Here is a 117,918-nt window from a genome sequence, read left to right as displayed (position 1 = left end):
CGTAGAGATTAGGGACTTCACTTCAGTAGAGCTTTGATCATGTACTCTAGCTACCACTTGCTGTATTCTTCAGTGAAGCCTCAAGAGAGAATGAATGAATGCTGTTTTAAACATTGCAACACTGACTATGTGTTATCCTTTTGGAAAATGTTTTTTGGCTGTAAGAGGAGTATCCTGCAACTCAGCACCTAAGCTTTTTAATTGCAGTAATAATTCAGAATACAATTTCAGGTACTAATTCAAAGTATCATGTGACTAATTTTTATCTGATCACATAAGGGCAGACAGCTGATGGTCTGCCACGTCACTTTCACTTGAATCCCTATGCATAGGCTGGGTAGCACTCTTATGGGATGTTCTTTGCAAAACAGTCATCAAAAACTGAAAAAATAGTAGATGACTTTTGTAGGATTCTTGGGATTCTCAAGCAGGTATCAAATCTTGTGAGGTGGAATTCCCTTAGAAATTTAGATGCAGACAGTTTTCATAACTGCCCACTCGTTTGTGTGTGTCTAACTTGAGACATCTAGGTGAGCATCTGCAGCTCCCACTGATTTAAATTGGAGCTGTGGATGGACAGCAATGCTGGTGATTTGTTAGACTCACATGCCTCAGGTTGGCCACCTAACAGCTGAAGGAGCAAGCAGGCAACATGAAAACATCTAAAAAAGGGAGATTCATTTGCATTATTGGGGAGCACAGTGGCTGCAGAAAGGGCTCATGCAGAGTACAGCAATTAAGATGAGGGTTTCTAACGATGATAAGGAATTCTATTAGGCTTGGCCAAAGAACCAGGGAAAGCAATGTAATGCGACAGTCAAGGTAAAGAGGAGAAACCAAGTACTTATGCTGGAATTAATTGCCTTGTAGCTCTGCTTGGAAAAAGGAGAAAGAGGTCCCAGTTTTCATTGGCCTGAGAACACGTTAAAGGAAGTGTTTAAAGAGGCTCACATTAACTTGATTTTAACCATTAATTAAACTTGAGGTAAGTCACCAGAGAATCAAACCACTTGTTCTACAGCTGTTTGGACATAAGCACACAAACATCAAAAGATCTGAACAGATGAGAGGCAGGTTCAAGACAAGACCTATCTCTTGACTAACACAGAAAAAATGAAAAGATGTCCCCCCACATCTGCTACTAGGAATGAAGCACAAATAATTAGAGTACTTTGGGATCTTGCACCCTTTCCTTAGCTGCTCTTGGCTAGGGCACAAGCAACGCACTGAAGTGAGAAGCTAGTGAGAAGACCAGGAGTTCTTGCAATCGCTCCCCATAGCACTAATACAGATGTCTGAAATACATGAACTAAGCCTCACAATAGAAAGCATTACTCGATCCATTTTACAGCTAAGTAGAAGGAGGCCAAGGGAAATTAAGCATTTGCTCAGTCTCATAGATTTTAAGGCCAGAAAGGAGCATTAGATCATCTTGTCTAGCCTCCTACATAACAGGCTATAGCATTTATTCCCGCTATTCCTGTATTGACCTAATACCATGTGACTGAAGCACATGGTAACTTGCTCAATGTAAGCGAGCCAGCTACAGAAGTGGGAACTCAAGCCAGGAGTCCTGATTCCCAGCATTTGAATGCCTCAGCCCCCTTATTTAAAAATAAATGTCCAAATGAAACCGTAGTGGGCTGCTAGCCCAGCTGATGAGGTGCCAGCTTTGGGAGATCCGATCAGAAGCAAAATCTGATCTTTAAAAATGGTTTAGTAGTTCAGTAGGAGTAACTGCAATGAAAATACTACTGGGGCATTTTCAAATTAGCGTAATCAAACAATGAAATTAAATGCAAAAACTAGGTGGGTATTTGTGTGTGAGATTAATAATAACAACATCCAACAAGTTTTAGGCACCTCACAAACTCATAATTTTACAGCATTTTGTTTAAATAGTTATTGGATTTTCTTTTTTCTCCCCCTCTCTCCCTCCTGTTCTTGCACATTTTTTCCAAACTTTGACCAAACAGAAAAGGAGAGAGGATTATAAGGTTTCTCTATTGTGAACCATTTATTAGACACTGGATTTCAAGAATTACTAACTAAATAATTTTAGAGGTTCCTGAAACAGAAAAAAAGACCCTGCTAGAGCAGGATTATGTTCACATGTATTGGGAATGGCAGGAACCTAGACGTCTCGTGAAACTATTTATTCTACCAAATTCCCATAAAAAAGAACCCCAGGTCTACTATTCAGTTTCTGTTATTAGGAGTCTAATTTTAAATGAGATCCTGTCCCAAAACACAAACAAAACATATAAAGAAATGTCAACTGGTAATACTCCTTGACACCAAGAGAAAGTCAAGAATGTACTCAATGAACAAATACGTTTACAACAAACTGCTCCTTAAGGCTGTGCACAGAAATCCTTTCTTCTTAATTTATTTCTAGATAAGTATCCTAACAGCTGTCACAAATGTAGGTACCTCAGCGTGAAGCACTCTCCAGAGGGTAAAATATGCCCAACAGGGAAAAGAATCCCTGACCTAAAGAGGAAGTGGCGATGTTGGGGGAGGGACGCTGGGTTTTTCTTTATGTCCTGCATTTTGATTTCCTCTTTAAGATGGTAGCCAGTCTTCTGGTCACCATCTCCCATCAGAAAAGAGCAGGAAAAAGAGGAAAGGTGGAAAAGAAGAAAGGTGGGGGAAATGGGTCACATTAATCTGCCTGGTAACCAGAGGCTATGTCTAGACTACGATCCTCTTCCGCAAGAGGAAATGCAAATGGAGCGTTCATTTGCACATGTCACTCTCTCATTTGCATTTCCTCCTCCTTTCCCTTTTGTGCAAGAGGTTTTTGCAAAAGGGAAAGGAGGAGGAAATACAAATTAGAGCACGACATATGCAAATGAGACCTCTATTTGCATTTCCTTTTGCAGAAGAGGATCATAGTCTAGACGTAGCCAAACGGTTAATAAGGGGTGTTCACCTGCCCCTCAGCATTCTCTGTGTGCGTGTCATTGGTACAATCCAGCAGTGCTAGAGCAACAGCTAGCAAGCTGTTTGTTTTAGTAGGCTGTCTGGGGCAGAAGCCAGCCTGGTTGCTGACAGCCCTTTCTGGTGCAGCAATCCAATTTTACAGCTGTAACAAGTGCTAGCTCAGGGTTTATTTATTTTTAGTTAGGACTCTGCAACAGGCCCAGTCAGACACACACCTACATACCATCTCGTCTTCTGGTCTGCTCACCGCACACAGGACAGTGTGTTAAGTATAAAAGAATGGACAAAGACCAGAAGCAAGAAGACTATCCACTTACCTGGGTCTCTGCAACTCCATCCCATCGCTGCTTGTTCCTTTTCCTCAGCCTGAAGAGGTTGACCTACTTCTCTTCTCCAGACATCGAGACAGTGGTAAGATTGTTTACACCATTCCTATCTTGGGTTCTGGCCTCATGCCAGGTTTCATTTGTGACGACTGGATTTTATGCTTGCTTTCTAAGTTTAGTATTTTGTTAAATAAAACAGTCATTGTTCCACCTATTTTTATTTTGACTTGGCTAATAGACGGTGATACAGATATGGTGCAGGTGTAGAACCTGTGTACCAATAAGCAGGATTCAGTCCTGGTCTAACAGTGAACAACATTCAACATCTCCAGGCAAAGGAAGTGGCAGAAGACTGTGACCCAATAGTGGAGATTCTTGCCCTAAAGGATCCTTCTAGGGTCGCTTTGTGACTCAAAGACCACTCACATCACCACAAAGGTGTTCTAGTAGACTCTGGCATCCATAAAACCCACGACTAAAAGGATAGAAAGGAGATTTTTTTGTGCCCCAGAAAGATTTCAAACACCTTTTCACACACCCTCAGCCTGGGACATTAACACAAGGAGCAGCAGGGCCAACCCAGACCTGCTCATAAGTCAAAGAATGCAAAAAAGCTGGACTTATTCCACTGGGGGAGCTCCAGCTCCGCATGGCTAACCAGCAGGCAGCTACGCCTAGCTGCTACACCTTCAATTCCTGGAGAGTGATAGTAAAATTCCAGGAATTGCTCCTCCCAGACTCATATCCCACGTTTTCACCATTCTTGAGGAGGGCAAGGTGGTATGCAGAACATCCCTCCAAACCACTATGGACTCAGCTGACTCCACCGCCCATACCATGGCCTCAAAGGCCATCATGAGGCACAGTGACTGGTTGCATGTTTCAGATATACCCCCAGTGATCCAGAATATCATCCAGGATATGCCCTTTGACTATGCAGGGCTCTGTGTCGAGAATACTGACTCCCACTTGCACAGCCTAAAAGATTTAAGAGCAACATTAAAATTCCTGGGGATCCACATTCCCTTGCTCCAGAGGGAGCCCTTCAAAGTACACCTCACCTTCCACTTCCATTCTGGGCCCCAGAGGCAGGCCATTCTTGCTCAAGTCTGGGTTCCTCCAAACAGCCTCCAGACCCAAAACCTAACTTTTGAAGGTGCATCCGAGGATACAGCACCAGAACCCAGTCTGGATCCTATTGTGCCTGGGTCCAGATTACCTCAGATTACAGAGTCCTGAGCACAGTAAGGGTATATCTGGACTACATGGCTCTGTCGACGGAGCTATGTAGATTAGTTTACTAGACATAGGAAAATGAAGCGGTGATTTAAATAATCGCCGCTTCATTTACATCAAAATGACTGCCGCACTGTGCCGATCAGTTGTTTGGCGGCACAGTGCGGTAGTCTGGACGCTCCGTGGTCAACAAGGGAAGCATAACAGGGTGGTCGACAAGGGCTTCCCTTGTCGACCACGGAGCGTCCAGACTACCACGCTGTGCTGCCAAACAACTGATCGGCACAGTGCGGCAGCCATTTTGATGTAAATGAAGCGGCGATTAATTAAATCGCCGCTTCGTTTTCCTATGTCGAGAAATCTAATCTACATAGCTCCGTCGATGGAGCCATATAGTCTACACATACCCTAAGAGTGGAACATTCTATCCAGTTCTGTTCCCTCCCTCCCACTCTCCCATCTCCATCCCTCTTCAGGGACCCTTTTTATGAGCATCTCCTTCTTCAGTTGTTGCAATCGCTTCTCACTCTAGGGATGAAAGAGAGGGTTCCTCAGGATTTCAGGGGCAGGAGTGATTTAGGATTATTCTATATCTATGAGACCTCAATGCATTCATCAAGAAAATGCAGTATTGCATGATCTCCCTAGCCTCCATCATTCCTTACATGGATCTGGGGAACTGGTAGTACCCTGGATATGAAAGACACATACTTCCGCATTTTCTATCATCATCTTGGCCCTACAGATGGTTCCTACACTTCAAGGTCGGCAGCCAGCACTGTCAGTTAAGAATGCTCCTGTTTGGGCTCTCAATAGCTCCCTGTCACGAGTTGGGCTACCCCTCAGGCTTACAGCCTATTCATCATCAGGGTTAGCCACCCGTGTACCTTCCCTCTACCCGTGTTTCCCGTCACACAGTCCCGTTTTATGGCTAAGTTCGTGGCTCCGTGGGTCGCACACTCAGTCTTAATCTCGTCGATGAGATGCCTCTTGCCGAGAGGCGGGAGGGGGACTCGGGCCCCCCCCACTCCGGGTCCCGACCCAGGACCCTTAAAGGCAGCAACACCCTAGTGCCGCCTGGTTGGTGGGGCATTCCCCGAAACTCACCAACCCTCAGGGAGTTTGTTCCCCGTCCTGGGTCACTTCCTCCTGGTCTGCCGTGCCTTGCCCTGCTCCCGAACTGCCTCGTCATGGTCCCTCCGGCATTCTCCAGGGCACTCTCCTCTCTTCCCTTCCTGCCTGTTCTGGGCGTCTTTTGAAGGGCCCGCTTCCCCTAGCCCCGCCCCCTCCCCGGGGCTCAGGGTGATGATGTCAGCTGTGGGGAAGCCCCTGTCAGAGACGTCCTGGGCCCCGGCTGCCCTGGTACATCCTGGGCATGCGCGCCAAGATGCAGCCCGTACCCGGCAACGTCCCCAGAGCCTGGCTCCTCCTCCTGCCGTGGAGGGACCTGTGTCCTCCTCGCCGGAGCCCTCCCTGCCCTTGGCTTGTCGGGGAGTGCAGGGTGTCGTGCGCTTCTCCGCGCTGGAGCCCGGCGCCCCATCACACTCCCCATGTGTTCACAAAGTGCATACGGTCATAGCAGCCTTTCTCCACAAGTGCCAGGTTCAGGGGTTCCTATACCTGGATGACAGGCTCATCAGGACCAGCATGCAAGCACAAGTGGTGGACCCTGTGTCACTGACCCATGCCTCATATTAAATGTTCCCAAATCACATTACTCCTGACCCAGAGAACAGTTCATAGGTGCTCTATTGAATTTGACACTAGCCAGGGCATCCCTGACAAAGCCGTGCTTCCAAGCCCTCCAGCTCATTATTGACAATTTCCCACAACAGCCAGAAACTGCATGAAGTGACTGGGCCATGTGACAGCATGCACATGTGGTCCAACACACCGGCCTTCATCTCAGCCCTCTCCAAGCAGGGTGGCACAAGTATACAAGCCCCATAGAGACCCTGCCCCCACCATTCTCAAGTCTCTACTTGGTGGCTGCAACAAGTAGTCCATATGGGAGTTCCATTTGCCAGACCACAGCCTGCCAGGTCATTGGTCACAGATGCATTGGCATCGGGTGGAGAATGCACATGGACAGCATCAGAAGCCAGGGCCTATGGTTGCAGACAGAGTTATCTCTGCACATCAGCATGAAGGAGGTGAAAGTAGTCTGTCTGGCTTGCCAAGAGTTCAGAAACCACTTCCATATCATTTATGGCAATGTGCTATATAAACAAACAGGGTGGTACTCGTTCCTCTCTCCTGTGCCAGGAAGCCCTAGAGCTCTGAGAATTTTGCATCACCAGCTCAATAGACACACAAGCGTCAAACCTTCCGGAAGCACAGAACAAGCCCACCAACTGATTCAGATGCTTGTTCTTCAGCCATGAATGGTCTCTCAGGCTGAACATCGCCCTCTCAGTTTTCCAAAAATGGGGCTTTCCCCACATAGACCTCGCCATGACATGGAGCAACAGGGAGTGCCAGAGGTTTTGCTCCTTCCTGAACTACAGACCTGGTTCAATTGCAGATGTGTTTCACCTGACATGGATGAGCCATATGCTCTATGCTTTCCCATCCTTCCCTCTCATACCCAGAGTCCTCTACAAGGACTGCCAGGACAGGGCTTCAATGATCCCAATAGCACTAGTACAGGTTCACCTTGCCCTTTCACTTATTGGCTAAAACTCCAATAGCCTTTCCTTTGTGCTCAGATCTCATCACTCAGGACTCCAGCATCTCAACATGAAGTCCCCCCCACCTCATTGTGTGGAAGCTCTGTGTCTGAATTTGCTGAAGCTCCAGTGCTTGGATTCAGTACAGGAAGTTCTCCTGGGAAGCAGAAAGCCTTCCACCAGAGAAATATATCTGGCCAATAGGAAGTGATTTATTATTTGATCCCAGCAGAGGGACTCTCTCGCATGCCACACTCCCTCTGCAAATGGTGCAAAACAGACAATTGCCTTATGTTAATTGTAAGAACTTTTAGCAACTCCAAAGCTCACATTCTCTCCTAAGAAACTGGTTTCAGAACTGTACTCATTGCTGTGTGTATGATGACTTTAATAAATAATCTCTCTTTATAAATTTGTTTAGCTAATAAGAATTAGCTGCAAACCCAGGTAATACATGGGAAAGAATGGGGATCATGTGTGCCCCCAACACTGTGGGCTAGAGGCCACCTGGCAGCTGGTGGGGACACTAACGGGGGGCTGGCACTCCTCCACACTCATTGTCAGTGACAGGGGAAGGGGAGCAAGGTGGTCCCACTGCTTTACTCTCCCAGCCATGCTGCGATGCTTTGGGAGAGGGGACAGGACCGCCCCTTGCTCCCTGGAGAGAAGTAGAACAACACAGCCAGCAGAACAAACTACTGGGGCTGCCTTGCTCTGCTTTTCACGAGTGAGTGTGGAGGGAAGGGTGGCAGACCCCTGCTAATTCACATGGCCACCTCTATTGGGGGAAAAGGAGGGGCAAGGACAGAGCAAGGACAGGCAGGGGCAGAGTCTAGGCAGAGGTGACTAGTCTAGCCCTTCCTTGGGCTGGGGAGGAGGGTCATGTGGCCAGTAGCCCTGCTGGATTCCCCAACCAGTTCCCGTAAGCTGTAAGCATGTATTTAGGTAAGCTGTGAAATATTAATGAACCCAGGAGGTAATGTGCCTCATCCGTTGGCATTAGGAGACCTTTCAAATTTGACTTGGCTGTCTGTGAAGGAGCCCAAAGGTGGAGTTACTTTTAAGGGAAATGTTTTATCTGCTTTGTAACCAGTTAGTTACTGTAGGAGCTGTTTTATGCTGACTTTGTAAATCTACATATTAGAATGTCCACCGGATTTAGGGATTGTCTGCCCCTTTATTCCAGTTTGCCCTTATTTAAGCGTGTCCCCCTTAACGCCCTGGTCACATCAGGGTTAGTAATTTGTTCCAAACTCATGAGGCAAGTTCGCTAAAGATAACGCACATGTTCATCAGGTGACCAATCCAGATCTACATCCATAGTCAACTGGTCCCATTCCTCCCCTCATGCTCCTCGTCAGACAGCATATCACACATTACCATATGAACTGCCAGGAGATCCAGTAGAACCAGTTCAGAGGAGTGCTGAGTCACCATACCCTTATCAAATAAAACATCACCTCCCCATTCATAAGGATGATCCAAAAAACCTCGTGATGGAACCCCTTAGGGCCACGTAAACCAAACCTGCCAGTCTTTCCAATAGCTAGGGTCATGAAATATACCCAGAGGAGGAGGAGCAAAGGAGTGACAGAACCCAGGCTGACAAGACGTGAATTATGATGAATAAGGTCTCTTAACTATTCCTTTGTCCTCCTCTAAAGGAGGATCCAACCTCAATTCTTCTATGGACCACACCAGAGACAACAGTGGTATTGGAAGGTGAAGAGAGATGAAAGATCTGACAGGGGACCTTACAGGAATCTTAAGGAACGTAGATGGATCTCAAGCAAGACTAATAATATTTCGGCACTTCTCCCCTGTTCAGGTGAAGATGCAGACCACAGAATCTCCCAACGCTCATCTCTTCCTCATCACCATCTACCTCATACTCAGATCCAAGGAACATTTAGACTTCTATTAGCCACTACCATAAAAGTCCTCTTCAAATCCAGGGATGGTGCCAGTACAGGAGCAGAGGGCAGAACCAGTCCCACAGACCTTGGAAATTTTGGATACAGAGAAATATTCAGCTCCCCAATTCCAGTCTCCAAAGTGGAACCCATAACTGACTTGGGTTTCAGAGGCCATGACAGAACTCAGACAGATCCTGGCACTGCAAATGGTAGCTGTCTTCTCCCTTATCTTCCTCCCCAGAACTGATTATGTAGTTCTAAGACCCTTAGCAGGTAAAAAACCTTTTCCCATCAACAGTGCTTTCAAAGCCTTGAAGACTTTAACAGAAGGATTTGGAGACAGAACAAAAGAGCCTAAACCTGGAATCTTTAGGAAGCTTAATCCAGTAGCTTAGGCTTTGGGTCTGATGGTTGTTCAGATCGGGCAGATTTAGCAGCTAGAACTTCCTTAAGGAGAATCACCTTCAGTCTAGTCCACCTCTCGCTGCATGCTCTTAGTGTCCAACCAACGCAACACCCAGAAGGAGAATGCCCTTCCCCCAGGCATTCAGGCACCTAATAGTCATTCTGATGAGAACTGGGCACAAAGCACATCTCTTAAATCCCAGCTTGATCTTCAGTTCTGCCATCCTACTATTTATCTATCTATGCTTATCGATATACTTAAACTACACTACCCACTAAGAACTACACTAACTAAAACTATGAAAGGCAGTACCAATGGAGGACAAAACTTGGATCCAAATGGACTGAATAATTCACTGCCATGTGGCAGCATTTGGAAAGAACTGAGATGGTAGAAGTCACAGCAGCCCATTACATAGCCTTGCTCTCTCATCATCTTCAAAATTGCTGAGGGGAGAGGCAACAACGGGTGCAAAAGAGCTCTAATGGAAAGGGCTGTACCATTAGACGGCACAAATGGGAATATGCAGAGCCATTCAAAAAAAAATTCAGTTATACGCTACAGTACATGCTTTTATTAGAGTGAGAGAGATTAATTACAGGCACTGTGAATTTGGTATTGGATGTCAAGACACATTAAAGCTGATTTATATCTCAAAATAGAACACATTCTTCTGCCTAATGTGCAGCTTTTCTGCCAAAAATTAATTTACGGCATCACATTTTACAAATGGTCCACATGGAAACTGAATTTGCTTTCATATTTGTTGAATTAACGGAGACTTATTGATAGTTGCAGATGTGATTGATCTGGTCTTGGAAAAACAGACAAATATAGGGTCAAATCTCATATAGGTTAGTGTTTACAAAGCTTCATTATCATCAATTGAAATGAAACCCTGATTGCTTAGCTCTGAGGAAAACTTTGCCCTACCACCTTTTAAGTTTACACAGTATTCAAGCAGATTACTATCCATTTTTTTGGTGCTACATGTGGATAAAGTTCAATTTTGAAAGAAGTTCAGCATCTCCCATTTCTACTGACTTTAATGGGAGTGGAGAGGCTTGGGATGCTGCACAAACAGATACTTAGGCACAGATATTCAAGAGAGCCCAGCATTTTACTTATTTGAACTGTTGAAAATCTGGCCTTGTGTGTCCCAACAGAAGTGGCTGCATGCAGCTCTAAGCTGTGCATTACAGGTTGAGCCTCTCTAGTCTGGCACCCTCGGACCCGCTGTGTGCCAAACCAGAGAAATTCCCAAACCACAGGAGATCACTATTGTAATGAATAGGTCTCTCTCTATTTTGCTGAAGAGAATAAATGGAACACTTCCAATGCTGCTTAGTAATATAGGACTATACTGAGACATCCTATACAAGCCTATGCCTAACCAAGGCTTATCAGTTCTTTTCATAACAAAGTGTTAGTGTTGTTACATAATTTTACTGTATAAGCACAAGGAAATAAGTAGCAAAAAAAACATGCTTATGCTTAGCACCATTACTAGCACTTCAGCTGCTCACTGGACTCTTAGAAGACATTTGGGAGCAAATTAGAGCTAAGTAACAGCACAAAACACTCAGAGCCAGAACTGGTGATTGTAAGCAAACTTTATGGGACTGTGGGAAACTCGGCCACACCCATGATAAACGGACATCTGGCTAACTAAAATCATGCCAGGCCATGGATATTGCAGGACCAGAGTGTACCAATTAGAAAGGTTCAACCTGTGGTTGTGAAACTGCAGCAGCATAGGCTGCACTACTCTGCTCAGAACTCTGGACAGATACTCACCCTGCAGCTTTGCTGCTATTAAGCTAATTAAACCAAAGCTCAGAGACTTCAAGGTCAGAAAGGACCATTTGTGATCATCTAGCTTGACCCTTCCCCATCCTTCTCTGCACACCACAGGCCACAGAACATCACTCACCCACCCCTGAATAATCCCACTAACCTCTGACTGACACTCACATCACGATGTAAAGATTTCAAGTTACAGAGAAGCCACAATTTACACTAGTTTAAACTTGCAAGTGACTCATGCCCTGTGCTGCAGAGGAAGGCAAAAAAACAGGGTCCCTGCCAATATAACAAAGGGGAAAATTCCTTGTGACCCCAAATGTGGCCAAGATCCAGCATCCAGACACCTGGGAGAGACTTCTCTGTAATAACTCAGGGTAGGTCTACACTACAGAGTTTTGCACAAAAACAGCCATTTTTGCACAAGAACTCAGAGCATCCACACCTTAAGCACATTTTTGCACAAATAAAATGAAAGAACAGAGGGGTTTTTCCAGCGTAGGAACTCCTCTTTCTACAAGGAATAACTCCTTTTTGCGCAAGAGTTCTTGCGCAAAAAAGTGTGTGGGGACAGGCAATAGGGTTGTTTGGTGCAAAAACAGGAAAGAGGAAAAAGCACAGGTGCCCTGGTGGCCATTCTGTGGATAGCTATCCGTGCTTTCTTTCAAGAGAGCATCCATGCAGTGTGGATACTCTCTTGTGCAAGAAGTTTTTGCGGAAGATCTCTTCCACAAAAAGCTTCTTGCACAAGAAGCCTGCAGTCTAGACATAGCCCCAGATCCCTCCCCTTTTAGTGTCCATCACCAGCCATTGGAGGTATTTGCTGCTTACAATTGCAGACATGCTACCTGCCCTTGTAGGCAGTCTCATTATACCATCCCCTCCATAAAACTGATCAAAGATAGCTCAGGTATGCCTACACATCCTGCAGTTACACCTCTGATTGCAGTGCAGCTACCCTTGAAGGAGAGAATTAAATGAACACCAAGGCTGTGTCTACACTGGCATGAATTTCCGGAACTGCTTAAAACGGAATACTATTCCCTTTTCAGTTTTTCCGGAAAAGGAGCGTCTACATTGGCAGGCTGCTTTTCCGGAAAAGCCCTTTTTCCGGAAAAGCGTCTGTGGCCAATGTAGACGCGCTTTTCCGGAAAAGAGCCCCAATCGCCATTTTCGCGATCAGGGCTTTTTTCCGGAAAAGACTACTGGGCTGTCTACACTGGCCCTTTTCCGGAACAGTGTTCTGGAATAAGGACTTATGCCCGAGCGGGAGCAGAATAGTTTTTCCGGAATAGCGGCTGATTTTGTACAGTAGAGCATCGTTGCTTTTCCGGAAATTCAAGGACCAGTGTAGACAGCTCGCAGCTTATTCCGGAAAAGCAGCTGATTTTCCGGAATAAGTGGCCCAGTGTAGACACAGCCCAAGAGTGAGGCCTGTCACTATTAAATATAAATGTTTCTAGGATGATCATCAACTTTTGCCAGCTCTCTTTGTTATTGCATCAAATCTCGTCTAGTTTTTGGGAAGAAACACTTTTTCAGCATGGTGGGAATAAAACTAAAGCTTTGTTAGGACCCAGCCCTTCAAATGCTTCCAGGTCACTTTACCTCACATAGCTTCACTGATTTAAACAGATCTACTCCCATGACTACACATATAAGTATCTGTAGGTTACATGGCTAAAATGAGTTGAGTAGTATTTGCTGAAGGAGTGGACTGAAATCTCTGTTACAACACATTGATGCTCACCACTTGCTGAGACAGCACCAGGCAGACCTACAGAAGAAAAAGTTACTAATGTCTTGTTCTACAAGGTGTGTTGCACATGTACATTCCACTCTGCGGTGTTTGCATGCCCCATGCAGTTGCCAAAAATTCTATCCTCAGACACACCTGTTGGGGTGGCTTGAGCAACCCCTGATGTTTCAGCATAAAGGGCCCACCTGACTCCGAGCCCCCACCCTTCTTTCTTTCCAAAAACTGTTGTAAATGGGAAGAAGGGCAGGTCCATGAAATGGACATGTGCCACACATCTTGAAGAACAGCAGCAATGAAATCTTAATCTATTTTTTCTCCAAGTGATTGCACATGCCAACATAAGAATGGCCAAAGTGGGTCAGACTGTCTTCTCACATTGAGGTAACTGGCAATGGTTGGAGGGAAAGAACAGAGTATGCAATCACTATGTCTACACTGCACACTTATTTCAAAATAAGCTATTTTGAGAAAAAATTCCGAAATAGCTTATTTTGAAATAGCACAGAACTATTTTGCAACAGAGCGTCCAGAGTGACTGGAACCTGACGCTCATTTAAAGTCCCCTGGAAGCACTTCAGGCAGGGCCTCAGTCTCTTGCTGTAGCTGCTGCCTAAGGCTATTGAGCCTTGTGCTTAAAGGGACACCCCTATATAGCCGTGTCTCAGGCTCTTCTCTTTTGCCTACCTCCTCAAGAAGCTTGCAAGCTAGACATAGCCTGTTATCCTGGCGTAGCCTTCGTTTTGGTTACCCAGCAAACAGGAACCTGCTCATCCTGTGGCCAGTATATCGGTCTTCTGCTTCTCTTCTGTACCCAACTGACCCGCATCTGTCACACCACACAAGGGCGGAAAGCTGATAGTGCTGCTAGCTGAGCCTTGACAGAGGAAATTGCTAAGCCTTGTTTCAGATGAAGCAGTTAGTCCAGTATATGTTGGATGAATGACTGCATTGGCAAGACTAGTTTGACAAGCCCAGATGGGAAACCACTGGTGGAGGGCTTTCTATTATTTGGTAAGACCTAGCAAGTCCGAGCAATGGAACTTCCAGTTGTTAGGTGAAGGGATTGTAGGTTCAGATGAGGCAGCTGACCAGGTCTTAGGCAATCAGATCCAGGCAATGGTGGTGATATTGGGTGATGCCACTGAGAGGTCCAGTAGAATGGAGAACCAGTGTTAGCAAAAATCACTCTGGGGCTAACAACATAACCTGGGCATTGTTGCACTTGAACTTTAGTAGCAACTCTGTGTGGAAGTGGGATTGGGGGAAACTCACAGTAAATGCTTCTCCGTCCAGAGTAGCAGGAAGGTATCTGGGATTGAACCTGGACTGTGGCCTTGCAGAGAGAACTGGTGGCATTTTTGTTCCTTATCTATTCAGTCATGCATCCTGAACTCCTCCAGCTGCATCAATGTGGGTGAAGAATGTACCCAGTAACTAAGTCCTATTTACTATGAACTGCCTACTTGATTTTGGCAAGTCTCAGAGAGGTAGCTATGTTAGTCTGCATCTATAAAAACAATGAGAAATCTTGTGGCACCTTAAAGATTAACAGATTTATTTGGGCATAAGCGTTCATGGGTAAAAAACACTTCATCAGAAGGAGCAACAGAACTCATTGTTTTTACTTGATCTTGTTTGCTTCTTTACTGCAACAGTACAGAAACAATTTGACTAGCGAGCTAGTAAAGGCACATAGTGTATACAGGCAGTCCCCGACTTACGTGGATCCGACTTATGTCGGATCCGCAGTTACGAATGGGGCTCGCCCCGGAGGACACGGACTGCGGGATCTCGCGGTCCTGCCGCCCGTGTACTCTGGGGCTTTCTCCGCGTCTCATTGGTCTGCAGACCAGGAAGACGCGGAGCAAAGCCGTGGAGGGGCTCGGGCAGCGGGGCAGCCCAAGCCCCCCCGCGCGGCTTTGCAAAGCCTCGGGGAAGCCGGCAGCGGAGCAGCCCAGGCGCGCCTGGGCTGCCCTGCTGCCCGAGCCCCTCCGCAGCTTTGCAAAGCCTCGGGGGAAGCCGGCAGCGGGACAGCCCAGACTCCCCGCAGCTGTCCCGCTGCTGGCGTCCTCAGAGGCTTTGCTCCCCGTCTCCCTGGTCTGCTGGTCTCAAAGCCGCGGAGGACCCAGGTGGCAGGACCGCGGTGCGTCTCAGTCCGCCACCCGAGTCTTCCTGGTCTGTTGGGGTGGGGGGGGGGGCACAGCTAGTATGCCCCCCCACCCAGCAGACTAGGCTTTTCTCCGGACGCCTGTGGCAGAGCAGCTGGGGCGCTGCCAGTTGGTCCCGCAGCGCCGCTCTGGGCGCTACTGGACCAACCCGGCAGCACCCCAGCTGCTCTGTCCCAGGCGTCCTGGTTCAGCCGCTGCTGGTCAGTTTCAGCAGCGGCTGAATCAGGACGTCTGGGGCAGAGCAGCTGGGGTGCTGCTGGGTTGGTCCAGTAGCGCCGAGGAGCGGCGCTACTGGACCAACCCAGCAGCACCCCAACTGCTCTGCCCCAGGCATCCCCAAGTCAGCTGCTGCTGAAACTGACCAGCGCTGACTACAGGAAGCCCGAGGGAGAGTTGCTCTGCCCCGGGCTTCCTGGAATGAGCTGCTGATCAGTTTCAGCAGCAGCTGACTTGGGGACACTTGGGGTTAAGTTGATTCTGTATGTAAGTCGGAACTGGCAGTCAGTTTCAGCAGCGGCTGAATCTGGACGCCAGTTCCGACTTACATACAGATTCAACTTAAGAACAAACCTACAGTCCCTATCTTGTACGTAACCCGGGGACTGCCTGTATTATAGCTATCAGTTCTGGCAAAATGAGGACCTGAAATTTAGCACAGTTACAGCTCTACCAGTTATGAGCATACAGTAGGTAATAAATGTCAGTCCTATCATGTTGCAACTGGTGGAGATGAGTTGCCAGTAAAAATACAACCTAATTTTCCAAGTGAAGGCTAGGCTTACAAAATATTGCCACTGGTGACAAGCGTAGACACTTGTTGTCTAGTATGTTTATTTGCAGTGTAGATAAAACATGGCTATAGTAAATACCATATGCAGACCCTAGGGTATTGCATGTATGCCCCATGCTCTCTCATCATAGTAGCATAGTCAGTCCTATTCCAATTTTAGGAGTCTTTATTGACATATAAACATGAACAAGTGTTTTGAGAAGTATATTTTCACTACTCAAGATTTATTTCAACAAAATGCATCAATGAGGTAAAACTATGCTATGAAAAATGCAACTTGTTTATAAAATGTATACAACTTGAAAAACAAAAAAACTCCAGTGCGTTTATTCCAATGGCCAAAAATATTAAACACAGAATGCAAATTCATGGTTTATACTTAAGGAATATTAACTCTAGAGAACAATTAAAACATTTTACTACATAAAAAGTAAAACACTGCTTTTATGCATTACCAAAATACATGAAAGAAAAATAATCACAAACTATGCAAAACATGAAAAATATGAGAAAGTGTGGCACCCTCATTTAGACTGCAGCTTTCAAGTTAAGACAGAGAACACCTGTGAAGTGATGCAGCCATTCCATAGATTTGTGTTACTAAAAATATACATCTAGTCCATTGTTGCAATTTTTTAGAAATGGAGTTACAGATACAAAATCCAGTATGTTACACATCTATATACAGCATTTTAAACTTCAAAAATTAAACTTTGACTAAATACATAATTACTAAACTATAAACTTGTAAATTTATGTTAGTCGAAGCCTGGTTACCTCTAGAAATGCTTTTTTTAAGTTACATTTTCTAGTGGTATGAAATCCAATAACCTTTCATTAATGCCAATAATTTCTCAAGAAATCACTACAGATCCTATCTATACAAAGTGATTAGAATGTTTGCACAAAAAAGTGCCCTAGTTCTAGACAACAGAAAATAATAGTTCACTGTTAACTCTAGATAATCAAATACTTTGATGTTAGATTTTGCTGTTACTGCAGCACTAGAAACATTTCCCTTTGATATAATGAAATGAAATTCCAACCTAAGTAAGCATTAGCTACTTTTTTCTTTAGTACAACTTGTTTGAGTTTGTTGTTTTTAAATAAGATCTTTTTTCCCTTCTGTGCAAAGTTATATTAAATGGCAGTAACAATCTATTATTCATTCAAAATTAACTACCATTGTACAATACAAAATGCAATTTTACAACTACAGTAACATTTACTTAAAAAACCTTTAATATTCTCAATGCAAACTTGATTAGTATAAAATTTAAAAGTTTAAAAACTCTCAAAGTTCACTAATTAACACTGTCTAATTACAGTAAAAGTCTTGGAGGGTATTTGGACAGTCTCATACACGAAGCTAAACATACTTAAATCTTAAACTTTTCTGCAAATGTTTAAATACTTGTGGTTATAAAACAGTTGTTAAAGTAAAATTTCAGTATTGCCAGGACCTACGTTGTGGCAGTTACATAAAATGTACTCAATGAATAAACCGTATAGGTAGGCTTATAAAGACTTATGTACATAAAGCTGAATGTGTAAGTAGAAGCAGTAGCCCTTTAGTATTAAGAAATCTTTCCTTTAAATCACATTTACTTGAAAAAGGAATCATAAAAATGGAAACTAGGACAAATAACAAAGGATGAATATAGGCAAGCAACACGGGAATGCAGGGGCAAGATTAGAAAGGCAAAGGCACAAAATGAGATCAAACTAGCTACAGGCATAAAGGGAAACAAGAAGACCTTTTATAAATACATTAAAAGCAAGAGGAAGACCAAGGACAGTGCAGGCCCACTGCTTAGTGAGGAGGGAGAAGCAGTAACAGGAAACTTGGAAATGGCAGAGATGCTCAATGACTTCTTTGTTTCGGTCTTCACCGAGAAGTCTGGAGGTGTGCCTAACGTAGTGAATACAAGCTGAGAGAGGGTAAGTTTAGAAGATAGGATACACAAAGAACAAGTTAAAAATCACTTAGGAAAGTTAGATGTCAGCAAGTCACCAAGTCCTGATGAAATGCATCCCAGGATACTCAAGGAGCTGATAGAGGAGGTATCTGAGCCTTTAGCTATGATCTTTGAAAAATCATGGCAGACAGGGGAGATTCCAGAAGACTGGAAAAGGAAAAAATATTGTGCCCATCTATAAAAAGGGGAATAAGAACAACCCAGGAAACTACAGACCGGTCAGTTTAACATCTGTCCCAGGGAAGATAATGGAGCAGGTAATTAAGGAAATCACTTGGAAGGTAATAAAGTGATAGAGAATAGCCAGCATGGGTTTGTGAAGAACAAGTCATGCCAAACTAATCTGATGGCTTTCTTTGATAGGATAATGAGCCTTGTGGATAAGGGAGAAGCGGTAGATGTCATATACCTAGACTTTAGTAAGGCATTTGATACGGTCTCGCATGCTATTCTTATTGATAAACTAGGCAAATATAACTTAGATAGGGCCACGATAAGGTGGGTGCATAATTGGCTGGATAACCATAGTCAGAGAGTTGTTGTTAACAAGTGGAGTTCCTCAAGGGTCTGTTTTGGGACCCGTACTGTTCAATATCTTCATCAATGATGTAGATATTGGGATGGAGAGTACGCTTATTAAGTTTGCAGATGATACCAAACTGGGTGGGGTTGCAACTTCTTTGGAGGATAGGGACATAATTCAAAATGACCTTAGCAAGTTAGAGAAATGGTCAGAGGTAAACAGGATGAGGTTTAATAAAGAGAAATGCAAAGTGCTCCACTTAGGAAGGAACAATCAGTTCCATGCATACAAGATGGGAAGCGACTGTCTAGGAAGGAGCATGGCGGAAAGGGATCTAGGGGTCATAGTGGACCACAAGTTGAATATGAGTCAACAGTGTGATGCTGTTGCAAAAAAAAGCAAATATGATTCTAGGTTGTATCAACAGGTGTGTTGTAAGCAAAACTCGTGAAGTCATTCTGCCGCTCTACTCTGCACTAGTTAGGCCTCAGCTGGAGTAGTGTGTCCAGTTCTGGGCGCCACATTTCAAGAAAGATGTGGAGAAATTGGAAAGGGTACAGAGAAGAGCGACAAGAATGATTAAAGGTTTAGAGAACATGACCTATGAAGCCAGGCTTCATGAACTGGGCTTGTTTAGTTTGGAAAAAAGAAGATTATGGGGGGACATGATAGCGGTTTTCAAATATCTAAAAGGGTGTCACAAGGAGGAAGGAGAAAATTTGTTCCTCTTGGTTTCTGAGGACAGGACAAGGAGTAATGGGCTTAAAGTGCAGCAGGGGAGGTTTAGATTGGACATTAGGAAAAAATTCCTAACTGTCAGGGTGGTCAAATATTGGAATAAATTGCCAAGGGAGGTGGTGGAATCTCCCTCTCTGGAGATATTTAAGAACAGGTTAGATAGACATCTGTCAGGGATGGTGTAGACGGAGCTTGGTCCTGCCTTGAGGGTGGGGGGCTGGACTCGATGACCTCTCGAGGTCCCTTCCAGTCCTATTATTCTATGATTCTATGAAAACCATGAAACTTCACAAATTCTATTGTATAATATGATTTTATCATTTTTGTATTAACATTTATTTAAGCCCAGGAAGAAAAACAAACAGCCAAAGTTAGATTGATTAAATGTGTAAGATAGTATTTTTAAAAGGGTAAAATGGTTTTATCTGAACTGTAATTCTGAGAACTGTCAAGTGATAGCTCTGTAAACATTAAGTAAATTTAATACGTTTAAATACACTTTTAAAAAAAAGTTAATTCTGTTACTGTTTCAAAGTTAAATGTCCAGATCTTCCAGTACAGTAAAACTTTTTCTATCAATATTGAATCAAACAATTTTTTTTAAAAAATAAATTCCCTAAAAAAGAAACTACTTAAAATACTAGTTTGTTCTTACAGCTAATACATGCTTAATACTGTTGTGATAAAAAGTTTACTGAAATTATATATCTTAATTACTTAAATAAGCTATAGCTCAACTTAAAAGGTATAGTTCAAGTAAAAAATTTTAAAATTGTATTATCCTACAGCCTAGGAGATGAGAGGAAGGCTGTGTGTTCTGCTTAGTGAGAGCTAGGAAAGTATCTTGTGCAATACTAGTGGACATCCCTTCTTGACCTCTCAGGAGGAATTTCAAGTTATGTTAATGCAGAATGTCTATTATGTAGACATTACCTAATAATGGATTTTTTGGGGCCCTGGTATGCTCTAGGTTGGGGGGGGGGGGAAAAGGAGGGGTTCAGTGAGCAGGAGGAAGCTGCTGGGTAGTGGGCTGGGGGCAACGGCACAGGGGCTGGATGGGAGAGGGGGCACAGGAGTGGGCTGAGGGTGCAGGGTCTGGGCAGGAGGGGTTAGGGACATCTACCTGGCACAGCTCCTGGGGGACAGGGACACAGTTGTTTCTGTGTGGCTCTCTGTTCTACAGGGAAGTGCTCCCTGCAGACACTGCCCTTTCCTGCTCCCATTGGCTGCGATTCCCAGGAGCAATGGGGTGGGGGCAGTGTCTGCAGGGACCATGTCCATGCAGCATGAGGGATCACTTCTTCCTCCCTCCCACACAGGGCCTGCGGGCTTAATCCAATCCACAGCCTGCCTTCATCGAGCCCCCAAGGCTCAGTGCTTTCCCCCAGCTCCAGCTATGTGGAGAACCAGCACTGGCTTCTGCTGCTGAGGGGAAGAGGAGGAGGAAAGAAGGAGGCAAGCCCTGAGTCTCATGGACAGGATCAAGGCAAGCCATGGCAAGATTCAGCCCACAGGCTTCCCATCCCTGCTGTAGAGGCTATACACAGTGTACAATGAGAGCTTGTTTAAAATTTGTGTTTTAGTTTTCAATCAAATCTAGAATGGATTGCAGGGCAAAACTCAACGACAAGAATCTAAAAAAGCTTTAGTTCTGGCCCTTTGACATTTTTGGCTTATAAAGCAACCCCTCCACAAAGATTTGAATACTCATGAGTGGATATGCATTAGCCCTCCATTTTGCTTTCTCTACTTCCCCTGAGAAAAGATCAGAGTTGCACTATATAAAATGCTCCCTTGCTTTGTGAGGAGAGGTTATTGACAGCTTTTCTTCTCCAACTCTGCGTTCAGCTTACAATCAATATGCATTGTTAAAAGCTATAATCTCAGCTCATAAAACTCTTTTAAAATTACCACAGCACGCTTCTCAAACTGAGGTTTGTGAAACTCCAGGGGATCCATGGGCCCTGCTGATCAACTCCTCTCCATCCTTCCTTCTCCTCTTTGGACTAAGGCAGGCTCCCTACCTATCCAGGTTTCACATGGCTCCTGAAAGTGGACACCAGGTTCCTGTGGCTGCTAGATGCATGGGCAGCTAGGGAGGTTCCACATATTGTCCCCATCTAAGTGCCAGTTCCACAGCTCCCACTGACCAGGAACTGCAATCAATGGAAGCTGCAAGGGTAGTGACTGCAGCCATGAGGTCAGCCTGCATAGCTTCCTTGGCTGCCCAGGCACCTAGGGGCTGCAGGGACTTGATGGTCACCACCTGGGAGCTGTGTGGGGTAAGTGCTGCCAGAACTCCACTCACCCTCTCATACCCCATGCTAGCCCACAGCCCCCTCTGACACCCCAAACCCTCATCCCTGGTCCCACCCAGAGCCTGCATCCCCAGATGGAGCTCTCACCTCCCCTCCCACACCATAACACCCTGCCCCAGCTGGGTGAAAGTGAGTTAAGGTGTGGGAGAGAGAGCAACAGAAGGAGGGAGGATGGCCTGAGCGAGGGTGGGGCCTCAGAACAGATGTGCAGCATCAGTGAAGGGTTGGGGCAAAGAGTTCCCGAAAAACTGTAAATCAAAATGGGGGTTCTCAGGTTGTTAAAGTTTGAGAACCACTGCATTACCATAGTAACCTCAAAGTATTTGATATTTTGTATTTTCAAGCTAGCAAAATAATGGTAACTTAGTTACATGTTACAACAAACAAAAATTACAACATTAAGTTACAACATAAATGAAATTAGTCATTAATCACAGAATAATTTCCCTTTGTGCTTCCAAGATTAATTTTTACAGGTCCCTTTGTAATAGTCTCCTAACCTCATTTGAAAGCAAGCTTTATCTTTAAACACATTATTCCATTAAAATGATGTGCTTGATTCAATGCAACAGGTGTCAAGACCAGCATAATCATACTGATATTGTAATTATGAGCACATTTTCCATACAGTGATGAAAAATGCTGAGAATGACTTTCTAATTAGGAGCTTTGCACTTACTCCTGATGACTTGATAAAAAACTAGTGTCACTACATGTTCTGACAGAACACAGTAGCTTGGAGTGAGCAGGAGGGCAGTTTGTAATTCTGAATCCCACCACACCACAGAGGAAATGGAAAGAAAAAATTATTTACAGTCTCTTTCCTCAACAGCCTGACTATCCTGGCTCTTCAAGTGTGGTTATGGGCAAAAAGTGTGAGTAAACAGGTATTGCAATCAATGTAGGTAGGGGAACTTGCTGGAAGCTCTTCTAGCTCACTCATCAGAACGGATCATAGAATTCCAACTGAAAAATATTTACTACCAGTAGAAGTGTGAGCCATGAATAATAATAAAATCTTACCTTCCCGCCTTCACTTTAGTTAACAGGACTGATGAGAAATCCCCCCACCCCTTCTGAACTGAGCATATTTGGTAACTCACAGAATCAAACATGAAACCCAACATGTGCCATTTTTAGGAATCACTTTTCTGACTATTATGGTATTTTCATCACAGAAAACTCCAGTTCTAACAGAAGTTTGCTCTGCTATTGTATAACTTTTGGAGCCAAGTTTTCAACCAAGTGTTTACAGAAATACATCATACAAAAAATCAGTTTTCATATACTTACATAAATACGCAACTCAAGTGATACACAAACACATTGGCGTTCATGAGCTACGTAAAGCACACACAGACCTGGCCTACTGCTATGAAAGTTTCCATTTAATATAAAACACTGTAGCCCTATAACAAAGTACACCTCTCACATTAACACATCTTCTCTGGCATGGTCTGATGTTGTGATTTTATTGTATGGACCTATTGCAATATCATCCAAAATTTCATTCCTGAGTCACAAACCTCTGCTAATAGAAAACTTCAGTCACTGCTGCAAAGTAGTTACTGAACAGACACATCCTGAGAAAGAGGATCCCTTTGCTCTGGAGTCTATATTTTAGAACACACGCACACACGCACAGCATGGCCAAACACAGCCTGCCAATGATTGTTGTTAATTGTTTTCATAGGGGCATGTAAACAATAAGAAGTTGAAGTGTAAAGTCAAATGACCTAAGGGGGAAAAAACCCTGTAGGCTATTAATAACAGTTAAAACTTAATGCAAAATAATTAAAAATTATAATCTAGACACACTGTCAAATACAAGTCAAACTAACAATATCAAAATTTTGTGGGGTTAGATTTTAAAAAGGGAATATGGATAGCACAATGTATAACGCTATCAACAGAATCGTCAGATTCCTTTTTCATACTAGCAATTTGCCAGATATCAATCTGTTGACAGTGTTATGCTGATGCTAGGAGGTCGCTGCTGATTTGACTGTTTGTTTGAAATGGGAAGATCTATTCTTTCTACTCCATATATCAATTTTTCTTCCTGAAGACTACATGCTGAAAACCTATTTACTTCAGTACCATTTCCACCATTACGGTTATTTGAAACCGTGATACCGCTGACCTGCTCAAAGGATTTACTAAAAACAGTAGTGGTAGTTCTAGCTAAACTATGACTGCCAGGCTTAGGCAGCGACTGGCTCGTAGTTAATGTTAGTCTCTTTAAAGACAAAAGATCTAAATTCTCACTCATGGCTCTCTGAGTTTGTTTTCGAGAAAAATCTTCTTTGCAGGATTCCCCAAAAGTTTCTTTTTCTTTCCCCCCAGGTTTGCCTCCTCCAGACCTTCGTTGGCTCTTCCCTAAAAGGATCTTGTTGCTGGTGTTGTTGCTGTTTGATAAGGCAGATTGGCTTGTGCTAGAAGTAGCTCTAGAGTAAAACCCTTCATCAACCTCAGATACTTCTATCAGTTCTTCTGGAATTGCTAGATCATTATCTATGCAAAGGAACAAGAAAAGAGTTAATTAGGTGTTGTTCATATTGTAATTACCTCAAATGTACATAGACAGACTGCATTTTCAAACAAAAGCAACAAAGCAACAGAGTATGGATTAAAATAGAAAAAAATGTAGAACACTTACCTTATAGAACTATTACATTATATTGTAGAAAACATATAATTATGAATTAAAATGCATCAAGAAAAGCTGCATTTACTAAATCAAGAGGCATGCCTGCATAATTTCATTTTATAGCGATTTTGAAAAAAAGCACTATTATTCATGCAAAAGATTAGGAACAGGAAAGATACCATACAGAAAACTAAGAAGGTATAAATTCTATTATGTGCAAGTGATTCTACATACTAATTTCCAAAGCAAATTAATCATTAAGGTAGATTATCAATGCTAAAAAACACCCTTTATGGCTCCTGCAAGCTTAGAAAAACTAACAGTGTTTCAATTTTAGGACTGAAAGGTCACCTTCTGCATTAACTGTTTGCCATTATAACTAGGTTGGAAACTTAACACTGGAGTATGAATGTCTCAGCATCATGATGGTGTCTCAAATGGTATAATGAGGAAAAAACTGTATAGCATACTGAAAAACTTTTTGCGTAAGTTTGAAATAGTCAACTTTGTTTCCTTGACAACTTAATTTGTCAAATATGCAAAACAAGTTCAAAATGAAGAATAGGAACGCATCTTCGGTCAGTGTTGAGTCTCACAGTGTGGTTTCCCCAAGTTATTTAATGATCTGATGTAGCACAGACTCAAGAAATTGTGTGTGCAGTGCATGCATTTGTGTTTTTATTAAATGACAACATGCAAATATAGTAACTGCATACTGCAACTCTTCGAACATGCAGCAGTGACCTTTTCAATCAATGATACCTTAGAGTGCAGCTACAAAGTGCTCTGCTAAAACTGCACTCTGCCAGATGAGTTTATTCCATCTTCCATCATTTTTCTTACAGATTTTTGCCTCCTGATTTCTGGCATGACTTTGCTGTCAGTTCTAGTATCTGTAGCTGTTTCCTGCACACCCTGTACATGCTGAGAATCATTTTCTGTTAGTGCTCTGCATTTTTCCCCATTCCCGGTTCTCTCTCCAGCCACATTTGTGACACTAATCTCAGGTATGACAAAGTTTCCCATTTCAGGAGAATCATTACCAGTCTCTGGTTGTTCTAGAAATGAAGATGGATAAGAAAGAAAAAAATATGTCTAAAACAAAAACATAAAACAGAAACAGAATTGGACGGCTGAAGTGTTATGAATAAGCCAGATGTTTGCATATTAACTTTTGGTTAATTAGCAATATTAGTGAGGATGGTACTCCATTTTTTTAAATGGACAATCTCCCATGCTGTGCTATGCTCCCCTCCAATTGCCTTTGTCTTTCAGTGTTACATTCTTGAAAGATGCTCATGAAACATGTGCTTTTGAAAACTCAAAAATTAGATGTTATTTAGGCATCAACATTGGTTTCGGCTTGCTTTCCTTTCCTCCTCCCTCCCCCCTCACACACATTCACTTTATGGTCAGGTCAACATTACAGTCCTGTATCAGCTTAACTACATGGCTCAAATGTGTGAAAAATCTACACCCTTCAGTGACACAGTTATTGTGACTTAACCTTCTGCTCCCTGCCCAGACAGCAATAGGTCAACAGGAAAGCTCTCCAGGAAGACAAGCCTTAAGACAACCCGTATCAGCTGTACTAAGATGTAAAGAAAACTCTTTAAAACAAAAAACCAAAAAACAAAAAATGAAGAGTCTTAAGACATCTTAAGCACAAATTATTTGGGCATAAGCTTTCCTGGGTAAAAACCACTTAGATGCAGATACAGATACAGATTAAGACCATTACCCCTCCAGGGCTTTGTTTTTAAAGTTACCTTTACAACGATCTCTATGTTCTGAAGTTCTACCACACAGAAGCTGAGATTATGCATTCAATATGCATTGATACAGTACAAACTCTTGAATGTGGTTGAACTAGAACACCTGTATCATCAGAGCCAGATCAGCTCAGGTACGGTTAAACTACCACTTTATCTCTGCATTCTTTTTAGGGATTTTCAACTGGCACAAATCTGCACACTTAGAAAAACTTTCAAACACATCAACTTAAAATTCACTTAAGCTTTATGTAAAATCTGCAAACATATCAACAGGTAATATCTGCAAACATAAGTTCCTCTTGAGGCATAAGGAATTTATGCAAAATGAAAACATCCACACTGCTTGTTTTTGCGCAAAAACGCCTTGCTAAAAACAGATTGGAAGAGATTATGCAAATGAAGCATGAAAAAATGCTAATCAGCACTTCATTTGCATTGCCTCTGCTGGCAAAAACCTGTAGTGTAGACATAGCCTTAGTGCAGTGGTGCCATGGTGCCCGCAGGGGCATTTGTGTGCGCCTGCCAAGTGCTCAAGGCTGGCCCCGTCCTGGGCGCATGAGCGGTGCCGGACCCAGCCACGCTGCACATATGTGGTGCCAGCCCCAGGCGCATGGGGAGCGCTGGTCCCGGGCGCGCGGTGCATGGGGAGCGCCAGTCCTGGGGGCGCGGCAAATTGGCCGCCCTGGCCCCAGGCACGTGGCAAATTGGCCGCCTCACCCCCAGGCACACAGCTATGGGGGGCGCCGGCCCTGGGCACACGGCTGTGGGGGGGTGCCAGCCCCAGGCTTGCAGCAAATGGGCGGCCCTGCCCATGGCCATGCAGCGCATGGGGTTACTGGCCCCAGGCACGTAGCTCATGGGGGTATGGCATACGTGCGGCCCTGCCCCCGGGTGCGCGAATGTCTCCACTCTCTGGCGCCCGGCAGGCAAACAGCTCCAGCCCCTGGCGCCCAGCGGCTCCAAATGGTTGCGGACCACTGCCTTAGATTATCCACATTACACTCACGTGAGACCTATCTATCTTAAGTACTAGCCCATTATCTCAATACAGAATCAAAAGGAGAAAATAGGCTATAAGGGAGAAATAGTTTGTTGCAATGCTGGAAAATGATAGAAACAAGCTGAGGCAAAAGTGATTATCTTAGTTTCAAGATACTGTAACTTGACTGATGGAAGTGGAGGGAAGGAAAGGAAAGAAAACAATATGAAACCCGCAGCAAAATGAGTGGGCCATTATTTAAAAAGCATTTTGAGCACACTTTGATATTCCAAGTAATGGTGCCCCCCGCACCCAAAAAAAGTGATTGCTGCAGTTCTTAAAACCATATACATGATAGTACCATTGAACTGAAAAAAAAAAGTGTTATTTTTCTGCAGCAAAAAGGGACAGGAAGCTCTCCAAAGCCTAAAGTGTAACTAGGACATAAGAGCGAGTAATGAATTTTGACAAAAGAATTTTTCAGTAGAAGATACCAATTTGTTAAATAAAATTTTTTCATAGGAACTCATGACTTTCTGTGACCATCATTGGCTAAAGGTTTCTCAGGTCCTGCATGGATATTTTGGGAGGGAGAAAAAGAAACCCTACCTAGAACAGCCAATACTCCAGTGGTTAGGGAAATCACCTAGGATGAGGACAATTCCTGATGCAGAGCATGGACTAGAACTTTCACTTATCACATCCAAAGTGAGTGCCCTAAAGAGTCCTGGGGCTCCAGTTTTATTATACAGGCAGTCCCCGAGTTACGCGGATCCGACTTATGTCAGATCCGCAGTTACGAACGGGGATTTTTCTCGCCCCGGAGGACTGAAGCGGCGGGACGCCTGGTCCCACCGCCCGCCTCCTCCGGGGCGAGAAAAGCTGCTCCCCGTCTCCTTGAACTCAGCCCCTTCTGTCTGCTGATTACTGCCAGTAGAAGGGTTACACTTGGATGCTCCAAGAAGTTTGTAAAGACTGCAGGAACTGTTGCTTTAAGATTCGTGTCCAAGACCTGAACCATATGATCTGCACAACGAGTTTGTTTACATCAAATCTGAGAATGTATTAAGCAAGTCTTTCCTCCACCCCTACCCAGAAAAGTACTCCTCGACCCCGCAGAAAAAGCATCAGCTGTAAGCTTGAGGATTTTTTCCTCACTCTATTTCACATTTAATGGTTTGTTAAAATAGCCTGCCAACCTGGATTTAAGATTCAGTAATAAATTCCTGCTGTTAAATTGTGAGGGTTTGACAGAATTTTTATAAATACAATTTTGGAAGTGAGGTTGATTAAAAAAAATGGTATAATGTGCATAACCTCTTCCATATATAACCTCAAAAATCTAGTCAGTCATTGAGCAGACATTGCACATTCACATTTGATACACTGAAATGAGAGATGTCTAGTGACAGGATGTTTAGGGACACAATCATTTTTAGGTGAAAAATTTTGGCTACCCAATTTTTTTCCAGCAGAGTAATTTTTCCCATTAAGCACCATCCAAGGTCTTATCAAATGGAATCTTAATAAGAACTTATTTTTCTCCCTAATAATAAAAGCCCCTTATTTTTCTTCCATCATTCCTTGCTTGGGTCACACTAGTTGCTTAGAATGAGATTATTATAATACTTCTCTCTCTATTAACTGTCACACCATCTCTTCATAAGTGAATAGCTTTTTCTATGTTTTATGGGAGTCTTGTTTCTCTACTAACACTATCAAACCTCTTGTCTTACTGTTATCTGCAGCAAATAGTCCCACCCAATGTATCTCGAACTTCGCCATCTGCCTGAAGCATGATCCCTGCAAGAAGGCAATATCAAAGTATGATTTTGGTAAAGACTGCAATACCTTTATCTTTGCTGGATAGTCAGCAGTTTTAAAATGCATGAAATAAGACTAGTTGATATGAGCCTCATTATAATCCATGTTTTTATTCTGAATTATCAAAATAATAAAGAGTAGAATACAACAGTAGATATTTAAATTTGCCTTCAATTTCTCTCAGAAAGAAGCAACAACAGATCCACTGTCTTTGCTCTATACTTCCTTGCAGTCCTTTTTTATTTATTTATTTTTTAAACAAATAAAAGTGCCAGTACTCCAGGGTAAAAGTTGTTGAGCTCTGACTGGAGGGAGGTGCCAGTACTGCGTCTGGAGGTGCCGGTATCGCATACCAGGCAGTACCGTCACCAAAAAAAAAAAAAAAAGGCACTGCTTTCCTGTATCAGTGAGTTTGAGTTACCAACACCAAAGTCACACAAAAGAGGAAGATTAAAGACAGAGTGACAATTTGCAAGACCATACTCAGAGATGGTTTCTTGATTAAAAAGGTTGAGCCACCATTTGCTTAAGGAGACTGACAAGTCCAGGGAGCATCATATCCTACCTTACTTTCTTCTGATCGTTAGAGTGGGCTAGTACCATTTCTCATGCTGTAAACTGAAATACTCCCTTGCACTCCCATTATTTCAGTTAGTAATAACCATTGGAACTTATCCAGGTTCTTATCACCTCTAGCACTACCTCTGACCCATAAACAACCATTTCTCAGGACCTCTGTACTCAACCTGTTTTCTTTGATACTTTTACATTTTTCATGAAGAGACTGAAGTAAATAGTAACATGGTGACAAGTAGACATTGTGTGTCAAGGTAAACAAGAGTTCTCTATATTGAATTTTGCTTTTAAAACAAACATCTACAGAAGTGGATATTATAATTAAAAAAAATCAGAACTTATCCTAGACCACTAGGACATTTGCCATTTTTAAAATAGTCTTGTAGTCCTTTTGTTGCTAATTATACTGCCTATGTAATAGTGATGCCCATCAAACTAATACCTATACCCAGCCCATCCCAAAACTGTCAAAATATCAATTAAAGATAAAGAATGGACATATTATATTTGAGTCAGTATTAATGATCTCCAGCTACTCTGAACCCAAGGTGGGTGTTACCAGGCCTTAGGCACAGCAAGTGATTGAGAGAACTGATTTGTGCTGGATTTGCTCTTCCTTCTGAGATGGGAGAAGTGGAGTGCTGATAATAGACTACAGGCAGTCCCCGAGTTACGCGGATCCTACTTACGTCGGATCCGCAGTTACGAACGGGGCCGTTCCTCTCCCTGGTCTCCAGCAGACCAGGGAGAGGAAGCAAAGCGGCGGAACACGTGGGCAGCGGACAGGGTTGTCCGCTGCCCACGCGCTCCGAGGCTTGGCTCTGCTTTGCCCCCCCCCCCCGGTCTGCAGACCAGGGGGACGGGGGGGAGGACGGGGGGGCGCAAAGCAGAGCCAAGCCACGGAGCGCCCGGCCAGCTGACAGCCCAGACGCGTCTGGGCTGTCTGCTGCCCGCGTGTTCCGCCGCTTTGCTCCCCGTCCCCCTGGTCTGCAGACCAGGGGTACGGGGAGCAAAGCAGAGCAAAGGCACGGAGCCCGAGGGCAGCAGGACAGCCACGGCACGTCTGGGCTGTCCCGCTGCCCCCGTGCTCCGTGGCTTTGCTCCGGACACCTGTGGTACAGCAGCTGGGGCGCTGCCAGTTGGTCCCGTAGCGCCGCTCTGGGCGCTACGGGACCAACCGGGCAGCACCCCAGCTGTTCTGCCCCAGGCGTCCTGATTCAGCCACTGCTGGTCAGATTCAGCAGCGGCTGAATCAGGACGCCTGGGGCAGAGCAGCTTGGGTGCTGCTGGGTTGGTCCAGTAGCGCCGAGGAGCGGCGGCGCTACTGGACCAACCCAGCAGCACCCCAGCTGCTCTGCTCCTGGCGTCCCCAAGTCAGCCGCTGCTGAAACTGACCAGTGGCTGACTACAGGAAGCCCCTGCCCCGGGCTTCCTGGAATCAGCCACTGATCAGTTTCAGCAGCTGCTGACTTGGGGATGCCTGGGGTTCTTAAGTTGAATCTGTATGTAAGTCAGAACTGGCATCCAGATTCAGCCGCTGTTGAAACTGATCAGTTTCAGCAGCGGCTGAATCTGGACGCCAGTTCAGACTTACATACAGATTCAACTTAAGAACAAACCTACAGTCCCTATCTTGTACGTAACCCGGGGACTGCCTGTACTGAAAAAAAGAGATACCTTAACGTGCAGTTTTCTATCAGCCCAGTCTAGGACTCAGAATACCTCTAATTAAGTATTTTTTAGCCTCTATTCTTCCACGATGAAAATTAATATAATTGTAACATGACCATCTTCTTCCACTTTACACTGTTCCTAGTTTCATTTCAACATTTTACATAAAAGGTTCTATGGAAAACACATTACCTGCCTTAAATTACTTTAGTTATTGCAATTAATAATTGCTGCATTTTGGACACAAATATGGGACAATTGTAGACACTTGCTATACTAATGCTTCCTGTTAAACAAATGCTATGTGTAACTTCTTTAGTTAACAGATTCATGAATGCTGTACAATCCTATATTTTAAATAAAAAACAAAAAATTTAAAGAACTGAACAGCTGAGGAGAGAAAAATAAAATATTCACCCAGAGCTCCGGCAAAGAGATTTTTATTCCCAGTTAGGAAAAAGGAATCAGTACTTAATCTGTTACTGGCAATTACATCTCAGTATATAATTGCTAAGCATCAACTGCTCAATAGCACAATGGCTCAAGTGTCCATTGGGGCAATAGTCTGTACTTAGGCAAATTTAGAATACAGACCCCAAGTGTGCTAAGGCTGCTCTGTTTACACTCAATCTTTCTCTGAACATCCATGATGTTGGATTTTTAAAGAGACTAGCATATAACAGTTTTTATTCACTAACCAGAGACATTATGGTGAAGATTAAAATTATATGGAAGATGTGTGGTGTCTAAATCCCTTGCATTACTCTAAGAATTTCATTTTTAATAAAATATAGTTCTAATAAAAAAGCATAGCATTTAATGTATACAGTGTATTTCTTACCACGTCTCTTCCATCTATGCCCCCGGATGGACATGCTAGTGACAGCATTCCTTGATATTCTTGATGAAGTAGGTGTAATTTCAACCTGAATGCATCTTGTACCTTCTTTACTAGATTTCATGGCACCTTGAGGCAGTGAGGCCTTTATTGCATTAGCAACCTAGAGAGGAAAAGTGTGAGTGAAGTTCTTACCAAGATTTGGATTCTAACAGAAGTACTGTAGGCAGTAATTCAAATATTTCACTGCTCTGGAAAAATATAATAATCACATGCAATCTGAGAGCAGATATGATCATATGGTTCACAGTATGTTTCAAAGACCAGACAAAAATGAGTTTGCAATTATGCCTTTGTCAGGTAAAGCATCTCAAAAGGTAGCCATGTTAGTCTGTAACTGTAAAAACAACTAGCAGTTCTGTGGCACCTTAGAGACTACAAATTTATTAGATCATAAGCTTTTGTGGGAAAAACCCACTTCATCAGATGAGTTGGAGTGGATATTATACAGTCTGGGGTATATAAGAACATAAGAATGGCAATACTGGGTCACACCAACCGTTCATTCAGTCCAGTATCCTCTCTGAGGATAGTGGCCAATACCAGATGCCCCAGAGGGAGGGAACACAACAGGTAATCATCACATGATCCCTCCCCTGTCACCGCCCTCCAGAGAAACAGAGGTTAGGAACACCATTGCTACCCATCCTGGCTAATAGCCATTGATGAACCTAACCTCCATGAATCTATCTAGCTCTTTTCTGGACCCTGTTAAAAGTTCTAGCCTTCACCACATCCTCTGGCCAGGAGTTCTAGAGGTTGACTGTGCACTGAGTGAAGTAAAACTTCCTTTTGTTTTAAATCTGCTACCTATTACTTTCATTTGGTGACCCCTAGTTCTTATATTGTGGGAATAAGTAAATAACTTTTCCTTATTCAATTTTCCACATCCGTCATGATTTTATAGACCTCTATCATATCCTCACTTAGTCTCCTCTTTTCTAAGCTGAAAAGTCCAAGTCTTTTTTAGTCTCTCTTCAGATGGGACCCATTCCAAATCCCTAATAACTTTTGTTGCCCTTTTCTGAACCTTTTCCAGTACCAGAGGAATTTGCCAGTCAATTGTAGAACCAGCATTAAGTAAGTCAGAGTGTCCTGTTCATAGCAGCCTCCCTGACTTAATTATCTTCATTAACACTGGTCCTACAATTGATGGGTAACTTCCTTTGCTGCTATATACTCTGTAATTTCTACTCCAACTCATCTGATGAAGAAGGTTTTATCCACAAAAGCTCACGACCTAAAAATATGCTTGTCACTAAGCCCTGGTCTACACTAGGGCCTTATTCCGAAATAACCCCTCAGAGGTCAAATTTATAAGTGGTGTGTCCACTCTACCAAACCCATTATTTTGAAATAATGGGCCATGGAATTCAAACTCTGTACTACTGCTTTTCACGAGGAGTAACACTAATTCTGAAGCAAAATGCAGGACTATGTAGCACTTTAAAGACTAACAAGATGGTTTATTAGATGATGAGCTTTCGTGGGCCAGACCCAATAGTGATCTGAGGAAGTGGGTCTGGCCCACGAAAGCTCATCATCTAATAAACCATCTTGTTAGTCTTTAAAATGCTACATAGTCCTGCATTTTGCTTCAGCTACACCAGACTAACACGGCTACATTTCTATTACTAATTCTGAAATAATCATTTTGAAGTAAAAGTAGTAAAGATGCTCCAGTGCTGCTAATTCAGACTTATTGGTCTCCAGGAGGCCTCCTGCAGCTCCCCAAAGTGCTTCCTGGGGCTCTAAGTCCAAGACAGCGTGTCCACATTAACGGAGCCTGCCTCGGACTAATTTTGATGCTTCCCCATAGTGAGGGCACACTAGTTCAAATTTGTTAAATTGGGAGTTCTTAAATCAAATTTAGTAATTTCAAAATAATTTCCTAGTGTAGACATGGCCTAAGATGCCAGAGGACTGCTCACAGTTTTTATGTCAGATAGTTTGAAGTCTAACTAAAATCAAGCAACCTGTAAAATGCTTTAAACAGCTGTTTTGATGGCAGTCTCCATTTAAAACCATGACTACTTGCACATTGCTCATGATGCACAAATTAAAAATATTTTTGGGGGAGGGAAAAGCGTAAAAAAGTACATGCTTCCAAACATAATTAGCACATGTAAGATACAGATGACTCCTTGTGAACTTATGTTTCATTATAATGCTGCAGCACCAGCACCATTTACAGCATGGCTACTCAAGACTCAGCCTGTGGGCCACATGTGGCCTGCAGCTCGTTTGTTTGCAGCCCGCGGTGCAAGTTGGGTTTCGTGGGGCTCGAGACATGGCCCACGGGTGTGAGCCAAAACAATAAAGCAGTCAGTCAGTGGTCTTCTGTTGATATGCGTTTTAGTAGTTAAATTCCTGGACTGTCTTTGCTCATTAATACTGCTGCCGTAAGGGTAAAAATCGGGTAAATATTGCATTTATTAATATCAGCAAAACTGACTTGAATGGGGCATGCATATTGTGTAGTCTTGCCTTAATCTTTGTATTCATGCCTGTCAGTGTGAAAGAAGCTATGTGCATATATATTTGCATGTATATGCAACCACACATAAGTTGCGGCCCTCGGCATGAGCTGAGAGTATCATTGTGGCTCCCAGGGCTTCCAAAGTTGAGCAGCCCTGATTTAGAGTTTAGTAACTCTGTATCTAGATTTATAAAAGAAAAATCCCAGATGTAATACTGACCAGCAGTGGTTCTGGATACAACTCCAGCTGAGCTCTATATAAAATGTCATCCATTGCTTTACGAGCTAGATCCCATTCTCCGTTATAACTAGAAAAATCATATTTAAGTAGGATTACCAAGTTTTATAAACTGCATCCACATTTTTATCTAAAGTAATAGCTAAGTGTCTCTCCTAGATCACATTACTTTCAAACAACATCAACAATATCCTTATTCAGAAATCAGTACAAGTGAACCACTAAACTTACTATTAATAAGAACAAATAGTACAAACAGTTTTGACTTTAATTAAAGAAAAAATGCAAGTTTAAAATCAGTTGGTTTATAATCAAACAACTTAACGTTCTTGAGTGGTTTAATTTTAGATATCAGAGGTAGCCATGTTAGTCTGTTTCAGCAAGAACAAGGAGCCATAAGACTCCCTGTTAATTTTAGGTAAATACTGAACAAGTTATGAAATTTCAATAGAGTTGTATAGCTAGCATGCTGCCTGCTATTTCATATTTTGAATATTTACTCACGCTGTGAGCAAGTCTATGGGAGCAATTATTTCAGTTAATACAATATCAAAATTCAGTTAATTTACCTACAGCCATTAGATAAGAGTGTTGAAGATAAGCAATAATGTGAGTATGGCAAGAAAAAATTAAGATAGCAATGAGTTTTCCAAAACTGGAGTCACATTTGTCATTTCTCAGCACAAACATGTATGTGAGCAACAATGGATATGGGATGAATAGATATAGTAGTTGCAAAAAAATGGCTATTAAAAAGACTTCGATATTAGTTAAATCTACCCAATAGATTTTTCCCTCAAGCTTCATTGCAACTTAGAGAATTATCCCATTAAGAGAATATAATTCTACTAATCGTGAATTAGAAGTATGTTCAACAGGTATGAAATGACATCTGTGCTAAAGGGAGTATGCAAAATTAAGATTTCATAGGTGTATGGTAAACTTACAAGGCATAATAAATCCCAGTCAGCATTTGCACCATGAATTCAGAAGAAACTGGAATTCTACTATTTACGCCTTTGTATTTCCTTACTTGTTGCCGAGGATATCCACAGACACAGATCCTAGAGAAATCATGCATTTGGCATTAGTACAACTGTTAATTTAGATGAATACATATCTAAAATTCTGTAAAACGAAGTTTACCATAAGTCATAGCCAGAAATGGAAGCCACAAAGTGAATCCATCGAGCAACCAATTTTTCAGAACCACATAACTTATGTATTCATTTAAAAAAGTGTACAAAATAAAAGTTTTCAAAATGCCCTCTCCTAGTAGATGAGTCCTTCTTACTTCATTACACAAAAATGACTTAAGTCAATTATACTAAAAGCATATGGCAAACAAAATAATAAGTATCAGATTACTCATGTTTCTATACTTTTCAAACACACACATACTAGTGAACCTACCATATGTTGCTCCCCATACAATGAAATTATCTTTGCCAGTATTACAGCATGTAATGTGCTCTAAATTCATAGAGATTCTAAAATGATAAAAATATTTTCTGCTTTGATGAAACTTTTACATTAAATTCCATCATCCTGTAATGTTTATTGTTTTTAGATCAAAAATGGCAAACTTGACAGTAAACTTCTAAATATACATAAATAGATTTGAAAAGGCTTTTTTCCAAAGTCTAAACTGGAAGATAATGACATTTAATTGCAGTATTTTAATTAAGTTATGTTATTACATCTTCCTCAAGATGGAAACTGGAAGATAAAGATCAGAAACTAATTCTGAATTGTTATCTTCTGTACATTTTAGAAATGTGTGACTAAGTCTGTGAGCCTGTTTGTTCAAGAACTACTTCTAAATAGTAAGAGCTAGGAACACCAAATTGGCGTGCAGGTTCCTCTTATCATAACTTAAAGCAAGGTCTGGGTTTGGTTGTGCCAGGGAAGTGGGATGTGCCTGGAATCAGATTGTTTTCCATCACATGGAAAGGAAGGGGGCTGATCAGAGGGACAGCTATATTGCAGAGTGACCACAGGGGGGCCTCTGCACCAGCAAAACAGTGGCCAGCTTGGCCAGGGGCTGGCCAACGTGACAGCAGACAGGGTAAGTAAGTGACCCCCTGCCTCAAACCTCTGCTCCTCCCTTCCTTGGCCGTAGCGCTGCCAGCCACCAGCCCTGCTACCATCTCCCAATAGAGAGAAGCCGCCATTGAGGCAGTACCACCCTCACCACCATGGGTGGTCCTCATAAGCTCCCCTTCACTCAGCTGCCTGCCCTGAACCCCTTCACCCTGATTCCTGCATACCCCCCTGCCCTGAGCCTTCCATAACTTGCCCTGACTCCTGCACCCCCATCAATTACCCTCAGCCCTCCACACCTCTCATCCCCTACCCTGAATCCTCTGCCAAATTCTGCATCTCCCCACCCTGAGTCCTTCTGCCATCCCAGCCCTCTGCAATGAGCCCCACCCACCTCCACTGCCTACCCTGAGCCTTCCCCACATCTTCCAGCCCTCTACCCTGACTACTGCACTCTCCCACCCTCTACCCTGAGCCCCCACAAGGACCCAGGCAATGCTGGGTAAATCCTCTAGTAATGAAACACTTAGGAGACACTTTATCCTTGTAGCACTCCTCTGGTTTCTGTTTGCAATTTATAGTAACTAGTACATCCATCTGGCCTTTTCTGCCACAAGCATGAGAAATGAATTAGACTGAGTGCAAAGATCTTCTACTGAATAGTGTCTACATGTGTCAATGTTCTTCATCTATGTTTTAATGTTTGACTTGCTGTACATGTCTGGACATATCATTTCATCTCTCTGGGACTCATTCTGCCCCCAGCCTTTGTCATGTCTATCTGAATGTGACTGGGTTTGAGGAGCTATGCCATACAACTATTGATTATTTCTCCTCAATCCCTTGAATCTTTTTGCTACATCTCCACATTTTTTCTTATTTCTTAGAACGCCATCCCATCTTTACTAATCCTTATCCTTTGGGCATCGATGTCTTCCTCTTGTGTTATAATTTTTTCCAGGTTTACATAAAAATAATTCTGGCATCAGGCTCCCAAACACGGTCCGTGAATATCCAAACACATAAAGCAGATATCCACAGATTTGCAGGATTCTAGATATAAAATTTGCATTTACATTCATCCACAAGCCACAAGGATGATTTGCAGACATCTGGGCTTTAATTGTGTGGTAGGAATGGCAGCACACCAAATGAATTTTTATAGGCCTCCTACAAATCTGAAGACGTTTCTTGATGGTTTTGTTGAAAGCATGACTTAGTTGGGCAATGAAGCTTATTTTACATTCAGTAATCCTCAAGTATGTGTTCTCATGCCCTAAGTCTGTGTCTAGAGTGGCAATTATGAGTGTTCATTTTGATCTATAAGGAATATGAGAAACATCTGGATTCAGAGTTATATTTGGATTTTATGGGATTTAACAGATAATCAATGAAGGGAAATGCACAGAATGTGAACTCATAAATTAAACTGCATTTCTGAGTAAAGCAAACATTCTTGAGTTTTATTTCATGCTTTACAACAGTGGTTGCCAACCTTTTTGATTCTGGGGACTGGCAAACCCATTCGCAAACTTTTGGTGGACCAGTAACGTTTGCATATTTGTGTATTCATTATGCAAACTATGAATATGCAAATATGTAAATAAAGGTTACCAGTCCACCAAAGCCGAGCCCCCGGTGCCAACACTAACCTCTAGAGACCCCCACTACCCCCGAGTCCCCTGCACCCTACCCCCCCTCCCTAGCACCAGCCCTCCCTCCCATCCAAAACACATCAGTGGCAGTCCCTGAGCCCTACAGCCTCCCCCCCCCCAGACTGCCTAGTATTAGCCTCCTATTTCCAGAGCCCACTGCAAATATCCCCCCCAAAACTCCCCCAATGCCAGCCCCCAATTTTAACCCCATCCCCAGAGCCCCCCAGTGCTAGCCCCACTCTCACAGGCCCCCCTACTACTAGCTCAGCCTCCAGAGTCCCCCAGCATTAGCTCCACACCCTTCACCTAGCCCTGTACTGCTGCCTGTGTGGCAGCAGCTCTGAGAGCCGGGTCTGGGGTACACCACCTAGCGCCTCCACTGCAGCCGTGGCTGTTGGGAGAGGCGTGCCCTGCCCTGCCTCTCAGTCAGCCATTGTCAAGAAGGGCAGGGTCTCCTCCCACAATAGCCTTAGATCAGTCTGGGGCTTGAAGGATTAGATTTTATGGAAAATATGACAATGTTCTGCCACACTGGCTAGAAAAAACCTTATATCAAGTCACTCCTAGAACATCTGTTTACCTCGGACCTCCTTGCTTGTGTGTTTGTCCATACACAATCTTGAAGTTACTCTCAAAATTCCACATTTCCCCAAGCTCAGCAGCAGACTATTTTAATCAAACCACTGAACTTTGGATGCTTCCTGCTCTCCAGGTTGCAAGTAATTCACAGAAGTTTTTTATTGGGCCCTTTTATTTAAAGCTACAAAGCCTTCACTTGTTGAAAAGGATGGAACAGTGCAACAAATAAAGTTAGTTTAAAATGAAATCCTCCATCAGATCCTTGACTGCCAGAATATATCACCCCAGTGGTCTACTGCTGTTGGGGCTCATGCGTGAAATAGGTTTTAAGTGTTTTAATTCTGGACAGCCTTCTGTGAATGGTCTGGATCTTCTATTCCAATCTAGTCTACTTCTCTTGAGCTCCAATTTTGGTATCTCTGCCCTGTCAACAAGCTCCAGTATTTTTGAATGGAGATACATTCAATGTCTCACCAATGAGAAGGGTCTTTTTAATCTTTTTAAAAGCCTCACCAAATATATTTTTTTGAAATAAGAAAGCTGGATGATTGGTTTTAGAGGACAGTTCTGTGCAATTTTGATTTATTCGATAGGAGTGTCCATTGTTCCTCCTGATTTGCTTCCTTCCCTTCACTGATACCAGAGGATGTTGTGAAAGCCAAGACTTTAATAGGGTTCAAAAAAGAACTTTAAAAATTCAGGAAGGATAATTCCATCAATGGCTATTACTCATGATGGGCAAGGATAGTGTGCCTATCTTCTGTTTGTTAGAAGATGGGAATGGGCAACATGGGATGAATCACTTGATTATCTGTTCTGTTCTTTCCTTCTGGGGCATTTGGCATTGGTCACTGTCAGAAGACCAGACACTGGGCTAGACAAACTTTTGGTCTGAGCAAGCCTGGCAATTCTTATATTCCTCCTTTTATAGTTCAGGTAGCCAGCATCTTTAATATTTGGTTGCATGAAATTCTGGTTACGGGGCAAATACCAGCCTGTGCTCTTACAGGTGTCAGGCTAGACAGTTGCACAGGAGATAATGAATTCACAGACTGAGAATTTATGAGATGTCACCAACCCTCTGAGGCCTAAGACATGTTTGCTCAGGTCCCTCTCTGCCATCGAGAGTACTGACATGACATTTAAAGAGATCAAGTTGAAAGCCATCGAGTCTCATATATATAGAAGATGATGATACAAGACTTCTAGCTGATCTGGAAACTTATGCTTGCTTGCTTTTCTTCATTACTTTTCCTAGAGTCTAATGCTTTTATTACGGTGGGAAAATAACCAGAAATTTGATCTGATTTTAAGTTACGCCCATTTTTTTAAAAGGTGCATTAGATTGAAAACAGGAATTGGTGATGTATTGTAATTGCTAAAAGGGTTCCTGATCTAGCTATCTAAATAATGCCAATGACTCAGAACTCTAAATAGGTATTCTAGACCAAAAGATATTTTTTTTTTGTTTTTTTTAAAGAAAATAACAGCTGAAATGGAAAAAGGGAAGCAGCATTCCTCTGCTACACAGCACCAAAAGTAGGGAAAAGATAACGAAAACAGAGGCATTAATTTCCACTGCCGCTATTAAAGATATCTAAATAGATAATTCTGTATTTATATAAAATACAAAAAAATCAAAGATTAGATAAATTCACATAATCAACATGTTGCCGACGTTATCACTAATCTTAAATTTGACCTTTGTGACATGACATCTTTAAAGCAGGAGTGAGGAACCTCAGGCCCAGGGGCCAGATGCAGCCCCTGGCTTGCTTGGATCCAGTCCCTGAGGCTCCGGGGCCTCCGAAGCATTGGGAAGCCCGCACTAGCACTCCAGCCGCCCTGCTGCCCCACCGCAAGGCTACAGAACACAATGCAAAAAAGGTTCTCCACCCAAGCTTTAAAGGTTTGTCATTATGAATAGCTACAGTGTCACATTTCCAAAGCTCGGATTGAAAAATAATTAGTCTTTCTAGAAAGGCTGTTCAGTGTAACTCAGATTGGACAGATCCTTCAGCAGACCCACACAAAAATGGGAATGACTAAGATAGTAGGCTGATTCACTTAAAAATGAGGGGAAAAGGAAAACTCATGAGGGAAAATTCCACTACTTGTTCCACCGATCCTCCTCTGACTTAACTCAGCACATTTTATTCTGTAGATCTGGTGAAAAGACAAATCCTGGACTTCTTGTGCAAACCTGTTCCATTCCTTTGATTCCCTAAATTGCTTTCCTCCAGGAAATCTTTGGAAAGCAGACTGTATGTGGGACTGAAGGACTTTAAGTCCTGCTATTACACAGTTCATGTTTGTAGATTTATAAGAATCAAAATGGATCATCATTCATGATCCAAATTCAAGTATTTAGAAATGAACTTGTGTTTGTACCTTGCATCCTCAGCCACTCTTATTTGGTTAACCCTCAAGAGAATCATTACAACTTAATGAAGCAAGATAATGAATGCCTCGCTCTCCTCCTATTCAACCCTTAACTACTACACATTTCTGGAACCTCCTCCTCAGGTCTCCAAAATACCACTATCATCTAGCAAAATGTCAGGCACACTTCTCTTGGTATAAAAGAATTCTTCATTATACTTACAAATTAAAAAAAGTCTCCTACTAATTAACACACACAACTAAACTTGACAGCAGTAACTACCTTTTCCAAGTTTCTGTGATGGAGCTTGAGATCTGAGTTAATGACAAATGGAAAACTGCAATGTGTTATTGTTTATGGAATTTCAAGGCTTTGGTTCTTATTTATAGCTACACAAGAAAGTTACCCTATCGTTAACACAACATCACTTCAAAGACAGCCACTAGACAAAATTTGCAGGATTTATGAAGAATCTTCAGATTATACAAGAATCGTTTTCTTCATTGCATCTACTCTACTGACTTGCAATTTTTCTGCAAGAAATATACAAGTCACTTCTTCTGTTTGAGCAAATACATCCCAAGAGTTTTCAGATGAATGACTGATTAATATTTACCTTTAAAGTAACATTTATAAGGCAGTTGATCATTAAACTTAAAATAAAATATATTTTCATAAAATGATAAATAAAAAAGTTTCCAAAAAAAAATGAATTTACATTTGTCATATACGTTGCCACTTCCAATGTCCTGATAATTATAACTTTTTTACCCTTCCCAAATCTTAGTAAATTATTAAATTAGTCAAGTTTCCAATTACATAGCAACAAACTGTAACGCAACAAAACTTGATTTAACAAAACTTAGCAATGGGATACTAAAAGACCTTCAAAAAATAAATTACTTCTGACAATTTTTACGTAGTATTTCTATCAAAAAATTACTATAAAATTAGAAAAAAAATCTAGATTATTTCATTATCTCTTCTATTGATGAGTCGCATAAAGTAAGAATGGGAAAAAGGTCATTGTAAGTATAGAAAGTGTGTGACTGTAAACCAAAACAATTTACAGGGTTCTTGGGGAATACAAGTGTAATACATGACTGTTTTAACTCCTTGTTTAAAACAGTCTGGACTTCATGTTGCCTGTGTCTGTTTAATATATTCAGCCTAAAGAATGTGTACCTTGAGCAAATCTGACACAATGATTGAAGAGAAATTGCAGGCATGTAGCTTAAGGCAGCATTATAACACAGCAGCAGGAATGTCAGTACTTCAAACCTAAAAACAAAATATTCAAAATAATAAAAGTTACAGTTTAAAGTATCAAAAAAATTAGTAGTTTTTTAAAATGTTAACATAGAGAATAAAATGATAAAAATGCCATTCACATAAACCATACTAGAGATTATACTACAAGCAACACAGATTTGCAGCATTATAGAATCACAGAAATGTAGGTTTAAAAGGAACCTTAAGAAGCCATCTTGTCTAGCATCCTGTGTTGGGCAGGCCCACTGCTGGGGTGTGGGGGGAAGGAGGCGTCCGGGGGGGGGGGGGGGAAGAGGGAGGGAAGAGTTCAGAGGAGAAGATGGTAACTGCTACCCAAGGATAGCAGTGTGATTCAAAAAAAAAAAAAAAAAAAAAAAAAACAGGGCTCCCAGCTGTCGCTACTGCATCAGCAGCCGGAAGCCCCAAGCCTTTTAAATCCCTCCTGGAGCAACACCTCTTCCATGCCAGGCCCCACTCCTTCCAGAGCGTAGAGCTGCCCAGTGAGTCAGGGGCTCAGTGAGTCTGTCAGCTCCACTGCTACAGAGGCTAAAACAAATATACATAGAGCAAACCCCATAGGTCTTTCTCCAACCTGCTCATAAAACCTCCAGTGATGAGAATTCCATAACCTCCCTTAGTAGCCTATTCCAGAGCCACACTATCCTTATAGTTTGAAAGTTTTTCCTAATACACTTGTTTTCCTAATACACTTGGGCCTCTTTAATCTGGCATTCCCTGGGAAACAGGATATACCAGATTAAAGAATTTTCCAGGCCAGGTAGGGCACTGCAAGGTCAGAGCATGAAGGGGACGGGGTGGGGCGCTTACCTGGCATCCCACTCCTGGGAGCACACATGGCTCTATGCCCCATGCCGGCCCCTGCTGCTACGGGAGCAGCAGGGAAAAGCCTCAGGAGAATTGCATCACTGCACTGCTGTTCCCCCAGCTGAGGGAAGGGAGAGCAGCAGGACACAGAGCCACTTCTTCCTCTCTCTGCCAGGGTCTGTACCATGCGTGTTCCCCAATAAGGGACACACTGGAGTACAGAAGTTCATGTGTATCTAACTTAAGTCTTCCTTGCCGCAGTTTTCATTACTATTTATCTTTTCTTCAGTAAACTTGATCATTGGCCTCTTTGTAAGAGCCCTAAATATATTTGAAGACTTATCAAGTCCCTGTCTCTCCCTGAGTCTTGTATTCTCAAAATTAAATCTGACCAGGGTGTGTGTGTGTGGTTTTTTTTTTAAACCTTCTCATAGGTCTAAACATTTTATTATTTTTTTAGCTCTACTTTGTATGTTCTCCAATTTGTCCATGTGTTTCCTAAAGTGAGGCACCTAGATCTGAATCCTATATTCCAGCTCTACGAATGCCAAGTAGAGTGAGATAACTACTAACAGGAATGTTTCTCACACACAACACTCCTGCTAATACCCCCCAGGATGATAATAGCCTCTCTCACAACTACAACATAGGATTGATTCATTAAATTTGGGATCTACTATAACCCCCAAGTCCTTTTCAGCAGTACTATCAACTAGCCAATTATTTCCCATTTTGTATATGCATATTTGATTTTTCTTTAAAAGAAGTACTTTGCACTTCTATTAACTGAATTTTGTCTTGTTGAAATTAAACAAATTCTCCAATTTGTCACGGTCATTTAGAATTCTAATTCTGTAAACTAATTCTGTGCTTGCAAACCCTTCTAGTTTGGTGTCGTCATCCACCAGTTTTGGAAACCTACTCACTTCCCAATATCCAAGTAACAAACAAAAATAGTGGGTAGTACCAGACCCAGCACTAGGGATCTAAAGAGTAACCATTTAAACCATTAACTGATAAAAATCAGCTTATTGGTTTCCATTACAATTATACCTTGGCTCCCTGGGAGCAGACTACTTACAATTGTAAAGTTAGAAAATATTAGATAATAAAGATAGCAAGAGAACACAAAGCCAAAAATAATTAAGCCACTTTAACCATTTTTATGGATTTTCTTACAAGATTTACAACCAACCATTTTACCTATTTTGCGCTGTTAACATCTCTCTTTGAGGATGAGGTCCACTGTACACCACTCTGGACAAACCATGCTGGGATAAAGCTCCCTCTGTAAGAGCCATGGAACCAATGCTGGAAGGCTAAAGTAAACAGGTATTTGAATAAAGCATTCCAAACATATGTACTCTTCAAGTCTCATTACACAGTAGGGTAAAAATAGACAAAATTATGGAAAAATTGTGTATGTGCATACATTTTGAACCTACATAAATCTAGTTGCTGTATTATGTAACATAAGAAAGCCGCCACCTTAAGATTAGGAGAAAAAGTTAAAAAACAAAGCTATGAAAAAGCTGGCCCTTAAATAGCTCAAAAATTGTTTTTAAAACATGTCAAGCTTAAATTACCTCATTAGAAGAATAGCCATGAAAGGTATTGTTAGAAAAATCAAATGTGACATTAATTCTCCCCCCCCCTCCCCACACTGCCTTCTTTAACTGGCCTCAGCATAAAAAAAAAGCTACACAATCCACATGGTAACAGCCATGCATTTAAGTAACGTCACTCACTTCATGATACACTGAAGGTTTGGACAAGGATGGAATTGTGAAACTCAGCACTTTACTATGACCCTGTTTGTTAACTATTTCCTGTAAAACACAAAAGACATCAAGGGTTACGTCATACAATTTCTTGCATGTTAACTATGATTTTCACAATAAAAAATGAATAGTCTAGGGGAAATTCAGATATTAATTATCCTTTTCTGCTCTAGAATGCAGATATCTAGATGAAAGTTTAATGTACCCTTGACACTTTCTCCAAAACTGAAGTGTTCTTGGGTATTTATGAATACATTTAAAATAAAGGCATTTGTTAACTGGTATATACACTGATCCTTTTAAATGATATACAAGAGACATACATTTCTACAGTGTTGCAAAATACTTGTCTTGAATAGATATGCAATCCCTTAATCTAGCAGTATTATCCATTATTTTTAAAAGCTACACAGTATCCATTATTTACTACTACTAAAGTAGCAAAGGTTCATGGTCAATAAATGTGGTAAGTCCGTCATTACTGAACTACAGAGTCAGGGTTAACAGGATTTAAAAAAACAAACAAACAAACAAAAAAACCAACTTTGAAGAAAGAATAAATCCATCTTCAGCCTAACATGATCTAATAATACCGGATAAACTCTCTCTCAAAACATGTACTAATACTTTCAATTTCTTGTGCAAATATCTACTTAAGGGGTGAGGTTAAAGGACCATAGAAAGACTACATTCATGGATGCAAGGTCTCAAAGAAAGGGAATTACTGTCCTGCAAGATGAGCCCTTTAGAATACCTGGCATTTTATCCTTGTATTGTAGTGCATGATTAACAGAACAAGCAAAAAACATATGCTAACAAGTCCACTGTGTTTCAAAGCAGGCTTCAGAAATGGGAAATGGTCAGAAATCAGACCAGATTGGAAGAATTGAGGCAGAATCAACAAATGATACACAAGAGTACTGTTAGGATCCACAAGAAAGAGGGAACAATAAAGAATGTAGCACAGACGCTGTAAGGAGTCCCTTCAGATACTAGCATCATGAAGGACCCAGGACATTCACAATAAAGCATACATACTTAGCAAAAAGATACCTGGGACTGCCAGTCAGAGGCAGGCCTGGCTTACATTTTATCCCACTACCACTCTCCACAAGGGTCAAACATCTAAGAGCTAGAGGATTTCAGCCTGTCTCTTGATAAGGTGCTAACATCCAGGATTTAAATTCTACCTAGATGTTATACTTAGAACAATCTTTTCAGTTATAAGCAATTTACCCCACTTTATATCTACAGATTCAGTCAATTACATGGAATTTAGGACACAGAGGGCTATGTATTTTAAATATCTATTGTCTAAAGCATGGAACATTTTAGATATTTAACCCTTCAACACCAAAATCTCTCTCTAAAGGTAAGAAGAGAGAAAGTTTAAGGAGAATGGAATTTTAAGAGGGACTCTATGACACTGAGATCACTATGCTGGAAAATCAAAGGTACGAAGGTGGAGTGAAGGAGTGGCAAAGCAGAAAGGATGGTTAGATTTGAGCAGATGAAACCTCACTGGTATACCATTCTTTAGCCAGAATACAGCTACATCACTCTCCATGTCACCATCAATCCCGAAATTATTGGCATTTCCTCATTCCTTAGCCAGGAGGCAAGAGTAATTGACTAGGAGTCTGGTCTCCACAGATTCCCAATGAACCCATAATCATTTCCAGAGAGGCAGAGGATTACTGCTCCTGTAGTCGTACTGACTCAAATAACTGGGGGGGAAGGGAAGATGCCAATGTCTGTGAACAGAACACGCACTCTACTTAGGCCTGTCCAGGAGAGAGAAGAAAAGAGAACATACAAGAGAAGAACAGACTGTCTGAGAGAATGCCTAATATTCTTCCTATAGAACATTACAAATCCAAACTACTTCTGCTAAAAGCAGAACACCAATTTTCGGTAATGCCTGCTAAGATATATAGGATGCCAAAACTCTTCTAGGGAGCTGTATCCATGAGTGCTGATAGACATGGTTATCCAATTGTCCATTTCTAAACTGACTTTACCTGTCTGAGAAAAAAGTTACCAGAGTATCATGGAGATACTCCACTGAAGAACTGTAATATGTTGCCCAAAGTCTTGCCTAACAGTGGCTTGTAACAGACACTTCAGTGGAAGGTATATGAAACTCGAAACAATTACAGAGTAATACTTTCATAGGGAAAAATTCTGCCTACGCCTTGCCCCATCAGCTAGTGGTGGGTCTATGCTCTAAACAAAAGTATGAGTGATTATTCCTAGCTTATCTTGCCTAGATGTAAACATATTTTCTCCTCCACATAAATATCAAATCTTTCTACACCTCCTGAGCATTTGCTTCACTGATACATTGTGGTAACAAGTTCCACAGGTCCATTTACCTAGCAGTTAGGTTAGAGGTAACTTTTGGTTAGAGGTAACCAATTGACCTAATCATATGACTTTTAATTAAAATGATTCTTCCTCTTACAGATAATTGCATAAGTTAAATATAAAACTAAAGATGGAAACTAGTAAGAATTGCTCATCTGAGGGGACTGGCATCCCTAATCCTTTGAAGTGGAAATTTTCAGGTGCTTCAAAGAGGTTCATTCCCTCCACCCCAAGAAATGAAAGCACTTAATATACAGAGATCATCACTTTTAGCATTAACCTACATGTCTTCTCTGCTGGCATTTTTAAGAGACTGAAAGAATCAGACACTTGTTTCATCCTTTCAGTTAACTGCTCATTTCAATTATTTGTTGAACCACAGGATGCAGAGAAATATCCTGTTTCTTTTTAAAACCCCACACAATACAGTAAAACTCCGATGGTCCGGCATCTGACAGTCCGGCACTCCTGATGGTCCAGCACCATAAGGAACCCGGAAGTGCTCCGGGCAGCCGGACCATTGAGGCTGCTCTGCCCCCAGCTTCCCCGATTCAGCCACTGCTAAAACTGACCAGCGGCTGAATCGGGGAAGCCGGAGGCAGAGCAGCTGGAGTGCTGCTGGGTAGGTCTCCTAGCGCTGCCCCTCGGGGCTGCAGGGCCAACCTGGCAGCACCCCAGGTGTCCCCGATTCAGCCGCTGCTGAAACTGACTAGCGGCTGACTCCAGGAAGGCCGGGGCAGAGCAGCTCTGCCTCGGGCTTCCTGGAGTCAGCCGCTGGATCAGTATCAGCAGCAGCTGATTTGGGGACACCTGGGTTAGAGCTGCTGGGGTGCTGCCGGGTTGGTCCAGTAGCGCCGAGGGGCAGCGCTAGGGGACCTACCCAGCAGCACCCCAGCTGTTGTGCCCCAGGCGTCCCAAGAGCAGGTGGGGTGCTGCCGGGTTGGTCTCGCCACGCCAAGGGTCGGCGCTACAGGACCAACCCAGCTGCTCTGCCCCAGGCGTCTCCGATTCAGCCGCTGCTGGTCAGTTTCAGCAGCAGCTGAATCAGGGACTCCTGGGGCAGAGCCGGACTATCAGAAGTGGGGGCTATGAGGGGTCTGGGGTGGCATCCCCCCCCACCCCAGACCCCTCATAGCCCTCCCTTTCGATAGTCCGGCATATCTGATAATCTGGCACCCCCTGGGTCCTAAAGGTGCCGGATTATCGGAAGTTTACTGTACTTATAGATCCATGAGTAACTGTGTGGGAGGGGGAGGAATAAAATCAGTATGTTAGTGTTATTTCAGAATGTCTTGGGAAAAAATATAAAAACTAGGCAGAGGCTCTCTTGAAGACTTAAGTTTATCCTTAACCAAATCATTATTGCACCAAGCCGCTAGAAGATAGATGGAAACAGATGGGGTTATAAGAATAATAATAGAGAAACCTTTGATAACTGACTATTCTAAAGATAGAAAGTTGTGGGTACAGCTTCAGGTTATTTTTTCTGAAATGAAAGTGAATGACTTTTTTTCCTAGCAGGAGAAAACAAGAGATTATTCAGATATACTTTGACCACCCTGGATGCCTGTGCTATCAGAGATGCTAGTTCAAAATGAATCACAATTCCAGACAGAAACCTAGAGCAGGAAACAAGAGGTCCTGTTTGCGCAGAAGACTGTCTAGGAATGCTCTCCTCTTTTCAATCATAGTTAAATTTATGGAGGAGCATGTGTGCATGCTTGCTTGGAGGTGTGCATAAAGCCACTTAGGCTACATCTACACTGCAGCCTTCTTGCAGAAAAACTTATGCAAATTAAGCTTATACAAAGGAAGAATAAGGGGGGGAGGGGGGCACAGAATGTAGGGAGGTTGGGGGACTCCTTCAGTGGCACAGTGGCTAAGGTACCTGCCTGCAGAGTCACAGGTCAAGGGTTCAAGACCAGCCCCCCCAATCCTCAGAGAACAGTCAAGGCTGGGGGGCTCCTCCAGTGGCACAGTGGCTAAGGCATCCACCTCCAGAGCTACAGGTGGGTACTCTGATAGGAATTTTTTGTGCAAAAAAAACCATCTTGCACAAGAGCCATTCTTCATCAGGAAGAGTCTACCCGGCTCTTTTTTGTGCAAAATCCTCTTGTGCAAAAGCGGCTGCTCATTAATTATGCAAATGAAACAGCAATATTCCACACCACACTTAATTTGCATAAGCTTTTCCGCCAGAAGGCTACAGTATAGCTGTAGCCCTCGAGAGACAGTTACACAAAATTGTCTAGAAGTTTGCATGAAAAAAAAAAAAAAAAAATCTTGGGCTGAACTTGGTTCACCGCTTTGCCACAGAAGGTCTTCCTTTTTACCACCCCTAATTTCTTAGAGTTTTAAATAAACCCCTTTCCCAAACCTGTCCTCTCTCTCATTGTCCTGATCTCTCCCATAGAAATAGAAAGCACAAGGAATAAGACTAAAGGAGCATTTCTTCAGCTGGAGTCCACGAGGGAACTTCAGGGAGTCAGCTACACACACTCCCTCCCTGGACTTCCTGCATGCTGGGTAGGGATGAAAGCCTAGGCTTATCGGGTAGTCAAGTCACTACTCTAGGCACTTTTCTCCCGTCCCTTGCTGCCTCTCTATCAGAAGCAGAAGGGGAGGGGAGAGAGTTAAAGCAGGAGCCAGTGCTGGGAGAGCCAGTTTAAAAGCCAGTTCACCCCAGCACCATCTCCGTTGGGGTGGGGGTAGGCAAAACAGGACAGGCAGAGGCGCAGCGGGGGACCAGGAATGGGCTGGGACTCAGCTGTCCCGGTTCATGCCTGGTCCCAGATGCTGCACCTCTGCTTTTTAAATGTAGTAAGAGCCTGGCAGGAGCTAAGCCTGCTGCAGCTCTGCAGTTTCTCCCCTTATCAAGTAGTCAACTGAAATTCCATCGACCTCTTGATTAGCTAATTACATGCAATTTAACATCCTTAAATGCCAAGGAACGCTTGTTTAATGACATTCAGAAGACACCAATAGCATTGCTAGGTGTCCAGTTTTCAATAGTGCAACAGGAGGCTGGAACTAATTCAGGCTCCCTTCCTGACCTGGCTCCCAGACGCAGCCACTACGTGCATGGGCAGCCAGGGAGGCTCCGTCCACTGTCCCCAAGCATTGGCTCCGTAGTTCCCAAAGGCCAGGAACTGCAGCCAAGGGAGCTATGGAGGTAGCACCTGTGAGGTAAGCACTGCCAGGACCCCACTTCCCAAACCCCCTCTGGCAACCCAGAGTCCCCTCCCACTCCTAAACGCCCTCCCAAAGCCCACACTCCACCAACACCCCAACCCTCCCAGAGTCTCCTCCCCATCCCAAACATCTCATGCCCAGCCCCACCCCAGATACTGTTCCTCCAGTGTAATCCTAACCCCCCTCCCACACGCCAACCCCGTCCCAGCCCAGAATCTCTTCCCACATCCAAGCTCCCCCTCCCCCAAGAGCCTGCATCCCTCAACTCCTGACCTCAGCCCAGAGCCCCCTCCAAAGCTCCAAATCCCTCTTGCCTGACCCACACAGATCCCATACCCCAGCCAGAGCTCTCAAGCCTCCACAAATCTACCCTCTGCACCAGCCCAGAGTCCCTTCCCACACTCCAAGCCCTTCCCCAGCTTAGTGAAGTGAATGAGGGTGAGGAAGAGCAAGTGGGGATGGGACCTTGGAGAAAGGGCACGGCCTGTGGTCCCCCAAAAAATGTGTATCAAATTGTGGGTCCTCAGGTTGCTAAATGGCTGAACTGGAGAAAATCCTGAAAGAGAAGACACAAAGCTTTACAGCAGAGTAACACTGGAAACAACAGGATGGGAAAGCAATCAGCATTTGTGCTCCAAGTTTTGGATGTGATACAAGCTAAAAACACAATCCATTTAGCTACAGATGAAAAATAAGTTACTATTCTAATATTAGATATGAATAAAATTTCCCCATAAAGTTTTATAGCATGAAAGGAAATCGATTTAAGTGCCTTAGTCTCAACAAACTGTTTTCTAAGTTTTTGTTTCTAAGATGGTCTATCTTAAATACAGTATCTCTGTAATACTACCTGCTAAAAAGATTTGGTCAAATATATTCTTCATTGAACGGGAGGAAATTGGTACTTTTAGCTTATCCCAACGATTAGTTTAAAAGCATGACGGAGAGACTGTTGGCAATTCCAAGGCAGATCTTTCCAAAAGAGGAAAAAAAACTGAAGACAGTGACATGACGACAAAAGCAGAGTTGATCTTGAGCAGATTAAAGGCATGGATTTCAGACTGGTGGCCTTGGCCCTAGGATGCCAAGTGAAATGGGTGCTGTTTATATAATTATAGGACTGGCCTTACAGACAACATATAAAGCTGCATTTATAGCTTATAAGCAACAGGTATGGGATTCTTAGACTAGAAACACACAGGATCTTCATTTTTGTCTTGAAGAAAACCTTAAATGATTTACTCTCCACTCCAGTAAGAGTTTATCTACTACTAACAAAACCCACTAACGTTTGAGATATTTAAGAAATTTCATGCAAATACAAACCAAGTTATAAATTCCTAGAAGAAGAGCCTCTATACAACCACTGCTCTGCAGATCTCTGCTGGCTGAGACTGCAAGGTAACACCACATCAATTCTGGCAGAAACTGCAGGGTGAATCGTAGTAGTCGTTCCTCTCCACTGCGATAGAACTCAAAAAGCTGGTGGCAAACTGGCTCTAACAGCTGGAATATAAAATGTGAATGTCAATGGAATAAAATCTGATCACAAGATAATGTTCCCTGCTGCTAAGTATGGAGACAAAAAATATTTTTTCAAAGCAGAAGTAACTGAACTTGTAACAAATTATACATTAACTTCATGTGTACAGGCAGTCCCCGGGTTACGTACAAGATAGGGACTGTAGGTTTGTTCTTAAGTTGAATCTGTATGTAAGTCGGAACTGGCGTCAGCCGCTGCTGAAACTGATCAGTTTCAACTGCGGCTGCATCTGGACACCAGTTCTGACTTACATACAGATTCAACTTAAGAAACCCAGGCATCCCCAAGTCAGTTGCTGCTGAAACTGATCAGCGGCTGATTCCAGGAAGCCTGGGGCAGAGCAACTCTGCCTCGGGCTTCCTGTAGTCAGCCGCTGTTCAGTTTCAGCAGCGGCTGACTTGGGGACGCCTGGGGCAGAGCAGCTGGGGTGCTGCTGGGTTGCTCCAGTAGCGCGGCTCCTCGGTGCTACTGGAGCAACCCAGCAGCACCCCAGCTGCTCTGCCCCAGGCGTCCTGATTCAGCCGCTGCTGAAACTGACCAGCAGCGGCTGAATCAGGATGCCTGGAGCAGAGCAGCTGGGGTGCTGCCGGGTTGGTCCGGAGCGGCGCTGCAGGACCAACCCGGCAGCCCCCAGCTGCTCTACCCCAGGGGTAGGCAAGAAAAGCCTGGTCTGCTGGGGGGGAGGGGGCACTAGCTGCACTCCCCCCCAACAGACCAGGGAGACGGGGGTGGCGGGACCGCCCAAGTCCTCCATGGCTTTGCTCAGTCTCCCTGGTCTGCTGACCTGGGAGACGCGGAGCAAAGCCGCAAAGCATGCGGGCAGCGGGACAGTCCAGGCGCACCGCGGCTGGCCCACTGCTGGCGTGCTCCATGGCTTTGCTCCCTATCTCCCTGGTCTGCTGGTCGGGAGACGGGGAGCAAAGCCGCGGAGCACGCCCGCAGGGGGACAGCTCAAGTGCGCCCGGGCTGTCCCGCTGCAGGCTTGCTCCAAGGCTTTGCTCCCCGTCTCCCTGCAGACCAGGGAGACAGGGAGCAGCTTTTCTCGCCCCGGAGGATGGGGGCGGGGGACCGCAGTGCATCTGGGCGTCCCGCCGCTCCCGTCCTCTGGGGCGAGAAAAGCCCTGTTCGTAACTCGGGGACTGCCTTTAATTAAGTAACCGATAGAGGCTGGCTGAATCTCCCATCCACCCAAATTCACCCTCCTTTGTCCCTCTTCAATCCCATAAAGGGGTTGGATAAAGAAAAATCTTGGTAAATAATCATAAGTGGGCAGTAGTAGTAGCAGCAGCAGCAGCAGAACTGGTAAAAACTTTCAAAACAATAGAAACGTAAGTGTGAACACAGTACAGTATTCTCACTGAGTCAGCAATACAGCTTTGCTGTGCAATCTAAACGAAAGACTACTAAGAACTACAAAACATTAACTCCCCAACCCTGAAAATGAATGAAGTTAGCACCATCTGAAACAGGCAAGGACTAGATTTTAAGAGGGCCAAGTCCTATACATAGAAGTAAAAGATTTTGAATCTCTTATCTACAAGTAGTGAGAGTAAAGGCTCTTGCCCTGGCTATAAAATAAAGAGGTCTGAGTAAACTGATTAGAAAATAGATCCTTGATGCACCAACATTAGCAGGCTTTACACAACTGAGATTCTCCATCCAATTTATAACCAATTTAAACCAATTTTAGCTAGCACTTTAACTACTAAACCATGACAATTGCTATAGCCACATTGTAGCAACTGCTACAAGAGTTAAGGAATGTGTGACAGGGCAACCCCTGAGCAAATACTGCTCAGAGTTACTCACATACTTGGAGGATTAGTGTTTTCCTTGGGCATCATGGGAGCTTGACTTTGGTGTGCCTTACTGCAACAGAATGCACAATACACAATTTTATATTGAATATGAACTGAACTACACAAGTGCAACCCAACAGTATGGGATTTAGACATCCATGCGTCAGGAAAGAGTACAGTTCAAGTCATTACACAATCTAGTCCTCCTTACTCAGTGGTTTAAATTCAGTCTGAAAGTTACTTGTCAACTTTTTACTCCATCTGATGCTATTTCACTTTCTATCTTCAGAACGTAGTCTCACGTGGAAAAGTTATTGCTATAGAAAGGAGATTTTTTACAGTTACTTCCATGGACCAAGATAAAAACCAGGACCAAAGTAGCAAGTATTAATTAGATGCATGTTTCCTACTCCATTATTCCATTCAGTGTTGAAACTGAAATATATCGAGCATCACTTCTTCCGTATCCAGAAACTCGCAACTATTGCAGGCTCCATTTTTCAGTGAATGCATAACCCCATATGCAAGTTTCAAAGCTGGATCAATTCCTTTACTGGCACAGAATTTCCATTCCTCTGCTTTTTTAAGAGAGACACTCATTTCACAGCATAAAATCATTACTGAAGAGGAAAGAATTAATTTACTCTAATCATGCAATACAAAAACAATTGCACTACATTGTATTTTTGTAGGCCTCCAATTCCCACTGATGTTAACAAAAGCTAAATACCTAACTCCCTTGAAGTGATTTTGAAAAAAAAAAAAAAAACCCCACCACCCATAATAGTTTGACTAATTTATTCTCATGCACAAAAATGAAACTTTATTGATATTTCAATTGGAACCAAGCAGTCACAGTGCTATAGTCAGGTAACTAGGCCATATAATATTTTGAAATGATGACTAATATAAACAGACTCTCAGGGTACGTCTACACTACATGCCTCTGTCGCCAGAGGCATGTAGATTAGGCTACCAGACATACGAAAATGAAGCGGCGATTCAAATAATCGCCGCTTCATTAAATTTACATGGCTGCCGCGCTGAGCCGACAAACAGCTGATCAGCTGTTTGTCGGCTCAGCGCGATAGTCTGGACGCGCGGGTGGCGACATCAAAGGTATTTGTCGACCACCCAGGTATACCTCATCCCATACCTTTGATGTCGCCACCTGCGCGTCCAGACTATCGCGCTGAGCCGACCAACAGCTAATCAGCTGTTGGTCGGCTCAGCGCGGCAGCCATGTAAATTTAAATGAAGCGGTGATTATTTAAATCGCTGCTTCATTTTCCTATGTCTGGTAGCCTAATCTACATGCCTCTGGCGACAGAGGCATGTATTCTAGACGTACGCTTACTCTTGGGAAAATGTTGACAATGGAGACTGATGCTGGTATACCAAGTAACAGCTCTTGCTAAGGCTGTAACCATCAGCTGAGCACTGAGAAATTAATAGCTGAAAACCAGACAAGATCATCTGTATTTTAGTATTGTTCAAGGTAGGAGTTAAGATTTATAAAGAAGCATTTAGGGTTTAAATGATAAAATGCTTGTATGCTGCTCCATGCATTAATCTTAATTGTAATGTCTGCATCTGAAGTTATAAGGCAATATGTAGGTTTTACTTTAATTCATTTGCTTTAAAATTAATTATTCAACGGCCTTCCTTCAACTTGTGAAGGGGGGGTCCCTTCCTCCCATCAGGACAGACTATAAAAACTAAAAGGGCCATAGTGAAGCATCACAGTACAAAGACTGGGCCAAGAGAATCTTCAAAACTGTGAGAGGGCCATGTTCAAGGATGCTCATCCCATCGGTCTGAACTGACATTAAAAAATGTCATGGCTACATCTCTATTACTATTAAAAGATAGTGGACATGGAAATTAATAATATTTTTTGCTGTATGGATTCTTGCAAGGCTGGAACCAGAAAATAAAAGCAGAGATCCTCAGGTTCAAAACAAGTTAGCTCTAAGACAATAGTAATTTCTAACAGATTAGTAGTAATCTGTCACTTTTTGGAACCACTAACTGTGTATAACGATGTTGCCTAACTTGTATATAACTCATTTCTTCCTCCTAGTTAATAAATCCTTAGTTTATGATAGAAAAGCATTGGCTACAAGTGTTGTCCTTGGTGTGAGAGCTAATACACAAATTGACCTAAGGTAAGTGACTGGTCTCTTGGGACTGGAAACATGCTAAATATTTTGTAATTTTTGTAATACTATAACCATTTATCACTGAGTCCAGCTTACCTAGGTAGGAATATGGACTGACTAGGACTCCATGGTAAAACAGTCAGAGTGCTTTGGGAGTTCATGTCTGTTAGTTGGTGAAATATAGTTATAGAATGTACCACTAGTTTGAGGGGTCTACCCTGCTTTTTGGACAGTCTGATGTTAAAACCACTCCAGATAGTGTGACAGAGCCTTTTAGAAATGTTAGATACAACTCAAAACTGAAAATGTTCATTCTACTGACTGAGAAATGGATTCTAAGTCATCTAACTTCTTATTCTATCCCATCTTTTGCCACTAATGTAGCTTTGATAGAATTCATTCACACACACAATCTGAAAGTTATAATGCTATAAAATAATAGGATCAAAATAATGCTCAATATGAAAGAGGAGTGGTGAGAGAGGGCCCATCATTGCATTACTCACAAAGTCAGACGTATAAGGAGACAGACACAACATTTTTAACTTCCTTAAGTACTTTGATAGAGATGCCGGGTTACCGTAGTTATGATGTATAAACTGTGTACAGTCCATTGAAAATTACTACTAAAATGCACCACTTAAATAATTACAGGAGTACTGGAACTACTTAAACCAAGAGACAATTCAATCTTTATGACAACACTAAGGTTTTTCCATTTCATGGTCACAGGTAGTGAGGAGGAACCCAATGACAGTTCCACTCATTATGCCAGTGGAAGAGACAGCATGATGATGATATGCAGAGAGATGAGGACCCAGATCAGTTGATGAAATTTGGTATCAGCAAGGAACATTCCATCACATAAGCAGTGTGGCTGGCTTAAAGCACTGTAGAGTGCTAAAATTCTAATGTGAACCACTTAAGTGCATGGCATTTAGATATACGTCAAGATGAAGATTGAAAACTTTTGGTAATTGAAACTTAAGGTCATATTTTAAACCAGGGGGAAGCTGCACAGTCCTGAACATAAACATTTTGTTTCTTTTCCATAAACAAAACATAAAAATGGAAGACCAAGTGTAAGTCATTTACCAATGTTCTCAGCTAAGTTGACAACTGTACGCCAAGTAATAAAACATTTACAGCAATAACTGCAAGTAGAAACACTGATTGGGGTCTCCTCTCCTGAAGACACCACACAGCCAGTCATAGGTTCCAGTGTTCAGTTGGCCTTGAATCATGTCAGAGTTTATACAAGTCAATTTGCCAATTCACTTTTTAAACCCTATGCCTGAGTCCTGAACCACAGAAATGTGAGCTATAAGACTACATATGGTTTGCAAATAGTGAGACTGACAAATGAACCGCATGGTCAGTTGCGGTGCCGGCGCGCTTGTCAGTTTCAAGGCGCGGGAAACTGAAGCCGCTGCCGGCTTGCTTGTCAATTGCGGCTCCGCTCCCGGTGTTGGTGCTGAAGCCGCTCTGGCTCTAGATGATGAGGGCTCCTTTGTGCCGTTCCCCGTGAGTCGTGTGGACCCCCCGGAGGTCACTTTAGACGCCGCTGCCGGGGTTGAAGCTGCCACAGGGAGGGATCGCGCCCGGGGCGGCTTTGCCGCTTGGGAGTCAGTCGGTCCCGGAGAAGCCACTCTCCGCTTGTGCTGGGAGATTTTTGTGGCTGCTGGAGGGGTAGGGTCAGGCTGCAATGCCTTACCGAACATGAACATACGTAGTTTCATCTCCCGCTCCCTCCGGGCTCTTGAAGTTAGTTTGCGGCAATGGGTGCACTTGTCGGGGACATGAGTGTCTCCCAGGCACCTAATACAAGTATCATGGCCGTCAGCCGTTGGCATGGCTTCTCGGCAGACCGAACATTTCTTGAAACCAGTTGATCCTGGCATTTTGAGTCAGAGTTATGGAAAGATTGAAACTTGTTTAACCCGCTGCGGTTAGTCAATTTCACAGCTTCGCGCTTAGCCGCAGCGCTTCAGAGTGAAAAACAGTTTTAAGAACTACTTTTTTTTTTTTTTTTTTAAACAAGAGAACAGGTAAAGTGAACAGGAACACAGCTAACCCTAAGAACTCTAACTATTTACAGGTAGACAACTATCTAAACATGACTAGATAAGAGATCAGGGAGCTCCGACCGCGACCTGAGGCGGTTGAGAGGAACTGACGGTTGCCGGCTCGCGCGCGGCTGATCAAAGGCGCGAACGCTATCCTGGTGAATCACGCATGCGCGAGCCGGCGGGAGCACGGCTATGAAAAGTCTCCGAGCTGCGGCGCCGGGACGGGACCCGACACCTAGAGTGGAGCACCCACGGGGCCACTCGAAGAAGAATTACTGTTTTTACATCCGGATTAGAAATATAGGCACCTACCTCACTCTGTGGCTCCCGGATAACTTTATATAAAGATGAAACCAGAGAACTCTTGTCTTTCAAATTTGTAGCATAGCTAGATATAGATGATTCTGGAAGGGTCTGAAATCAACAAAAATAATTTTCCTTTCATGTTGTTACAGCAATATTTTACTGCCTATGCATTGAAAAGCGGCCATTTTATTGTGTCAGATGGCTTTTCTATTTTTACAACATCTTTTCAACAGCAACAGTATCCATTCACTGCTGTTTATTCTAGGAAAAAATAGGTTTCATGTAAAGAAACATTTCTCTATAAGCCTTACAGTTCAATAAAATCCCAATATTTTTATACAAACAGCTCAAAGACAAATTATTAAAACTTACATTTTACCATTCCAATTTTGTACGGAATTTAACTAAATTGGTTGGAAAAATACAGCTAAAAGGACAATTTCCACCACATTTAACCATCTGAATAGCATGCAAAAAATCAGTTTAAAAGAGAAACAGGAGATGAAATGTTGAGATTAGGACAAACATGCAATGAGGCATGGGGTTGATTTTTGTTTTGTTCTGCAAACAGTTATAACACCTGCATCCATATGGAAGCCACAGGATGTTCCAGAAGATCAGATTTGGTCTAATCTGAAGACACAGGTAGTTGCCAAATGTAGGTTTTGGTTTAGCTAGATTTAAGACACAAAAGGCCACCATAAAAATTTCAACAACTATTTTCTGAGTCCCTTTTCTTTGGGCTCCCATGAGGCTAAAGTCCTGAGAGCAAGACTCCCAGTACTTTTTAATATGGTGATGCCATTCAGTTATTCATCTGAAGCTATAGCTTTGTAGTAATTATGGCATTGGGTCCTAAACCACGGTGCACTGACTCATTTATTACTTTTAATTTATATGTTTGTACTAAAACTGAACAGCAACATTTCACAGGCTGGTGGCATGATAAGAGGGGTTTGCCCTGAAGTTCTGACTGCAGGAATTCTAATGGCTTCAAATTGTGAGCATGCAGCTTAAAGTTTGCTGCAGAACTGGCTGAACAATTGTCTGCATGTGGTGCTCTCATTTGGGAATGATAAAATGGCAAATCTTTGATTAGCCATGGAAGCCACTTTTACAATGGCTGGATGCAAAACTGATGAAAAAATAGTTGGTATTAAGAGAATGTCATGGCTGCCATTGTTCCCTTCAAAGTGATACAGTGAACCCTCGCTACTTCGCGGTTCGACCATCGCGGATTCACGACTTCGCGGACTTTTTTCATTACATTATGTATATACGTGAATACGCGATGGTCGAACCGCGAAGTAGCGAGGGTTCACTGTACTGTGAACATAAAATTGATCCTTACCAAAACTTTAAAAAGCCTCGGGGGAAGCCGGCGGGGGGGCATCCCAGGCGCGCCTGGGCTGCTCCCCCGCCGGAGCCCCTCCGCGGCTTTCAAAGCCTCCGGGGAAGCCGGCGGGGGGGCATCCCAGGCGCGCCTGGGCTGCTCCCCCGCCGGCTTCCCCGGAGGCTTTGAAAGCCGCGGAGGGGCTCCGGCGGGGGAGCAGCCCAGGCGCGCCTGGGATGCCCCCCCGCCGGCTTCCCCCGAGGCTTTGAGGATCCTACTTCGCGGATTTTCAGCTATCGCGGTAGGGTTTGGAACCTATCTACCGCGATAAACGAGGGTTCACTGTATTCTATATAATAAGATCAGGTGGAGAAAGTAAAAAATATGTTTTGGGGAAAAGAAATGTAGAAAATTGCCATTCCTCTCAAATACAGTACTGCATCTAACATAAAACACTGCAATGTGTCAATAGGTAGAGCAGAAAACAGCAAAGGGATGGAGAGAAGTTGGCAGCAGTGTTTCCTGTAAGCTGTGTGCTAAGGAGGTCACCCAGGAGATTCAGGTGCCGCCCAGCTGATAGCAGAGTGCCCACAACTGGCAGCATGTGTTTCTACTGGTGGTGTACATCTGCACATGCCCTGGTGCACATTAATTTTTTCTATCCTTGTGCAGAATAAATGTTGAGAGAACATTGGTTAGCTGCCTCAGTTTTTTTTGAGCCAAAAAAATAAAAATAAAAAACCATGAAAATCATCCCAGAAAAAGAGGCAATACATTTGAAAGTAAGATAAGTTTACTTACTTAAGTGATATTTTGCTAACACAGAGCATTAGAATCTACAACTAAAGCTTCAAGGAGTCAGTCTTCGGGAATTACTTTCCATTCCAAACAGTACATTCAAGAAGACAGGTAAATGAAAATAAAATGACAGCTATGGCAAGAATTTGATAAAAAAAAAAAAGATACCATTTTGGTGTAAAGTGAAAGTCTAGAGAGCTTCAACTAAGAGTATTTAGTTGGTAAACTAATATTTAAAAGGATTTGTTTTTAATCAGATTATCTTTTATCTTACTAAATTTGAAGTTTCTTCCATCTTTCAAGCATGAACTTCATTGGACTGTCATGTGCCAAACATAGAATACAGTCCTGAATATGGCAAGGAAGGAAATTCAGGTATATACTTGATGTGTCTTTTCATCTCACAGACTGAAATTTAACTGCCACATTTATCTCAAGGTTTTCCACAGCACCCATTTCAGCAGCAAGCAAGACTTGATCAAATACTACCGAATAAAGAATTTCTACTGCTGAAAAACTACTTTTCTAATAATCACATGATAATTACCTTGAACTCGGATAACCACTCCTCTACAATTCCTGTGTCCACAGCCAACATCTTCCCACATGTGTACAGAAACCTTCAACTTTAAATACCTGAAGAATAGAAAAGTGTTTGTTAAGAGTGACAGAATTTATGTGAAGCATACATCATTAAGAAGTTATACAGTATTTGTCCACCTACCATAATTATAAAAGGCTGCATCTAGACTACACCTCTCTGTTGACAGAGGGATGCAAAATAAGTACAGGCAGTCCCCAACTTACGCGGATCCGACTTATGTCGGATCCGCAGTTACGAACACGGACTGCGGGACCGCGCGGTCCCGCCGCCCATGTACTCCCCGGCAAGAAAAGCTGCTCCGCGTCTCCCTGGTCTGCAGACCAGGAAGACGCGGAGCAAAGGGGCGCGCCTGGGCTGCCCCCCTGCCGGCTTCCCCCGCGGCTTTGTAAAGCTGCGCGAGCCCTCCCCCCCCTCCCCCGCGGCTTTACAAAGCCGCGGGGGAAGCCAGCAGGGGGGCAGCCCAGGGCGACTGGGCTGCTCCGCTGCCCGAGCCCCTCCGCGGCTTTGCAAAGTCGCAGGGGAAGCCGGCAGGGGGGCAGCCCAGGCGCGCTGCGGCTGTCCCGCTGCCGGCGTCCTCAGAGGCTTTGCTCCCTGTCTCCCTGGTCTGCTGGTCTCCAGCAGACTAGGGAGACTGGGAGCAAAGCCCGGAGGACCCGGGCGGCGGGACCGCGGTGCATCTCCGTCCGCCGCCCGCGTCTTCCTGGTCTGCTGGGGGGGGGGGGGGGTGCGCAGCTAGTACGCCCCTTCTCCCCCAGCAGTCTAGGCTTTCCTCCGTCGCCTGTGGCAGAGCAGCTGGGGCGCTGCCGGTTGGTCCCACAGCGCCGCTCTGGGCGCTACTGGACCAACCCGGCAGCATCCCAGCTGCTCTGCCCCAGGCGTCCTGATTCAGCCGCTGCTGGTCAGTTTCAGCAGCGGCTGAATCAGGACGCCTGGGACAGAGCAGCTGGGGTGCTGCTGGGTTGCTCCAGTAGCGCCGGATCGGCGCTACTGGAGCAACCCAGCAGCACCCCAGCTGCTCTGCCCCAGGCGTCCCCAAGTCAGCTGCTGCTGAAACTGACCAGCGCCGACTACAGGAAGCCCGAGGCAGAGTTGCTCTGCCCCGGGCTTCCTGGAATCAGCCGCTGATCAGTTTCAGCAGCAGCTGACTTGGGGACGCTTGGGGTTCTTAAGTTGATTCTGTATGTAAGTCGGAACTGGCGGTCAGTTTCAGCAGCGGCTGAATCTGGACGCCAGTTCCGACTTACACACAGATTCAACTTAAGAACAAACCTACAGTCCCTATCTTGTATGTAATCCGGGGACTGCCTGTACATCAAAATTGCTAATGAAGCAGGGATTTAAATACTCCATGCTTTATTAGCATAAACATGGCTGCCGCTTTTTTCGAAATGGAGCTTTTTTGAAAAAAAACCAGTAGTCTAGAAGTGGATCTGTCAAAATAAACCCTTTTTCGACAGATCCTGTAAACCTCAAAAAATGAGGTTTACAGGATCTGTCGAAAAAGGATTTCTTTTTTTTAGATTATATATATATATATATATATCTCTAGACTGTCGGATTTTTTTTTTTTTAAAAGCTCCATTCAAAAAAAGCAGCAGCCATATTTACGCTAATAAAGCATGGGGTATTTAAATCCCTGCTTCCTTAGCAGTTTTGATATACTTGATTTGCATCCTTCTGTTGACGGATGATCTATGCACACATCTTACTTTTTTTAAGCTCACTAGCCTATATGACATAACCATATAGTCAATAGCAGCTCCAATTTTTTTTTTTTTTTTTTTTTTTTAAACTGTGCCTCACTGATGTCAGTTGCTGGAAACAAAATGGAAATCTGCCTACCAGCAGCAGTTTACTAGATTCCAGGAAGTTTAATGAGCAATAACCAGGGTTGATAAAAGAACCATTTTTATAATTTTTTTTCGGATTTACATCAGATTTTTGTTGCTTAAAGAAGATCGATATACTCCACACTTTGGACCAAGAAAAATAGCTTTATACTTTTAAAAAGTCTCGTTTCACATCTGTCTCAGAGGAGTAGCTGTATTTTTAAAAAGTTACAGGCAAACGATGAGGAGTCCTAGCTGAGGCACCTTAGGCTGAGACACCTTAGGTCTACACTGCAATATTATATCGGAAAGAAATAATTTGCAATATGCAAACTGCATATGTTTTTCCAATTTACTTTTGAAAGAGGTTTTTCCAAAATTTGATGCATCTACACGGCACCAAATTTCGGAATAAAGTGCTCTTTCAACACATCTCTTGTTCCTCATAAAATAAGATTTACAGGGATGGTGAAAGAGTGTGTCCGTTTTTTCAATGGGGTTATAGCTGTCCTGGTCCCCATCTGTGGCTCCTTGCATCCCCCTGCCCCAAAGTGGTCATCCTATCCCTCCTGCCAAATGACTTCCCTTTCCATTTTATGAGAAACAATCAAATTACAGGCACATCCCTTTGTCCTGGCACAAAACCCTACCTTGCTTTAAGTTATGATAAGAAGCAGCTTCCTATCAAATTTGGTGGTCATGGCTTTTACCATTTAGGAGGAGTTCTTGAACAGACAGACTCACAGATGGACAGACAAGACACACATTTCTAAAATAACGAAGAAAGTAAAAAAAGAGAAAAAAGAAACTAAATAATCACCCATTAGTACAGTGATCTGTCTTCCTCAGTCAAGGATATTACTTTTATCTTCCAGTTCTAAGTTACAAATTTAATAAAAGAAAACTACGTGGTGGACAAAAGAATGTCCCATGTATGTGAAGCCTGGACATGACAGCTGAAACATCTGATATTTCCTCCCCCTACCCGCAAAAGATAGGTCCTACTTCTCCATGATGAAAAGATTCTGAAGGCCTAGTTGCTCATAGTCATGTTCATTATTCCCTGGCATTTTATGTACATTTTTGTTGTCTAGCTGTCACTAGCATTGTAGAATACAAGGAGTATTTAATTTGACCATAAAGAGTTTTGTGAAGCAGTGTTTCCAATGACATTACTGACTGCTTGGAAAGAAATAAAACTCTAGAATTATCACCAGTTGTTTAGGATCAATAGTTATAGAGTGCCATGTTTCTCATTAGATCTATATCTGAATAATATCAACATAGTAGTATGGACAATAATTTGAAAAATGCCATCTGAGAAAGACAAAAAAGGATTAAAATTTTGGGAATTAAAACAATGGAAACATTACCAGATTATGTACCTCAAAATGAGCTCCAAGATGGACAATTATCAAGGATTTGTCCAGTAAATTAATAAAACGCTGATAATGCAGTTACTGAACTCTCTATGGATAGAGAAATATTTTTAGAAGATATTTATCAGAAGGGCATCCAAAAGAAAGGTAATTGTAAGAGCTCAGAAGGAGAAAGGGGCAATCAAAGCTACATCACATTGAACAGCACTATAAGTGGTGATGTGTAATATGGCATGATATGAATAGACAATGTTTCCCATTAATTGAAGAGCAATTTCCCTTAGAAGATTTGAGCCATTAACGGTGGCACAATATTGGTAGATAATCCAATTTACCCTTTCTTAGAGGAAGAAGCTATTACCTAATGACAGCAACAATCTTTGTCCTTATCAGATTACAACATTCTAAAAGGGCATAACCTCAGGACTCCTAAATTTTTGAAGGAGGAGTGCTAGAAAACTCCCTTATGACAGCCACTCCTTGAGGAGACAGAAGGCTGCTCTGGCCCGCATGAAATATTTGAGAGGAGAAAGATTCAGATTTACTTTTCCCGACAGTCTCCTGTACTACAAATGACAGCTTACCATTCTGCCACATTAGGTCAGCTAAGGTAGTCCGCACTATTGGGGGGCACAAACCTGGCACTCAGATTTCCCGGGTTGCATAAAGCAGGGGTAGGAAAACTCTGATGCACTGTCTTGATACAGTTCATCAGGGTTAGTTACAGGCAGGCCACTAGATGGTTTGTACATCCTCAGACATGTGGCCCCGCAGTTCCTCATGGGTAGGTTTTGCTGTTACCAGCCAATGGGAGTTGCAGAAAGCAGCACACCTGGGCCACTGCTTCCCATAGCTACTAATGGCTAGGAAAAGTGAACTGCAATCACAGGGAGCTGCAAGCAGCTGTACCTGGGGATGATCAGATAAAAACAAAGCATCTTTTGGTCCATCAGTGGTAGACCCTGACAAGCCACATCTGGCCCACAGGCTGGAGGTTCCTACTTCTACCCCGATGGGAAGATCAACAGGCCAATTTATCTGAAGTTTGAGAATCACTGCTCTAGATCTCAAAGTGCAGTCTGCGGACCACTAGTAGTCCACAGCCACTTGAAGGCGGGCCGCAGGTCAAGGCTCAGCTCCTGCCGCTGCAGCAGGGAGCTCACACAGGGACTCCAACCCTGCGGTCCTTTCCCTGCAAGGTTGGAGTGCCAGCACTGGCTTCCTGCTGCAAGGGGAGAGAGAAGCTGCAAGCCTCATGGGCTGGGTCCAGTTCGCAGAGGTAGCAAGCAGCTACATGCACTGCTCTTTCCCCTCTCCCCAGCTGGGGAAACAGCAACACTTGGAGTCCTGCCTGGAGGCTTTCCCCACAGTTTCCATTGGCCAGAATTGCAGCCAATAAGAGCAGTGAGAGACTATGCCTAGGAGCAGCAAGGGCACAAAGCCAGGTAAGAGCCCCCTAATCCTTCTTGTGCCCAGACCCTGCCTTCTCACCCTCCCCAACTCACACCTCCACCCTGCTCCTGCACCCTCCCTCTTGGCCAGACACACCACCCCCAGCCATCTTCTGCACACAACCTTGTTTCCGCACTCCCCTTCCCTCTTGCCCAAACTCCTCCATTCTCAGCCTGCTCCTCCACCCAATGGGGCCAACAGCCCCGGGGCAAGGTAAGAGGGCTCATTCTGCACCCAGACCACTAGCTCCTTTGCAGCAGTTCAAAGGGCAACTGCCCCAACCCAACGTCCCCCACGTCGGTGGATCTGCCTGCACCCTATTTCCCACGTTGCTCTGCATCACTGCCCCCCTCCTGCACCCATTTTGTCCCCATGGGTGGTTGGCTGGTGATCCACGGAAAGGTCTGAGCTGAGAGGATGGACCATGGGCCAAAATGTTTGAGAACCACTGATGTAGAGTGAATTTCCTCTTACAAAGCTCTCTATAAAATTTATAAAATACACTGAAGTAATTCAAAGCTTGGTCCTAAATTTCAATAAAATATTAAAGGAATATTGTAAGTAATTTCACTACATGTCTGTTTCCTCTGTGGTTACAATTATATGAATACAACTGCAAAATATGAGCTAGTGTAAACATTTGATATTCTAAATGCCTTATAAGCAAAATAAATATTAAGTGAATAAGGAAGTATATACTACATTAAAATAGTAATTTATAAAAGTGAGCAAATTCTTAGCTATGAAAGTTGGTTTAAACCAATTATTCAGAACTCTGCGTGCATGTTTGCGCGCGCATATATATATTAAAAATTATTTATTGAGGGATATGGCAGAGCACTAAAAAGCATTTTCAGAAGAAAGGGATGAAGTTCAGCATACTCCATGATATCAATATTCAGGAGCTAGAGTAATCTGAAAGTCCTGTGACTTATTAACATAGTCCTACAAAAGAAAGGAATTTGAGAACTCTCCCAAGAATTCAGTATAAAGATATATGCTCTGCTCATGGATCGCATCAGAAGTCAAACCTCACTTTGATTAAAAACCTTTAAGAGGATGTATGGGGTGCAGATTCAGGAGCAGAGGCATTTCTTTATGCCAGGTGTATTTTAGTTCAAGAGATACAAAAAGTGAGGGAGCATCTTTTATTAGACACTCTGTTGGTGACAGACATGCTTTTGTGTTTTACGCAGAACTCTTTTTTTAGGTCTAGGAAAGTTACCTCAGAATGTAAATAAAATACAAGGACAAATAGATTGTCTCACATAAGTAATTATTCCCTTGAAATATGAATTTAGCACTTAACATATTTCAAGGGTCCATTAAACAGGAAGTGAGCACAGAAGGATGGTGGTAGCAGCTGGTGGGCAGGGAGGTTGTAAATTATAAATTGTTATAATCTGCTATATAATTTGAAATAATTTGTTTGTCTGTTCAAGAACTTCTCCTAAACAATAAGAACTAGGACCACCAAATTCAGTATAGAGCTTCCTCTTATAACTTAAAGCAAGGTCAGGGTTTGGTTGTGCCAGAAAAATGGGATGTGTCTGGAATGGGATTGCTTCTCATAAAACTGTATCAGAAGAGAGAGAGAATCATCAGGCAGGTGAAAAGGGCTGACAAGGGGCACCCCTTTCCTGTCCAGGACTGTCCCAGCCCTAAGCCTCCCACCACCCACGCACTCTGTAGGGAGGGTTGTGGGGGCAAGGAGCTGAAGCTCCCTCTCATTCACATGGAAACATTGTTGGCTGTTCGTCTTCATCAGGGAAAAGCACATAATTTGCTGCATTCCTCACTCTGGCTGGGGAGCGCTGGGGGCAGACAAAACCAGATCTGCCCCAGCCGGGGTATGTGCAACCTCCTCCCATCCCCCGCTGTAGCAGCCATGGAGAGAGATGTCTCACCTGGATCCAAGTTGCTACAATGAGAGAGGGCTGGGGTAGTTTTCTCCCCCTAGGGCAGCCTGCTTACTGCATCCCTCATCTCCCACCCCACCACTATGATTTAAATGAAGCATGTACATTTTCTTTTTTTTTTTTAATTGAGTTAAGAACCCAAGCAATGGTGGGTAAATCTTCTAGTAAGCCATAAAGCCAATGTCTCTACTTAGTCCATAATATTTTGCGTCTAGCAAAGTTATGAACTGAAAACATCCTATTTTTCTCTTTTGAAAGAATTGTCACTCACAGGTAATTTGGTGTTTGTGTCTTATTTTTCCATGCGAGTTCATTCGAGAGTGTAGTGATTGTCTGGTTTCACCTATGTAATTGCTACGGAGGCATTTAGTATACTGGTGAAGTACACAAGCACGTGCAGAACCTTTGGATTTTGAAAGGCACATTGAGGGGGGTGTGGACCATTGTAGTCAGGGGTGGACTGATGCACAGGACCATGGCGTTCATGCCCAGGGGCCCCAGCCAAGTGGGAGCACCTGAATCTGAGTGGAAGTTGGGAAAGGATTCAAAACCAGCACCAGAACCGTGACCATACCCCTCCTATTCTCCCCTGGGGACTCTGCCCCCTCGCCAGGTCAGAAGCCAGAACAGAACAAAGATGAAAGCTATCCAGGAAACCTGGGCAGAGTCCAGGGTGCCCAAAAGGAGCCCCCGGTCTGTGTCCCCACCCTCCAGTATATGCCACTACTGGTGGAACCTCTGGCCCAGCCTACTACCCCCTCTCCAAGGCCTGCAGAGAGACACTACAGAGAGAAAAGGTCCTGCCCTTGGTGGGAGGCAACAGGAAACCACAGCAAGGAAACGAAGTTAGGAGCTAGGCAGGAGGGCTCCTCTGGCACAAATGACGTTGCTACTGGCCCAGCCTCAGTAGCCAGTGCACTCTGCCCAGGCTCACTCAGTGCCCACGCCCATCTCCCACTGACAGGTTATCCCTCCTGCTCCTGGTGACCCCCAAGTGCTGCCTGTGCTTTGTACCTGAAGCGGCAATCACAAGCAGCACCACTCCTCCTGTTGTCACTGGCTCAAAGCTTGCCGTTTTCGGCTGGGGGAGGCAATGCCTCCCACCTCTTCCCCAAACTATGCTCATGCTATCATTGTTCCAAGAATGCCCAAGGCTACCATGGCCTTGTTATAAAGTGGACAGTCACGCGCTCCTTGATTCTCGTCTCCTTACACCCCCAGTGTGTGGGGGACCCAAATGTTATTTGTGCTCAGGGCCTCAATAAATATTAACTTGCCTCTAGTCGAACCTCTGAAATCCCATACTCTCTTGTCCAGCAATATCTGTATTCCGGCAAGACCATGGATGTTGCTGGATCAGACAGCCCCGGCATTCAGGAGTGTAAACCCTGTCCATAGGGAGCCGTGGCGAGCAGGGCAGGCAAGGCCCATCCCCATGCAGCTCTGGCCAGCAGGGCAGCAGCAGGGCAGCTAGCAAGCCCCATCCCCGGGGATTCTCAGTCAGCCGGGGGAGAAGCAGGGCCATGGTGGTTGGGAAGCTCTGTAACCAGGAAGCCACAACAGGCCAGAGCGCAGGTCCCAGTCCTGCAGGCTGGAGCCCAGTAGCAGTGGAGCGGGAGTGGAGCCAGCTACAGGGAGGGAGAATGTCCTGGTAGACCAGTGGCAGGGAACCTCCCCCGATCCAGCAAATTCACACATTTGGGATGGGTCAGGTCCCGAGGGTACCAGACAAGGGAGGTGCAACCTGTATCTCTTGGCAGGTTTTGCATCTATTGTTCTGGCAGGATCTGTTTACTGTGTAAGTTTACTAGGAGAAAAAAAAACCACAAGAATTATACCAACTTTTCAAAATCCTTTACATGTAATAGTTATAATACTTTCTCTGATGATTGAGTGCAACTTAAAATGTCTTACGGGTACTACAATCCGGGTCCCAGCCAGCTCTTTAAATAGCTCCCTGCTGGCTTTGCTGCTGCTTAGCCCACTCTTGCCAGAGCTGCATCCCAGGGTGCACCCGCTTCCTTTCACCTCTTTATGTTTTAACTTTTGTGATTGTCAACACCACTAACCCGGTTATGTCACTTATAAGGATGGGGAAGCAAGAGAGACACATAATGGCTTCTCTACCATCTGAGGACTCCCCAATGTTAATGCTATACTTGTTTGGCTAGTAAGCCAGACTTGCATTGTTAGGACAGCACAAGACTGCCCTAATGCAATGGGAAATTGGCTCAAGTTCCCCATGGAAGTAAAGGTATTACAATTATAGCTTTGAATGATAACTCAGTATTTGTCATCACAATCCATTTGCAAATATATTTTCACTGTACCTTTGTTATCACTCAGTCTTTGCTGCTTTTTTTGTTCCGTAAGTGAAACCATGTTATCAGTGGCTACAAGAGCCAATAGAGCTGGCTATCTGCAATTCCATTTTGTCTAATTATATGCCACAGATCAGCCTCTGTATCACAGAGACCTTACACTATTCCAAATTTGCTGAGCAATTTCAGTCGCAATGAGTCTTCTAGTTTTTAAGAAATACTATGAAGTTGAAAATATTTGAGTATTGTGCATACCAGCCTATAAAAGAGGAAACAGCTATTTAATGCTTCAAATGTTGTGCTTGTTGTGGTTGGTGAGGTTCGTTTGCTTTCTAATGCTTCCCCCTAAATATGTGCCAACTTTAAAACAGTTTCTTTTTTGGAGAAACCACAAGCATAAAGAGGGGGGAAGGGAGACTCATCTCTTTACAAGTACTGATCAAAGCTGTACATATTTCCTAGTCCTTTTAAAGTAAAAGCCAGAAGTAAACAACAACAAACTCTAGATAAACACTTCATTTTTAACAATGTTAAGTGATCACTACTCACAGTGCTAATGTTACCAACTGAAAGAATACTTCTTTGGTCTCTGCCTCTGATTTTCATTCCAAGTCATGTGGACTCCATGTAACTTCTTCCATAAGCCATTGCTCTTATGGGAGAGCTTTTGAGAACTGATTAAAAATGGTCTGTTATGCATATACTAGCACTCCTCTTGGCTGAAATCTGTCTCCAGCTGCCAACCACATCCCGCCATGTGACTCATCTAACAGTACTCTTAACCCTTTTTTCCCCCCAACGTAAGGGAACCCTTTTGTCACTGGATCTGCAGAAGTTTAGCAATCTGAAGCCTGTACATTTTCCAAGCAGAATTCTGTACTATAAAAAAGCATTAAATAATGTATATTATTCTACTAGATATTTTAAAGAATGTGTGTGTCCATGAGTCCATTTGTTCAAGAACCCCTAAACAGTAAGACCTAGGACCACCAAATTTGGTATGCAGCTTCCTCTTATCATAACTTAAAACAAGATCAGCGTTTGATTGCTACAGGACAATGGGATGTGCATGGAATGCAATTGTTTTGCGACGAAAGGAAAAAGGGGGGTATGGGAAGGACAGTTATACTTGTGGATGACCACCCCAACTTTGTTCAGCAGCATGGCCTCCTCCATCCCTGCCCCCGGCAAGGCAATGCGTCCCCCTGCTTCACTGCCCCGGGGTGGCCCCAGTCCAGGGCAACCCTGGGTAAGTCTTCTAGTTCTCACCATATCCTACAATTCCCCTTGGCTCCGAAGTCATGGAGATCCACCCAAATCCAAACAAAATTCAAAAGAATTCTAAACTCAATGAGTGAGAGTATAAAGAAATAAGGTGAGGGAAAGGATACGGTTCTTACAACAACTTTGAAACCAGGGCTGTTAAAAGCTTAAATAATCAATTTAAGAACAAAAGCTATTGTTTTTCCTGAAGTACTGTGAACTCTAGCTCTTCATCATGCCTTCCCTCTGCTTCTCAATACCTTTGAAAAGGTGCCATTACCAACCATTTTGAAATGAGCCTCCTGACCCAGTTCAAATTGACTAAACACAGCAAAGCTCACACTACTGCTCTGAAAATATCAGATAGCGATTTGAAGATGGGGCTTGCACTGAAGATCAGGCTCCGAAGCCTAGAAGTCCACACATTATCTATTTTTAGATGACTTGTAAAAGCCTCACTAGTGGTAGTCTGTTGACTTAGGCTGGGATGTTCACTCCAAAATGCTGAATAGACATATACATTAGGAATGTCAATGTCTCCTACAATATTATTGCCAGCAAGCTAAGGAAATATGGATTGGATAAATGGACTGTAAGGTGGATATAAAGTTGTCTAGATTGTCAGGCCCAATGGGTAGTGCTCAATGGCTTGATGTCTGGTTGGCAGTCGGTTTCAAGTGGAATGCCCAAGGATTGGTTTTAGGGACCGTTTTGTTCAACATCTTCATTAATGACCTAGATGAAGGGATGGATTGAACCTTCAGCAAGTTTGCGGATGACACTAAGATAGGGGGAAGAGGTAGATACATTGGAGGGCAGGGACGGGGTCCAGAGTTACCTAGACAGATTAGAGAATTGGGCCAAAAAAAAAAAAAAAAAAAAAAAAAAAAAAAAATCTGATGAGGCTCAACAGAAGAATCCCAAGCATTGTTACAGGCTGGGGACTGACTGACTAGGTAGCAGTTCAGCAGAAAAGGATCTGGGGATTACAGTAAACTTCCGATAATCCAGCACCTTTGGGACCCAGGGGGTGCCGGATTATCGGATATGCTGGAATATCAGGAGGTACTCCGGAAGGGGGGCTATGAAGGGTCTGTGGGGGGGGGGGGGGGCAGAGGAAGCCCTGCGCAGCTGCCGGCGACAGGCCAGCTGAGGCTGAAAGCGGCAGTGAAGACTTGGGGAAGCAGTGGGGCAGAGCTGCTGGGGTGCTTCCGGGTTGGTCCCAGAGCACCTCCCCTCAACTGAGTGGCGCTGCGGGACCAACCCCGCAGCACCCCAGCTGCTCTGCCCCCGGCTTCCCCAAGTCAGCCGCTCGTCAGTTTCAGCAGCAGCAGCGGCACAGAGCAGAGCAGCTGGGGTGCTGCCAGGCGCCGAGCAGGAGGGTGAGGGGCAGCGCTGCAGGACCAACTGGGCAGCACCCCATCTGCTCTGCTCTGCACCTCTTCCCCAAGTCCGCCACTGGTCAGTTTCAGCAGTGGCAGCAGCAGACTTGGGGAAGCGGCCGGAGCAGCTCCAATTGTCTGGAGCACTTCCGGGTTCCAGGTGGTGCCGGAGTATTGGGAGTGCCGGACCACTGGATGACGGACAATTGGAGTTTTACTGTACAGAGAAGCTGGATATGAGTCAACAGTGTGCCCTTGTAGCAAAGAAGGCTAATGGCATATTAGGGCGCATTAGGAGGAGCACTGCCAGCAGATCTTGAGAAGTGATTATTCCTTTTTATTCGGCACTGGTGAGGCCACATCTGGAGTATTGTGTCCAATTCTGGGCCAACCACTACACAAAGGATGTGGACGCACTGGAGAAAGGTCCAGAGGAGGGCAACCAAAATGATTAGGGGGATGGAGCACTTGACCTACAAGGAGAGGCTAAGGGATTTGGTCTTATTTATTCTGCAGAAGAGAAGAGTGAGGGGGGATTTCATTAGAACTTCCCTTCAGGAAGTTGAAGGCTGCTTAGAAAACGGAGAGAGGCTATTCACAGTAGTGATGCATAACAGAACAAGGAGCACTGGTCTCAGGTTACAGTGGAGGAGGCTTAGGTTGGATATTAGGAAAAACTATTTCACTAGGAGAGTGGTGAAGCACTGGAATGGGTTACCTAGAGAGGGGGTGGAATCTCCATCCCTAGAAGTTTTTAAGTCTCAGCTTGACAAAGCCCTGGCTGGGGTGATCTAGTTAGGGTTGGTCCTGCTTTGGGCAGGGGGCTGGACTCAATGACTTCCTGAGGTCTCTTCCAGCCCTAGGATTCTATGAATGTGTAGTCGGCTACACAATTAACCGATAAGCCTGGACTTATCCGTTAATCCTATTGACTACAAACATTTCCCTCTCCTCCCCCCTATCCTCCCCCCCCCCCCCCCCCGGGCTGCTTTAGAGGCAGCAAGGGAGGGGTGGGAACTAATATATGTAGGAAGACAGCTTTTAAGGTAGCTCCCGACATGTTTCCGACTTCATGGAGCCACCTCCCCCCTCCTACAGAGCCAATAGGTGGAGGCAAGCAGGAGCCGATGCTTGTGGGGAGCCAGCTTAAAAGCTGACTCCCTGTGAGCACTGGCTCCATTGGAGCCACCTCCAACTCCCATGCTGCTGCTTTTGATAGAGAGGCAGGAGTGCAGGGAGTGAGGGGGCAGGCAGGAGTCAGAACACATGGAAAGTGGCTTTCCAGTAGGCTCTCCCCATATATCAGCTCCCACAGAGCTGCCTGCCCCTATGCTGCTGCCTCTTTGTCAGAGGCAGTGGGGGGGGGGGGGGCAGGCGGGAGCCGATGCTTGAGGGGAACCAGTTTTCAGGCTTGAAAACTAGCTTCCTACATGTACCAGCTGATGCCCGATGCCCCTCCCATGCTGCCGCCTCTGTATCAAAGTAGCAGGATGGGGGGAGGGGACAGGCAGCTCCGGGGGAGTAAGTGCACGCTAGGAGCCAACCAAGGTGGGTGGTTCTTGACCGTACTAAAATATTACATCGCTGCAGACAACACTGATTTCTGGTGTGTTCCTATAAGAAATATTCCTGTGATGGATCCATTGTTTTTTCATCTGTCAATTCCACAAAAGGCTCCACAGCCAGTTAAAAAATAAAAATAAAGGGCCCAACGGACATCCCTATCTACCTTTGTGTAATTCACAATTGGGATATTTAGCCACATTACACCAGTCCAAGAGCAGTTATCCATTGACGTAACTGGGAGCCAAACTCCATTGAAACAGAAAGTTCCATTCTATTCCATCAAAGGCTTTCCCTGAGTCTACTGATAAGAGAAATTGATTTCCCCCGCCCCCCACAGCTGGCATTATGGATGATTCCAAGTACTCTCAGAAACACTGCCTGACATTTGTCTATCTAGTTTGATCTGGATTAATCACAGAACACCAGAACTGGAAGGGACCTCGAGAGGTAATTGAATCCAGTCCCCTGCCCTCATGGCAGGACCAACCACTATTTAACCTGCTCTTAGATATCTCCAGGAATGGAGGTAATATAATCTGAGAGCATAGACTGTACTTCTGCTAGTATTATACTAGTTAGTATTTTTGCTAAAATACTTGTCATAATTCAGAGATATAGGTTTATAAGAACACGGTAAAATCCTTTTAATCTTTAGAGAGAACCATCGTAGTCGCTTAGGTTATGTGAGTTCCTCCCATAACACAACGGTTTTTGAGGCACCTCTCAAAGAATCCACTAGAGATGTCAATGTGTAGTCGACTGTATGATTAACCCCGCATTTCTCAAACTGTGGATCCCGACCCCCTGGGGGGGTCATGAGCACCTTAGAGTGGGGTCGCACTATCACAAAGTTTGAAAACTCCTGGATTAATCAATAAGTCTAGTCAGTTAATCTGGCCAATGACACACCTTTCTCCCCTCTTGCTACAGCAAGGGGGGGGGGGGGGGGGAGAGAGCAGGAGCCAGTGTCAGGGGGAGCCAGCAGAAGAGCCAGATCCCACCAGCACCAGCTCCACTATCAGAAGCAGCAGCAGTAGAGTTGGTGCAGGGGAGGCTGTCACAAAACAACCCGTGTCTGTGGGGGATCCGAGCTCTTCGTAGACAGGCGTTACTCCTCATCCCGCAGAGCAGCCTCTGTCCACAGTGAACCTGGGCCCGCTGAGGGTATAGGTTGTTTTGCGGTAGCAGACCCTGTCCACGGTGGTCCGAACTCCCTGCAGAACAGCCTCTGTCAGGGTGTAGACACTACTTATGCCAATGGAAGGAATCTACCTCCTTGATGGGTGGTAGCTAGGTCAATGGAAGAATTCTTTCATTCGGTCAGCCTAGCACTGGGTACAAAGGGGATTATGTCATTTTATGCTGCTCTGGGGGTATGGATTTTTCAACCCGAGTGACAATTATGCTGAACTAATTTTCTTGTATAGACCAGACCTTAGTCATCAGAATGTCACTAATTAGTATGCTGCAAAAATAAACATCAAGCAATAATTATCTGAGTAGTACTACATAAATACAAGCAGTGAATACAGTTTTAGAAACTAGCGAGAAAAGTTGTAGCTGTCAAGTAATAAACTAGAGTGCAGGAGATGGAGAATGATCAAGGAAAAAAAAAGAAGATTAGATTGCATGTGAATCTAATTAGCTCTAGTGATATAGGTCATTACTGTTTTGCCTAGACTCACTTTTCCCCTTAGAACTCTTCCCAATCAATTTTAGGGCAATGATTTTCATTTTGACCCTTATTTCCCTCCCCCCCACAGCCACACTTCATATTTCTAAAGTGAACATTCTACCAACTCCATATCGCCAAATGCTGCTTATCCACAGAATTGCTCTCTTTGAATGATTTTATAGATGAGCAATGAAGACTATTACAGCACTTCTCCCAAAGCATACATGTGAAAAGGGCAGGGATTATGAAGTTTTGAAGAGCTCTACTAAGCATGTGCTTTGGGAGCCCAGTAAAATGACATACCAAAATAAACTTCTATATTAGACGGAAATTAGTTTGTCAACACATAGGGAGAGCTATTCAAAAAAACCAAAAACATTTTGTTGGAGGAATCCTTCACTTTCTCAATATTTCCTTTTGCTCTTTGCACTAATTTGAAGGAATTAACCACTATCCTCCCAAAGTGAAGGGGGAAGAGGAGATGAGCAGCGCTTTTCTACCTACTGATAAATAAATAACAGATTTTCTCAAAAATATGGTTCAACAACTCCCTTATCGCTTTCATAGTGCCTTTCAAAAAGCCTTTTCCTCAAGTCAAGAGACTGAGGCTTATGCATTTGACTGGGTTCTGACCAATGGTAAAAGCATTTCCAAACAAACAGTCATCTCTGTATACAAGCTAGAGTGTGCTACCCATACATTTGAGAACTGATCTCTTCCTTCTCACAAACTATAACTATTTTTAAAAAGAGCTATACAGGCAGTCCCCGGGTTACGTACAAGATAGGGACTGTAGGTTTGTTCTTAAGTTGAATCTGTATGTAAGTCGGAACTGGCGTCCAGATTCAGCCGCTGCTGAAACTGATCAGTCTCAACAGCGGCTGAATCTGAACGCCAGTTCTGACTTACATACAGATTCAACTTAAGAACCCCAGGCTCCGCAGCTTTGCTCTGCTTTGCTCCCCGTCCCCCTGGTCTGCAGACCAGGGGGACAGGGAGCAAAGCGGCGGAACACGCGGGCAGCAGACAGCCCAGACACGTCTGGGCTGTCCGCTGCCCGCGTGTTCCGCCGCTTTGCTTCCTCTCCCTGGTCTGCTGGAGACCAGGGAGAGGGAGGGCCCCGTTCGTAACTGCGGATCCGACATAAGTCGGATCCGCGTAACTCGGGGACTGCCTGTATTGCACAGAAAGATCATTTATGGCTTGTTGGGATCTTGCATTCAAATTTCAATAAAAACAGAATCTTAATTAAGTGAAACCATCAGCAACAATGTTGACAAAGTCAGACAAATTACAATCCAACAATTCTCATTATCCACTTTATACGCATTTCAGTGAGGCTCAAAACTTCGTCAACTGGAAATAAAATCTGTCTAGTGGCACAAAGGAGTTATAACTTGCTATCTGGAGTAGGGATCTTAAATATTGGTTAATTCAATAGTTGATTAACCTCATGAATTCTTATTGTTAGTCGACTATTCTATAGTTCCCAGGCAACCTCTCTCAGGGGGAGGAAGAGGGCGGAGAGGAGGAATCTGAGCTCCCAGACCCAGCAAAAGCTGGAACTGAGCCTGGCTGCCTGCTCGCCTGGCTCCTAATACACTTTAAATGCAGAGCTGCAGTAGGGGTAAGTCAAGGAGCCAATGCAAGCCGGGGCTGATCTTGGCTGCTGGCCAACCCACTACAAAATTTACTGGTGGATGGGAAGGGGAAATGTCTATAACAGTAACCTATATGTTTTTGCTTATCGGTTCATCAACTATACAGGCAGTCCCCGACTTACGAATGGGTTACATTCCGAACACCTAGTTGTAACTCAATTTGGTCATAAGTCAGAAATACCCTTAAATGCGCTGCCCGTGCTGTTTGAAAAACTTGACGTACATGGTTCTCAACTTGAAAATATTATAATGGGGTTAATGGGAGGTTGGCTGTAAGTATGGATGGTCGTAAGTCAGTGTGTTCGTAAGTCGGGGAGTGGCTGTACTATTACAACCCTAATCTGGAAGACAGGAACTTGAAGCGAGATTTAACATTCATATATTTTACAAAAAGTTCCTGATGTGCAATATAAAAATCTGTTCACTTTAGGGAGTACACAGGAGCTCTCCTTCAATTCTTTTAAAAATAAATTGTATAGATACATATTTATGTAGTCTGAAATTGCGAACAATTACTACTCCCTCTATAAGACCTTGGCTTTTTTATTTGGTCAAGTCTGATCCACTTTTACACAAGAGGACAAAGGGAGGCTGTCACCTTCTAGCAGCCTCTAATGCATCCATCAAAGTTTATGACAGTTAAGTGAATACATCAGGAATTTTCATATTATACAAATTATGCTATTTGTAAAGTTTGCTAGAAAGGAAGCCTTTTTAGGTTCAAAAGCCTTTGTGAATTAGCCATTTTCTAGCTCATCTTGTTTTTCATTTAATAGCTGTATTGGCTCTCAACATTCCTTCTTCCCATCTACATTATAATCTAAGCATAAGCATAAATCTGATTCTCAGCTTTCAACTACCTAATGTTTCTAACATAATGCACAGCTCCTTACCATTGTTTGGTGCTTAAGAATTCAGAGCCTAGATTTGTAGAACCAATACTGGGATATTGGAAACTGCGGTGAACATTTCAATGCAATACTTAAAAAAAAAAAATGTTCATTGGGGCAATACAGCATTTGTGTATTCAATTATTTTAAAAATGCAATGTGTTAAAGAACCACATTCTCACCTTACCATTAAGTATAACATGCATGATGACTAGAACTAGAGATGTTAGATAGCAGGTAATAGAATATGAATTCTTAGTGGTTAAAGGACTATTCTATAGTCCCCAGAGGCAGGGCCAGCAGCCAGTGAAATTCAGCCCCACACCCAGATATCTCCCTGCCACCTCACGGGGTGCAGGGTGCCAGGTGGGAGCCATTCTGTGAGGGAAGCCAGTTTAAAAACTAGTTTCCTTCACAGAGCAGCTGCCTGCTGCCCTGCGCCACTGACTCTGATACAGAGGCAGCAGTGTGGGGTGGCAGGAACCCATCCACAGGGAATCCGAGCTCCCTGCAGACAGAGGCTGCTGGAGGTGAGGTGGTGGGGGAGGCTGCTGCTGCAAAGGCACTTCTGCCCATTGTGGGCCCAGACTCGCTGTGGACAGAGACTGCTACAGCAGCAGCAGCCCCTGCCCGTGGGGAGCTTGGACCTCCTGCAAACAGGGTCTGCTGCTGTGAAGCAGCCTCTGCCCATGGCAAGCCAGGGCCTGCTAATAGAGGCAGCAGTACGCAGGGGCGGGCAACCAGGGTGCTGGTGCTTGGAGGAACAGGGTTTTAAGCCAGCTCCCCCAGCACCAGCTCATGCTCCCCACCACTCCTTGCTGTCTGACATGGGGGGGAGGGAAGGTGGGAGGGGAGGATGAGAAAGAATGCAAGTAGTCAAGAAGATTAACCAATGAGCCTAAGCTTAATAGTTAATTGTCTACTCAACTACTCTTTCACATCCCTAACTATAACAGCGTGCAATATGCTTGATTAGGAACTGAAAGTCAAATGGTGCCAAGGAACAATACTTTGGCCCAGATCAGTACAATAAAAGCATTCATTGGCAGCTTTTCAAAGGGACATTATTAAGGGCCAAAAGCAAACTATTCCACTACGTAGGAAAGATAAAAAGTATGGCAAGAGACCACCTTGGCTTAACCAGGAGATCTTACATGATCTAAAAATAATGTGAAAGTGAAGCCGCAGCTGAAGCAGTTATTGCTCATTAGGGCCCAGTTGGGGGCTACATAAAGAAGGGATCCTGAAGAGAGCGGTGAGGACTTACTCTGGCTGGAAAGCAGGAGGGACCCAGCTGCCTGGGAAGCAGGAGGCTTCCTGGAGCTAGAGCAGTGCTGGGGAAGGAAGACAGAGCTAGAAAGCTCTTGCCAGGCAAGCTCCCAGGCTGCAAGGCCTGAAGCATGGTCTGAGGCTGCTAGGGCTGCAGAGAGGCAGCCAGGGTAGGCAAAAGCAGTAGGTTCATACCCCCTTGCCAAGCATGAGTGGCATTTCAGACTGCAGTTTGCCCCTGAGGCAGTGGGTCAATGAGGCCAGGAGGGTATAGGGGAACTCGGTGTTCCCTGGGAAGGGAGAACCCTGGAGTGCAGAAACTGATAAAGACCCCACCCCCCAAAAGGGGGTCAAGAGACAAGTGGGTACTGCCATAGGGCAGTGTCCTGAAGAGGATACTGCAGTCTGTATGTGATGCGGGTCCAGAAAGGAGAGTGAATTGAGGACATGGGGAAACACTAGCCAGAGGGAGGCATCCAGCAAGCAAAGAAAAGTTAATTCCCAGAACTACCAGCAGGCGGTGCCATGGCAGTGATTCCGCTCTGTGATGGAGAAACAGTAACAGGAAACTTGGCAATGACAGAGGTACTTAAAGGCTTCTTTGTTTCAGTTTACACCAAAAAGATTGATGGTGACAAGATGCCTAACACAGTGAATGCTAGTGAAAATGGGGGAGGTTAAGAAGTTAAAATAAAAAAAGAACAAGTTAAAAATTACTTAGAAAGGTTAGATGTAAGTTACCAGGGTCTGATGAAATGCATCCTAGAATACTCAAGGAGCTCCTAGAGGAGGTATCTGAGCCTTTAGCTATCATCTTTGAAGTCATGGAAGTTGGGAGAGATTCCAGAAGACTGGAAAAGGACAAATATAGTGCCCATCTATAAAAAGGGAAATAAGAACCCAGGAAGCTACAGACCAGTCTGTCACATTACCGAATTGGAGGGAAGCAGCCAGATCGCTGCTGCACCCCTAGGTGGGGGTGTTGGCCCCAGAAATTGGTATAAAAGGGAGCCATGTGGGGTATTGAATGGGAGCTTATTGTTTGCTGATCTTATGTACGCTATTTATGTGAGTGTATAATGTCTGTGTGTGTAGGTAGGAATCTGTAATCTGTGTGGAAGCTGAATATTTCTCTGAATGTGGTTAAGCATTGCTATGGACAGGCTGATTAGCCAGGCCCTGTAGGACAATGGCACTTGATGGGCCAAGGACACACCCAAAGAATGGGGGCTGTCACCTGAGAGCAGCCAGCAGGAAACAGAGATTGGCCTCTGACCAGGTGACCTGCTGCATACAAGAAGAGGCCAGGAAGGAGGTATAAAGAGGCCATGTGGTCGATGCCATTTGGTTCTCAGCCCAGCACTTCATCCCAGAGGCAGCATTGCAGGGATTGAAGAGCCTGGAAGACCTGTGAACCCATCCTGATGCTTAGGATGTGCAACAAGAACTTTTAAACCAGCAGCTGTAACATCTCTGGTAGAGCCTGCATCGAGGACTGGGAGATTCGGTGCATGTAATGTACTATTCTTTAACAACCTTACTCTCATGCTTTTCTTTCTTGCGATAATAAACCTTTAGTTTTAGATTCTAAAGGATTGGCCCAGCGTGATTTGTGGGTAAGGTCCAGAGGGTAAATTGACCAGGGATCTGTGGCTGGTTTCTTGGAACCCGACAGAACTTGTTCGGGGTAGGTGGGATTGGGTGCTAGGACCCCCCACCTGTGTATGAGGCCCGGGGCCATCTGGGGCACGGATATTGCTGGGGTGTCGGAGGGGTTTTGCTCGTGAGGCATCAGGCAGGCTGCTGAAGCGCTCTGTGGGACGGGTTTGTGGCCTGTTTGGAGAGGTCACCAGTCTGTGGGCTGTAAGGAGCCCCGGATTTGAGCAATTCGCCCTGAGCGGACGCCCTCAGCTGTGCCCAGACACGGCCCGGTCCGTCACAGAGTCAGCTTAACTTCTGTGCCAGGAAGATAATGGATCAATTAAGAAATTCATGATGTTGTGCAGCATGTTCCCCGTGGAGGCCATGTTCAAAGGATCCCACCCACAGGCTGTGTGTTGAAGCCCTGCGTAAACCCAAACCACACCACGGGCCACAGGTCACATGCGGCCCACGGGTTGAGTAGCCCTGCTTTAAGTTAGGATAAGAGGAAACTGTATACAGAATTTGGTATACAAATTCTCTTATTTAGCTCTTAGCTCTTATTTAGGAGGAGTTCTTGAACAGACAGACAGTCTCTCTCAAGTATATAATAGATGCTGTTCAGGGGTTTGAAAAGAAAACACATACAGAGCCACATAAGTTATACCAATAGAATGTTGTCTTCATGGATACGTATGTTACTGGGAGAGCTTCTCCAACTGACGCAAAACCCATCTCCACAAACAGCAGTAGTTATGTTGATGAAGGCACTCTTTCCTGCCAGCACAGAGTGGCTACACAAGCAATCTTAGAGTGCAGCTGCACTGAGACCACTGTAAATTCGCTAGTCTAGACATGGCCTTACTCACAATGAATAGCACCTTACTCCTCAATCATATTGATTTTGATGCAACTGCTTAAAGAGAGTTTAAAAGCAGCAAAAATCTGGTAGTTAGCAGTATTATCACCTAATTAACGTCTTGTCCATGTTTCCATAGGCTATTGCTAGACATAAACAGAAATTATTGATTTCTAAGAGCAGAAATGAATTCCAACTAAAGGATATAAAAATTAACAACGTTAGTTTGTGACACAGGAGCTAAATTCAGTCTTCATCTAAAGTAGAGATAAAGGGAAACAGCAAGCTAATAATGAGAATAAATCAAGTTTCATTTAACTATTTTTCCCCCAACATCTGCATTCATACATTTATTAAACTATACCATTAAAAAAGGTTAAATATGCACTTTACAGATACCTTTAGAAGGTATGTGAATCCTGTGCTGCCTCTGAGTTCATATATCACCATCTCATTCAGGAACTACCGGGGTTCAATTAAGCTAAGGGGAGATGAGCATAATTTCTCTACTTAACTTTCTTGGACATACTTCATGAACACTGACTCTGAATAATGTCCATACCTCTATCAATACAAAAAATTCTAGACCTACGTTATTTTATACATACTGTTAATGCTATATAAAATTTTATGTATGAATACATTAGTAGGTTTGAATTAGCTATTTTATTTTACAATATGTTTAAGAAAATACTCAAGAGCTAAAATACAGGAAAATGACAGACCATGAATTGTCGATAAATGCTGTTCTGTGTGCTTTAAAATAGTAGCATTATCTGTTACAAACAGAAGAAAGAAAACCTTGAACTCAGGCCTTAAGGCACAAAAAGATTTTCAAATTTTTTAAGTTGTCTTAACCTTTGAAGGACACTGGATGTAGCTGCAGCGTTCTCATATAAAAAAACATTGGCAATATTTTTACAAGATAGTTGTAGATAGGCCACAAAGAAATACGACTCACCAAAAACATTTTTCTGTACTTCAGACAATGCAATCTATGCGCCAAAATATTATTATAATATTTTAGTAAGAAAAGTTAATTTTAGTTACAATATCCACTGAAAGGACATTTCGGGGAAAAATTTCTTCTAAGATTTATATAGTTTAAGTTATGTACAGATAACACACGTGCCTGCTCCAAGGAAGATAGCAAGTGCTATGTCTTATAAATGATCTTTGCTTTTGTCAGAGGAATTATTCAGTCAAAAATGACCTTAGACTCTCCTTGAAGTGTAGCAGAAAGCACTAGAGTATATTCCCAAATTACTGCAAGGACTGGCGAAGTGCCCAACTTTCAGTCTTGTGCTTAAGTAGGACTTATCTACTTCTCTACCTCACATCCTCTCTCCCTTTTTACACCTCTCAAGCCCCTAATCCCAGCTCAGAATGTTTGATGTTGCAGACTAATCATATGACCCATTTTTCCCTTGATGGCTACTGTATTGTGGCTGTCTGTTAAGCTATCACTAGGAAGGTAATGTTACTAAGAAGTAGTAACCAGAAAAAGTTCTCGTTGGTATTTAAGGTTTTTTGTTTTGTTTTTTTTTTAAACATTTTGACAGAAGAGACTTTCACTGCCCATGGTCTAAATTAATAAAGCATAACCATTATGCGTCCTGAGATTCAATGATGTTTTAAAATATCTGTAACTCTTCACTAATTCAAATTCTCTTTCTTCTCCACATGTCCAGAGCTGAAAAGTTTCTTATTAAAGTAGAATTAAAATCTGAAATGTTACAACAGTCTCTTTATATTGAAAGTATTTCAGAACCATGTTTTATTATGCAAGTTTTTAGTTCTAAAGTTAAATTATCTTTTAAAAGTTTTGAATGCCAAGTACTCCTCCAGTTCTTTCAAACTTGTGAAAACAGAAGTAGTCAAAATTAAGAAAGTGGGGTTTGTTTGGCATTACTGACATACAAGTTTTATATAATTCTAAACGGTGTTTGTTACTCCAAAGGGTTCAGTTAATTTATCTAAAAAAATTGCACTACTAAAATAATTACAGAATACTTGTAAAGTTTAAGGAATTTTATATTATTGCTGTAACTGAAATTCTCCAGTAGGGCAATTGTAGTTTCTATTTTACATATTTTGAAATAGAAGAAAAATAATTAAATGGTTTTGTGTTAAAATTGGACTTGTAGTAACATTCCCTAAAGGGTTTTGTGTAGTAATCTTAAGTACCGCTATTAATTTTTTACAAGGTGAAGCTATTTTTATGCACAATCCATCACCAGGATGAAGTTAATGTCTTAGTGAAGCATAAACATTTATCCAGCACAAACAGCAGGAAGCCATAAGAAACATAATGGTTTTAGCACTGAAGTGAATTAATTAGGATTGTGCGCTATTTCAAATCATACTGTGCTGTTTAATTAAAAGGTTAACATAGATTTTTTTTTAAAAAGAGCCACCTTACCCCTTGTGTAGATTGAGTGCATGTCCACAAAAAACAAAGGAAGCTAGTAAAAATGTACAAAAATGTACAGCACTAGTGTAATTGTTTTGCTGTTCAACCAATATTACTTTTAATTTCTTAGCCATGCTTTCCATATAACTTTTTTCAGGGAGGTCAGAGAGGGAGGAAAATGTCTTATTGAGATATAACCAACATTCAATCTCTCTCTCTCTCTAGGTCCTCCACAGCAGTGGTTATTTAGTTTACTCTCTTTGTAGTTCTCATTTGTGCCTTCACTCACCTTCTCAATACAGAAAATGTAATGGGATTAAGAAATTGTCTTCCCCCCCCCCCCCTCCCCTCCCACATACTACCTTGGGGCATCATCTATTACTATAAGTAAATTTATACTTCCACTAAACTGACTAATAACTTTATTCTACTCCCAGTAATTTTATAGTCACGTATAAACTGGAAAGAAAGTCACTGAAACAGGACCCATCATTAGGCATGGTGAAATATACAAATCAGAATTCACCTATTGGTTGTAATGTCTCAGGCAATCAAGAGCACATTAACAAACATTAAGGGTGTGAAAGTCTGGGCTCATTGGTTAACCTTCACAGTTACACATACACAAGGGGAGCCAGCTTAAAAGCCAGCTCCCTGTGTGTACTGGCTCTCGGGGAGCCACCTGTCCACCACATGTAACCACTGAAAATTTCAGCATATACGTGGCTAAACGTATTTTAACATCTCTATTTAACATGGTGATGAATGTGAAGAAACGTCTGTAAAAAGACAAACTAAATACTACAATTTTACGAGACTAAGACTGCCTACTATTTTTATGCCTTTGATTCGGACTGCAATTCCAATTCGGGCACATACTGCACAGCAGATTTAAAAAATATCCAAGAAAAAAAATCTCAATTCTAGTAGGAGTATCCAGGACATTAACATAACATGAACTGAAAGTTTGCTGTAATTGACAATACACCCAAAAGATCTCACTGTTTGTTTGTTTTTAAATGTTGTGCAGTAGATGTTCAAGTTTTGTTGTTGTTTTAAGTCACAAACAACCAAGCCAATTAGGCATGAAGCAATTCTCCAAACAGCGTCACTTGTGGAATTTAATGTACTCAACCTACACACACCCATATACTCTATCATATCATTTGAGAATGTATTTTATGTACCTTTCGAGCAGGTCTGATGTGGAACTGTCAAGTGGTATTATAAGCCTTTAAATGAGGTGAAACAACAGTACCCAAAATGCCAAAGTGTCATTTTTGCAACATACCTATGACTAAATTTAATAAACAATAAAAACTGTAAACAACTTAAAGTGGTATTGGTCAAAACTTGATGTGATGTAGTATCGTCAAAGCTACCAAAACAAATGCGTTCGAAGACATTGTATTGGTTTTGCATGAGCAACTATTTTTTAGCAGCCGGGGGGCTGGATCCACTGGCTTAGTGGGCAACATCTGGCCTGGGGAAGCTGTCTTGCCCTACTCCCTCCCCAGTGTAAGAGATAGCCAAATAATAGTAACGCTACTGTAAGCAACACTATGGATATTTACTATTTAGCTATATCATGAAGACATCATAGTAGTTAGAACTCTGTCCTATACTAACAATATGCAATAGCCAAATGATTATTATGGCATCTTCAGTGCTTGTGGTCTCAGACTAATTAAATTTTTTTTTTTTTTTTAAAGGACAGATTTCCCTCCCCATGCCAACTGCATCACTTCAAGACAGAAAATCCTATACAGAAGGCTTCATATTTGTCCAGTTAGGACATATCTGCTGTAACAGAGGCATCCGGGCACCCTTGGGACCTGATCAGTGCCGAACCAGAGAATTGGCTGAATCACACAAGGTCAATATCATCTAGCAGCATTACCAACACTTCCACTTCTTACTGGGCTCTTACAAGACATTGGGGGTAAATGAGAGCTAAATAACAGCACACAACACCAAGTGCAAGGACTAGCAACGGTAAAACTTTATGGGACTGCAGGAAACTTGGCTATACCCACGATAAGTGGACGTCCAGCTAACTAAAATCATGCCAGACCACAGACATTGCCAGACCAGAGTGTGCTGGACTAGAGAGGTTCAACTTGTACACATAAACAAAGTCTAAAATGTTGAGGGTGAGCACATAAGATCCTATGGACTGCATGCAGCCCGTGGCCCACAGGCAGCCCACCACTGGTCTAGTGCAACCCTGAGTTCTAGTGTACTTTCTACACCCAGAAATTTTAACATTCAAATCTCAATTAAAAATTTAAATTTCACTTTAAGAGCTCAAGTATCAAGTGTGCACTGAAGGCTTTAACTTTTAAATAAAAGCTCCGCCTTAAAATTATTGTTCTTCCTGTTATAATTCATGCAAATTCAAGACTTTTCATTTGCTACTATAGGAAGCATAATTAGTAAATATATTCTATATATTTAGACTTCATCTTAAACAGGAAAAAAAGGTGCATGGGTTAATTACCATGTTTACACTACAGGCAGTCCCCGGGTTACGTACAGGATAGGGACTGTAGGTTTGTTCTTAAGTTGAATTTGTATGTAAGTCGGAACTGGTACATATTGTAGGGGAAACTCTAGCCAAACATTTTTTTTAGTTTTGGATAGCATAGGGAAAGGTTAACTCCCCTCTAATGTTTGTTTTGCTGTCTGTTCCCCTGTTCAGAAGATTTCACATCTATTTCTGTCCCTGTGACAAACTCAGGACTAAAGGAGTAACTCATCAAATACCAAACAGCTCTGCACCATGCTTTGAGCTAATAGCTTTATTTCCACACACCACCCAGGGTTCTAGGAGGAGGGTCCTTTTTTTGCTAACACAATGAGGCCAGCACTTTGTTTGTTTTGGTGGAGTCTTTGTTTGCCCAGGGAGCCCAGCATGTATAGGGGGAGGAGGGGCGGAGAGGCTGCTTTTGTCTGCTGTTCGGCAGCCTGTTGCTCAGGGGAGGGGGCAGCCTGTTGCTGGCAGGGGGGGAGGGGGGAGGCGTGCAGGATGCGAGGCCGCGGGGGGGGGGGGGGCAGCGGGCGTGGGGAGGCACTTTCCCTCTGCCCGGCAGCTCTGTGGGATCCCTGTCCCTGTGGCCAGCTGCTGCAGGCAGAGGCCAGTTGGAGCCAGCCGAAGAGGAGGAGAAGGTGGATTCTAGGACCCAGGTGAGCTAGCCCCGGGGACGCTGCTGCGCTCCGGGAGCCCGGCATGTATAGAGGGGAGGAGGGGCAGAGAGGCTGCTTTTGTCTGTTAGGCAGCCTGTTGCTCAGGGGAGGGGGCAGCCTGTTGCTGGCAGGGGGGTGGGGGGGGGCAGCGGGCGTGGGGAGGCACTTTTCCTCTGCCCGGCAGCTCTGTGGGACCCCAGTCGGAGCTGGCCCGAGGAGGAGGAGGATCCTAGGAGCCAGGTGAGCGAGCCCCGGGAATGCTGCTGCGCATGTGCGGGAGTTGCCTCACCCCGTTCGTATCTAGGGATCCGACGTAAGTCGGATCCACGTAAGTCGGGGACTGCCTGTATAGCAGCGACAGCTGCATAGCTACAGTGGACTTAATGTAGATGCTTCCTACAATTGATGGAAGGAATTTTTCCCACTGATGTAGCGGATGCAGTAGCTGGGTTGATGGAAGAATTCACTTAAGTTTTAGCTGTACACCAGGCCTAGTACAAAGTAAAATCATAGTTGTACAATGTTGTAACTATGTTGGGGTCCCAGGATACTAGAGACACAGTTGGATGAGGCAACATCTTTTATTGGACCAACTTTTGCTGGTGAGACTCATGAACTGGTACTTAAGGCCAGAGCAGACTATCATGATTATCATCTAGTCTGGTCCCTGAACATTGCAGGCCACAGAGCCTCACTCAACCGCTCCTGGTTGTGTTACTGAAGTCCTTAAATCATGATTCAAACACTTCAAGTTACAATAGTTTAAACCTGCAAGTGACGGAGGCTGCAGAGGAAGGTGAAAAACCCCAAGTGTGTCTGTTGAGATTTACTGTGGTATTTGTCACCACTAAAACAACAAAATTGAAGATTTAACTTGCAAAACAATAGAGAATTAAACCTGATATGTTAAAGGAATGATATACTATGAAGAGTGGACTAAAGCAGAGATTCTCAACTTGTGGCCCGCTTGTGGCCCAATCAGCAAGCAGTTGCAGCCCATGTAACACTCTCAGTTCCTTGCAGGTAGTATATATATATATATATATATATATATATATATATATATATATATTACGTGCATGTGATCCACAGAAAACAAAGAGTTTCATATGCAGCCCACAGTGGAAAGTAGGCTTAGAACCACTGGACTAAAGTATATTCCAAATGTATTAATATGTTAAAGTCAGCTTGTATCCCAAAAATAGACCACTAATTTATTTTTTTTAAATGCCTTGGAAAGGGGTCAGTTTCCAGCATACTGTTTTAAAATAGAAATGTTTGTCAGATCTCTAATGTTACAACATGGTCTGCTTCACATATATTCTTTAATATGCCATTTTTTGTACCTATTTTGAAGTATGAACTTACAGCTTAATGGTGGATTTTGAGCAGTCTTGATATCTGCATCTGTATCTTTCAGTTATCCATTTCCTTCTTACAAACTCCCCAAATATTGATTTCACTATGAGCAACCTAAGTTGTCAAAGTGAGTAGCAAATCAGAGCAGTCACACAAACCCTCCAAATACATGAAAAAGAGCAGCAGCCAGCCAGCCACCTGACACTTCTAAATGGAAAATAATGCCAAAGGCTTTTCAAGACAAGATAAAGTTAGATTAGAAGAGGGGCAAGTGCAATAGTTTCCAGGCCTAGAAACTTAAAACAAAAAGTCTACATTAATTTTTTAAAGAGATCAAATACACAGCACAAAATTTAAGTTACCTAAATTTAATGTGTGAGCAACTGGATGCAGGAAAATACAGTCACCAGCTATTCAACAATTGGAGCTTTTTCTGCTACCTTCATATATCTGCCTGAGTAGACAGAAATCAATGCAGAAGAGGAAACATGCTAGAGTGATTAGTGAAAATTAATCTGCTTTCATTAATGTAACCATCACTGTACCAGATTGGTTTTTAAATCTTTGCATAAAGTTATTACAGATGCTTAAACAAAAACATGAACAGAAGTGACAAAGGAAGCAGAGACTGAACATGAAAAGCAGAAATTCTACAAGTAACAGCCCATCACAAATTGACATTTGAAACATTCAGCCTAGTGAAACAGAAGAGATAAATAGCAGCAGCTTCTTTGTCTCGTCTGTAGCAGACTGCAAGCACTTGAAAGCACAAGCTGTCTTGTCTACGTTTGGTGAAGCAACATGTACAGCTATTTATTAATAAGCCATCACCGCAAGAGACCATTCGCTTGCGTCTCTGGTCTGCCCCCATCTTTGCGTGAAAGGAGACCAAGAGACTCGCAACCTGTGAAGGCGTGAGCCAGAGACCAGCGGGTCAACCAGTATTAATAACCCAAGTGCCACAAGGAAACACACGCGCGCGCGTCCTCTCCTAAAGGAAAACACGCGCAGGCCCTGCACCGAACTCTTCGCGAGGCGATGGGCAGACAAGCCGCGGCTTAAGCTGCCGGCGCCTCGGCTTTCCCCATCTAGCAGGGGGTTCGCTGCCGAGCCGCCTGTCGGGGCGCTGTGCGGGGGCGGCGCTCCCAGACCCTACCCAGGCGGCAAGCGCCTTGGGGCAGAGACTCTCGCGCTCTCCTCGCTGCCAGGAACACAAGGCGACAAGCCCGGCACGGCACCAGCGGTCAGGCCAGTACTCGCCCCTGCGATGACCCCGGCCGGCCGGGCTAGGCAGACAAACCCCAGCTGCCGGCGCAGCCAACCCCGCCGCCCGGGCGCCCCGCATGGGCGGGCAAGCCGGGGCAGCAGCACCCGTCGGGCAAGGGCGGGGAGAGCTCTCGGACTCGGGAGGGAGGCCGGCCGGCACCTCCCCAAGCTACCGTTACTCGGCGGTTCCAACCGTCCCAACGGCCAAAGTCTCCCATCCCCGCCGGAAAAGTTCCCTCCGCCCGAACGGCCGCTAGTCAGACTCACCCCTCCCGCCAGCGCTGCCGCAGCTCAGGAATCCGCCTGGCCCGCACCCGGAACGGCGCTGTTCTCTGACTTACTAGCCTGGGGCTGGCTGGCTGGCGGCGAGGGGGGAGAAAGGGAACGACCCCGCCCAGGCTGGCCCTGCCTGGCTGCTGCGTCAGCCAATCCCGAGGCGACAAGATCACGCTAGCCTATGGGATTGCAAAGAGGGCGGGATTTAGAACGGGCTCCCTCCCCTTTTTCCACGGGCTGGGGCTGTCCTGTTTGACGAGCGAGGGGAGAAGAGGGAGGAGGCGGTGTGTGGGCGGGGATAAAGGCTGTGGGCGTGGTTTCCAGACTTCTCTCGACATCTGATTGACAGCAGAGCCTCTGTCAGCAGAGTCTTCTGGGGTCTGGGGTGGTGGGAGTGTTGTTCCCGTGCGCCCGCTGGTGCAGCTGCTCTGCGTCGCTTACAGTGTTAGCACTGCACGTGGGCTTCATAATCTGACCTATCAAGACACCGGGGCCGGGGGCCTTGACAGTGCGATGCTGGGCTGCCTGGTGCACAGAAGAGGAGTGGAGAGTGCAGACTTGCAGCAGCGGTTCAGCACTTCACATGATGGAACCCATAAACATTAGCGTCTTTGACGACCTTAAGGCGTGGATTTCAGGAGAACTAATGGAAGCAAATCCTTTACTTTCGCTTCACTCTTAATCAGAGACAGGCCCAAACCACAAGATGGGATCCATCATCCAAGCCACCCTGGGGATCCTGCTTTGAACTGCCAGGCTCCCTCTGTACAATATGTACCACTTTCTCCTTTACTAACCCTTCTTAAAACTGGCTAGTGTATGTAAAATAGCAGCTGCTATGGCCACACACCCATCCCCATCTTGTTTTGCCTAGTTCTGTTGCTTTTGGTAGTGCATTTAAATCAGGGCAAGTACTCTGGCTATGAAATACACTTAAGTTGTAATGCAAATGATTAATAACCAAATAGCTCTACACTCCCTGATTCCATTCAGGAAACATGTCATACTCAGATAAAACATTATTGTAATGAAATTTCAGGAAGAAATGAAAGAGCTTGATCTACTTTAAGGACTGATGCTTCCTTTTTCGGATACAACTTGGCAAAAACAAAATCTACTCAAGATAAAAAAAATTGTCTCAAATTTAAAACTCATAAAAGTATAGACAATTTCCATGTATTAAAAAACCCACTAAGGACCAATAAGCCAGAAATGTGTTAATTTAAATGTTAAATCAGCATTCAGGTACATTTGTGAGGTAACATGAACAGCCACGTATACTTGTATTCCTGTTCTTTATATCTTAGCCAATATTTATAATTGTTCAGAAATAAAAATAAGGATGACAATGTAGGCAAATTATTACTTAAAGTGATCTGAAGTATCAGTTATACAATACTGACAAATAGGTGCTCATAATGGAAGCACTAACAGACCCTTACACTAGAGCATTCAGAAACCTGAGAACCCTTCGCCTTTAATCTCTTCCATTTAAAAAGAATAAATATTTAATGTCGATCAGTGTTGTCAATTATTATGTACATGTGCAGTGTCTTTTTATCAACCCCCTGGAAGCAACTGTGATAGACTATTTCAACTTTGTATCAATTCTAAATTAGGCTTTCTTCAATCTCAGATATTCTCATTACAAAACCTTCATTGTAAAAAAGAAAATGTACTTCTCTTTTACAAAGGAAAGATTAAGTGATAAAGTCAATTTGTGTTGTTACAGTGATGAAGAACAAGAAAAAAATAATTTTTGTATATGGTCATTTCTTTTTACAAGTAACCATTTGGATTGTCATGCAGAATTATTTTAAAATAAAATTGAATTCAGTTTATCATTTGCAAGAGTGCTATGAGGACTAAGTATTCACTTTGAAAGAATAAGGATTAAATGAGACACTGTTTATTAGTGCAATTTTACACATAATGAAACTAAGGCATAGAGATTTTGACTTGCCAAGAGTTAAATGATAATCAGCATCAAACCCAGCATTATAACTCAGGATTGACACTTACTCCATCATGCTGATTTCTCAAACAATTATTCAATTCAAAGCCCCGTCATTATATTTCATATGGACAATATCAGTGGGTGAAGTACACCTTATGTCTGCCTTAGTGGGTACCTCTGTTCACACAAACTCTGTTGACCTCAGCATATGTCTGAGATTCATGGCTCTTGTTGCTGGATTGGGGTCATAGCCAGGTGCAGGTCTTTCTGTATTTATCTATTCATATCTTAGTTGTTGAACTGGATATATGCTTGTATGTCTTGACATAAATACATGTAGAAGTATATAAGCCAATGCATGCATCAGATTATTTTATATTTCTAGTAACATCTATGATTACTTTTAAAAACCTGTGCTTTTTTAAATATTTATGTCTCCTTTGCTCAGTTATTCATCCCTGCCACACTCTTAGGGCATGTCTACACTACACAGAAGATCTACATTGCTGCAGTCAATCTTCTGGAGTTTGATTTAGTGGGTGTACTATAGACTAGGGATATAATAGTGTAGTCGATTAAACAATTAGCTGATAAGCAAAAGCTAATAGGTTAATGCTATAGACCAGTGATCCCCAATGCATTTATGTGCGCCTGCCGAGTGACCAGGGCTGGCCCAAGCCCCTCTTGTGCCCCGGGCCCCAGGAGTGCAGCGCATGCACAGTGCCAGCCCTGGGCGCAGGCACGGCCCCGCCCCTGGGCTCCTAGCAGCCCCAAAAGGTTGGGGATCACTGCTATAGACTACACACATTACGCCCTCTTCCCTCTCCCCTCCCTCCCCCGCCAGTAAATTTTTTAGCAGGCTGGCCAGCAGCCTGGCTCAGTCCTGGCTTGCAGTGGGTTCAGGACCTACTCCTGCTGCAGCTCTGCATTTAAAGTGTGTTAGCAGCTAGGGGGGCAGGCAGCCCAGCTCAGTTCCAGCTTGGACAAGGCCCGAGAGCTTAGACCCCGGTCTCCCCCCCCCCCCCCAGTAGCTGCTGCTGCTGCTTCATCAGAGGCAGCAGCATAGGGCAAAAGGCAGCCGGTCTGTGAGGGGAGCTGGTTTTTAAACTGGCTCCCCTTGTGGACCAGCTCTTGCCTGCCACCCCATGCTGTTGCCTCTGATACAGAAGCAGCAGTGCGATGTGGCAGGGGACTTCCTCGGAGTGAGGCCAGAGCACACTGGCTGCCAGCCCCACCACCATGGACTATAGAATAGTCGACTAACTGATAAGAATTCATGAGGTTACTAAACTATTCAATTAACTAATATTTAACATTCCTAATATAAACCCACTAGATCAAATTCAGAGGGCACCCCCATCAGCGCCACTAGTCCTACTCTTTGCAAAAAGTACAGGAAGCCGTCAAGAGCATTTGCTCCTGTCGACCTCCTGCCACGTGGACAGGGATTTAAGATATGTAACTCCAGCTATGTAATATCTAGTGTATCTTACTTGGACCTTCCCAGGTAGTATAGACCAGGCCCTAGTGTGTTACCACTCAACATTGTGAATTCAATACAAGTGATTTTCCTTACCCAGGCTGGTAGCCAGAAGTGTGTCTTGTCAACCCTAACACTTCATGGTAAAGAGGAATGGGGACTGTTATAAAGAATAATTTTTGGAACAACCAAGTAGTGGTTTATGCTTATTTAAGATAAAAATAAAGGCTAATCTTAGGAAGAGGATACATTTGAATTACTCCTACAGGGCTTGATTCTTCAATTTAGACCTATGTATGCGAGAGGAGATTAAGATATATGTGCACTGAATTAGATGGATACTTCACCTGCATGCAAGAAGGTAAGTTTTATTTTTAATGCTATAGTTTGAGAGAAATTTAGAAGCAGCAACCATCGTGTATTATATTTATTATATTGTTACTGAAGAGTTATAACAGTTATGAGTAATGGTGTTATGAATCCTTTACAATGATAGAAATAGGAATACCTCACACTAACAATGCTGAGATTTTAAGTAATATTATCAAAATAAATTAGTTTACTTTGTATTATCTTAACAGGTTTTAATGCTGTTTAAACTATTTTGGTGTTTCAGGCATTTTAAATGGCTTTTCTAGCTATAGCAGCTTTGTAATGTTATTAATGGTCCATGCACTTTCGCAAGAGTGTATGGATTCTTATTTCAGTAATCAAATTTTATTGCCAGGTGCACGTGTGAACCAAATTTATTACATAGCTTTTTCTCATATTCATTGCAGCTCCCTTATCTCTAGCAAAGGGCCTTTTCAAATTACCCAACAAGAGTTTCTTTCAGACTGAATAGGACTACAAAGAGTAAAAACTTCCATTGTACTTCCACTGATAATTGTTAGTAGTGCTGACTTTAAGTGCTCCAGAAAGTTGTTTCATTATAGGTTTCAGAAAATAATTTTCTTCCCCAGGAAAATAATTTCTAACCCTCATCATCACTTGTTTTGTTAGCGGTTCTTTCTGCACTAAGATTTTAATTTTAATTGCTTATAGTTAGATTGCAAACTACAATGCATTTGTAAGCCTGTTTTAAAAGCAGAAATCCATGATAAACTATATACTTAACTGTAATCTGAGGTCATATGATTAGATACCCGGTGCTCAATTCAACTAACAATACATTATTAAAATAAAATAAAAATTTCAAAAGACAATCATTCTAAAAACATATCAAAAGACTAAAAATAATAAAAGTGTGCACCAAAAAGTCAAAAATAAAGTTTTAATCTAGCAATGTAGGAGAAAGATTGAATGGCTAAGTACTATTCAAGGTAGTTGCTAACTGTTCTTGAAGCCTCTGGCACCCATCCCAGTCAAATCGAACTTTCAAAAGCCTTTCTAACCCTTGCAATACAAATACAATGCACACGTGGATGTGTTTGTATATGTATATGCATGTGTGTGTGATAGTTGAAAACAGACAGACAAGAATGGTGGCCGTTTAATAAAAAGATTGTCTAATAATAAATCTGAGCCTTTACTATGGAAAATTGAAAGTCATAGCTGGTTATATTATCAAATCTTAAATCAAATGTATACCATATGAGACATTATAGAGGATATTATTTAGAGAGGGATACTGAAATTGAGACTCTTAAGACTTTTTGTTCTTGGGTCACAATTCAAATCTAGGTCAGGTCAGTTGGAAGTCATTACCAATCTGATGGACATTGATGGCATGTGTGAAGGGAGTAGTCATTCTTCAGTTCCCAGCAGAAACTTATGCACATCTCAGAACCAGATTCAAGGCAGATACCCATTGGAACCTTGGTTACCCATTGGAACCTTGGTTAGCAATCATAAAAAGATCAAGGACAGAGGCCTAAATCATGCAGACTCTTAACCCTGTAAGTTATTCCATTCAATGTAACTATTCACTTCTGAAGTTGCTTTCATGCTAAGCAGCTGATTGAAGGACCACTGAAGTCAATAGAATGACTTCCATTGAATTCAATTAACTTTGGATTGGGACCCTTAAAGTCCACTAAGCTGAAGCTTGAATGAACTACATTCTGAGCCTCGAAATCATTCTTCTAGGAGAGTAAGACATGGTAGTGGAAGATTGTGTGAAAGCTTGCAATTCCCCTACCTGTGTTGCATTGTCTTGTAGATTTATAGAAAACTTTAGTCTGCTGGACTATCAGTTTGATATCTTTCACAAGAAAATACATTCAACAACAACAAAAATCAGAAGAAAGCAGAGCTGGGTGGGAAACAGGATTTCTATTTTACAGAAATTTCTAACATTTCAAAATTTTCTTTTGTCCTGAATTGGAACAAAGTCAAAATTCCCTACCAAATGAATACCTATTATATAGCTTTTGGATTTGCTTGTGTAAAATAAAGTCATACTTCGTGATTATCTACAGCTACCAAATTTTGCATAAACAATCCTGCCACTTAAATTAGCGTAAAACATTTTGATGTCATTGAATCAGCATTTTCTGACAGAATACTGTTCTGGAAAATGTTTGACTTGCTAACTTTATAGTAGTTGCTTGGCAATCAAACAAAAAGATCAAAGATCATAGAATACTAGTTTTATTTTTATAATGTCATAAAACATTTTATATCACAAAAGCAGAACAACTAAAACAGTTAAACATTTTATTGATCAGTTGACTGTAATTATGGTCCTCTTAAAGGAATATTATCAGATTTAAAATCATATATTGGTACAGCAGTTTTAAAAATCATTTCCTTAACTTTATAAACAAATATTATTGAATCTGAAAGAATGTTTCAAACAATGTACTGTAATATTATTTTTAACACATGCTTCTTGTATCCTTCTTGCAGTTCACTTGCACTTGTCTCAGACAATGGAAATACACAAATCTATTTTACATTTGTCTCTATATAGTTTCTCTTTCCAGGTCTCAAGCTTGCATAATGGTGCAATATCTGAGGTGCAATTACTTCAGAGGAGTATATACTTCCTTTTTTAAAAAACATGCCATTGCAATTTAAAAGAAAATAATGGAAGCTTTTTTACAGGTTTTCAAATAATTTTCACAAAACCCAGATTTAGGGTCAGATTTGAGCTGATGGTGTCTCTTTAAAGGCCAGTTCTCTACACTTGACGCTACATGTCAGAATTTCACATAAATATGATTAACAGATAATGTTCATAACCTTGAAAAATAGTAAGCAATAAGTCCGATTTTGATTAAATACTGCAGGGAAGCATCTGTAAAGCATCTAATAACATCAAAAGCTATTAATTCCGCTGCCACAAATTCCACTCCTATTATATTGTATGACAATGTTAAAAAATGCAACAACCAAATCATAACACATGTAAACCAAGAATAATATGTTCTTACTTTAAAAGAGATAGAAAGTCATTCGCTGCTCCCTCTCAGACTTTAGAGAGCACACTGGGTTGTAGTTTGGATGATTATTAGAGCCAATGTGAGATTAAAAATGAATTCTTACTTTTGCAGGGATAGCGCCACAAAGTAAATTATTTGTGAGTAGTATGTCATGCAATTGAATATATATAGACTTGAATCTTTTCCTGTGATTAAAAGATGCTCTAGTAGGAAAATGATGCACAAGAATACATAGAGATGTCTCTTCCAACATTGTATGTATATGCAGCAATGGGACAGAATTTATAGCACTCGAGTGCACAACAGAATAAGATGAGATAACACGATCTGAGGCCTAGCACACCACGACATAGGGCCTTTTGTGATTCCCATACCATCCCTGCACTATGGGCTCTGCCCACAATTTTGGGCTATCGGCTGACTCAGACAGATATCTCTGCATCTGTTACACTTGGGTCACTTTTTCAAGCTTTTATTTGCAATACAAGGGCTAGAAAAACCTTTACATTTAAACACAAAAAAGTAAGTTGTTGTAGTGACATGACTCTAAGAATCAGGACACTATACATACCAATAGTGTCTATGCCTTAATTTGACTCCAGTGGGAAAAGGTACCATCTAATGCATTTTCTAATACACCATAGCAACAATTGTGCTTATCTAGGCCCCCAGATACTTAATAAATGCTGCACTTGGCTCTGCATTTTAATCAGAGTGGAAGTTGCTTCAAAAAAGAGCAGCAGTAAGGTGCACCCAGACATACCTTTGCACCTGCTCTGAGCCATTCCAATCTCACTAATAGCGCTGACACTATACAGGGGCAAGCACTGGTCCATAGCCCCCTCCTTCTGTGTAACTTCCATGAATAAGGGCAAAGGCTCACTCATATTGTTGATAACATTTCTGTCATTTGTGAAAGATAGTGGTTGATTTTTTCGGGGCAATGATCAGCCATCTTTGTCTTTCTGTCATAAAATAAATGGTAATCTTTTCTCACAGCAAGTATGGTGTGTTAAGATTTGAATATTTTTAAGACTATGTGAAACCAAAAGCATGGAATCAAATTATTGTATTATGAAATGCTTTTAGGATAATTATGAGAACAATGTGAACAGATTTATAAGTATTCTGAAAAGGGATTGCTGTTTCTTATAGAAAAAAAGATGCACATTAAAAATACACACTTGAAACAAAATGCAAAATTGACACTTGAGGCAGTTAGTTAATTTTGTTACCTTTTCTACTAGACTATAACCAACTTTATGTCATTTGCCTTTAACATATTTGAGCTGTATTTTTAAAGGCTAGTTCTCTAAAGAAGATACTCAGTGTCTGAAAAACACTCAATGTGTTCCACCCACACCTGTTCACCTCATAATTCAATATATGTTGTACCTCCCTAAACTCGGACTTTCTGTGGTCTAACAATATCTGTGGTCCTGCCAGACCATGGATATTCCTGGACAAGAGAATCCCAGCTAGGAGCTTGGTGGCAGGGGGGGTCAGTGACAGGTAGCCTACCAAGTGGGACCCAGATGGCAGGGGCCAGTGTCGAGCAGTCTAGCCAACTTTGGGGCTGTGGGTCCAGCAGTCTGGACAGGACTGGACCATTGGACACCAGCCAGCTCTGGCTCCGGCCCCAGCTGGGCTGCCAGATGCCAGCCTCAGCCCTGTTGCTGATGGTGGCTCTGGCTCCAGCCCACTGCCAAAGGCCCCAGCAGGGTTCCAGCCACTGACCTTCTGCCAGCAAACTCTTGGCTTTGGTTCTCTGGTCCAAGAACATCTATAGTTCTGCCAGACCATGGATGGTGCCAGACCAGAGAGTCCTAATTTAGAGAGGTACAACCTGAATTATGAGGTGAATGGGTGAGGGGGGAAACACACTCATTTGTTACTTAGTTGAATTCTTTCCAAGTATTTGAGACCTACGTAACAAGAGAAAGTGCTTCTGCATAGAGTGCATTTTAAGAAAGATTACAAAAGTTAATAATTTCAAGAAAATAAGACAATGTACAACATATTATCATTAGTAACATATTATAAGGACAGGAGACGCACTGAGTGTTTTTCAGATATCGAGCATCTTGTTGAGAGAACAACAGCCTGGCCAGAGCTGGAGCCACCAGCAGTAGTGGGGTGAGTGTCTAGCAATCTGACTGGAATTTGAGCCACCTCCAGCAGCAGTTGGGGCTGTGGCTAGTGTCTGGCAGCCTGGCTATGGTCAGGGCCACAGTCTCAGGATGTCCAGCAGGCTGGCCAGGGCCAGCCGCCTAGTCAGCTGATGGCAGGGGGGGCCAGCTCGGTAGGGGCGCCAGATGCACTGGCAGTGGGGAGAGTTGGTGGGCTGGGGGAGCCAGTTCCAGGGAACCTCCCCTGGTCCAGCAAAATTCCTTGTTCGGGACCTGTCCAGTGCTGGACCAGGGAAGTCCAACCGGTAGATGCTTATGTGGCTATAGTAGAAGAATAAGTCCCTCCAGCTCTAAGGTGGATTAACTGATTCAGAGCCCTCTGACAGAGGAGGAACAGACACCTGGCTGACTATCAGGAGCCCTAGGTGCTTTGTTTTGATTAAATACTTGTTTTCATTCCAGCAGCTGCTCTCTTCTGTTTGGTCAAGGACAAACCCCAAGGCAACAATTTTTTTAGTTGTTTCTGCTTTGTAAAAGTCTTGTTTTTAAGCTTTCCTCTTGGTGAGAGAGGCCATGGAGCTGATATAAATCACTTGGCCATCTTCCACACAGTTCATCTTTTGGAGTTTAGGTCTTGGTCTCAGCCTCCAACACGATGCAAAGGTGGAGAAGCAGACTCTTAAGTTAATCTGGCCAGCCAGCTGCCTTCTCTGGTTTCCCTTCCCCCAAAGCCTGACATTTTAAGGAAGAGAGCCTTATTATTCACAGGACTGTAATCTTCAAAACAGAAAACATTCAGATTATGGATTTATTGTTTGATAGCAGAGGACATGCTGTTGATTTTACAAAAAGCCCCTATATGGAGCTCAGAAGCTTATTTGCCTTACACAGCTTACTTTGTTACGTTCTATCTGATAGAATGAATAAAGGCAGCAAACTATCGTAAAAAACATGTGTGTCATTGTATGAAAATGAAAGGAAATAATCCCTAGACCAATTATTAACATCAGTAGCATATACTGAATTCATAGTTTTGGAAAATCAGTGCAGGGGTAGGTGGGAAGAAACTGTGATTCTCACTTGCGCTCAGGAATTCCTCTCCACTTGATACATTAAAGGAATTACTGCACATTTTTATAGGGCTGTGATTTTACAAACAATTTAATAAACAGAGAACAACACTTCCCTATTCTTAACAGTTTGTATTCTAAGATTAGAAAATACATGACAATAGTTCAGGCTATGGGAAGTGCAGAGGAGTTATTTATGATGAAAGAGAGCTCAGATAATTTCCTGAAATTAGTTTTAAAGACAAATTTGAAGGAGAAGAGAGATTGAGTATTTGATAGACAGAAATCATGATACTGTTCCAAGCAAAATATAGGAGGTCATGTGAATGAAGATGCACAACTGAGAAGGCAATAAGGTTACAACGGAAACATAGATATGCACACACATAAATATATAAAATAAATATTATACATATTTATATCCATACACTCACATAAAGCAAAAATTCAATTGCTTGTGTCTGGTGAGGTGTTGAGAGGAAACCAGATCTTTTAATATTCATCTTAATTAGTTGATGGTTTTAAAGTGTTGTGAAAACAGAAAGCTCTATATAAATGCTAAGCATTGTTATAACTACCTTGTTTAACTAAAAGCCGTGCGTATTGTAAGAAAGAATACTATTTTTGTTTACCAGGCAAATGATATTTCTAGAATCTGTAGCCTCTGTTGTATTTTCCATTGTCACAATGACATCTACTGGTGGGGACAGGTTTAAACACCTGGAGGATACCTAGTTCACCAAAAACTATGGTTTTATCAAAATAACTACTACAGGTTGGGGAATGACTGGCTAAGTATCAGTTCTGTAGAAAAGGACATGGGAATTACAGTAGAGGAGAAGCTGGATATGAATCAACAATGTGCCCTTGTTACCAAGAAGGCTGCATTAGTAGAAGCATTGCTAGCAGATCTGGCAAAGTGAGTATTCCCCTCTATTCAGCACTGGTGAGGCCACATCTGGAGTATTGCATCCAGTTTTGGGACTCCTCACTACAGAACAAATTTAAGAGAGTCCAGAAGAGGGCAACAAAAACTATGAGGAGGTGGGGGGCACATGACCTATGAGGAGATGGGCTGAGAGAATTGAGCTTATTTAGTCTGCAGAAGAGAACAATGAGGGGGGGATTTGATAGCAACCTTCAGCTATCTGAAAGGGGGTCCCAAAACCAAGGATGGATCCAGGCTATTTGCATTAGTGGCAGATGATAGAACAAAAGGCAACGATATCAAGTTGCAGTAGAGGCAGTCTAGGTTAGATATTAGGGAAAACTATTGCACTGGGAAGATGTAGAAGCACTGGAATGGGTTGCCTAGGGAGGTGGTGGAATCTCCATCCTTAAGAGTTTTTTAGACAAAGCCCTGGCTGGAATGATTTAGTTGGAATTGGTACTGCTTTGAGCAGGGAGTTGGACTAGATAACATCCTCAGATCTCTTCCAACCCTTTTCTTCTATGATTCTATGAAAAGAGATTTTAGAATTGGTTGTAGAAAGCCTAATATGAATAAATATAAAAGGAGACTTTGGGGGGGGCATTTTTGTTTCACATTTCAATGAGAATGATATGCTTTTTACTTTACAATTAAAATATATATTTGTATTGAAAAATTTTACAGGTACAAATTTTGGAAGGCAAATGCAAATGTATCTTCATGTTTGTCCTTAACAGGAGCTAAGAATATATTTGTTTGCTTGAGTATTTATGAAGGATCTTACTGTTTTTCTTGGTTTGGAAATTAGTGTCTGGAATTAGTTTTAAGTAAAACTGGGGTATCTAACTATATGTTTGTCTATTTTGAGCATATTTAGAAAGTGTTTGCTTACCAGCTCTCTGGAATTGAAGTTCCAAAAGGAGAGTTGTTCTATTGTTTATAAATTTTCCTTTTAACTTTTTTGCCATTGAAGAGTCCTGGATATATCTTGACCGCAGTTTTAACAGAATGCTCCCTTTCATGTATAGAATACATGAGTGCTCCATAGAGAAGGTATTACACGCTAGGCATGGAGGGGTCCATTGCCTCCTGGAAGAAGGATGTACACCCAGAACCACCTATTCTCCTCTCTCGCCCTTTATATACATCCACAAGGAAAGGCCTTGTGAAGTCCAAAAAGAAGAGAAGGAGAGAGTGTCTTGGGAGCAAGTGGCATATAGTGGGAAAGGGGGATCTGTATGCACCTGGATCTGGGGGCAGAGGGAGGGACCATCCTGATCTTAGTTATCGGTACAGTCAGTTTATGCATTCACCTTTTTGGGGGAAAGTAGTGGACACTTGGGGCCAAATTCTGCTGCAATACATAGCACAAAAGTAAAGACAGACTCTCTCCAAGAAGCTCACAGTACAGTGACAGGTAAGGTAAGTCCCAGATGAAGGCTTTTAACTTAGCATATTTGTTTTTTTCCTATAATCTCCTTTTTCTATAATATTGGAATAAAATGAATAACAAGTGAATGTGGATTGGCTCGGAGACCTCAGATGAATCCTTTCAAGAAGTCACACTGGGAAGAGGGTAGGGCTTAGTGTACAAACACAGGGAAATAATTCATTGCATAGGAAACCTATTTGGGGAAAAAACACAGATCTGCTAGCTGGAGAACATGAAAGGAGTAACAAGGCTACCATCACTAGTCAACCAAAGTATGTGAAGGGCAATTCAATGGGAGATAAAGACTAGCAGTGTAAGGTGGAGTGGATTTGTGCAGGGCCTTTCAGAAAAAGAAGCCATGAAGTTTAAAGATAATAGAGCCAGCATGGGGACCCAGTGAGGAATTCAAAGAGAGAAGCGAGTGGTCTCACATAAAAGGAAGGTAATTGTGAACAAATGGGAGGAAAACAATGTAGATGGTAGGGTGGTTTGACAGGAGACAACTATAATAATTGTGGCAGGAGATGACCTAGACAAGGAGTGTCTGGACAGAAGGGAAAGATTAAACTGTTATATTTATGGAGGGAAAGAGATACGACTTGGAGTCAGCCTAAATGTGAGAGAAAGAGGAAGAATAAAATGTAATCCTATTGTTTGGTTCATGGATAATTGTGAGTATAACCAGTCTATAGGATAGTGCTATTGTTTCTCAGAAGGAATATGGGCCCCTGCCCCTGTACATGTGTGTGTGTATATATATGTATATATGCACACACACACACACACACACACACACACACACACACACACACATAGATTTCCTGTGTTTTTTTATATATATATATATATAAATAAAAACACAGGAAATCTAACACACATAGGAAATCTGTGTGTGTGTGTGTGTGTGTGTGTGTGTGTGTGTGTGTTGGTGAGTCTGTTTGTTTAAGAACTCCTCCTAAATGGCAAGAGCTAGGACCACCAAATTTGATGTGCTGCTTCCTCTTCTCCTAACTTAAAGCAAGGTTAGGGTTGTGTTGTGCCAGGAAAATGGGATGTCATTGGAATGGGATTGTTTTCCATTACACAGAAAAGGAAGGGGCTGCTAGGAGAGACAGTCATACTGCACAGTGACCAAAGGGGAATGGCCTCACCAGTAAGACAGTAGCCAGCTGTGGGAGGGGCTCTGCATGCTGCAGGCCAGGCCATTGTCCACAAGTAAGGTTCCTGTGCTGGTCCAGGGCATGGTTACCCCACTCCCACGCTGACTCCTAGGTACCACAGCACAGGGCTATCCTTACAAATTATGGGGCTCTATGCAACTGAAGGCCCCTCCCAGCTTCTGACAAGGTCCAGTACTTCCCTCCACATACTCTGCACACCACTTACGTAGGGGGCTTAGGGCTTCCCTCCCCATGAGGCTCCAGCTGGGGCAATGCCAAGTAAGCCTTCTAGTTATCCCATAGATGAAGCATATGTTGCTGTCCTCCAAAAGAAAGTAAATGTAAGTAAAGATTTAAAAAATCACTTTTATTAATTACAGACCTAAGTGAGCTAATTAATAAAAGTGATTTTTTGGAAAATATTAATGGTCTACTGAAAAATTAAGCCCTTATTTCTTTGAATGAATTGCTAACCTAGACTACTAAAACAAACAAAAAATATTACAGAAATATTTTACAAAACGATTCACCGAACAACTCTACTTTTCCAAGATTAAAATTAAGTCACTCTTTTAGGGTTTGAACAGCTTAGTGCTTACTTTGGTATAATTTAAGTCATTCAGGGGTATGGACAGGCCTGCTGCCATGGGAGCAAAGGGTGTAATTGCTCTTTAAATCGTTACTGGAATGCCACCGTGGCACACTCCAGGCAGCTGCAAGAGCTACCTGCATGAATGGGTATACAGCACAGTGCACTCAGGACAGCACTGAGGGCTGGCTGCCTCAGCCCTGACCCTTCCGCCTGAGGCTCCACTCCTTCCAGGAGCACGGATATGGGCCTCCTCCCACCAATGATGCTGTTGGCCCCACTGGGTATGGAAAGGCCACCTGCCTAAGTAATGTAAGTTACACCGATCTAAGTCCCAGAGTGAGCAGCACTATGCTGATAGCAGAGCTTGAAGATATTGAGAAATTATACCCAGGCCCATACACAGGGGTGGTGCGAAGGGTGCAAATGCACTCCCCCATGGTCCTTCATGGAAGCAGGAGGCTGGGGTGACACATTGACCCAGCCTCCTTCCCCCCATGCACCAATCGGCCAGGGAAAGGCAGGAGCAGCATGTTGCCCTAGTTTCCCTACCCCATGCTCTGGCTGGCCAGGAAAAGGCCAAGGCTGCACACTATACCAGCCTCCCTTTCCTGTGCTCCAGCTGGCCAGGGGAAGACTGGGGCAGATCCCCCCCTCAGGAGCAAGGCAAGGGACAGGGCTGGACCGCAGGAGCGAGGCAGCCACAAGCTCTTCCCATGGCTCATACCCCTCCACAGAAATTCCTGCATACGGGCCTGATACCTAAGGCTACAATTTAGTCATTGGTACTTTTAATAAAAATGTATGGACAGGTCACGGACAGTAACAAAAATTCATGGTTTGTGAGCTGTCCATGACTTTAATTTAAAATGCACCTGTCTAAATTTTAACTGGGGAATGCTGCTCTGGGGGTTTCTGCTGGGGGGCACAGGAGCTGCTGCTCTGGTGGGCCCTCAGGAGTGCTGCTTTCCTTGGAGAGAGGAGAGGGGACAGAGCCAGTGGCACCAACTGCCAGGGGTTGCCAAGCAGTCGTTGCTCTGGACACGCCTGGGGCTACCCCACCATCACTGCTCTGGCTGCTGCCAAGAGCTGCCAAGCTGCTGCTGCTCCCACCATCTCCAGGACTGCTTCTCAGGAGGTCCAGGAAGCCAGCCACACTGGCTGCTGCTTGGGGACAGCTGCCCGGGGTTGCCCAAGCAGTGGCCAATACAGCTGGATGAAGGGCAAATCCAGTAATGGAAGGTGCTGCTGACTACAGAGCTGCTCCAGCAACAGCCAGTATAGCTGTCCTCAGGGATGCCTGAGCAGCTGGTCACACTGCATCCATAACTTCCATGCCAGACACACAGCCCTAATTATGCCAACAGGGGAGCTCTCTTCTGTCAGCATAGAGTGTCTGCACTAGCAGCATTGCAACTAGATTGATAGAGCTGTGCTGCTGTGGCGATTCCAGTGTAGACGAGCCCTTAGCAAATACTAATGCCATGTCTCAAATAAGACAATCCAAAATAGCTGAAGCAACAATGCAAGATCACATAGGCACCAGTTCCATGGGTGCTCCAGGGCTGCAGCACCCACAGAGAAAATTTAGCAAATGTTCAGCATCCACCAGCAGCCAAGCTCCCTTCTCCCCCTCAGTGCCTTCACTTGCCACAGGCATTGCTGATCAGCTCCTCCCCCACCCTTCCAGTGTTTCCCACCTGCTGTGAATAGCTGTTTTTCACTACGTAAGAGGCTCCAGGAAGGAGTGGGAGGAGCTCAGAAGAAGAGCAAAAAGAGGCAAGGAAAGGTAGAGGTGGTACCTGAGGCATAGTTGAGAGTCAAGCATTCCCCTGGCTAGAGGGGAAGTTGGTGCCTATGTAGGCCCACCAACAGGGAGTGTGAAGGGACAGTTTCACTGGGGCCCAGTCATTCAAAGAGGCACACTTTTCCTGGACAGCAGTAGAGGCCAGAGCCCCACACCCCTTAAATTGCACTGGCACACTGCTTCTTGCACCTCTGAGAACTGAGGGGAAGCTGCACTGCCCCTTCCGCCCAAGACCCCCCCCTTCCAGGGTAGTGAAGCAGGAAGCCTCCCACACCTTACCCAGGGTTCCACGGAAGCTGTCGGCCCCCCGTGCCTATTTAAGAACTTTTAGCGTATCACGGTGCAGGCAGTTATTAATCTCTATGTAACATCCACACGGTGTGAGGATAAGAAAATAAAGGGGGAAAGTGACTATTTAACAGGAGCAGGAGAAAATTGCACATTGGTACTGTTATAGTTACTGGGCTTACAGCACCTCTGACTCTCTTGGTCTCCGCAAGCCATAGTCCTCTCAGACTTCTAGGAGACACCTGTCTTTCAAGATGTATTATGTGATTCTCCCATTCTAGGCACTGGATGTAGTCCACTGTGTATCAACTGTGATGTACCTCAGCAAGTCTGATTTAAGTTCAAACCCCATAGTACTCCTCCTTCCAAGAGCAATGGCAGTGGTAATCAGTGACCAGATGGCTTCCTTAAAACAAAGCAATCATTATTTAGAACAAAAGCATTTAAGAGAAAACACTTTTTAAACACAACATAACAGACTGTACATATTTCATTTTTTTCCTGGAGGCTAACCATTTCCTGCATCTGGAAAGATCCAATGTCTTTAGAGGCCCTTTGCAAAGTCAGTCTCTGTCTGTCTCTCTCTAAGACGGTCTTCCTACACAACTTCTGACAAGTGTCACCCCATTCCATTTCTCAGAGAGTTTTTAGATGTTTAATATCCTTTAGTTCTCTAAGTTGCCAGCCAGGCAAATCATGGTTGCATCTTCCTTGGAGGTAGGATATAACGTCCTTGAAGCTGATAGTTGAAATACAATGGGTAAAGCTGTTGTTAGCGGGATTCTAATGTTATAATGTTGATCTGTTCATAATGGTTATAGTGCAATTGTTGTGTACAGAATTTGGGTAAGGTGCACACTTAAAATGGCGATTGTCATCAGTGACTGGAAAACAAAATGGAGTTTGTGGACAGTTGAACTTTGGACTCCCCCCCCCCCTTAAGTGTTTGCACTTGTTCATGGAACACTAGAACTGTGCTCACAGCACGCTAGAACTGTGCCCACGACACTCAATCTTTGCACCCGACACACATGGTGGTCTGTGAGGACAGCACCTGTCAGGCCTTGGAACTTGTGCATTGTCCATCACCTGTGCAGAAGGGTCAGGATCCAGAGACATCTCTCTGCACCAGTCACCTCAGCCTGTCACTTCCAACCAGGATTACACTGCTGTGGTGAAGACCCAGTAAGGACTGTAACCTGTGCCACCATTTACCATCATCATCATGCTTTGGTTCCTGTGGCAAATGCCTGGGGTCGAGCCAACCAGCGAGGGAACACTTGCTGTTCCTCCCCAAGGGCTAACCGCAGCCTAAGAGTCAAGGTCATAAGTACCATTTTTACCATCGGTGTGAATTTTGGAATGTATATCTACCCTTATTTGTACCGAGAATCTTTCTATCTTCTTTCTCTTCCGTTTTTGGGGTGAAGGTTGGTATTGTTGGTTGTTGCTTTGAATTTGTTTCATACTAGTGTCATCTTAAATTTCTACAATACATGTTGCTTAACTTTAATCTGGACTGAGTTTACTTGTGAGGAAAAATCATTGGTGACAGATATGGTGTCAGGGGATCTCCCTTCTGGTAGCCAGAGCACTTAACATCTTCGATCAGATCCTTATCCTAAATTCTAAATTAAGTCAAAAGATTCTACTTGTTACTGAGACTCTGGGGTAACACTGTGTGCTTAAATGTTAGGTAGGAAGCGGTTGAATTGCTCCCTGGTTTGTTCTTTCCACAGCCCCCAATATAAGTTAGATCAATACAATCAGACAAAAAATTCTTAATGACCCAATATGCAATAACTTCCCTTCACTGATCTGGTCATGGAGGCTAATCTAGATGGCAGGCTTCCTGAGGAAGAGATCTTCTGCAAAAACTTCTTGTGCAAGAGTGCGTCCACACTGCAAAAGTGCATCAAAAAAGCAATGCGCTTTTGTGAATGAGAGCATCCTGACTGCATGGATGCTCTTTCGAAAGGAAACTCTGATTTCTATTCACAGAATGGTCACCAGAGCACCTGTGCTTTTTTCAATTACCTCTTTTTGCGCAAAAAAAACCCTGTTCCCCATCCACACACACCTTTTTGCATAAGAGCTCTTGCACAAAAAAAGAGTTACTACTCCTCATAAGAAAAGGAATACCTACTGTGCAAAAAACCCCTCTGCTCTTGATTTTTTTGCACAAAAACGCACTTGGTGTGGACGCCCTGCGAGTTTTTGCGGAAAAATGTCTGTTTTTCCACAAAAACTCTGTAGCGTACACATAGCCAAATTGTATTATGAATACTGCAATATAACAATTTTATTAACACATCAGTTCCACTTCTGTTACTACCCAGTGTTAACATCCAGATTCTTTTTGGTTCACATCCTTTAGCTAAATGAATAGAATATGTGAGATTGTCAGCACAGAAAGAGGTATATTTTTCATGTGCTTTCTCTGTTTACATTGTATTACATTCATCTATAAAGTCAGCTGTGATTACCCTTAAATGATTCCTCACCCTATAACCTCTTTGAGGATTACAACTCAAACTCCTTCTATGGCCTAGTGATTCCTATTCTTTAACTTCAGATTATCACATTTTAAAATCTCTTATTTTTACTGCTGTCCTTTGAACTCTCCAATTTGTTCAAATCTTTCTTAAAGCGTGGAGCCCAGTTGACACCTCAGCAGTGCTGAGTAAAGGAGGACAATTGTCTTCAGTGTCTTACCTACAATACTCCTGGTAATACACCCCAGAATTATATTACTTTTTAGTAAATGTGTCACATTGACTCCTATACAATTTATGCTCCACTGCAACCTTGAGATCTTTTTCAAAAGTACTAATGCCTAGCCAGGTATTCCCCATTTTTAATTGTATATTTGATTTTTTATTCCCTATGTGAAGTACTTTGCCCTTGTCTTTATTGAATTTCATCTTGTTGATTCCAGATTAGTTATCCAATTTGTCAAAGTCTTTTTGAATTCTAATCAAAGTCTTCCAGAGTGTTTGCAATCCCTCCGAGCGTGCTGTCTTCTGCAAATTCTATAAGCATACTCTTGTCAGTGACTGGGATGTAGACAATGGTTCAGGCTATGTTTACAATGCACAGTTATTTCGGAATATACTGTTCTGGAATAGTTATTCTGAAATCTCTTATTTCGAAATAGCTTCCCTACACTGCAGGGAAGCCTCAAAATTAGTCTGAGGCAGGCTTCTCTAATGTAGATGTGCTATCTTGAATTAGAGCCCCAGGAGGAATAACTTAGAATGGCCCTGGTGAGGAGCTATTTCCAAATAGAAATGTAGTATCTACACACGCCTTATTTTGAAACAGCTTTTTCAGAATAGGTGTTATTCTTCGTAGACTGTGGTTTACGGAAGTTGGAATAAGCCGTTTGTTATTTCAAAATAACAGAATTGCTATGTAGACCCTCGCATAGTTGTTTCAGAATTACTACCATTATTCCGGAATAACTCTGCTGTGTAGATACACCCTCAGAGTGAAGGCTTCTCTAATGTAGATGTGCTATCTTGAATTAGAGCCCCAGGAGGAATAACTTAGAATGGCCCTGGTGAGGAGCTATTTCCAAATAGAAATGTAGTATCTACACACGCCTTATTTTGAAACAGCTTTTTCAGAATAGGTGTTATTCTTCGTAGACTGTGGTTTACGGAAGTTGGAATAAGCCGTTTGTTATTTCAAAATAACAGAATTGCTATGTAGACCTCGCATAGTTGTTTCAGAATTACTACCATTATTCCGGAATAACTCTGCTGTGTAGATACACCCTCAGAGTGATGACAGCAGAAGTCAGGAATCAGAGCCTAATGCCAAAGTCAGAAGCCAGGCACAAGAGTCAAGGGTAAGAGCCACAGTCAGGAATCTGAGCTGAGTGTCAGGATTGAGTTACACAGAATCAGGCAAGACAGAAGCAAGAGCAGGAACAAGTTGATGGAGAAGCTATTACAACCATCCATGAATGCTTTGTGCAACCACTGAAAGTTTTTCTTCTTGTGTTTTATGGTGAAGCAGGTTCATTGAATCTATGACTGCCAAGCAGGGTGTCAGCCGATGGTCAGGACAGTGCGTGTGTGTTACACCCGAGTCTTTAACTGCTGGGACACAAGGTCCCATCTCAGCGGGCAGCCTAGGGAAGGCTGACGAGCGCCCCGAGAAGTTTAACGTCCGTGTCTTTGACCGCTAGGATTGGGATCCCTTCGCGGCAGGCAGCCAACAGACCCCCACAGTTTACAAGGAGAGCTTATTACACCTCAGATTTTGACTGCTAGGATACATGATCCCTTTGCAGCGAGAAGCCTAGGAAAGGCTGAGAGATGCCCCTACGGATCTGCCCTCTGGAAGCGACATGATCCAAATGCCCAGCTTTGACTGTATCTGTCCCTTATGACCGGCTGGAGTTCTTTTAAATTGTGCTTGGTTCTGTTACAGCAACTGAAGGAGTCAGGTTAAAGCTTAAACAGTTACAGGTTTATTAAAGAAGCTTATAAATCATATGGTTACAATGGCTATTGCTCTATTTCTTAAGTGCTAGCAAATACAGATCTTAAAATGGTTACAAAGGAAAATAAAGATAGAAAATAGAAATAATGGTACCAAGTGACAGCTTAATCTTTAAAGAGCTCTAAATCTATGTGTACACTTAAGACAAAGGACACATACGGGTACAATTTTTAGCCCCTTCTGTGCCTCGATTCCAGCGTATGAGGCCAGGGCCAGTCCCTCAATTTCTAGGAAAGACGAATACGAGGTGGGCGTCCCCGTGGAACCTGGGGAGGCCAATCACCTAACCCAACCAGCAGATAGATGGCAGATTGACGCTCAGAGTAAGCATGCTGCTGGGCCCATCTTTATACCCATAGGAGCTCGTATCCTCTTTCTTATCTAAGATGCCAAATTGCGTTGGTCCATCTTTGTGATGCCAGTTCTTACAAGGGAATTTCAACTTAATTTACACTTGTAAGAGATAACTAAATTGTGAGTACTGGACATTCTTTACTGGGCGGGAGATTCCTCCCCCTGGATGAGTGTGTGTTCGTATCAATATAGGTTTCAGTCAAGGGCACTCCTCGGCAGCCTCTTGGTCAACAATTGGCAGATCACTGTTTACAGCCATCCAGGGTCACAGCAGCCACCATATCCGGGCCTTCTGTCAAGGCCTCAAAGACTATGCTGATTTTACTGCTCTCTCTCTATGCCCTGTGTGCTCCAGGCAAACAAAGATGGATGTTACTGGGGAGGAGGGGGTTCCTGTCTGGCTACACAGGGCCGGACTGAGATATTCCGGCACCCCAGGCAGACAGTTTAATTGCACCCCCAGTTGGGGGAGGGCACATGCACAGCCCCGCCCCCACCCGGCACGTGGGGGAGGGCGCGCAGAGCTGGCGGTGGCAGGACTCACGTGCCCGGCCCAGCCCAGCTACCGTCACTGGCGCGCAGCCCAAGCCTGGCCATGCAGAGCCCCGTGGCCGCGGGGGGAAGGGTGCTGCTGGCCGACGCGGCGGGAGTTAACACAGCTCCCGCCCGGGGCGGCCTCTGGGAGCTGCTACAGTCCGCAATCCGGGAGCCTGGCGCACGGTGCCCCGGGCAGCTGCCTGGCTAGCCCATGCCTTAATCCGGCCCTGCCGCCAAGCACTGGACACCATTGTCATTCACTGGATCAGCTGCTGGCCAGCTCCCTGACTAACTCTGCTGCTAGGCAACTAGCAAGTCCAGCTGCACTGCCCCTGATTGGCTGCTGGTTTAGCAGCCCTTCTTTTAAGTCTGATCTCCAAAGTGGATCAGTGGCTGGCTGGAGGCCCTGGCCTGTGGGAAATGGAGGATTTTCTGGCCTCACTCTGGAAACTGAATATGAGTATTAGAGAGGGAAAATGGATACTGGAGGAAGGGAGGTAGAGAAAGCATAGAAGCAGAATTGGATGGTGATAATATCAGCATAAAAACAAGGCTAAGGAAGGAAATAAACCAAAATGTTACAAAATCCCTAGTCAAATAAATGTAGGTGTTAAGCCAGTGAAAGTAGCTAACTAGATTAAAAGAAATATATAGGAATTGTAGAGCTGTAAAACTGTAAGATGGTGATCTTTTAGCAGAATATAAAAACAAAGAGCATATTGATAAATTGATAATTAAAATACTAGAAAAAGTTAAAACAAATTGCCAGCTACCCAAGTATTTGACTGAAATGAAGATGATAATATACAGAGTACCATTAGAGCTGACCAATGAGGAGAACCAAAGGCATAGTGGAAGATAAAGTGGCAAGTATCAGATGGGTAAGCTGTATTAGTCTAGGTCTACAAAGAACAAGGAGGAATCCTGTGGCACTTTAAAGACTGACAGATAAGCTCATGGTTTAGTTTTCATATCTATTATATCTGAGGAGATAAAGTGTTAGTAAGCAGCTAATTAGTAAATGAGGAAGAGGAAGCTGTTATAATTACATTTAAGGGAGGGACTCTACAAAGTAACAGTAGGGTTTCAAAAGCTTCAGAAGGGTAGCCAAGTTAGTCTGTAACTGGAAAAAAAGTAAACAATGAATTGTCCAGTAGCACCTTAAAGACTAACAAATCATGAGCATTTTTGGGCAAAACCCACTTCTTCAGATCCAACTTGCAACCCCTTGGTGGAAGGAGATAGGTAAGTAGCAGCTATTGATAAAGAGAAAGAGATCTGGCCTCAAATGAAGTCACTCTGGAAACTGAATATAGGGGAGCGGGTTCTTATGAAACTTGTATAAGAGAGACAGAGGTTAAGTGTAGTATCTACAGTGGTAGTCAGACAGTCTGGCATAAAGAGGTGAACTGCAGTAAATCAAGCTCAAGAGATACCAAAGTCAAACATTATTCATATATCTTATGTGGAAGCTGTGAGAACAGTCTCAAAGTACCAAGTGGAGAAGGAAGAGAATCAGCAGAGGAAAACAAAAAACAAAACAAAACAAAACAAAAACAAACAAAAAACAGCTGGAGCCTCGTAGGGGTCTGGGTGGGGCAGACATGATGCTAAAGTAGAAGGGGGCAGTGGTCCGAAGCTCCGGCTTCTTTTCCTGTTAAGGTCTTGACAGACCAGTGGGGTGGAGTACTAGGAGGACTGCTGAGGTCTGTACTGCTTCCTTGAAGTTACTGAAGTATACAGTCCCAAGGACTTAAAGGTCACTTTTGAGTCCTTCAGTCTGCAAAGTACTGCATCAGTCTACTCCAAAAAAGAGAAAAGCTCTGTAAAGGGAAGGTCCTGGAGAGTTTACTGGACCTCCTGCAGGAGGCTGAAGGGCTGCCAGGTGAAGCTGGCTCTGCGGGCTCTTCCGGTAATGTGGCTAAATGCAGAACCTTATGAGTCAACCAGTCACTGACACTGGGTGGCTTGGAGATGGAAGTCTCTGGCTGGTGAGAGATCAAAGAGGCTCACCCTGTTAACTTAGGGTAGCACATAACAGACACCACTGACCTCAAGGCCTTCAAAGATGCTCACTGGGCTTGGTGATATGCTCAGGGGGTCCAAAAAGGGACCACTGAGAAGGGGGAGGCCATTGAAGTTGCCAGTGCAACTGTTGTTATGATGTACGGTGAGATGTTCTTCTGGTTGCCCTGGAACAGGTGGACTTATCCTTGGATGACAACTCTGAGAGTGAGGATCACGACAGGGCCAATGAACCCTTCACCAGGGGTTGGTACCGAAAAAATGAGCGTGAACATGCTGGAGGGGACCCGTCAGCACTGCAAGACCTTGCTCAACGGTGGGACATCAGTGCCGGCCAACAGTGTCATGATCCCGATGCCAAAGAGGACTTGTACTGCGGCCTTATGTGCAGTGATGATGCTTCTTGCCTCAGTGGTGGGAAATGGGTAGGGGCTAGAGCCAGTGCTGGAGTTGAAGCCAGTGGGAGGAGGGCGTCCATCACTGTTGCTGGAGCATGGTATAACTCCTGGAGTGGGGTCACGTTTCCTGAGATGGCACTGAGCAAACATGGTGCAAGCTTCAGGCCGGGGAGCTGTGCCGTACGTCCAGTGATTCAGGCTGGTGCAGGGGCAGTGCTAGTCAGAAAAAGGCCAATGCCTAATTATTTTAATTTTCTCTCCCTCTCTCCCCATGGTTCTGTGATCTCAATGAGGTCTTTGGCCACCTCAGATGTATTGGGCATAGATGGCTTGACCAGGTCCACCAGTTTGTGATTGGTCAGAGGAGCCACCCAGTGCCGGGTTCAACAGCGCTTGCAGTGTCAGAGCTGTCTCCCTCTTCCTCAAGTTTCTATGGCCCAAGGGAGGCTTCCTAGATCAAAGAGGGGATCACCCTCTATCAGTCTTCTAATGCCTCTTAGGTGCTGGGGAGTTAGATCAGTGCTGAGGCAATAGATCCCATTACAGTACTAGTGATCTATGGTGCCTGGGTCTCCTTAGCAGCTTCTTTAGGCAGTGTTGAATCCTGCACTGATGCCAGGGCACTTTGCACCAATGAACTGGGACCCGGTTGATCTGTTGGCCTAAGAGTTGGCACAAACAAAAGTCCCTCTCCTTTTCATGCAGGGCTTGAAGGATCTGCAAATCTTACAGTGATCTGCTTGATGAGTTTCCCCCAGACAGCATAGGCATGAGTCATGGCAGTCACTATTTGACATAGGCTTATAGCAGGAATCTCAAGCCTTGACATCTTGGGTTTGTGGCATAGCACAGTACCTGAGGCAGGCAGCAGGTGTTATCTACCATCTCATCTACTTAACAGCTGTAACAATTAACACTACAGTGAGAACAACAAACTGTGAACAATGAATACAAACTAAGCTAAGGAATGCCACACTTGTAGAACAAGCAAGTGCTGTTCCAAGGCCTACAGGGACAGTAACAAGGAACTGAGAGAGGGGCAGGTCAGCAGGGTCATATATAGTACTACTCACATACTAGGGAAAGTTTCCTACAACCATGCACGTGACATGCACACACCTTCATTGGAATTCACATGAACAAGCACTGTAAGAACCACCACCAAATCCACTACATTCAGGAGAACTTCCAGCAAAGTCCTCGCTATGGATTTCCCCTCATCTGCCAGTAAGGAAAACTCCAGCCTAGCCTCTTGAGGCAGCAAGCCTTTCAACTTCAACAGGGAGTCCCACATCTTGAAGTCAGATCTGCCCAGCAGTACCTGCTGGTTAGTGATCCTGAGCTGCAGACCCTTGAGAGCATAGTCCTTTCTACCAAATAAGTCCAACATTTTGGAGTTCTTTGCTTTAGGTGTCTGTCACAGGACAGACTCACCAGCATGGTGCCTCCAGCTGGTTGCTCTGGGAATTACCTTGTTGTTTCGCTGGGCACCTCCCTTCAGCTGGTGTCTCCCCATGTTCCTTTTGGGCCACGGCGTCCTTTTCAGGACACTGCTCTCCAGCAGTGCCCACTCCAGTCTCTCTGCACCCTCTTCCGGGGGGGGGGGGTGAGAGGGGGTTCTACTGCACTGCACACACTCCAGGGTCCTCCCCTCCCCAGGGGCCCCCAGTTCTTCTCCCAGGGAACACCCAGTGCTCCTGTACCCACCTTGCCTCCGTGACCCACTACCAGAGTTCATCTAGCCCCTGCCTCAGGGCAAACTGCAGTCTGTAATGGCCTCATCACTGGCAAAGGGTTGTGGACCTGCTGCCCCTGCCTACCATGGCTGCCTCTCTGCAGCCCCAGTAGCCTCAGGCCTTGCTTCAGGCCCTGCAGCCTGGGAGCTTGCTTGGCCAGAGCTTTCCCAGCTCTGCCTTCCTTCTCCAGCACTGCTCCACCTCCAGGAAGCCTCCTGCTTCCCTGGCAGTCAAGTCCCTACTGCTCTCTAGCCAGAGCAACAATCCATTCCCTCTTCCTCCAGGAGTCCTTCTTTATATAGTCCCCAGCTCGGCCCTCATTAGCATAACTACCTCAGTTGGGGCTTTGCTCTCAGCCCCTGCTCAGGGCTGGGGGTTTTCCCTTAAAGGGCCAGTGCAGGGCAAATGCCCTGTCACAGTGTCACATCTCGCAGACCCTTTTATTCTCTTTTGCTGGCAGTGGAGACCACTGGGGATCCCAAGGAGGGAGGAGTATACAAGAACGCATAACCCTAGGCAAGGAAAAAGTAGTTCCTCTCAGTATGTCCTTTGGCGTGGGGGGAAGGAAAGCAGGGCGTTGCCACAAGGCTTTCACGGAGTCCATGAATGCTACATGGAGAGGCGGGGCTATTTTGACAGAACTGCTGTGGCCACAATGTGAACCCAACCACCGGGAGTTTGGTCGGCACACGGCCCCAGTCTCCCCTTCCCTGGAGCATGAGGAGGTTGAGCAGCGCATGGTCCAAGCCTCCCCACCCTGGTGCATGGAGAGGGCATGGAGAAAGCAGGTGGCACACAGCTCCAGCCTCCCTAGGCCTGGAGCACAGGGAGGACAGAGGCTGTGAGGAAGCAACACTCTGCCCCTAATACACCTGCAGTAGGTGTTCTGGAGGTGGAGTATGGGTGAGGCCAGGTTGGCAGTTTGGGAAGGCAAAATTCCTTCCCCTGCCTATTATACCCACTGTCCCTGACATTGTCTTCCCAAAATGCAGGCCTGATAAACTCCCGCTCCTGCCCCCGCCCATGTTCTACCTCTAGTAGGCCCCTTTCTACCTGCTATGGACTCAGGCTGGGCTGGAGGCTTGGCTCAGGGGTGGAGGGGGGTGGCTTCAGCAGGTTTCAGGGGTAGCTCGGGAAACATAA

General features: G+C 43.6%; 1 protein-coding gene across 3 annotated transcripts; it reads right to left on the bottom strand.

Annotated features, from left to right (window-relative positions):
- Positions 1–16,330: 16,330 nt before the first annotated feature.
- On the bottom strand, positions 16,331–91,127 carry HYCC1 (hyccin PI4KA lipid kinase complex subunit 1). 3 transcript variants are annotated; one of them, XM_075922217.1, is made up of 12 exons: positions 90,976–91,127; positions 61,322–61,410; positions 58,650–58,751; positions 52,091–52,270; positions 45,173–45,253; positions 44,628–44,743; positions 42,513–42,608; positions 35,615–35,731; positions 34,650–34,737; positions 31,894–32,053; positions 24,990–25,285; positions 23,953–24,091 (listed from the first exon to the last, which is right to left on the bottom strand). In XM_075922217.1, the coding sequence occupies exons 2-11, from the start codon at positions 61,370–61,372 to the stop codon at positions 25,017–25,019; spliced, it is 1,260 nt and encodes a 419-aa protein (XP_075778332.1). In that variant the 5' UTR covers positions 61,373–61,410; positions 90,976–91,127; the 3' UTR covers positions 23,953–24,091; positions 24,990–25,016. The 3 variants fall into 3 exon arrangements, with proteins under 3 accessions (XP_075778330.1, XP_075778331.1, XP_075778332.1); XM_075922215.1 differs by lacking the exon at positions 24,990–25,285 and having other exon boundaries at positions 16,331–24,091; XM_075922216.1 differs by lacking the exons at positions 24,990–25,285; positions 90,976–91,127 and adding an exon at positions 70,828–71,260 and having other exon boundaries at positions 16,331–24,091.
- Positions 91,128–117,918: the final 26,791 nt, after the last annotated feature.

The sequence above is a fragment of the Pelodiscus sinensis genome, chromosome 2 (genome assembly GCF_049634645.1).
Source record: "Pelodiscus sinensis isolate JC-2024 chromosome 2, ASM4963464v1, whole genome shotgun sequence".
In the NCBI taxonomy this organism is placed as follows: Eukaryota; Metazoa; Chordata; order Testudines; family Trionychidae; genus Pelodiscus; species Pelodiscus sinensis.
Note: the sequence above shows the minus strand (reverse complement) of the source record. Positions and strands in the feature narration are given on the sequence as shown.

Excerpts from the sequence above, each read along its gene's own strand:
- HYCC1 (XM_075922215.1), bottom strand. The coding sequence starts at position 61,372 with ATGTTGGCTGTGGACACAGGAATTGTAGAGGAGTGGTTATCCGAGTTC. Across the intron at positions 52,271-58,649 it reads TCCGGGAGCCACAGAGTGAG|CTGTTAGAGCCAGTTTGCCA; the intron begins GTAGGTGCCTAT and ends TTTATATTCCAG. Across the intron at positions 45,254-52,090 it reads TTCTAGGAATTTATAACTTG|GAAATAGTTAACAAACAGGG; the intron begins GTTTGTATTTGC and ends TGTGTTTTACAG.